General features: G+C 44.7%; 1 protein-coding gene across 6 annotated transcripts; it reads left to right on the plus strand.

The window, feature by feature from the left end:
• Positions 1-10,282: 10,282 nt before the first annotated feature.
• Positions 10,283-117,632, plus strand: LOC147446517 (uncharacterized). Of its 6 annotated transcripts, none has more exons than XM_086525734.1 (10): positions 10,283-10,623; positions 10,705-10,843; positions 29,963-30,016; positions 30,365-30,476; positions 30,552-30,613; positions 80,436-80,585; positions 115,092-115,274; positions 115,510-115,692; positions 115,778-116,863; positions 117,123-117,632. In XM_086525734.1, the coding sequence occupies exons 2-10, from the start codon at positions 10,811-10,813 to the stop codon at positions 117,504-117,506; spliced, it is 2,247 nt and encodes a 748-aa protein (XP_086381860.1). In that variant the 5' UTR covers positions 10,283-10,623; positions 10,705-10,810; the 3' UTR covers positions 117,507-117,632. The 6 variants fall into 6 exon arrangements, with proteins under 6 accessions (XP_086381860.1, XP_086381861.1, XP_086381862.1 ...); XM_086525735.1 differs by having other exon boundaries at positions 10,283-10,597; XM_086525736.1 differs by having other exon boundaries at positions 10,283-10,560.
• The last annotated feature ends 26,547 nt before the right edge of the window (positions 117,633-144,179 follow it).

Raw genomic sequence — 144,179 nt, forward strand, 5'->3', positions numbered from 1 at the left:
TGAGTCTTTGGGACTGGCACTAGCGCCCCCTATTTCAAGTATATGTCACGACAAAGTCCCTAGGTGCTAGTCAAATCTGTTTTCTAGACCATTTTTAGCACGATGTATCAGGAGCAATTTCAGTGGCCAGAAATTGTCGCATACTTAAAATGACTTGTTAAGGTACAAGTGCTGCTAAACAACATCACATATGGTTGTTTATACATATAGCAAGGCTATGAGTTATTACTGAAAAGGGTTCATTGTTTGCACTTAGAAGTGACTACTGTTTCACCTTCTATTATGGTTCAAACGTTTCAGCAAGGCTTGCAAATGATTGCAATAAAAAGTATTTAGTTTCATTTTGCAACCATTTACACTCCTCTTCAATGTGTGCTACGAGCATCACATTCGCCCTAAGTATTGGCAAGGATGATTATGGATATACAGGTTCGGATATGTTTTTTGCTAAAGGCATGCACACTAGGTGTTATGGGCCCTAGTGTTTAGCAAAGGCTGATTTGGAATGGCATGCGTATTCATTAAGTTGTTTTTTATGAGCATTTTGCACTCTATATGAAGTATCTCTTCGAGATTACTTTTGGGTCTACTAATCACCAATAGAGTTCATTGCTCGGTTTGGGTGGTGGTGGATTTTTCAAGTTAACCAAGATGGTTATTCAGGACGTTGTTTTCTCAGCAACATTGTCTGCTATTGTGATCCCCGTTTACCAGTCATCTGGGACGACTGTCTGTAAACCGTGGAAAACACACCTCCGTACTGTCAATTATCGAAGGGGATAGGCATATTACAAGTGTAATCTTATGCTAAAAGATATGCAAATTGTGTACATTAGCACCAACCAATCCAATTAATAAGCATTTATTGCTCCACTGGGAGTTTTCTTACCATCAGTTAAAGCATGTTTGTGACTAGGTTTAGTCTCTTCATGTATAAGTCAGGTTCTCAACCTTGAACACTAGTTATGGTGGATTTGTTTACTGATGACATTTAAGAGCAAGTCAAGGACTTACACTTGGCTGATTAGTTATGTCAGCAAGTTACTTTCATGGAAAGTGAAAAGAGGTACTCTTTCGGGTACATCTTTGTTGTGATAACTCGTTTAGCATGCTCATGTGCGTTCTAAATGGAGTCTACACACTATGATTGGATAGGAACCGGTACACAAGATAGTTGCAAATGGACGACAATGTGGAAAATCAAGATGTTGCTCTTGGTTTCATTGAACCTCCTATTGAACAGTGTTCCAGTCAAGCAAACAGCTGGATCCATGAAGGATGTCACTATGGAAAACATGGGTGTATCATCACTCTTGTTTTCGAGGACGAAAACAGTTCTCCAAGGGGGGAGTAATGTCAGGCCAAGGGTAGGACCAGGCAGCAGGCCAAGGGCCAGGGGACTGAGTGGCTCAGTGTGGCTAGGAGCCGAGGGCCAAGCATAAGTTAAGAGGTCCTACTTGCAAGGGCCAAGGGCTATAAGTAGGGAGGTTGGGAGGAGAACATTATGCTAGTCCACCCTTTGGCCTTTCAACAGCGCAAGATTCCTACAACGACAAAAAAAGAGAGGTGAGTGACACACCATTGCATTCCTAAGCTTCCCTACACACGGGTTGCATATTTGCAGCCTTAGTGGCTCACATGCAGCACATATCAAGTCCCCTATGATACAACACTCCTCTCCTCTCTTCTCTCTTGCCTGTCGGTGTAGCACTCCGCTCTTGGAGGTGCATTTGCATGTGTTTTTGTACTCTATCTCGCTCTCCATCTTTCTCTTGTCAAACTTGCTTTGGATTTCTTGCATCTATATTTTTTTTAATAGATATGCATATCTCTTGTAGCTTGCAACATGGTATTTCATATATTTCACAGGCCCTGTGTGATCTTCGCCTGTTGCACCTGCAACTTGAAGGAATAATTTAGTCCTTTCACTACCCAAAGTACCTCACTCTGTTCTTGATAGTTGAGCATAGCATCACTTAAACTCTCTCAATAGGTCAATTAAAGAAAGCCTTCTTTCGGCTTTGCAACACATTCTAAAAAAGTTCGTTTTTAAAACCTCACAGAGTCTTCCATGAAGTATTCTTCCTTTAAGACGGATTCTAATGGCTCCCAATTTCTTCCATGCTTTCCCTTATATGGTTTCTAATCTAAGGGACGAAAAAAATCTTGAAACTTCCAATCATCTCTGCCTTTGATAGGGTAAAGGGACCATTAAAAACCCGGCCCCTGAAGGAAGGACGCACATACCCCCAATATTGTGTTGCTCGGTGCTCCAAAGGAGAGACATTGAGGAGTCACTGTCTCACTGGATAGCGCAATTGAGATTCTCTTTGGGATGTCTGATCTTGGGTTCAATCACCTATGGCGTCATGACTCATTACACGCGCTGTAATGGATTCCTTTTCACCCCAACTTTTGTCACACACAGAAAACATTTTTCCTGCTCTGCTTGGCTTGCGTAGCACCTGTTGCACTGGGGATTTCGTTGCTCGTAGGCATAGCTAGAAACTTTGATTTGCACCTTTCCACGTCCAAATTGGTTGAGCGTGCTCGTCATAGTTGCTCTCCCCGCTTAGGTGGCCTTAAGTTGGCCCCTTTACCTTACTTGTTGTAGCTCCATCTCTTTCACTAACCACACAGATACTTTGTGTCATCTTTCCCTTCAAATTGATCCATTTTGTTCACAAAATGTTACCATATACATGTGGTAGTGATGTGTGTGAACACACTAGGACCGCCGGGGCATTTTTTCCCTCTTTAGGAGGTTTTTTTCCCCGAGAATTGTATTTACGCCCATCACTCTAGGGCTATCTATCTTTCCATTGCACATTAAGTAATATACTCTCTATTGTGTGCCTTAAGCTTCCTTCATCTTCTCCAAGCTGTGTGCGTTTCTCTGCAACCCTAATTCCAACAATTGGTATCAGAGCAGGTTGCGTCCTGTCGGGCTTAGTCGCTAGCTGCTCTAGCACACGCCTACTCACTTTCCCCGATTTTAGTGAGCTTTGGCAAGCGTTCGCAGGTCGACAAAAATTTTGGATAAGCTCTTAGAGCTCAGTCTGCTCAGATTTTTGATTCGGGTTCATTTCGGCCTCCATTTCCACTACAGGCAGTACTGCACATGCTATTTTGTCATTTTGTGCAAAATTTTTGTCAGTGCCGTTTTCTGCATAACATGTGCCTCATATTCTTCTACGGTTTGTGCTATATAGCATGTGTTGTTCCCGCTCCATTTCTCTTATTTTCGAGCAGTTTTCACATCAGGTGCAGCATTTACCATGGCTGACAACAACACAGATGTGTTCAAGATGTTTACTGCTGAGGATAGGTTGGATGGGGACAACTACCCTATGTGGGCTTATATGATGCAACATGTTCTTGTGTCAAAGGGCGTCTAGAACATTGTGTAGGGCATTGATGTACGTCCTGGTTCTGAGGATGTAGGTGATGTTGAGGATGTTGCAGGTCTTGCTGCAAGGATTGCTGCTATTAGAGTTGTTTTGCCTATGGTAGAACAAGCTCGTTGGGATGTAAAGGATGCGTAGGCTCATGCATTGATTGTGTTGTCTGTGAAGTGCATCATTGTTCCTCACATTCGTTCAACAAAATCTGCAAAACAGGCTTGGGATATTCTAGCAGGTCTTTATGCAAGCCACAATAAGGCTAAAATTGCTTTGTTGCGTAAAGATCTAGAGTCAAAGATTATGCATGAGGAAGATGATATGGACACTTTTCTTGTTGGTGTCAAGGATATCAATGAGCAACTTATTTCTGTAGGTGAAGTCATTTCAGACAGTTCCCTTGTGCAAACTGTTCTTGATGCCTTACCAGATTCTTACCAGACTTTTGCTAGTACTTGGAGACTCATGACCCAAGGAAATCCAGAAGTTGTCAAGTTTGATGCATTATGCACATTGCTGTTGCAAGAGTCACTTTACAAAAAAAACAGGACTAGACAACGTGTAGTTGAACAGGCTTTTATTGCCTCTCAAAGAAAGGGTGGTAACAGCAATGCAGCCACTTCTTATGGTTCTCCTGCGAGTGGCAAAACTTCTATTCCTAATGCTTCTGCTAGCAGCACTTTGTCTGGCAATTTTGGTGATAAGGGCAAAAAGAAGATGCGTTGCCATTATTGTAAAGCTAATGATCACTTGATCAAGTCGTGTCCTAAGTTGAAGGCCAAAGAGGCTAAGAAGAAAGAGGGTGGTTCCACTGCAAATGCTGGTTCCACTACAAATGCAACCATTGTTGAGTCTTCTGTAAAAGGAGACTGTAATGTTGTTGTTGATGCAGAATGGGCTTTTAGCGCAGAGTGCACTTACAATCCTGCTGTCCATGATGCATGCTTGTTAGTTGCTGCAGATTCACATGTGTGGTATTTCGACAGTGGTGCTACAAAGCACATTACCTCACATCGTGAATTGTTCACCTCTCTCGAGTTTGTCCCTCATGGAAATTAAGTCACTTGTGCCAACAATGCCTCTTATCCGGTTCAGGGAGTTGGAAAGATTGTGCTTACTGCTGCAAATGGCAGGTCCTTCACACTTGTTGATGCACTTTATGTACCTGGGATCAAGAAGAATCTCTTGTCTGTATTCGCACTTGCTAGACTTGGACTTGTAGTCAAATTTGTGGATGACAGATGTACAGTTCATGATCTCAGTTTTGGTGATGAAATTGTTGCATCTGGCCTTTTGTGCCGTGGGCTGTATAAGCTCACTTTGTATGACAAGTGTGGAAAAAAAAAATCAAATGTTGTTGCAGATTCAAGGACTATTTCAGATGCAAAACTTTGGCGTGCACGTTTTGGTCATCTGAATTTTGCCAGTTTGTTGTGTTTGCAGAAATCTGATATGGTTGCTTCTTTGCCGCCTCTTGAAGCACCTATCAAACATGTTTGTGAAGGCTGTATTTTGGGTAAGATGCAGCATTCTAAGTTTCCAAAGGATGGTTCAGTTCGGGCCACATACAGGTTGCAGCTTGTGCATAGTGATGTTTGTGTGCCCATGCAAACTCCGTCCTTGGGCAATTACCTGTACTTCGAGACTTTCATTGATGATTACTCCAGGCATGCATGGGTATTTCCGCTTAAAGCGAAGTCCGAAGTTTTTATGTGCTTTAAACAATTTCTCGCTATGGCTGAAAATGTTTTGAAATGTACTATGGGCACCCTCCGTTCCGATCGAGGGGGGGAGTATATGTCTCATGAATTTAATGCATTTCTGGATAGTCGTGGGATAAAACACCAATGTACAATGCCTTATACACCTCAACAAAATGGTGTTGCTGAGAGGAGAAACAGGTCCCTAACGGAAACGGCACGATGTATGGTCAAAAGTCAAGCTTTGCCGCATTCTTTTTGGCTTGAGGCCATCATATGTGCCACTTACGTACTAAGCAGGTGTCCTACGAAAGCTTTGCAGTCTATTACTCCATATGAAGCATGGCATGATAGAAAGCCTTCTATTGAGCACATGCGTGTTTTTGGCTGTTTGGCATATGCTTTGGTGCCACAAACACAACGCAAAAAATTGGATGATAAGGCTGTCAAATGTATTTTTGTTGGTTATAGTGCTGAAAGCAAAGGTTATAGGGTATATCATCCGCAAACAAAGCGTATTCTGGTTTCACGGGATGTAGTGTTTGTGGAAGATTCTGTTCAGCCCTTGTTGTCATGTACTAGAGACAATAATGTAAGCTCACAGGACATTTATGACACTTTGTTGCCTCTTTTCAGTGGTGGAAATACGATTGTAATTTCCAATGAGGCAAATGTACAGCCTATGGGGGTTTCTGAAAATGTTACAGATCAGCCTATTACTGATGCAGATGTACATGATGTACTTGATGAGGAAAGGGCTTAAAATGAGCAGGCTAGAGGTATGGCAAAATGGTTGGTGCACACTTTGCGTGACAGTAAATTCCATGAACCTTTGTCTAGTCGTACTCGTTCAGGCTCTCGCCATGCATCTTATGCATCAAATTGTTATGCTTTGGCTGTGTCTGGCTTACATGATGTTGAGGAGCCTCTGTCTTTTGATGAAGCACAAAATTCAAAAAATTGGATGGCTGCCATGCAATCAGAATATGATGCACTTATAGAAAATGACACATGGACTTTATGTGATTTGCCTCCTAGAAAAAAGGCCATTGGTACAAAGTGGGTTTACAAGTTGAAACGCAAGCCGGATGGTGAGATGGATCGCCATAAGGCTCGACTTGTTGCAAAGGGTTATGCATAGCAAAAAGGCATAGATTATGAAGAGACTTTTTCTCCCACTTGTCGTATGACTACTGTGCATTTTCTATGTGCATTGGCAGCTCATTTTGGTTGGGATGTACATCAATCAGACATTGTTACTGCTTTCTTGAATGGTGACATATTTGAGGAAGTTTATGTAACGCAGTCTCGTGGTTTTGTCATAAAAGGACAAGAGGACAAAGTGTGCAGATGTAAGAAGGCTTTGTATGGGTTGAAGCAATCTCCTCGTGCTTGGTATGAGAAAGCTGACACTCATTTGGTTAAACGAGGCTTTCGTAACAGTCCAACAGAAAGCACATTGTATGTAAAGCGTGAGGGTGATGTACTTCTCATTGTGGTTCTTTATGTTGATGATTTGCTGATCACTGGACCAAATGAGAGACATATTGCTGAATTCAAGGCTGATTTGAATGCTACTTTCAAGATGAAAGATTTGGGGTTGTTGCATCATTACTTGGGTATACAATTTAAGCAATGCGATGGTGGTATTGCCTTGTGTCAGAAAAGTTACATAGAGACATTGCTATCTAAGTTTGGACTTAAGGATTGCAAACCTATTGCCACTCCCATGGAAACACGTTTGAAGTTGAGTCTATATGATGCTGGCGATCCTACTGATGTCACTCTTTACCAAACTATTGTTGGCTGCCTCATTTATGTATGCAACACGAGGCCAGATATTCAGCATGCAGTCTCACAGGTCAGCAGATTTATGCATAGCCCAGGGTCTAAACATTAGCAGGTTGTCAAGAGGATTTTCCGCTACCTTAGTGGCACTTTACATCTTGGCTTGTTTTATCCCAAGGGGGGATCATTGCCGCCAGACTTACATGCTTTTTCGGACTCAGATTGGGCTGGATGTTTTGACACGCGAGTGTCCACAAGTGGTTTTTGTTTCATGCTTGGCAGTTCATGTATATCATGGTTGAGCAAGAAGCAACCTACTGTGGCCACTTCGAGTTGTGAGGCTAAGTACACGGTAGTCTTCAAAGCTACGGTTGAGTGTGTATGGCTCAGACGCCTTATGGCTGATTTGGGTGTTGGATAGGACACTACCAACACTATCTACACTGACAGTCAGAGCGCATTGGCAGTTGCAAGGAACCCAGTTTTTCATGCTCGCACAAAGAACATTGAGGTGCATTACCACTATGTCAGGGAGAGGCTCTCAGTAGGAGAGATCAACTTGGCTTATGTGCCAACACAGGAACAACCTTGCAGATCTTTTCACAAAGGCATTGTCTCGTGAGAAGCTTGAAGCTTTCCATAAAGCTTTGGGCTTACTCCCCTTTGTGGACTGATCACGTCCTCAGGGCATGGCACTTCCCTTTACTCATGTGCCAGCTCTCGTTCATCGCATCACTCCAGGGGGGATTTGTTACCATATACATGTGGTAGTGATGTGTGTGAACACACTAGGACCGCCGGGGCATTTTTTCCCTCTTTAGGAGGTTTTCTCCCCCGAGCATTGTATATACGCCCAACACTCTAGGGCTATCTATCTTTCCATTGCACACTAAGTAATATACTCTCTATTGTGTGCCTTAAGCTTCCTTCATCTTCTCCAAGCTGTGTGCGTTTCTTTGCAACCCTAATTCCAACACAATAAACTGAAGGGCTTTGGTTGTTGACATTTCCCTTTGTTCTGCTGCTTGTTGTTGTTGCATAAATGTAGAAAATGCTTGAAACATTTGCGTTGTACCTTGATAAAAGCGCATCCCTTGTTGTTCATCCAGATCCATAGCTTATAAGATTTATATTGAGACCTTTGAAAAAGCTTTTGTACCCTCACTCTAGCTTGCTTCACATTTGCTTCACCAAAAGTATGTCAAAAAGTTTGCAGTGCGGCTAGGAAGGATGAGAGCTCACAACTTAATCCTTCACAAAAACCACTTATTCAAATGATTTTAAAAAAAGAACAAAAACTTTAGTTCAGCCATGGAAGCTCCACTCATTCACAAAGGCCAAGAACAACTCAAAAATCTTGTGTCTGTGACAATTTCATGTAATCTCAACCACAGATACAATGCATGTTTGCCTTGTAGAAAACCCTATCTTCCTCCTTCAATTCTTCGTCAAGACGATTTCATGGAATCTTGAGCCCTTTTATAGACAAACCCAAACACTTTCTTGAAGAGAGAAAACCTTAATTGGAATCCTCACACACTTGAATACGAGGTAGGAGCAATGTGAGACTACACTAGCACACATAGGAGAACCCTTTGTATCCCTTCTCAAAGAGACTTCAAGTGTGGATATTCTTCTTCAAACAAGCTCCCCCCTTGCTTAGAGTCACGGCACCGTAGTCATGTGGCATTTTAATCCTTTTAAAAAAACCTTAAAATAAGTATTTTTTTACCATTTCATAAAATTTTTTGGCCATATCTAGCTCTAATCTGACCCATTTCGACTGCACAAAGCACAAATTTGTTGGGAAAAAACCTTAAAATTATGGAAATGTTTCCTTGAGCTCAATTCACATGTTGAACCTCATTTTTCCACTTGTCTTGACCTCTAATCACATAATCGATGGCTACGTACGCCAGCTACAATTTTTGGATATGTTCGTCCGCATTAAACTTTCTAAGCAAAACAAGTGTGCCACCAGAATACACTTAACATATGTACATTTCAAAACCAAAGTAAGAATGTTCTAACGAGCAACAATGCCATGTCTAGGGCCTCAAATCCCTTGTAAGATATGTACACAACTGCAACTGTGGCAATTGCTTTGACACACATGACAATGTGAACATTGTAGCATCCACTCCCATATATCAAAAGGCATAAAAAACGAGGCGGAATATTTAATTTCACATTGTAAACGTGTCACAACACGACAATGTATCTCGCAGAGGAGGGGGGTCACTAAAAAAAAAGAAAATGTCAATCATGCTGGTTCAACAATAGGAATTAATTTATATCTATATTTTCTCACGTTTTCATGTACAAAAGGGAGTTAAAAAAACGATCTTGAAAAAAAAAACTATAGATTTAATAGAAAAAGGGTCCCTTTTATTGGTGAAAATTTCATAGCTAAGGTGTTTTATTAATAGTCCTTGAATGCACGTGATATATAGGTTTTACATATAGTGGACCCCCTGAAGTTGCTATGTTCTTATAGAAGCCTAAGTTTCAAAAAAACAAAGCCAAGCACAAAGCTTTTAGATCAAGCTTTTGTGACTACTGGAAGGAGGAGTGGTATTGTTGCCACTTCAAATGATCTTTCTTTGGCTAGAAGCCTGTGAAGGCTATACCTTCCATAAACACTAGTAAGTCTCAAACGCTCAATGACAAAGGCAAGAATCCATTGGGTGCAAGTATAGCCCAGCTGAGTCAAAATGAGGTTCAATTTGGGCTTCATTCAATGCAATTGAGACCCAAGGACATCCTTTTGTACTTATTTGCATTCAATTGGATCATTTTAATGCCAAGTGTGTGCAATGGAGAGATGTGTCACACACAAGGAATAGTGTGACAATCCATGTCAATGGCTAAACTATCTCATGAAATTTTAGACTAATGAGGCTGCCATGCTTAAAGCATTGCATGCATTGAAACTATAGATACTATGTCGAGAGCCCGTGGCGCTATCAAGCGAAAGTCTTCCTTCTCATTTGGGTGATGCATTGTAACATGGGACACCGATTCCTAGTCTCCATAGTCCTCGCATTCCCCTCGTCCCAACAATCGTCCTTTTGTTGCAAATGCCTCTTGTGGAAACAAGATTGCCCTCTGACTCTGAGCCCCGTCTGAGCTGTTGGGAAGGCACGCAAGGGCAGTGAAAAAAGTTGATGGAGTGTATGGAAAAAGTGAAAAAGGTCGGGAGCTTTGAGCCGTGGATCTGTTTTGTGAGAAGAACGGCCGAGATGAAGATGCGTTTCTGGTTGGGAAGCGTTTGAGTATGTGGGCCTTAAAAATTCGGCCACTTTACATGTAACTGATTTTTGGAGCCACAAAATTTTCTGAAAAAGCGTTGGCCCCTCACGCGCACAAGTCGTATTTGGACTCCTGTACTTCCATCCTCCAAGCCTTTGCCAAATCCCAAAGACACACGCACCCCGCCCGCGCACACACAGAGACAGAGAGAGAGAGAGTGAGTGAGAGAGAGAGAGAGAGTAGCTATGGCTTCTGCTCGTTTCCTTTGTAAGCTCAAGAAGCATTCAACATAGCTACTTTTCATATAAAGAATCCACTTTTGATGTACTCAGAGAAACGAACCTCATCAGCAAGCTGCTTCTGAGCTTTCCCATTCCCATTTGCCATGCTTTTAAAAGGCCTGCTGCTCTGAAGCCAAGGTCATCATGTAGACATCACACCGCAGATCATAAAACAGTAAAAAATGCAGAGTTCCTCTTTTTGTATGGAAAAATGAAGTCGAAGACGTTGAATTGATTGAGCTTTTCAATCGTCAAATTGGATCAAAATGTTTATGATTTCAGATGAAATCGAATGATCCTTGAGCACTTCGTACCGATGTAGTCTTTGTTCTTTGGTGAAGAGGAGTAGCGAAACAGTCGAATGAAATTGTCTGGACACTAATGAAATATGAGGGCTGCTCCTACAGTCATTTCTTTGAAGGTACTCTACTAACTAAACAAATACACTATCAATCTCTAGCATCTCTAATGAGTAATGGAGCTGATATTTTTGAGAAATCAATTTCAATTATGGATAATATGGGTTAGCCCGGTAATTGCACTGCTGGTCTCAGAAGCTACTACATCACTGTTCTGCCTAGCTACCTTGCTTTTTGACTGCAGCTAATTGTTTGGTAGCTTTGAGGGCTCAATGGAAACACCTACGTTCTTTTGCATACAATGCTTGTTCTTCTCTGGTTAATTGACCGCTTAGAACTCCTAGAGCAATCTTTTCTTCAAGTATGAGTTGAGGCTTATCAGATTTTCCTTTACCCTTATCCTTAGATTTATCGCTCTTTGGTTGAGACTGAGATGGAGAATTAGATTGAGAAGAAGAACTGAGAGAAGTTCTTTTTATGGTTACCATTCCCATTAGAATTCTCGTCTTTAGACGAGTCATCAGAGGAGTAGGTACCATTACCTAAGGTTGTCTTGAGCTTACCCTTGTTGTGCTTTATCTCTTGGAGTTGAGCCAAGCATATAACGTCTTGCAATGTCTTTGGATCATCGGCTTCCACATCAAACTTGATCGAGTTGTCCAATCCAAGAAAAGCCTCTAACCTTTCCTCATCCGATGTCCGCAATTGTTCACCTAGCTGCGACACACGGTTAGCATATGACATCATAGGTTTACCTTGTTGAGATAAAGCCCGAAAATCCTCTTTCAATCGCTTCAGGTTCTGTGGAGGTAAGAAGCAAGTCTTTAGATCCTCCTCAAACTCCTCCCAACTAAGCTCGAGAGGGGGAACGAGGAGAGACTTGGAATGGGCAACCATGTGGGCTTCTTGCTTCTTCTCCATCCACTCATCCTTCCAAGTGATGGCATCACCTGTGAGATGTGTGGAAGCCAAGAGAACCTTGTTATTATAAGACTTTTTCACACCGCAAAATAGAATGTAAATTGATGCAACCAAGAGTAAATGACAATAGCATCCATCTTACCGTCATACCTTATCCCCTATCTAGCCCCTCCAATAGAACCATTTTGTGCTACAGATGTGGTGAATATGGGCATTACCAAGTAAGTGTCCTCTTACCTGAGGATCTCCTCCTTGCCGGAATTGCCCTGAGGCTAAGGATCACTACAGTAAGGATTGTCCTAAACAACGACCATCCACCTCTTCGAGCCCGAATCAGAACCAGTCCCTCAGAGCAAGTTGTAACAAGTGGAGGAGCGAGCTGGTGTCCTCACTCAGAGCCCTTGGCCTTAGTCTTCTGGAAGGTCCCATTTAACCATCCCCAGTTTCACAACCTAGTCCATCTCTAGCAATGGACAAGCCATTCACTAGTGCCAAAGGCAAACCTACCTCAATGCTATCTAATATTGATGGGGCCTTCACTTGCAACAGATCAAGGTACTAGAGAAGGCCCCGATCAATAGAGAAAACACTATAGTAGAGACTATCTTTAAGAATACCTTTCAGCAAGTGCTACTCTACGACATGCTGCGGCTAGATGCAAATCTTTGAAGTGACACCCTTACAGTCATTCAGTCTCTATACCCAAGAGAAAACGGTCTAGTGGTGGGCACCTCCTAGTACATGATCTCATATCCCGCTGCTCCCCTCACTGATTAGAGAAGTCCTTGTCTCACTGTGTCTATTCTAGGGCGCCAATTCTCGAGTGTAATTGTCGACGGTGGATTTGACATTAACCTGATTGCTGAATTCAGCTTGGGTCTACAGCCTACTATGTCCGCTCCATTCACAATGACTTTGGCAAACCAGAGGATTGTCTACCCCTTTGGACATAGTAGACAAGGTGTCTCTGCAAGTACAGGATTTCACATTCAGCTTGGATTTTGTCGTGGTTTGTCTTCCTCAAGTTGAAGGTGGCTTCCCCTTGCTCATTAATCGACCATGGTTGTGGCACACTAAAGCACTACATGATTGAGGCAATGATGCCATGTGGATACACACTCCTGGCTCCCCAATGACACCCATTCGACTTGAAGGAGGCATGGATCCTGTAGTGTCATAGTTCTTTGTCGGTGGAGTCCAACCCCAAACTAGCACAGCCTACCCCACCTAATGGGCCAGAGGAGGACTTATTTGAGTGGTTAGAATCTACAAAGTCTATGCCTTGTTATGTGGTTTCTATTCCATCCTTGCCCAAGGATACCCCTTCTACCATTGTCCCTACAATAACATTGTAGCCGGGCAGAGTGTGCTGCCTAGCCCAGAAAGTTGAAAGAAACAAGTGTTGCGGTTATGAATGCTCCTATTGTGAGCCAATCAAAGACCACAGACGAGGTAAGAAATCTCCTTTACAAGAATTTAGCAAGTTGTCAACCTCCTCAGTGTTGGACTTCCCGACCAAGGCAAAGTTCTCTTTTGTGTCTGAGGAGCCCCCCGCTCCCCTTTGACAAGCTTCCACAAGGATGTTACAAGAACAATATGCTGATTTCGACGCCAGCGCATGATGTGTCCAAGCTCCAAGAGGCAGCAAACTCTTCATACTCTGACGTATCCTTGCCAGCAATTCATCCTGTCTCCAAGCTCCAAGAGGCAGCAAACTCTTCGTCCTCTGATGCATCCTTGCCAGCAACTCATCCTGAGACTGTAAGGGAAGTTAACCTTGGGGACCTTGATAACCCTCAACCCATTCTTTTAGCAGCTTGGCTGTGGGATCACTCGGTACTGCTCGACCAGGTGATTTCTTTTATGCACTCTTTCAAAGATGTTTTCGCTTGGTATTACAAAGATTTGGAAGGAAACCCACCAGAACGAGGCGTTCGCACTATCCCTCTGGTCAAGGGGGCTAAGCCACTCACAAGCCGAGCTTACAAACTGACCCGAAGTATGCAAAAGCTGTCAAAATAGAGCTAAAGAAAATGCAGGAAGCAGGCCTCATTGTGGCCGTGAAGCATTTAGAGTGGTTGTCTCCCATGGTAATAGCTCCCAAAAAGCAATCCAATAAAAGCCGTGTCTACATCGACTACCATGCGTTTAATAAGGTAACAATACCAAATGGCTCTTCAACACCTTTCACAGAGCGTGTGCTTGAAGATGGGGTTGGGCACATCCTCTACAGTTTCATGGGCGGGTTCAATGGATACAATCAATTGGGCATTCATCCTGCTGATCAGATCAAAGCTGCTTTTTGACTCCATGGGCTATTTTCATTTACACCAGAATGTCTTTTGGGCTGAAAAATGCTCCACCTTCTTTCAATCACACGATATATCTCATCTTTTATAATGAAAATCTTTGCATATTCATGGATGATTTTTCAACCTTCTCCGGTGCTCAATGTTCCTCTTAAGTGGATAATTTGGAGGAGCACCTCGCTCAGCTCTCTACCATCTTCCTTCGCTGCAGGGAGGCCATGTGGTGCCTGCTAAAGGTTTAGTTCCACTACCATGATAAGATAGTAGCCATTTTGTGGTTGCCTCCCCCCATCAATCCCAAAGGTGTTCAGAGCTTTGTAGGCCACATAGGATATCATCGGAGACTTACCTGTATGTATGCTGAGGTTGCTCAACCACTGACTTGCATGACCAGTGCTACTCTACCCTTCTAATGGTCAAAGCCTTAGGCCCACGCATTTGATTACCTCAAAAAATGGCTAGCTGAAGCACCTATTCTAGTTGCACCTGATCGGTCTGTCACTTTTTATGTGCATACGCATGCGAGTCAAACTTCTGTGGGGGCTATGCTGACTAAGCCTAGCAAGGAGTTTAACTTTGATTGGCCCATTCACTATGCAAGTTGACTGCTCACTAAAACTGACAAAAGAAAAGGTTTGGCTATTGTTTATGCTCTACAAAAATTCCGCCACTCTTTATTAGAGGTTCGCTTCACAATTTTTACTGATCATCATGCTCTGCACTATTTTCTCAATAAGCCACAAGTTGCTGGTCGGGTGTGGCGGTGGCTACTTCTATTTTAGGAGTTTGATTTTGAGTGGTCTTCCGTCCAGGCAAGCATCACGTCATGACTGACCATCTCTCTCGCACTCAAACAGGTGAAGAAGCTACGGGGATTGCGGATGACTTCCTAGATAGTAGTCTCTTTAAGATGGATAGAACTCCGGAGTGGTATGGTGATATATTGTATTTGCTATCCATTGGCCTGCACACAGAGAATGCATCTCCTTTGTAGAAGAGAAGATTGTTGTTATAGACCATTCACGATTATTGGAGGTCAGCTCTATGAGTCTAGACAGATGGTGTTCTGAGGTGATATGTCTCTCCATATGAAGTCCAACATATTCTAGAGGATGCCCATAGTGGTCCTACTGGTGGCCATTACCTTGGTCAAATCTCCGCCTAGAAAGTTCTACAATGTGGATTATGGTGGCCTTATGTGTTTAGGGAAGGTTTGTGATGTATGTCAGTGTCGTGCACCTCAACCCAATGGGTAGTCCAACCACCTTTTACAGGTTTCAATGGCATGGTTACCTTTTGAATAATGGGGTTTAGATTTTGTGAGTCCAATTTCTCCCCCAGCTCCAGGTAATCAAAAGTATTTACTTGTTGTTACATGGATTAGGGGAGTGTCAGCTCTCTACAAGTGTGTGCTCGGTCAGGTGTTGTTGACAGGGGAAAGAGAGGGGAACGCTTTATGCTCACACGATCGGTTTGACAGGGCTGCCCTCTTGCCCCCTTCCTGTTTCTCTTCTATGCTAAGGCGATGAGCAAGTTTTTGATCTCAAAGGAGGTTGGTTTGCATGATGGTCTGCAGAGCTGCCTATTAGAGGAGAGGAGCTTTTGGACGTTGAGTTTGCTAATGACTCAAGCATGGTTTTGGAGGTCTAGGAGGCCAACTTGCACATGTGTAAGCAGGCTTTTGAGGTGTTCTGTTGTGCGTTGGGAGCACTTATCAACTGGCGGAAGACAATGGCTTTCTGGGTTGGTAGTGCTCCCATGCCCAATTGGTCGCTTGGAGGGCTTTAGGTGGATTCCTTCAGGGACATTGATACGCTACTTTTGCTGTTAGGTTAGTTTGGATCTGTCCTTAAAGCAGCAGAGTGCTCCCCTTCTCCTCTCCATTAAGAGAAAACTGCTCTATTAGAGCTTGGCACGGATTTCTCTTGCAGGCAGGGTTGTGGTGGCCAGCTACGTGTTGTTGGGTACTATGTGGACATCACATCTTGCTGGATTTCTCCAGCTCATGCATCAACTAGGTGGAGAGGCTGATCAGGAGCTTGTGGTCAGGGCAAGACACACAGTCGGCTCGGGCCAAGGTCTCCTGGCAGGTCATCACTTTACCTTGCTCTTGGGGGGGTTGGGGATCATCGACCTAGCATGGTAGAGTAGAACCCTCCTTGGGAAGCTTGTGATATGAGGACTTCTTCAAGGGGGGGAGCCTTGCAAGGAGCTATTGCTACACCGGATTTGGGCCCGGTTCCTGCAGATGGGAGGCCCATGGAGCCCTTCCATGAGCTGGATTTTCACAGAGATGCGTAGAGTTGGCCTGAGCAGGAAATGGGAGGATCACTTTGCTGCGAGCCTGCTTTGATCCTAGGAGCAGCTGTGGGGTGGCCTTGAGCAGCCCTAGCCCACATGCATTGAGGAGCGTTTGAACCAACCACTCGTTTGGAACCCTATGGTCAACACCAAGCGAGGCCACATGGTTGGTAGTAGACCTCATGTCTCTTGGGGTTCCATGGCAAAGGGTCCAACTCGCTCTTGTGGGGACTGGTTGCAGTTTACAGTACTTTCTGAGGAGATACAGGGCATTCAGTTGTGAGATATGAGGGGGTTGCACAACATGTGTCAGGAATTGTTGAGGCTATACTTGTAGAGTGGCACACCCCTTTGGAGCCCGTAGCTCCCTACTGGATGGGGGCTTTCACGTGACTGGAGGTTCTCATTGCAATTAGGTCTTGCTCAGACACATGTTCCTGCTTGTTCTTTGAGGTTTATTGGGAGGGTTGTCTCCACAGAGTCACTATAGAGGCACTAGAGGTGGCTGAGTGCTACTTTCAACGGATTAGAGTTGTGGGTATTAATGGGAGGACTTATGTCATGGACTCCGATCCTTCAGATCTTGAGTCAGGACATTGGTGGCACTGGGCTTGGGAAAGCTGCCCTCTGGTGTGAGTGCAATGGGACCCTCGGGGGAGTGGTTTTGGAGGGATCTCATTACTCTAGCCGATCACCCGGGGATCCCTTTTGTCCAATACACAACTTGGCTAGGTCGTCACATACTGACAACGTAGAAAGAGGCTCGTCTTGCTAGAGCAATTCACTGGCAAGAAGACTTCTCACGTCCGAGTTCTTGGGAGGATTTTGGGAGCGCTTGTGGGACAGTAGACAGCCGCGGCGAGTTACCATGTTCCAATGGCTAGTTGCACATTGAGCTACTCCAATTAGGAGTTGGTTGGTGCACAATGGTCTCTTAGTAGTCAGCGTCAGTGTGTGTGGGACTTCCCCATGGCACTATAGGTTTGGCTTCAAATTCTTCGGCTGATGCCTACACTCTTTGCAGCCAGCCAGTACACTTGGGATGTTGCAGCTTGGTCCACACTCACGGGTCCAACACTTCGTTTTGAGATGGCTTTAGTCAGCAAGATGATTGTGTTACAGGAGGGCTGACCTACACTCTAGCCAGCCACAGAGTTAGTCCCTCAGGAGTAGAGTAGAGATAGAGAGTGGTGTTGGAAGCTCATCTACCTGACACTATAGTTCATCTGGCGAGCTGGCTGTTGCTGCATCTTCGAGGCTTGACCCGTCCCATCGGCAAAGACTGTCGATGACATTTGGTGGAGCTGACCCACACACTTAGGGGCCAGATTAAGAGACTCCAGGGAAGAGACTCTAGGGAAACTCCGGCTGCATCCGGGAGCACCTGAGGCTTTCTTGTGACTTTGGCGCCCATGGCCCGTCTTCACCATGGTTCCTATGAAGGCGGATCTTATTCTTAAACAACCAAAAAGAAGACTGTGAAGGCGGATCACTTGGCAAAGCTGCTCTTCTCACACATCATTTGGTCACATGAGATGCCAGATCTATTGTTTTAGATAGAGACCCCTGATTTACTAGTTTGTATTGGAGAGCAGTGAGTGAGAATGTGGGTATCAATGTCAAATTCTCTTCATCGCTTCATATAGATGGGCAGCTATAAATCACCAACTCTGTGGTACTAGACTTGTGGAAGTGCTATATTTTTGACAATAAATCTCAGTGAGAGAAGTATTCTCCATAGATGGAGTTTGCTTATAATAACACTACTCACACTAAAACCGGCCCGTATGGCGGTAGACTTTAGCTTTCACCCAATTCTTTACTTGGAACTTTACGACACAAAGAAACCTGTGACAAGAATTCAACACTTCAAACAAACCTCGGCTTGGCAGCTACCACAATAGAAGTCTCCACGGACAAAATCCCAAGTAAACAGTGACTTTCCACGCACTTCAGAGCACTTTACAAAACTAGGCGAGAAATTACAACACACTGAAATCTCTGTTTTTGGCCTCCAATTTGCACCAAAACACATGTTCGGTGATTCTCTAGTTTCCTCGAAGCTCTTAGGACCTGTAGGCATCCAAACTGGCCAAAACCCTAAACCTGCAAAAAATTACAGCAAGCTGTAATTCTCTGTTTTGCGCTCTGATTCGCACACCGATCACTCCTGTGGGTAGCCCTTAAGCTCCCGCACCTGTAGGGTCACTTGCCTTTTGAATTAGACAAGATTCCTTGGGGGAAATCTCTCTAAATTGTCCTATACAAGCACCCAAGGCTTTCCCGAGGCTCCCCTAGCATTACCTTGCAGTTTAGGTGTGAAACTCTAAACCTGAAAAAAAAACACAGCAGGCTCTAATTCCTTATTTGGCATCATTTTGAGCAGAGTAAACACGTTTACGCGTGTCTCAGAAGCTCCCTTACGCAATGGGACAGTTCCCTTGTGAATTGGACAAGTTTGCACGCGAGAAAACTCTCTGTTTTTGCATTCCTTCGTGATGGAACTGTACGTACCTGAAGGGGATTAGCAATTAGCTAATCCAATTTCTGTATAGAAGGCTCTTGCCTTGGCAAACGCGCATAAAACCCCCAGAACTTTACATGGTCATTTGAGAAGCCCAACTAGAGGGGCATTACCATATGTGCAAAGGGGAGAGAGATGCACATGAGAAAAAATCATTGCGTTGCATGAGACAAGGGAAGGCAAGCTTTCCATTAAAGTTGTGATCACCTGCACCCACTACTCACACACACATTGTGTTTACTTATCCTCAAAAATCAACCCAAGCCTCAATTTTGGGGCGCCCCCTCTTGGGATGAGTCTTTTGAGTGTGAGTTGACTTGCAGGTTGCTCTCCTACTGCCATGTGTCCAGTTTGCTCCTTTCGGTTTAATTCCTAGTATCCACCAACTTATCAAGTCCTACTTGGGGCCTAAATGACTTTACTCGAGCCTAGCCACTTCTTTTACTCGTCGGATTCCAGTGCTGATTGGCCCAACCATCTAGTGGCTGCCTGGCCTTGACTCTTGCGGGTGAAACTCTCGGCGAACAGTCGTTTCACACTGGCCATCCAAGGACGGGGCATTTTGTGATTTCAACAAGAGGGTTCCAAAAAACCAAATAAAAATCGAGGGAAAGAAACCAGCAAATATATATAGTGGTTGTCACAGTCTCGTAACACACACATCTATAGGGAAGTCACCATTTGAGATTGCCTAGGGTGGCAAAAAGGTTCCACCTATTTTGTGCACCAAGGACAAGATTTTTCAGGCACAACATAAGAAAGCAACATACAAGCATCGACATGACTTGCAATTGAAGGAAAATGATTGGATGCTTCTTCACTTTGAAAAGGCATGCCTTAGAACACTGAAGGCTAAGGAGAGGCGTTTCCCAAAGCTTAGTATGCGATGGTATGGGCCCTTCTAGGTTTCAAAATGATCAATGATGTGTCCGTCAGACTAAAGCTTCTAGATATGTGGAAGATTCACAATGCTTGCCATGCGAGTCTGTCGGGACTTTTCAAGGGTAAGGTGCTAGTGGACAAGGACCTAGAGGAGCAACTAGAGGCAAAGTAAACTGAGGAGATTCTTCTACCAAAATAGGTGCTGGGGCATGGGGAAAGTAAAGTGAAGGGTAAGCTGGTCCGCAGGTGTTTGGTCAAGCTTAGTAATTATCCAACTCTTGATTAAAAGTGGATGGAGGAGAAGGACTTAGTAGATATTCCTTAGATTTTAGAGCTTTACCTTGAGGCTTTTGGTTAAACTCTTTCTGCTCGTCGAATTAGTGGGTTGAATTTGGTGTGGTGTGTACTGCACAAGAGAGGAGCCGCTTCACTCCTTTGTCATAGATTACCTACATTGGAAATAGGGTAAGCTAATTTCTTTTTGATATTTTGGAGGTACTGATAGGTTGATAGTGAGAGGCAGAAGTGCAAAACAAACCGGGTGGCCTCTACACCAAGACTATGCATGATGGCCTCATCATGGGAGGTACACAATAGGGGCACCACCTAGCAAGATATGCGGCTAGGACGCATACATATACACAATCAAACATGCCATGGAAAACAATTTCAAGATCCATGCCCAAGTGTGGGATGGGGTGGTCGGAAAACAAGATGAGAGGAATGGCGAGTGAGTGAGAATGGGCTTGCTACTCGTGCATTTAGTAAGGAAGATAATGAGGTGAGGGAAACATGCAAGTATGTCACGTGCACATCTAACCCTGTGTGCATGTGGACAAGCTACTTCAGGTCTAAGGTTCATGTCAGCCTAAGAAGTGTTCTGGCACCTTTGTGAGCCTATGCGCATGCCATGCATGTCCAGGCACTTAGAGTAGTTGCATATCCTCTGGTTGTGCACAGCATGATCATCAACATTACAGTCAGTATCCATCATGAGCATTTTACAGTGCACAAAATCCATTTTCCCTATTTTAGCCATTTTTCACCTATTATTAATAAGTGACTTTGTTGGAAACTGGGTAGGGAAAATTTGTTAAGCTCTTAAAAGAAACCTAGCGCTAGCACTTTCTGGCAGAAGAGGCAACAGAGACCAAGCATCTGGCAGTGCACTTCTTAGCAAGACCGGCAGGATTACCTAGCGTTTTTTAGCCATCAAGACATTTGGCGTTTGTGGAGTTCCCAAATCAGCCAGCATTTTCAAACTACAGCAACTAGCGTTTGTAGATCAGCATAGCGTTTTTGGTACAGACCAACTAGCGCTTCCAATTTGCAGCACTACCTAGCATTTTGCAGTTCCTGACGACGGTTCAGCCCAAGCTGTCACAAAATGGTGACGTGGCAAACCCTAACACACATAGACACATTGCCAATATGGGGCAGCAGAATCAGTGAGTAGGGTAGCCCCGTGAAATGCGGAAATTCCATACGCATGCTGACGTGGTAGCTCGCAAAACGGAAATTGCGGACCTGAAAGCTGCGGCAGTTTGCTTTTTGGCATGCTTTTTAGGCTATGCAATTTGATGGAGAGAAAACCTTTTGCTTTATTTTATTGAGAGAGAGAGAGAGAGAGAGAGAGAGAGAGAGAAAATTATTGCTTTTATTTTCCTATTGGCTCAAGAGAGAGCTTGTGGAAACTAGGAAGCCTTTGGGCTCTTGATTTTCAGCTTTTGGGGCTCTGCTTTTGGCATCCCTTGTACCTTTAAATATGTGAGCAGGCCTCTCACAACTCAGAGCATCTGGATGCAGAGTCTGAGTGTGAGCGCCTGCCCGCACTCTTGTATTTTGAACTCAGATTAATACAAAAAGAAATACCGAAAGGGGCGCTAGTCTTTGGGGCAACTCCGTCGGGCCAGTGTCGAATAAATTGTGAACTGTGAATTGTTTTGAAGTGGTTGTTTGGTGTTGTCGCGGTAGACTCTTGACTTGGAGTGTCCAAATCTTCAGTGTTTTTAGTTTTTAGCACTTAGACTTCGTAGGTACAGCCCCTAACCTTGTAGATCTCACCTTCCTGCAGTTGATCCTCGTCGTGCAGTCAGATCAGCCAGCGTTTTCAGTTTCAGCATCTGCGTTTTCAGCGCATCGTCGTCGCGTCATCGCCATCACCGTCCTCACCAGAATTCAGCAGTTAGCAGATTTTCAGAATTTAGCCCCTAGCGTTTTCAGTTTCAGCCGTCTCGTCGCCGTCATCATTGTCGTCGACATCGTCAGCAAGTTCATTGCATCTAGACCATTGTACTAGATTTGTGCAATCAATAGCATAGACCTCTCTAGCCATAGAGAGTGGGGCCTTTGGAGGAGGGTTTGACAACATTCTGGTGTCGTATTCTTCTCTCTCTCTCTCTCTCTCTCTCTCTCTCTCTCTCTCTCTCTCTCTCTCTCTCAGCACCTTCATTCACAGTGTCATTCACTTTGTTTATGATCATTTGCTTCACTAAAGCAACGGAAGGCTCTCCCTTCCGTAAGTAAAAGTAACCCTTGACCACGGTTCAGAGCACTCATCTTGAGCAAAGTTAAACATTCACGTCCGCTTCACCTTCCATTGATATCAGAGCTTTGGTAGTGTTCTGTATCACTCAAGGAAAGAACCACAAGAAATTTTTTGCTTGTTGAGGTCGCATGTAACCCAAGTCCACTTGGGCGTGTCGATTCCTAGTCGTGTTTTTGAAGAGTGATAGGTAACCCAAGAAAGAAGGGCTTGTCCGGCCTCCTCTCGTTCCTCTTTTCACTCATTGAGAGCGGACCGTGCACTTAGCGGCCGGCCAATCGACGTGAGGTGGAAAAAAGCAACCTTGGTGTGAGCACAAAGCCGCCAAGGGGTGCACCCGCAGGGAAGAGTCGAGCTAAGGTAAGAGAAAAGCCTTCTCTAACACAGATTGCAAGCTAAAGAAGAACCTCAAGAACCTCAAGGACTCAAGAACCAAGAACCACAAGAGCCCAAGTTCTTCGTGGAATTAAGTACCCAAGATCTCAGTGTATGGTCATCACCCAAAGCGGAATGGTTACTTTGCATGAAGGTAATGAGCATGGAGGTGGCGAAGAAGAATTTTCCCCACAAGGTGGTTTTTCCGACCCTCCCCATCTACGCCAAGGGTTACATCAAATCCTAAGGAGGCTTTGGTCAAGACGATGATGGACATGATGTTACAACAAGAAGCGCAACGCACCACCTTGGAGCGCGAGCACGAAGAAAGAGAGGCAACCTTGGTTCGCGAGCGTGAGCAAGCGCGCTTGGCGGCCGAGGAAAGAAGGCAACCTTGGATCGCGAGCGTGAGCAAACGCACTTGGCGGCCAAGGAAAGGAAGGCAGAATTGGATCCCAAGTGCAAAGAAAGACGGTTAGCCTTGGAGCGTGAGCGCGAGCAAGCGCGCTTGGTTGAAGACAGAAGGGTAGCCTTGGAGCGTGAGCGTGAGCAAGCGCGCTTGGCAGCAGAAGACAGACGAGCGGCCTTGGAGTTAGAGCGTGAGGCGCAGAGAGACCAACGCATGTAAGAGTTGGTCCTACAGGTACTCACCTCGAAGCTCGAGCCGGTCAAAGATGTTGGTAGTTCATCAAGTAGCTCAAGCAGAGATTTGGACTCCAACAACCCCGTCATTGATAAGTTGATGTTCAGTAAGTATGACGGTAAGATGGATACTACTATTATTCATTCTTGGTTGCATCAATTTAATGCTTATTTTGCAACAACTAAGAAGACAGGAAATAGCAAGGTTTTGACGGTAGCCATGTACCTTACCGGTGATGCCATTAATTGGTACCACGCTTGGCAAGAGGCACAGTTGACCGCGCACCTAGAGGAAGCCGAACAAGACGCGCCCCTTTCTTTCAATTGGACCGACTTTCAAGACAAGCTCAAGGCGCGGTTTATGCCACCCTAGTACCTACCACGGTTTAAGGACGATTGACGCAGTCTCAAGCAAAATGGTATGCCAGTTATGTCTTTCTCTAATCGTGTTTTGTACCTCCGCACCCAATTACGTAAATCGGATGATGAGCGCAAAGAGGCATTCCTTTATGGATTAGACGAGTATATCAAGTATGATGTCGAGGTACTTGATCCAATAGATCTCAACAAGGCGGTAGCGATTGATTCTTACACAACCAAAAAGAAGACTGTGAAGGCGGATCACTTGGCAAAGCTGCTCTTCTCACACATCATTTGGTCACATGAGATGCCATATCTATTGTTTTAGATAGAGACCCCTGATTTACTAGTTTGTATTGGAGAGCAGTGAGTGAGAATGTGGGTATCAATGTCAAATTCTCTTCATCGCTTCATATAGATGGGCAGCTATAAATCACCAACTTTGTGGTACTAGAATTGTGGAAGTGCTATATTTCTGACAAAAAATCTCAGTGAGAGAAGTATTCTCCATAGATGGAGTTTGCTTATAATAACACTGCTCACACTAAAATTGGCCCGTATGGCGGTAGACTTTAGCTTTCACCCAATTCTTTACTTGGAACTTTACGACACAAAGAAACCTGTGACAGGAATTCAACACTTCAAACAAACCTCGGCTTGGCAGCTACCACAATAGAAGTCTCCACGGACAAAATCCCAAGTAAACAGTGACTTTCCACGCACTTCAGAGCACTTTACAAAACTAGGCGAGAAATTACAACACACTGAAATCTCTGTTTTTGGCCTCCAATTTGCACCAAAACACATGTTCGGTGATTCTCTAGCTTCCTCGAAGCTCTTAGGACCTGTAGGCATCCAAACTGGCCAAAACCCTAAACCTGCAAAAAATTACAGCAAGCTGTAATTCTCTGTTTTGCGCTCCGATTCGCACACCGATCACTCCTGTGGGTAGCCCTTAAGCTCCCGCACATGTAGGGTCACTTGCCTTTTGAATTAGACAAGATTCCTTGGGGGAAATCTCTCTAAATTGTCCTATACAAGCACCCAAGGCTTTCCCGAGGCTCCCCTAGCATTACCTTGCAGTTTAGGTGTGAAACTCTAAACCTGAAAAAAAAACACAGCAGGCTCTAATTCCTTATTTGGCATCATTTTGAGCGGAGTAAACACGTTTACGCGTGTCTCAGAAGCTCCCTTACACAATGGGACAGTTCCCTTGTGAATTGGACAAGTTTTCACGCGAGAAAACTCTCTGTTTTTGCATTCCTTCGTGATGTAACTGTACGTACCTGAAGGGGATTAGCAATTGGCTAATTCAGTTTCTGTATAAAAGGCTCTTGCCTTGGCAAACGTGCATAAAACTCCCAGAACTTTACATGGTCATTTGAGAAGCCCAACTAGAGGGGCATTACCATATGTGCAAAGGGGAGAGAGATGCGCATGAGAGAAAATCATTGCGTTGCATGAGACAAGGGAAGGCAAGCTTTCCATTAAAGTTGTGATCACCTGCACCCACTACTCACACACACATTGTGTTTACTTATCCTCAAAAATCAACCCAAGCCTCAATTTTGGGGCACCCCCTCTTGGGATAGTCTTTTGAGTGTGAGTTGACTTGCAGGTTGCTCTCCTACTGCCATGTGTCCAGTTTGCTCCTTTCGGTTTAATTCCTAGTATCCACCAACTTATCAAGTCCTACTTGGGGCCTAAATGACTTTACTCGAGCCTAGCCACTTCTTTTACTCGTCGGATTCCAGTGCTGATTGGCCCAACCATCTAGTGGCTGCCTGGCCTTGACTCTTGCGGGTGAAACTCTCGGCGAACAGTCGTTTCACACTGGCCATCCAAGGACGGGGCATTTTGTGATTTCAGCAAGAGGGTTCCAAAAATTAAATAAAAATCGAGGGAAAGAAACCAACAAATATATATAGTGGTTGTCACAGTCTCGTAACACACACATCTATAGGGAAGTCACCATTTGAGATTGCCTAGGGTGGCAAAAAGGTTCCATGTATTTTGTGCACCAAGGACAAGATTTTTCAGACACAACATAAGAAAGCAACATACAAGCATCGACATGACTTGCAATTGAAGGAAAATGATTGGATGCTTCTTCACTTTGAAAAGGCATGCCTTAGAACACTGAAGGCTAAGGAGAGGCGGTTCCCAAAGCTTAGTATGCGATGGTATGGGCCCTTCTAGGTTTCAAAATGATCAATGATGTGTCCGTCAGACTAAAGCTTCTAGATATGTGGAAGATTCACAATGCTTGCCATGCAAGTCTGTCGGGACTTTTCAAGGGTAAGGTGCTAGTGGACAAGGACCTAGAGGAGCAACTAGAGGCAAAGTAAATTGAGGAGATTCTTCTACCAAAATAGGTGCTGGGGCATGGGGAAAGTAAAGTGAAGGGTAAGCTGGTCCGCAGGTGTTTGGTCGAGCTTAGTAATTATCCAACTCTTGATTAAAAGAGGATGGAGGAGAAGGACTTAGTAGATATTCCTTAGATTTTAGAGCTTTACCTTGAGGCTTTTGGTTAAACTCTTTCTGCTCGTCGAATCAGTGGATTGAATTTGGTGCGGTGTGTACTGCACAAGAGAGGAGCCGCTTGGAAATAGGGTAAGCTAATTTCTTTTTGATATTTTGGAGGTACTGATAGGTTGATAGTGAGAGGCGGAAGTGCAAAACAAACCGGGTGGCCTCTACACCAAGACTATGCATGATGGCCTCATCATGGGAGGTACACAATAGGGGCACCACCTAGCAAGATAAGTGGCTAGGATGCATACATATACACATGCGCTTTCTGGTTGGCAACACTATCTCTTAGGTGTTGATTTTGTTGTCCAAACAGACCATTAGACCTTGCGATACTTCTTGACACAGTCAAAGTTATCCGAAAAGCATATGCGATGGGCAAACATTCTTTCTATGTTCCACTTCCAGATTATGCATGTGGAAGGCAAGAAGAATGTTGTGGTTGATGCGTTATCAAGGAAGCCACAAATTTCAGCTACATCAATTCCTTAGCTACATGACATGAAGGGACAGTATGCTACTGATGAAGATTTTGCAAGGATCTTTAAACAGTTGCAAGACGGGCAACATCATGAGCACTACCTCCTCAGAGATGGTTTTATGATGATGCATGGCAGACTTTGTGTCACAAGGCCATTGCGACATAAGGTCATGGAAGAGAGTCATGTCCCACCATATGCAGGGCATCGTGGTATTGATGCGACAGTTAAAGAGGTAGAGACATTCTTCTATTGGCCTACCTTGAGGAGAGATGTGGATGCCTTTGTGCGAGCATGCGTAATTTGCCAAAAGGTCAAGTTTGACAGGCAAAAGGCACTAGGGTTGTTACAACCACTACCGATTCCAGATAAGCCATGGAAAAGCATTGCTATGGACTTTATCTTTGATCTTCCAAGAACGCCAATAGGGAATGATGGCATATGGACCATTATCTGCAGGTTCAGCAAGCAGACCCATTTTATCCCTGTCAGGAAGAAGATAAAATCTGATAAGATGGCACGCTTATTCATGTACAATGTGTTTAAGTACCATGGTATGCCACAATCGATTGTCAGTGATCGTGATCCTTGCATGGGAAGTTTATTTTGGAGAGGATTGTTTGAGAACATGGGCACTATGCTCAAGTTCTCGTCTTCATTTCATCCACAAACTAATGGACAGTTAAAAGAGGCTAATTCGACTGTCTTAGATTTGCTGAAATGCTATGTGTCAGATAATAAGGCCAAGTGGGAACAGTATTTGCCTATGCTTGAGTATGCGTACAACAATACGGTGCATTCGTCGATTGGCAAGGCACCTTTTGAGATTGTTGAAGGCGACAAAAAAGTTTCTCCCATCTTGCATACAAAGGACAAGATCTTTGAAGCATATTGATATGTTGAGAACATGGATGAAATGTATAAGAAAATTAAAGTTACCTTGGAGAAGACTCAGGCAAAGCAGAAGAAGGCTGCTGATCGTCACCGTCGTGAATTGCTATTATCACCTAGTGATTGGGTTCTGTTAAGGTTCGAAAATGCAAGGTTAAAGAAGATGAAGGGCAAGGAACGGTTGTTTCCTAAGCTCAGCATGCGTTACTATGGGCCTTTTCAAGTGCTTGACAAGATCAACGATGTGGCTTACAGGCTGAAATTGCCTAATGCGTGGAAGATTCATAATGCGTTTCACGTGAGTCTTCTAAGACCCTTCATGGGTGATGTGCCAGAAGATATGCAAGATGAGGATCAGCCAAAAGTTGAATAACTTGATGAGATCCTGGTACCTGAGCAAGTTTTGGCACATAAGGACAAAAAAGTTAAAGGACAGGTTGCAAGACGCTACTTGGTGAAGTTCAAGAACTATCCGCCTATGGATGCAAAGTGGATGGAACAACATGAACTGTCAGAGTCACCAAATGTATTGCAGCTTTACCTTGAAGCCTTTGGGTTACAACCTGCGTATGCCCGAACCCAACGTGCTCAAACGAGGGGTAATGATAGGGCTAGCACATCAAATGTACATATGAATTCAGTGTAATAGATGAAAATGACAAAAGTATGAAGGTCTCATTAAGTCATTTGTGTCTATGTGTTACGACCTTTCTTCCGGATACATGCGATGATAAAAGAGTGCTAACAACACAAGATCATCAGTGGCGTGTATTTATGGTATGCAATCGAGGACGTTTGCGATTACAAGAGGGGGGTATGTCACGAGGATGTGGCAACTGTTAACCATGTCACGAGGACGTGGCAACTACTAACCTTAGTTGTTGGTTTCTTTCCAATGATTTTTGTTTTATTTTTGAGACCCTCTTCTTAAAGTTGCAAATGGTCGGACATTGTATGACCAATGTGAACGGTAGTTTCAGCCACAGACGGGAAGTTGGTCGGCATTCGAATTCGTATAGTAAGAGGATGTCTAGGCTCAGTTCAGGATCATGTAGGTCCCCCCGTCGCACTTAGCAAGTTGGTGGATACTAGGAAATTAACTTCATAGAGGCACAGTGACAAGGTGGGGTCATCCAAAAAAAATCACCTGAAAACTGGGCTACATTGCATTTTTGGATGTGGTCCCAGTGGTGAAAGACGATCAGATGACCAGTGAGAGTCCAATGGAAGCATCTCCTAAAATTTAGGCAACTGCTATCTTGGGCCATGAAATCTGTTTGCATCATTAGCTCTGGAATGACAAGAGAGACATTTCATTACTCTGCCGCTAAGTCAACTGAGCAACCGGTTGAGATATTTTTAGGCCAAAAGATCCTAAGCAGGGAATTAATGCATGAGTGCCACATGGCACATTTTTGGGCATTTTTCCAACTTAAGAGAGAGAGAAGCATTAAAACAAAAGGTGGGCTGCATTTTTCAGCCGTATGGTGGATTGTTGCAGGTACCAAAGCTACTGTGTGCTTGCCTACCCTCTATGTACAATGAAGTGCAAGAACTGAAGCCTTGCACAACATTCACTGCTTTCTCTCTCCCCTCCGTGCAGTTATGTGATGCCCCACAAGAGGGCTTTTCATTTGACCTATGTACAGTTGTGTGGGTTTATGTGCGCTTGCCGAGGCAAGAGCCTCTTGCACAGGTACTGGATTAGCTAGTTGCTAATCGAGTTCGGAGAGGTTTCACGTGAGAAATCTCGTCCGATTCAAAGGGCAAGTAGCCCTACAGGTGCGAGAGCTCAAGGACTTGCTACGGATGCGACCGGCTCGCGATACGGAGCCCAAAACAGGGGAATACAGCCTGCTGTGTATTTTTGCAGGTTTAGGGTTTCGGCCCTAAATGGTCCCTAATACCCCCGGGAGGTCCGGGGACGCGAGGGGACCGCTGTAGAGGTGATTTGGCGCATTTTCAAGGCAGAAAACAGAGAATTCAGCGTGCTGCAGATTCTCTCCAGGTTTTGCAAAGTGTCCGTATGCGTCGGGAAAGTCATCTATTGCCTACCGCCCCACGGGCCGGTTTCACGGGTGGTGAGGAGTGGCTCTGGTGGTGAAAGGGGTGGGGTCTGTGGTGCAAGCTGTGCCACAAAATGCGGGAGGAACCGGACATGAAACCTGGTCTGCAGCTCACAAGAAGGCTAGGGTGAGGAGGGGAAGCAGCATGCAGAGAGCTCATCTGCCAGCTCTACAAAGATTTTTTCTTTGCTAAGCGAGCTAGTACTGTCTGCTTAGAATTCAAGATAATTTGCATTTGAATTTAACTGGTGATGCTTTCATTAAGAAGGGTAAACTTGTAATTTTTGTGGGTCCGTGAACGTCCGTCCATTACTAGTTTGTATCTTGTTGTTTAACTAAAGAATTTACTGGCAGGATGTTATTTCTGTAACACCAAATGGTGGAAAGGACCCTACTCTGACAAGGATGGTAAGTAGTAATATCTCATCATCAAGTGATGAAATCAATAAAAGGGTATATTGCTTTGTTTCTGTAATAGCATTGGGTACATAGACACAGTTCAGTAAATGGATAAGCATGTTCATGCTTTGCGCATGTGCACACATGCTTGCACTCACGCATGCATGAGCACGCACACATTCTTCTAGTAAGAACTGAGTTTAACCATGAATATTTTTGAAAACCAATAATCTGTGTCCTTTTTTTCTTCCCACACTTCATTGCTTTTGTAAGCTTTACTGGGAAGTGGAAAAACAGTTGATCAAAGGGCCCTGTGCCTACGGTACTTTCATAACATTTTGAAACACAATTGCACAGGTAAGAAAACCTTACACCATAACAAAGCAGAGGGAGAAATGGACAGAGCAAGAACATCAGAAGTTTCTGGAGGCATTAAAGCTTTATGGCCGATCTTGGGGCCATATCAAAGGTATCCATATAAATTAGATGAGGGTTTTCTGGTTTGGATATTTAACAGCTTTTCTGGTTTTCAAACTTATTTCAGAGCACATTGGTACCAAGACAACGGTCCAGATTCGAAGCCATGCACAAAAGTTTTTTGTCAAGGTAAAATGCTAATTTCCTTCAAGGTTCTAGTTTGCTGTGATCCTTGTAAAACTTTCTGCTAATTTATTGCTAGTGAGACTTCTCCCTAAGGACTTAGCCAATGGAATAGTATAAAGAATCTCAACTTACTAATAGTAAATGCTCTTCAAATGAATGTTACCAGTGATGATAGTACAAGCAGAACTGGTAGATATACGTAATATTTGGTATGATTTCTTATGCATGGATTTCTTAAGTAATGATTTGACAATTTACTACATTTTTTTATTGCTTTGAAGCATTAGAATTTATGTGTGTGCATGATAAGCAGGTGACGTAGGTATACTTTTGAAAAATGTCTGGTGGCAAAATGTCTTGTAAATATGGTAAGATTCATTAAGTTTAGCCATAGAGCCTATCCAAAGAAAGATAAGTTGTAGACACATGAGAGTGCCTTGTGAACTGATACGAGAAATTACATCTCTTTGTGAGTCCATATTCAAAAAATTCAATACAAACGTAGGGAGATTAAGGCTTGACTTCTCAACGCGATGAGAGTCAAATTGGTATGCTTCCTTTGGGCTCATGTTGATGGTGGAAGAGGACCTAATGATGCATGGCAAAGATGATATCTTAAGAACAATGCCTTACAAAGAGGAAATAGCACTTATCCTTCAACAATCTCATGAGGAGAGTGGTCATCAAGGTAAAGATCAAGTTATCTTTTGTATCTTGAGGGCACGTTTTACATGGTTGTCTCTTGAGAGGGATGTGCGTTTTTATCTAAAATCTATTTTCCATGTCAAAAGCAAGGTGATCATTGTCTCAGATTAGAGCCTTAAAAATACATTATTGCTTATGATTGATGGCATTGGTCCTTTACCAAAATCAAGCAATGGAAAGGAGTACATCATATTGACTATTGACTATCTCACAAGGTGGGTGGAAGCTAAAGCTATCAAGGGAATCAACGCAAAGAAGGTGGCTTCTTTCCTCTATCTTCTTCCCTCCCATTTTGAAATTTTGCCATTGTCTATTATTTTTTCAGCATGGGAGAGTCTCTATTTTTCTCTCATATAGAGTGTCCTCTTTCTGATTCTTCACTCGAAGTTTGTGGTGGTAAAACATTGCGATGGTTATGTAGGCGATTGAGCTTGATACCTCAACAAGGTTCATTGCCAAACTTCATTTAGAGAAAAAAAAAATGATCTATATTTGGTCTTACTACTATTAAAGACAAGCTACTAATGAACTTGCAGATGTCATGGAGAGAAATTTATATTGATTGGTAGATGTGATTGGAGTGTGGATGTGATTGGAGTAATTGGAGGTGGCTCAGATAGAGGACATGGGTCAGGAGGTGTGGCAATTCTATTCAAGGACGAGTTGCACCCTCTCGTTGTATTTTTCTGAGAGAGAAGCGTGCTAGATATATGTGGGTTAGGGTGAGAACAGAGACGGGGAGGCCGCTTTACATTGCAATGTGCTATTCCCCCGGAGTACATCTCTCTACGCATCGCCCAAGTGGCGATCACCATACATGATTTTAGATGAGGACATATGGGAGTTCTCTAGGGATGGGGATGTCATACTCCTAAGGGATTTCAATGCCAGGACAGCCACTCTCAAACAGCCTTCTATGATACCTTGAAAGATATGTTAAGAGAGCCGGATGTTAGAGATCTAGGATCGTCGGCTAGGTGCTCACAGGATGTGGTGCATAATGAGTATGCGAAATATTTGACAGGTATGGGGACTGCACATGGATTGGCCATCCTAAACAGCTGCAGATGTTTCCAGCAGCGAATGGGTTCACTTGTTTTCCTCGCGGACATGAAGCTAGCACAGTGGACTATGTTATGGCTCAACCCAGTTTTATACCATCTATTCAAGATTTTACAATCGGCCCAAGGCCTGCTGGGGTAGCAGTAGATCACGCCCTCCTCACATTTACAGTTTCATTCCAGTTTAGTACAGGTCCATTGGACCAGACACCTATGCATACTCGATACACTTTTACATCGGGGGCTGAATCTGTCTACATGGATACTATTTACAAACGCTTGGCCACAAAGGAACCAGGACGCCATTTACAAGAGCTTGCTCAAATATTGATAGAGACTCTACTTGATGCAACAGTAGAGGCATACCCACACACCCAACCCAGGCATAGACAATGTTCTAGGAGTATGCTTCAGAACAACTAGTATGATGAGGAGTGTAGAGAGACGAGAGCCACACTCCAAAGAGAGATGCTCCTGGGAGCCAGTACTCATAGACAATGACAAATAGCCTTCCGGTGCCTTGTGCAATGGAAGAAGAGGACTTATCCCCCTCCACACCGGCTATCACATCCACTGAGATTTGGGGCGCATATGTACACAGTTCCAGGGCAGCAGGCCCTACGTGACCCTCTGGAGCCTTGCCCACATATGTGCACTTTCTTTACCGCTCGGATGGTAAAGAAATCCATTGACAGGATGAGGACCAGGAGATCTTATGATCATGATGGATTGATGGCGGAGCACTTCATTCATGTTAGAAATATGCTTGCAGGGCTTCTTGCAGCAATGTTCAACCGAGCCATGTATGAGGATTTTCCGGGTACTTGGAGCATGTTTACTATTGTGCCTATCGTCAAGGCAAGAGACCCCATGATTCCGGAGAATACCCGTACTGTCATGATTGGGCACACACTAGCTAGGTTGTATGCATCCATTCTTGAGCAGTAGTTGAGTAGATGAGCAGAGAGAGCAGGCATTCGAGCATCAGATCAGGCAGGTTTCAGGAGGGGTTTTTCTACTCTTGATCATGTATTGACACTCAGCGCTGTTATTGAGAAAAGTAGATCACATGGTAGGAGGATTTACCGTCCCTTTGAGGATTTTCGCAAAGCATTTGATACGGTTACCAGAACTCAACTGATGCAAAGATTATAGAAGATGGGACTACACAAAGAGCTGATCTGGGAAATTACGGCTTTATACAAGACAGTCATGGGGCACTTTTGTACTCATGCGGGGTTATCTGAGCATATTCACTCCACTGTTGGAGTAAAACAGGGATGCCCACTCTCCCCTACATTGTTTGGTTTGTATGTAGATGAGGTTTCAAATTACATTGAGAGGGGAGGCGACAGAGGAGCACAACTAGCGAGAGATGTATTTCATTACTACTATATGCAGATAATATTGTGTTGATCGGAGATTCATCCAAGAGGATGCAACTGCATTTAGATGCATTGCACACATTTGCTAGTGATAGCGGCTTGTCAGTGAACCTTGGCAAGACCAAAGTTATGGTGTTCAACACCACAACACAGTGGGTCAGGCGATCTGCACCGACCTTCACATATGGTTAGCACACGGTTGAGTATACAGATGCATACACTTACCTGGGACTGGTCTTCAGTGAGCCAGTGTTCTCCTTGAGGAGAGCAACAGAGGCTAGACTGACAAGAGCAAATGTAGCTTTGGGGAGAATGTGTTCACAAATTTAGTTTCAGAAACCTCAAACAAAGCTCTGGCTATTTGACACATTGGTTACTTCAGCTATGCTTTATGGGGTGCAAATATGGGGACCATTAGTAGACCATCATAGCCGAGAGCTAGCTGTACTAGAGCACCATCCGTATCACTTGCTAGGAGTCATTGCCTAGGCAAGAGTCCGTCCAGCGTGAACTCCAGACCAACTATGACCCACTCTAACCAACTGAACTAACTGTCTGTCTTGCCAGTGACATTGTAGCCCTGCTACAGATTGCCTGCCACAAGACCACTCACCGTCCCAGTGAGATAGAACACTAAAACTAGAGAGAAAAGTGAAACAAGCAGGAAAACCGCAGAACACTCTGACTGAAGAAGGTGATGTTTGGAGAAGATTTTGAGTTTCTAGGAGGAAGTACCAATGAAGCAATGTAGATATTTGCAAGATATGTTGAAGAAGTAATGACCCCTTCTCAATGAGGTAAGCTGTCCAGAAAGTAGAAACTGAAAACTGCCCAAGAGGAACAAATCCCACAACGCTAGTGTAAATGCAGCCAAACCTGAAATACATTCGGTTTTAGGGACCTCCGCCGCGATTAAACTTGTGAAAATTTTTGTGTTTTCTGCAAGGCAATGCTCAAAATCTAACTTGAATGCGGAGGTGGGTGAGGGCTAGGGAAGAGGGGAGGGGTAGGTAGGGGCGAGATGGAGAGGGTAGGGGCGAGGGGGTAGATAGGGGCGAGATGGGAGGGAGGGGGTGGGTAGGGGCGAGGTGGGAGGGAGAGGGTGGGTAGGGGTGAGGGGGGAGGGTAGGGGCGAGGTGGGATGTCACAAGACGGGCACCACGTGCCAATAGAAAAGAACAGACTGAACAGACTTTTAACTGAAAGAGAGAGACGACAGGTGACACGGAGTGGCGGAATTCCACCCCAGAGAGTATTGGCCCCAAACGTTGGTGCCCCTTTCGGCATTTCTTTATATTGCATCAACACAGTACAAGCCGCTACTCCAGTTTCTGCACCTTTGCCATGAAGCATGCCAAAGAATGAGCCCTAACCTCATATTTAAAGGCCCTTGGCCTAAAAAGCAATTATAGTGAAAAGCCTTCAAAACTCAAAAGCTTCTGGTCCAAAAGCAAAGCCAAAAAATTGCCAGCGTAAATCATGGAAATCCGTACAGCCTGCCACGTCATCAGCAAGCGCAAAACGTTGAAATCTCCCTGTTGTCCTTAGGGTTAGGGTTAGGGTTTCTGCAGTTTTAGGGTTTCTAGCAGCAGCATTAGGGTTTGCAAGTTTTAGGGTTAGGGCTTTTAGAATTAGGGTTTCAGCAGTTAGGGTTTCTGGCAGAAATTAGTGTTAGGGTTTCTGCTCTCGGGCAGCCATGTCATCACTTTGTGACAGTTTAGGCCTCTCGGCCACATCTGTGAGTTGGCTCCATTCTTTAGGCTTTGACACGTCAGCAGTTTGTTACATGGGAGGGAGGGGTGGGTAGGGGCGAGGGCAAGGGAGAGGTGGAGAGGGGCGAGGGGGTGTGGAAAGGGACGAGAGGGAGGGGTTGGGCGGAGGTGGGAGGGAGGGGGTTAGATAGTGGCGAGAGGGGTGGGTAGGGGCGAGGGCAAGGGAGAGGTGGATAGGGGCAAGGGGGTGTGGAGAGGGCAAGAGCAAAGGAGAGGTGGAGAGGGGCTGGGTAGGAAATAGCAGACGAGCAAGAGACACAATGAGAACGCAGATACCATGACCTGAGTTGTCATAATGGCAGCACCGACAGCGACAACAAACTTCCTCCTGCTGCGGTCCTTGGCGAGCTTACCAAGCTTAAAGGCTTTTACGAAAGGGCCAACTAAGCAATCAACCTCTGTGACTTCTACACTAGGTGTTGGCTCAGGTGGCTCATTGGGCTCAGTGACGGTAGGAACACAGGAAAAGGGTGTGACCTCAGGCAAAGGTTGAATAGATAGTCCATAACAAGGCATAGACTTGGTAGCTTCCAACCACTCTAACAGATCTTTTTTTGACCCGTCAGGTGGAGTAGGGTGTTCTTGTTCAGGGTTGGTTTCCATTGACAAGCTTTGTTGCAGTACAGGATCCATGCCTCCTTCTAGGAGAATGGGTTGCATTGGGGAGCCAGGAGTATGTATCTACATTGCGTCGTTTCCCCAATCATGAAGCGCTTTAGTGTGGCGCAGCCATGGTCTATCGATGAGCAAAGGAAATCTGCCCTCAACCTGGGAAAGACGAACCACAACAAAATCCAAGTTAAAGGTGAAGTCTTGTACCTGAGCAAAGGCACCTTGTCCACTATCCCCACTGGGTAGACTGTCCTCTGGTCAGCCAGTGTAACTGTGAAGGGAGCTGGGCGGGTAGGTTGTACTCGGGCATTAGGTTGATGCCAGATCCACCATCCACTATCACTCCTGAGAGTTGCCGTCCCAAGATGGACACGGTGAGACGAGGGCTTCTATAATCAGTGAGGGGAGGAGCGGGATGGGATATTATGTAGAACTCTGATGGTTACACTAAGAGATGTCCGCCACTGGGACCTGCTACAGGGTAAAGTGATTGAATAACTGCAAGGGTGTCACTTCTAAAACTCGCATCTAGCCGCAACATGTCATAGAGGGACACTTGTTGGAAGGTGTTCTTTAAGATTGTCTCTGCTATAAGATTATCTTTTTCTACCAGTGGTTTCTCTAGTACCTTGATCTGCTGTAGATCAACAACTGCTTCCAAGAAAGCATCATCGATATTGGAGAGCGAAGATTTGGATCCTTGCTTGGCACTGTGGGATGGCTTGTCAACAACTGAAGGCGGGGTATCCAATGGTATGAGAATGTGTGGGGGAGTTGAACTTGCTGGAATGCTAAGACTGAGAGCGGCCCTCTGGGCCCGCATAAGGATGCCTGTTGACTCCTTTACCAATTGCAGCTCGTCTTGAGGGGTAACCACATGGGCAAAAGGGGGCGGCTAAGGGATGGTGCTAATTGCTATCAGATTGAGCTTGGGAAAGGGAAACTCATTTTGGCCTTGACTTGGGCTCGAAGCCGAGGATGCACGAAGTTTGGGACAATCCTTACTGTAGTGATCCTTTGCTTCAAGGCAATGACGGCAGAGGGAACCCTTTTGGCAGGGGACATTTGCTTTGGCAATGTCCATATTCCCCATCTATAGCACAAAATGGGCCGATTCAATGGGCGAGTCGAAGGGCAAGGTGGTTCTTGCTCCTAGTGCATGGAGTTGGAGGTGGAGGCGTAGAAGCTTTGAGGGGATGAGGGAGCATGGGCATGATAAAATCTCTAAGAGGAAAAAGTATTCTACATACCTTGCATAGGAGGGGCTGTCAGTAAAGGTGGCATGTGGTTTGGATGGCCATAGGGGAAACCATGTTGGATGCCGATGCTATCCCTTGTTGAAGAGTAGGACCAAGACTTTTCTATATTTGTCGCAATCCCTTGAGGTAGTAGCAATCCTTGTCCTCGTGTCCAGACTTTTCACAAAAATTGCAATAAACGCGAAGGGGGCAGTCCTATGGAGGGTGTCCGGGAGAGCGGCATGAGCTACACCATACCATAGACTTAGTCTCCTGCTGAGACCTAAGCTCTTCTAGGTCTCTCTTGATCTGTTCCAAAGCCTCATGGTGTGGAGGCTTCTCTTGTCTAAGCGAAAAGGACCTCTCCTCTTGAAGAGCTCGCTATAACTTTAGGGCTTCTAGCTCCCTGCGTAAAGAGGTCAGCGGGACTTTCTTAAAAGACTAAGGTGGTCTCTACCTGAGGCGAGTCGGTGAACAACTTCCTAGCTCCTTCTATCCGAGTAGCCGCTGCGACAAATTCCTCCAGAGTGACGTCAGGTCGGAGACTCTCTCGGAGCTTTTGCTGAGAGGTTTTGGGAAGAGCCTTCTCCACCCACTTCTTAAACATAAATTCACCTTGTTGCTGAGGAAGCTTAGCGACCAGAGATTTGGTTCTTGTCATGAGTTCTGCAAAAGTCTCATTTGGCTGGAGCATAGATTGGCCAATTCATCCAGAACCTTCTCTTGGAAGTCCCCTGACCTGAAAGCTTCAGAGAACTTCGTCGTAACATGGTTCTTTGCAAACTGACTGTACCATTTGTCGGCTAAGCCATCCAAGGTGGATGGAAAGAGTACTAAGTAGGCATCTTCTCGGTTGAGGCCACGACCTCTGCAGACATAAACAAACCTCCAGGCATGGTCGTCAATATCCTCTGTGGAGAGACCCTTGAAAGTCGGAAACTTAATATTCACCTTAGCTAGAACGCTTGTGAGCTCCTCCATGGTTGTTTGTGCAGGATCTTGTTGCACTGGAGCTTATTGATGGGGGTGACTCGGGAGGTGTAGAACTGGTTGAGGGATGGAGGTAGCTGCAAGGGAAGGTACGGGTAATGGGGCTGGTGGACTTCTACTTGGCACGAAGGGTTGACGCTTTCAGTGGTAGTACTTCAGAGGACTCAGTAGTGGGCTTTGTCGCTCTTTTGACTGCCTTGTATGTGTCATGCAGTAACCAAAAGGCCACCCAAGCTTCGAGCACGGAGACTTTTACTTACTGTACACTGGTCCAGACTCCACTAGACTTGGACGAGAGGACTAGACCTAGTCTACTCCTGGCTAGACCTGGACGAGAGAGGACTAGACCCAGCCTAGAGACTACTAGACTAGGACGAGAGACTATACAAGCAAGTCTAGATGAGCAGGTTGAAAACTAAGCAGGTCGAGGGAAAACTAGACTGGACCAAGCTGAGGCAGGCCCAGACCTGTGCAAACAGACCGAGTGATACAGGGATTTGAAACCAGGTAGCTCCTCGACTTGACTTTCGACGGAGTGAGACTTCAGTTGAGGTCCCACCGGGCGTGCCAAAAATGAGAGCACCTGTAGGAGAGATAATGTGTCGTACTCTCTATAGTGGGGTGCTCCTCAGTGCAGTGTGCATGAGATCTCACTCCACTGTAGCAGGCTACAGTGTCACTTTCACAAGACACTCAGTTAGTACAGTTGGTTCAGTCTGGTTCACACTGGACGGACTCTCTGGGCTGGGCAGTGACACGTGGCAGGATACGGACGGTGGTCTAGTGGACATTGTGGCCAGGTCACCACCACCAGTCACTTTGGAGATTGGCTTAGGTGGCTGACATTTATGGGCCATTGGTGGATCATCTTCTGGATATATGGTCCAGCGTCGTCGTCTGGAGCATAGAGTCTAGACACAGAGCACTTCTTCACTCTCCCTGCACATCTGAGCCTCGACACCCCCATTGTACCTGAGAGTCCTGGGCTGGAGCTGAGTGTGTTGCCACGCCAGAGTCTGTATCAGTGCTTTGAGATAGTCGAGTCATTTGTGTGGTCTACTGTTGCTGTTGCTGTTGCTATTGCTGTTGTGTCTGTGAGCGTTGTTTTCTATTGTTTCCTGTTTCCAGTCTGTTTTGAGTGAGATTGTCACGCGCATTGCACTGAGGAGCACCCATTGTAGAGAGCACGACACACTATCTGCGCCACAGGTGCTCTCATTTTGGCGATGACGGTGGGACCTCAACTGAAGTCTCACTCTCTGTGAAGTGCAAATCTTGAAGCTAGTTGGGTTTATCTAGCTTCGCCTACTTTGCCCGGCACTGTGTAGCCTGGTGGTCTGTTCCTCTCTCGGCCCTGGTCCTTTTGGGCTGGTCCTCTCTAGCCCTAGTCCAATTGGTCTGGTCCCTGGTCTAGTCCATCTGGTCTGGTCCTATCTCGCCCTGGTCCAATTGGTCTGGTCTCTCTAGCATGGTCCAATCTGTCCTCGTCCCTGGTCTAGTCTCTCCTCGTCCTTGGTCCAGCCTGAGTCTAGACCTGTCTTCAACCTGAGTCTGGACCTGTCTTCAACCTGAGTCTAGATCTGTCTTCAACCAGTACAGGTTTTCTTGCCCAGGGTTCGGTTGGATTGGTGGTCACTACATGACACATACAAGGCGGTCAGTCGAGCGTCAAAGCGCACTCCTGAGTCCTCTGAAGTACTACAACAGAAGACGACCCTTGGAACCTGTTAGAAGTCCAACCTCATCACCCATACCTCCACATACGGCATCACCCATTCCTCCCTCCGGTTCCACATCTTCCAGATCACCTTCTCCAGTGAAGCTCTCTCCTATTCTGCTACAGCAGGCTACCGAGCAACAGGCTCAGCAAGGGGCCATGGAGCCATTGGCTAGCGTTTTGGCTAAGGTAAACATCAAGTTCCCTACATTCAAAGGTCTCTCTTCAGAAGATGTTGACGACCATGCAAGGAAGTTTGTATCTCTTTGTAGGGGTCGTGGTCTTAACAGGGAAGATGCTTATTTGGTACTCTTTCCATCCACCTTGGATGGCTTAGCAGACAAATGGTACAGCCAGTTTGTAGAGAACCATTTTGCAACCTGGGCAGTCTTAAGGCAACAATTCTGTGCAGCTTTCAGGCCGGTGACTACCAAGAGAAGGTGTTGGATGAGTTAGCCAACATGGTGCTCCAGCCAGAGGAGACTTTTGTAGAACTTATGACGAAAACCAAGTCTCTGGTTGCCAAGCTTCCCCAACAACCAGGTGAATTTATGGTTAAGAAGTGGGTAGAGAAGGCGCTTCCCAAAAGTTCTCAGCAAAAACTACGAGAGAGTCTCCGACCCGACGCCACTTTGGAGGAGTTCAGCGCAGCTGCTACGAGGATAGAGGGGGCTAGGAAGCTGTTCACCAACCCCCCTCACATAGAGACCCCCTCTGTGTTTTTGGAAAGTCCTTCTGATCCTTTAACTTCTTTACGCAGGGAACTGGAAGCCCTAAAGTTACAGCGAGCTCTTCAAGAGGAGAGGTCCTTCTCTCTTAGACAAGAGAAGCCTCCACATCATGAGGCATTGGAACAAATTAAACGCGAGCTAGAAGAGCTCAAGTGTCAGCAAGAGACTAAGGCTACGGTTTGGTGTAGCTCATGCCGCTCTCCAGGGCACCCTCCACAAGAACGCCCCCTTCGGGTTTACTGCCACTTCTGTGAAAAATCTGGACATGAGGACAAGGATTGTTACTACCTCAAAGGATTGCGACAAATACAACAAAGTCTTGGTCCTTCTCTTCAGCAAGGGCCAACACCTGCATCCAACATGGTTTCTCCCTGTGGCCATCCACACCATATGCCACCTTTGCTGACAGCCCCTCCTATGCAAGATATGGAGAGCACTTTTCCCTCTCAGAGCTTTTATCATACCCATGCTCCCTCACCACCTCACAGCTTCTATGCCTCCACCTCCAACTCCATGGAGCAAGGACCACCTCGTCCTTCGACTCCTCCAGTGAATCGGCCCATTTTGTGCTACAGATGCGGGGAATATGGTCATTACCAAAGCAAATGCCCTTTGCCCGAAGGGTCTCCTCCCTGCCGTCATTGCCCTGATATGAAGGATCACTACAATAAGGATTGCCCTAAAATTCGTGCATCTACGGCTTCTAACCCAAGTCAAAGCCAGACTGAGTTTGCCTTTCCCAAGCTCAATTTGATAGCAGTTAGCACTGTTTCTCAGCTGCCCCCTTCTACCCACGTGGTTACCCCTCAAAATAAGCCGTCGCAGTTGGCAGAGGAGCCATCGGGCGTTCTCACCCGGGCCCAGAGAGCCGCTCTCGGTCTTAGCATTCCATCAAGTTCAACTCCCCCACACATTCTCACACCAGTGAATACCCTGCCTGCAGCTGTTAACAAGCAATCCCCCAGTGCCATGAAAGAATCCAAATCTTTGCTCTCCAATATTGATGAAGCTTTCTTGGAAGCAGTTTCCGATCTGCAGAAGATCAAGATACCAAAGGAACAACAGGTAGAAAAAGAGAAGCTTACAACAGAGACAGTCTTGATGAACACTTTCCAACAAGTGTCCCTTTATGACATGTTGCGGCTAGATGCAAATTTTAGAAGTGACACCCTTGCTGTTATTCAGTCACTTTATCCTGAAGCAGGTCCTAGTGGCGGGCACCTCCCAGTGCGACCATCAGAGTCCTATATGATATCTAATCCCGCTGCTCCACTCACTGATTATAGAAGCCCTCGCCTTACAGTGTCCGTTTTAGGTCGGCAATTCTCAGGAGTGATAGTGGATGGTGGATCTGGCATCAACCTGATGCCCGAGTTCACTATGTTAGCTCTAGGTCTACAGCCTACTCGCCCTGCTCCCTTCACAATTACGTTGGCGGACCAGCGGACAGTCTACCCAGTGGGCATAGTGGACAATGTGCCTCTGCAGGTACAAGACTTTACTTTTAACTTGGATTTTGTTGTGGTTCGTCTTCCCTAGGTTGAGGGCGGATTTCCTTTGCTCATTGGAAGACCATGGCTGCGACACACTAAAGCACTTCATGATTGGGGGAACGGCGCAATGTGGATACATACTTCTGGCTCCTCGATGCAACCCATTCTCTTAGAAGGTGGTATGGATCCCGTGGTGCAGCAAGTTTCTTTGTCAATGGAAACCAAACCTGAACAAGAACAACCTACTACACCTGAAGGGTCAGATGATGATCTTCTCGAGTGGTTGGAGGCTACCAAATCTATGCCTTGTTATGGAGTCTCTATTCACTCTTGGCTTGAAGATACACCCTCTTCAAATGTTTCCACAGTCACTAAACCTAATGCGCCAACTAAAAGTGTTGAAGGTCACAGAAGATACTCATGATGCTCTCTCGGTGAAAGCCCTCTTGATGAAAGCCGTTGAATTTGAAAAGCCCATGAAAAAGTATATAAGCGAGAAGCAATCTCCACTACAGGAGGTCACCACCCCTCAAACATCAACCCCAACCTCTGTGGTGTCTGCTTCCCTGACCAGAACAAAGCTCTCCTCTGCGTCGTCTAGCAAACTTCCTGCAGAGAGCCCGTCCTGCAGGATGAATTCCAAGATCATGATAGCTGTCTTGCATATGATGCTCATTATAGCTATAGCTGAGTGCTCTTTATTTGCCCCTATCTACCCTTCCCCTCTCCCCCTAGCCCTCGACCTACCCTCCCCTCGCACTCGTCCCCCTTCCCCTCCCCAACTCGCCCAACACTTCCAAACTAGTCCCTCCCCCTCCCCAATTCGTCCCCCTTTTCCCCTCCCCAACTCGCCCCCCCTCCCAATTCGTCCACCTACTCCCTCTTCCTATTCGGCCTTTTCACCAATTCAGCCCCCTCCCAATTAGTCCCTTCCCAATTCGGCCCTCTGCCCAATTAGTCCCTTACCAATTCAGTCCCCTCCCAATTAGTCCCTTCCCAATTCAGCCCCTCCCAATCCCAATTGGCCCTCTGCCCAATTAGTCCCTTCCCAATTCAGCCCCCTCCCAATTAGTCCCTTCCCAATTCAGCCCCTCCCAATTCAGCCCTCTCCCAAATTCGCCCCTCCCAATCTCAATTGGCCCTCTGCCCAATTAGTCCCTTACCAATTCAGCCCCCTCCCAATTAGTCCCTTTCCAATTCAGCCCCTCCCAATTCAGCCCTCCCAAATTCGCCCCTCCCAATCCCAATTGGCCCTCTGCCCAATTAGTCCCTTCCCAATTCAACCCCCTCCCAATTAGTCCCTTCCCAATTCAGCCCCTCTCAATTCAACCCTCTCCCAAATTCACCCTCCCAATCCCAATTGGCCCTCTGCCCAATTAGTCCCTTCCCAATTCAGCCCCCTCCCAATTAGCCCCTTTCCAATTCAGCCCCCTCCCAATTCAGCCCTGTTCCAAATGCGCCCCTCCCAATCCCAATTGGCCCTCTGCCCAATTAGTCCCTTCCCAATTCAGCCCCCTCTCAATTAGTCCCTTCCCAATTCGGCCCTCTGCCCAATTCAGCCCCCTCCCAATTAGTCCCTTCTCAATTCAGCCCCTCCCAATTAGCCCCTTTCCAATTCAACCCCCTCCCAAATGCGCCCCTCCCAATCCCAATTGGCCCTCTGCCCAATTAGTCCCTTCCCAATTCAACCCCCTCCCAAATTAGTCCCTTCCCAATTCGGCCCTCTGCCCAATTAGTCCCTTCCCAATTCAGCTCCCTCCCAATTAGTCCCTTCCCAATTCGTCCCCTCCCAATTTGTCCCCTCCCAATTCAGCCCCCTCCCAATTCATCCCCCTCTTCCCTCCCAAATCAGCCCTGAACTGTCATCATCTTTGCATAAGAATCCGCCATCCTCTGTTCGAGCAGAGAAACCTCCTCCTCTAAGTGTTGAATTCTCTTGCCAGCAGCAATCATTTCTTGCATGGTTGGGCCTAGCACCTACTTCAAAAAAAAGATGTACTATGCGGTACCTAGTGATTTTATTTCCTAGTTTTTCAGTATTTCCTCTCACCGAGACGATGAGCGGTCTTGTGGCGGGCAACCTGTAGTAGGCTACAATGTCACTTTCACAAGACACTCAGTTAGTACAGTTGGTTCAGTCTGGTTCACACTGGACGGACTCTCTGGGCTGGGCAGTGACACGTGGCAGGATACGGACGGTGGTCTAGTGGACATCGTGGCCAGGTCACCACCACCAGTCACTTTGGAGATTTGCTTAGGTGGCTGACATTTATGGGCCGTTGGTGGATCATCTTCTGGATATATGGTCCAGCGTCGTCGTCTGGAGCATAGAGTCTAGACACAGAGCACTTCTTCACTCTCCCTGCACATCTGAGCCTCGACACCCCCATTGTACCTGAGAGTCTTGGGCTGGAGCTGAGTGTGCTGCCACGCCAGAGTCTGTATCAGTGCTTTGAGATAGTCGAGTCATTTGTGTGGTCTACTGTTGCTGTTGCTGTTGTGTCTGTGAGTGTTGTTGTCTATTGTTTCTTGTTTCCAGTCTGTTTTGAGTGAGATTGTCACGCACATTGCACTGAGGAGCACCCATTGTAGAGAGCACGACACACTATCTGTGCCACATCCACAAAATAAAAACACAGAAGACAATGAATAACAAAACAACAATAGCAAGACTTAGGAGTGAAACGTGAACAGTATGAACATCGACTAACTCAAAAAAAACAATACAGACTCTATCATGCGAGCACACTCAGCTCCAGCCCAGAAGTCATGGATACAATGGGGGTATCGAGACTCAGCTGTGCAGGGAAGACGTTGTCGAGAAATTTACGGTCTTGCCAGGAAAGCACCGGGCTTATGGCTGTGAGAGTTTGTGAGAGAACTCAACAAAAACTATATGAAGGAGTTAAATCATAGATGCCATGAAGACTAGGGTTTGGAAAGAAGTGCAATCAAAGAAGACTCACTCTTTCTCTCTTGCATTCACACACACAAAGAAAGAACGCAAAAGAGAATGTCAAAACAATACGAAGATGAAAACATCAAGGCTATGGTCATATCGTATCATGGGTAATATGAAAGGGTTAATGGATGAGTTAATGGCATTCAATCTTGGCTGACCAAATAGGCTACGAATTGTTCTTTGGAATTGTAGTTTTGTGCTTACCATAATATATATATTTTGTCTAGTGATTGGGATTAATTGTGTGTACAAATCCTCTTGGTTCATAGCAAGATAACTACGCTTACATCAAAAGAAAAATTATAGTCTATGAGAGGTAGTATGATGGGATCCGGTGATAGAAGCATTTCATTGAGCCTTTCAGGGCCAAAGAGAAACACTATACGTTGTTGAAAGTGTATTTTACGGCTAATCCATACGTTAATTCTAATAGATTGTACAGAGTGAAAGCGATAGAAATGATCATCATGTGGGTTATTCATCTAGGATAGTATGTGAGAAATGTAGATATGAGAGAAGTGAAGAGATGAGAATTTTCCCTCCCAAGCCCTATTCTTACCCGTAGACAATAAGGATACTGCGGGGAGAGATGTACCTGTAGCAAAGAGAACCTAAAATTTGTAGAGAGGATGAATTACTAAGAGTGAGAGAGATAGATTTGGTTAAGGAGATAATATTAGATATATATATATATATATATATATATATATATATATGTTGAATTAGAGATGAAAAAGAAAACAACAAGAAATCAAGAAAACATCAATGTAGAACACATCTTACTTGAAAAACCCTTTGGCACCATTATTGATGGAGAGAAAAGAAGAGTGGATAATTCCACTTTGATTGATACACCAAGTGCAAGACCTTCTTTGATTAGAGTTGATCTTCCAAGGTTAGCTTGTTGCAAGAATGGCTAGTCTCCCTCTAGGAGAAAGTGTAGGCTTGGGCTTATGCTAATGGCTAAGTATAATTAGGCATTACTACTCACTCCCTCAAGAATTCCTCTCATCAATGGCTTGAATGCTTGCGTTCCTTCCAAGGAAGAAGAGGTCCCCTTTTATAGGTGAAGGAAACCCCCAAGGGTTTACACAAGAAGAGAGGAGCCAGTGTGAACAGGAATTGGAAAAGTTGGAAATGAGCTGCCCCTGCATGATGTGGGCAGACTGGGGTCCAGTATTTTGATCATATCTCCTCAACCGTGGCTCCAAATAAAAAAGTAAAAATATGGGCAAAAACTTCAGCTCATTAGCTACGATTTTCATTTTAAAATCGTTTTCCAATTCGGATTGGAACCTTGTGTAAAAAATTCATCAAAATAGGGTCCATTTATGGCAGCAAAAGTCTTCATGTGGTCTCCTTAGCCTAGACTTTCATTTAATTCCAAAGGACACCTCATGCCATATGAAAGCATGGCATTGCTTCTTGACAAAGTTTTGTACTCATGCTTGCAATAATGCACTAAAATAAGTGTATCTTTGAAATCATGCCACTTAGTGTCCCACTAGGATTTGATTCTCTCCTAGTAGCTATTTAAAAAGAAATATAAAAAAAATATAAAAAATACATAGAATATATATATATTGGAGTTTACCCTAGATATAGGATTTAGCTAAGGTGTGAGATGATAATGAAATAGTAGAAATAAAGAATCAATGCTTTTTACCCCAAGTTAAAGAGGCGGAGCTATTGATGCTTTTCCCATAGTATTTTCTGATGTTAAAGTAAGGATATGTTACCCTTGAGAAAAATAATAGGATGAGATAGAAGGCTTATTATTATACTTAAATATGTATATGTACACTATAGGAAATATAATTATGTATCTAAAAAAATACAAGATAGATCTTGTAGCATGCGTTCCCACTATGTACGTGTCACAGCACGACATCCACCCCCTCTAAACCTGCACATCCTCCGGTATGTGCCACATTGTCTCTTTGTAAGATTAAACCTCTTGTACATCTTCCTTGTCTTCTTCCTCACTGGATGATTCCAGAGCTTCATGTTCACTTTGATCTTCACCTGTGTTTTTCTCTTCTTCCTCATCCATATCTTCTAGATCATTGTCTCCTCTTCTCTTAAACATTTTAATCCTTTTTCCTGCAATGGGAATCTTTACTTCTGTACCATCTAGTTCAGACAAGCTGTAAGTAGCATTTTCATGCACATGCTTTACAACATACGGTCCAAACCATCTTTTTGAGAACTTATGCATGACTGTGTGCTGGTTATCAAGGCTACTATCATACACTAAAACCCAGTCACCTTTGTCAATTGCTTTGCTCCTGAGTCGATGTCGCTTATCAAAATAGTCCTTGTTTTTCAACCTTGCATTTTTGAGTCGTTCTTTTGCAGCTTCAATGTCTCCAGGTCTTCTCTCTAGTTGCCTTATACGCAGTGCAAGGAGATCTTCTCTACTAAGCCCCTCTTGCCAAGGTAGTACATTCCATGTGGGAATTGTATCCTCAATCGGCATCACTGGCTTTTGACCATGCATTAGCTCAACTCTTCCTTCGCAAGCCTTGGCCAAAGCTTTGATGATAGGAGGATGCCCTCTTTCACTCTTTCCATTGCCTTCAGGGTTGTAAGCTGTAGTAAGAGAAAGCTTGATCCCTAATCTAGAAAAGAACTCCCTTGCTTCTTCGGCATCCAGTTCACCTCGATCTGCAGTGATTTTTTCCACACAACCATAACGGCAAATCACCTCATCAAGAAGGAATTTGCACACAGCTTCTGTGGTCTTAGCTCTTAATGCTCTTCCTTCAACCTGGTTAGTTAGGTCCTCTCGTGCAAGAACCAAGTATCTCATCTGTCAGAGTCCTAAAGGCATCGTGACTAGATCCACAACCCATTTATAGTGCATGGTTAGTGGATATGTAGGGTGCAATCCATCACGATGTCGAACATTTGAATACATTTGACAAGTTACACATGACTCTACAAACTGAGATACATCTTTATACATACCCTTCCACCAGTATTTTTCTTTCAACTTGGAGAAGGTTGCCCACACATCCCTCTGTCCAGCCCATAGACTCTCATGAAACTCTTGCATGAGCTTTACTTGAGTCTCTTTTTTACATATAACCCGTTGTGGTGTAGCACCCTTTTGTTTAGGATGCTTCCACAAGTAACCATCCCTCAAAAAGTACCCATATGCTTTCCTGCATATCCTCTTGAATTCTTGTTCAGACCAATCATCCTGTTTTGTTAGAGTACTCAAGTACCTTCCAATAGAAAGCCAATCACCTTCATAAAGATCTTTCAAGAACAATTCAAGTGAATTAGTCATGCAGACATTGTTACCTTTGACATGAGAGATAGAATAGAATTTTGTGCCTACATCATCTCCCTCATCAATCATTTGCGACTCATCTTCATACCTTGCTCTTGATAGCATATCTGCCACTGTATTGTCTTTACCTGCAATGTGCTTAAACTCGGGATTTAAGGACTTAATGTAGGCAATCCACCGCAACATAGCAATGTCTGGTGTTGAGCAGCTTGTAATCATCCCAAGAAGTGGTAGACAATCTGTTTCTACAACCACACATGCACCAATTAGGTACTCTTTCCCACTTTTCAAGGCTGTAACCATACCCCATAACTCTCTCTTTATCTGTGGATAGTTTCTTTGGCGAGCACTTAGTACCTTTGCTCCAAATCTTACCACATATCTGTGTCCTTCTTTGTCATCTTGCCCTATTGCCCATCCAATCTCTGTAGGACTGGTATCTACTGTCACAATCACTGGCCTTTGACACTCATAGTCTACGTTTCTCAAAGTCGTTGCTGACTGGAGTAACTCCTTTAGCTTTTTCATGGATTTTACATGTGCTTCTGTCCATTTAAACTTTTGATTCTTTCTAAGCAGCTGATAAAGAGGATCAGCTACATGTGCATAATGTGGAATCCAAATAACATAAAAGACACATGTTCCCAGAAACCTTCTAACCTCAGTGATGCTAGTGTATGTTTCTTTCATTCTTTGGATGGCATCTACCTTTGATGGACAAGGTTTCCTACCATATGGCCTGCACATGTGCCCCACAATGAGCACTTCTTTGACACCAAACATAGACTTTTTCCCTGACAATGTAAGATTCACTTCTTCCAACCTAGACAAAATTTTATCACAATCATTTATGTGATTTACCACAAACCTGCGACATCCCTTGAGATCCAAAGCTTCATCTTTGTCACTTTCTTCACATCCTTTGATAGGCAAATCATCAATGAAAGGCATTGTGATTTGAGGAATAAAGTCACGTAAGACCTTATTCATCCCATTCATCATATGTGCAACCGAGTTGGTTGCTCCCTGTGGCAAGGTACACATCCTTACCAAACCCAAAGGTGTCCTCATGGTTGTCAAGTCTCTGCTTTCGATTGCAAGCTGAAATTGATCATACCCTGAGTAGAGATCCCCCATTGAGTAGATTGCCCTCCCTGCAAACGCCTCTGCAAATTCATCCACAATTGGACCTGTACCTACATTTCTAATTGTCACCTTGTTCACTGGTTGCATATCTTGGATGAAGCGTAGAGAACCATTCTTCTTTGGAACTGTGAACCACCTGTTTGAGTATGGAGCACAAGAAGGCTCCAAGATTCCCATTTTGATTTTCTCATTCAGTAGCTCTACTAACTTTGGCAAATGAGCCTTTGGAACCGGAGTAGGCCGCAGATTCCAAGGCACATGAGGTATTGTGAAAATTACCGTAGGAGCTACAATATAAGGATCAACACATCCTATCTCATGTGGCTCAAATGCAAAAGCCTTACCATGCTTTGAAAGAATTTCTTTGAAGCACTTTGTCTCCTCTTGTGTTAGAAACTCCTCGCAACCAATCTGCAACTCTTGAAAGGACTCCTTTGTGAAGGTATGCCCGATCTTTTTAAGATTCCGCAAACTTGGTTGTAAAGAAGCCTGTTCAATCTTTTCCCTATTGTTGGGTGGTAAGGGTGAAGCTACTGGTTTCACCTTCTTTGCTACACTCTTGTATTTAGTTTCAACATGGACTTCTGGGCCAACTGTTTGGCTTTCTTTAAAGGCTTCTATTACTTGATACATTTCCATAGAGCAAACTTCCACAACTTCATTTTCAAGATGCAAACTAGACCTCATTATAGCATCAAGCTCACCCATAGTATCTACAAAAGAAACTTGTTCACACAAACCCAAAACATTTTCAATAGGCTTTAGCAACCCACTCTTTTTCATGCCTATTTGTACATTATGCACATATTGCCTCTCATATCTCTTCAAATCTTCAAGTTTTGTAAAACATACTGATCCATTTCTTGTTACCAAGGAGCTCATCGAGAAAGTTTCACCTATTTTTGGATCAAGCGAGACCCTTTTTCTTTCTGTACCACTGCAATCCCGCTTTACAATGGTACTTAGCCAAAACCCATCATTTCTCTATGATCATGAAACTCTTTGCTTACCTTTGGTAGAGGATGTTCTCTGAGGTTGTCACGATTTCTTTCATGGTTTACACAGACTGTGAGAAATTGGACAGCTCGTTTACCATCTTTGCTACGTATTCTAGCATATGTTGAACCATCGTCCATTACCTTTGTTTCCATTCGAACTCCCACAATGTAGGGTTGTCCAAGGATAAGATGATATGAAGATGTATCCTGTACAAAGAAGTTTTGGTCAATCTTTACATCACCTATTGTTACCTTCACACCTGGACATGCTGCATACAATTCACCGGATGAATTGTTTGCCACTTTTACCATCTAGCCATGATCTGTGTCCATCGGCCATTTGCACTTGTTGTAGAGACTCTTTGACATTATGTTTATTTCTGAACCATGGTCAATCAAGGCAACAAATGGCTCTTCAAGATCACCTACCTTGACCAAAGTTTCTGTAGTAGCCCTTGCCCAATGACTTCGTGAATAGTAACTCCTAGGAATATCTTCAACTTCTTCATCATCATTTGAGAAATACACTTGCTTCACTCTCCCACTAGATTGGTAGCATCCTACCACAGCTCCATCATTCTCCTTATTTTGCAGTTGCATCCCTTGTGTCTTTGAGGTTTCCCCTTCAACCTGTGGACGAGAAACTTCAGCAAGGGTTTGCCTCTTTCTCTTGATGATGTCAATGATCTCCTCATGGAATTCACGCTTTGCAATGCCAAGAACTTCTCCCAGAGTAAACTCAATCTTGCTATTCAAGATCCTTTCCTCCAAGACTTTCTTTAAATCTGTAGCAACCTCAATATCAGGTTGTAGTTTATAAGTTGGGCCTTTTGTCTCACCTTTCGTTGGCTCTTTCTTCTTTCCTGTTGTAGACTCCTCCATGAGTACTTCAAGTGGAGATGCTCCTTGTGTTGAGGGTGTTTGAGAAGGCATTGAGTCGCTTCTTCCCCCACTTCTAGAAGCTCTTTTTGATGGTCCTTCATCAGCATTTTCACGTCTGCGCTTCTCTTCTACAATTGCCTCATTTTGTTGGCATTTTATAATGTAGGCATGCACTGACAATGAGTCCACTGGATCATTCCATCCTGTTTCTAGACGTATGCAATCACCTGCTTCATGTAGAATCTCTTTTGTAAGCTTTCCCTTTTTAGCTAATTGCATGACATTTGGTCAAATTTGACCATGATGGTCACTCACCTCTTCATCACAAAAATGTTCAATTTTTACTCCATAAGTAGCTGCCTCAACTGAAGAGGTGGCATGCTTGGTTGCCATATCTTCAACTAAGGTTTGCATTCCCCCCTTCCCAAAGTTAGTTCTCAAGGGTAGACCTGTCTCTCTTAAGTGGATTTTACCATCCTTAAAAAAGACAACATCTTTTGACAAAGCATCACTAAAATCATCACAATCCCTTCTTACATGGTCTGTACTATCACACCAAATACATCTATTAACAAACCCTTCTTTGGGCTGTTGTCTTTGCCTAGAAAGTGACCCTGATGGTTGGCCTTTTTCTTCAAGCTTTGCAAACTTCACCTTCAAGTCACGCATTCCCTTCACAAGCTCATCTAGCATGGACTCATCAAACTTAGGAGCGATAAAAGTAGGTTTTACCATTTTGTCAGAAGTTGAGGTGGAAGGACTTGTAGTGTTTACTACCATCTTGTCCCTTCTTCTTTGTCGTTTGGCAAGCAATGAGACTGCACCTGCAACTTCATTCCAGTCGGTCTTTAGTCCTTGCTCAGCATCTTTATCTTCAAGAAGAAGCTCCAAATTTTCTTGAAACTCTTTACCTGCAGCTTGTAAGAAAAGATCTGTCTTCTCTGCATCTAGTGTGGCCCTTTCTGTCCTAGTGAGTTGTGCATAGCGCCGCTCAAATTCCCTAAGTAGCTCTGTTATTGATAGTCCTTGCTTTGGCTTGACTACCCATTCTAAGAATGTCCTTTTGGTCACTCTCTCCGAGTCCTCCATGAAATATTCCTCCTTTAAAGCTACTTTGAGTTCTTCCCAATTTCTGTCATGCCCATCTTTAATTGCCCTAACATGCTCCCTAATTTCTGGAGCAACAACTAGCTCAAAGCTTTGAATCATCTCACCTTCTGACACGCGATGCAGCTCCATCTCTTTCACATACTCGCGTAAGTACTTGGTTACATCTTTGCCATTGAACTGATCCATTCTGTTGACGACCGCTTGTATGGCTTTCGTTGCTGAAATCTCCCTTCTTTCAGTAGCATGTTGTTGTTGCATGAACATTGCAAATGCTTGAATCATTTGCATTGTTGCTGGGTCAAAATGCATACCCTGTTGCTCAACATGATCACCCATGGTTACCCACAAACTCTCACCCTAGCAGATTCGCGTCGGGTTCACCAAAAATAAGTCGAGAAATTTGCGGTCTTGCCAGGAAAGCACCGGGCTTATGGTTGTGAGAGTTTGTGAGAGAACTCAACAAAAACTATATGAAGGAGTTAAACCATAGATGCCATGAAGACTAGGGTTTGGAAAGAAGTGTAATCAAAGAAGACTCACTCTTTCTCTCTTGCATTCACACACACAAAGAAAGAACGCAAAAGAGAATGTCAAAACAATACGAAGATGAAAACATCAAGGCTATGGTCATATCGTATCATGGGTAATATGAAAGGGTTAATGGATGAGTTAATGGCATTCAATCTTGGCTGACCAAATAGTCTACGAATTGTTCTTTGGAATTGTAGTTTTGTGCTTACCATAATATATATATTTTGTCTAGTGATTGGGATTAATTGTGTGTACAAATCCTCTTGGTTCATAGCAAGATAACTACGCTTACATCAAAAGAAAAATTATAGTCTATGAGAGGTAGTATGATGGGATCCGGTGATAGAAGTATTTCATTGAGCCTTTCAGGGCCAAAGAGAAACACTATACGTTGTTGAAAGTGTATTTTACGGCTAATCCATACGTTAATTCTAATAGATTGTACAGAGTGAAAGCGATAGAAATGATCATCATGTGGGTTATTCATCTAGGATAGTATGTGAGAAATGTAGATATGAGAGAAGTGAAGAAATGAGAATTTTCCCTCCCAAGCCCTATTCTTGCCCGTAGACAATAAGGATACTGCGGGGAGAGATGTACCTGTAGCAAAGAGAACCTAAAATTTGTAGAGAGGATGAATTACTAAGAGTAAGAGAGATAGATTTGGTTAAGGAGATAATATTAGATATATATATATATATATATATATATATATATATATATATGTTGAATTAGAGATGAAAAAGAAAACAACAAGAAATCAAGAAAACATCAATGTAGAACACATCTTACTTGAAAAACCCTTTGGCACCATTATTGATGGAGAGAGAAGAAGAGTGGATAATTCCACTTTGATTGATACACCAAGTGCAAGACCTTTTTTGATTAGAGTTGATCTTCCAAGGTTAGCTTGTTGCAAGAATGGCTAGTCTCCCTCTAGGAGAAAGTGTAGGCTTGGGCTTATGTTAATGGCTAAGTACAATTAGGCATTACTACTCACTCCCTCAAGAATTCCTCTCATCAATGGCTTGAATGCTTGCGTTCCTTCCAAGGAAGAAGAGGTCCCCTTTTATAGGTGAAGGGGCCCCCAAGGGTTTACACAAGAAGAGAGGAGCCAGTGTGAACAGGAATTGGAAAAGTTGGAAATGAGCTGCCCCTGCATGATGTGGACAGACTGGGGTCCAATATTTTGATCATATCTCCTCAACCGTGGCTCCAAATAAAAAAGTAAAAATATGGGCAAAAACTTCAGCTCATTAGCTACGATTTTCATTTTAAAATCGTTTTCCAATTCGGATTGGAACCTTGTGTAAAAAATTCATCAAAATAGGGTCCATTTATGGCAGCAAAAGTCTTCATGTGGTCTCCTTAGCCTAGACTTTCATTTAATTCCAAAAGACACCTCATGCCATATGAAAGCATGGCATTGCTCCTTGACAAAGTTTTGTACTCATACTTGCAATAATGCATTAAAATAAGTGTATCTTTGAAATCATGCCACCTAGTGTCCCATTAGGATTTGATTCTCTCCTAGTAGCTATTTAAAAAGAAATATAAGAAAAGTATAAAAAATACATAGAATATATATATATTGGAGTTTACCCTAGATATAGGATCTAGCTAGGGTGTGAGATGATAATGAAATAGTAGAAATAAAGAATCAATGCTTTTTACCCCAAGTTAAAGAGGCGGAGCTATTGATGCTTTTCCCATAGTATTTTCTGATGGTAAAGTAAGGATATGTTACCCTTGAGAAAAATAATAGGATGAGATAGAAGGCTTATTATTATACTTAAATATGCATATGTACACTATAGGAAATATAATTATGTATCTAAAAAAATACAAGATAGATCTTGTAGCATGCGTTCCCACTATGTACGTGTCACAGCACGACAACGTGAAGACGTGCTGTTCATGAACTCAAAATAATAGACTCCAGACTACTGACCATATAAAATTATATGATGCTGATAGTATATCCAACCACTCATATGTAAGGAGCCACCAACGGCTAGCAGACATCCCAATCTAGCTAAGCCTATCTCCAAACTGAGGTGGTGATGATCTAGCCTCGGTGTCCACTAGACCACCATCCGTATCACTTGCCACGTGTCACTGCCTAGGCAAGAGTCCGTCCTGTGTGAACTCCTGAGCAACTGTGACCCACTATGACCAATTGAACTAACTGTCTATGCTGTCAGTGACATTGTAGCCCCGCTACAATGATACCAGTAACTTACGAGTATGATATCGATAACTTACTAGTATGATACCAGTACCTTAACGATATCATACCGTTATAGTTTTGATTACATACCGTTCACTTTTCGGTATAATATCAGTCTCTTACCTTCGTTTTTGCTTGGAAAAAATGAATACTTACTTCTTGCACTTCCGCGACCATAGTGTGCAAGTCCTTCACTGTATCATACTCCTGAAGGATTTCATCCCCATCTTTGCTAGGGTCCTCTGGAAACTTCTGCTCTTCATTGGTGGTAGGCTTCAGTTGCCTTGCTTTATAGAAAGAAGTTACATAAGAAAGGAGTTGTAGTCCCCAAAGAGTTGGTCTAACGGTAAGGCTTTGGCCTCTCAACCTACGGGTTGTGGGTTCAAATCCCCTGTTGGGTCACACTCTAGAGGGACACCTTGTGCTCACCTGGTGTTCACGTTGCTAGGGCTCTTGCCCTTGGACACTCGAGTGCATCCTCCTCCTGGGGTGGGTCACCCGAGGAGGAGGTTCCTAACTGGTTGCTACGACTTCTTTCCACCATTCCCAGCACGTGGTGCATAAATTAGGTGGCCATGGTGATGCCTACGCGTGACTCTTGCCCGATTGTACACGGCCCTTGCCCGACCATGTAACATGGCTAATATTTGGATGGGATAAGCACCTCCCCTTGTGGGCCCTCTGGTGTGTCGAAAAAAAAGAAGAAAGGAGTTGTATCTTATTATACAGAGAGTAAGGAGAGATGAAAATGGCCACTACATGTGCATCAAAGTTCGAACAAAGGATTATCATCCGCTTTCTAATGTCGTATGCTGCTTTGCACCTTCTTTCTTTCAATATGCTAGCCCAAATGGGCAATGTCCTCATCTGATAATGGATGATGATATTATAGAGTATTCGAGAATGGAAGATATCATGTTAGTTGAGGACTTTTTGCAAGGACTTCTTCCCATCAGGTTGCTTGTTTTAATACATCAGTGGAGGGTTTTCATAAGTATGACCTTGCTGAAATTGGCATTGAGCGAGATTCCAAGGATTCAACTAGATGAAAAAGTATGATAAATCTCTCTTGAAGATGGGAGCTACACATGGGTTAGCCCATGCAGGGACTTTTGTGTTTCCACAGCCAGCTACTTTAGAGCGAGCGCGGACGCAATACGTTCAAAGGAGCCCCAGCAGAACACCCCTTAACTTGTGATTGTGGGCAAGGTTTGTCTTCATTGATGAATTTGTAAACAAGGAACATTATCAAGTCTTCTACAAATCTCCTCAAAAGCATCTACTTCCATGGGAGGCGCCTTTGAAAATAGTTCATCTTTTTTCAAAACATGATGTCTGTGGTTGAAAAATTCTACACTAGTTTATATTTCTTCCCATTGATGGACTTGCCAAAGTCAAGACTACAACCACCAATTCTCAAAAAATGAAACGGAAATAAAAATAAAGGCAGAAGGAAACGAAGAGTTGTTCAAGGAAAGAGTTCACAATCTTCTTCATCATTTGTCACGTGACACATCCAACCCTATGTGTCCGTGGACAAGCTACAGCACGACAAGGGTTCAGTCAGTCCAGTCAGTCTAGATTTAGAAGTGTTCTGGCACATTTGTGAGTCTATTCACAGACCGTGCATGCCCAGTCACTTAGTGTAGATGCATATCCTCTGGTTGCACTCAGCATGATCATAAGCATTCCCATCAGAATCCATCAGAATCCTTCAGGGGAATTTTCTAGTGCATTTAGCCTATTTTACCTATTTTTGACATTTTTCACTTATTATTTTTAAGTGACTTTTGTTGGAAGTAGGTAGGGCAAATTGAGTAAGTTTGTATATAAGCAAACCTAGACTAGCATTATTTGGCAGAAGAGGCAGCGGGAGCACCTATCTCAACAGGCAACTTCTCAGCAGAACCCATCAGAAGGCCTAGCGTTTTGCAGATTGCAGGACCTAGCGTTTTTTCCATCAAGACTAGCCTGGCATTTTTGCTCAGCAAATCAGCCTCGACTATCGCAAGATAGCAAGAGCCTCAGCGTTTTTGCAATAGAACAGCAGATCAGCCTAGCATTTTGCATTTTGCAGAACCACCGGCGACAGCAGGACCGATTTTAGCCCTAGCGTTTTTGGTTTGCAGAACAACCTCACCGTTTTTGCAGATCTTCGCAACGAAATCAGCCCTAGGACCAGCGTTTTTAGTTTTCAGCCTTTAGACACCGCAGAACAACCCCCGAACCTCGCAGATCTCACCTTCCCACAGCAGATCCTCGCCGCACGGTCAGATTCATCGAAGTTTACAGATTCAGCCCGGAAAACGCAGATTTCAGCATCTGCGTTTTCAGCATGTCGTCGTCGGATCGTCGCCATTGACATCGTCATCGACATAGAGTCAAAATTCAACAGATAAAGATTTGCAGATTTCAGCCCTTAGAGTTTTCAGATTTCAGCCCGTCTCGTCGTCGTCCTCATCGTCGGCAAGTCCAAGCATTGTAGAGATTTGTGCAATCAATAGTAGACCACTCTCGCTGACGAGAGTGGGGTCTTTGGAGGAGGGTTTTACAACGTCTCTGGTGTCGTATTCTCTTCTCTCTCTATCTCTCAGTCTCATACACTTGCACGCACAGTGTCCATTCACTTTGTTTATGATCATTGCACTCTAGAACGGAAGGCTCTCCCTTCCATAAGAACAAAAGGAACCTTGAGCACAGTTCGGAGCACTCATCTTGAGCAAAGCGCAAACATTCATTCCGCTCCACCTAACATTGGTATTAGAGCTTTGGTAGTGTTCTGTATCACTCAAGGAAAGAACCACATAATTTGTTTTGCTTGTTGAGATCGCACGAACCCAAGTTCGCTTGGGCATGCCGATTCCTAATCGTGTTTTTTAAGAGTGACAGGAATCCCAGGAAAGAAGGGCTTGTCCAGCCTCCCCTTGTGCCTGTTTTCACTCATTGAGAGCAGACCGTGCACTTAGCGGCCGGCCAATTGACGTGAGGTGGGAAAAAGCAACCTTGGTGTGAGCGCAAGGCCACCAAGGGGTGGAAAAGAGCAGAACTCGGGTGAAGAGAAGATCCTTCTCAAACACAGATTGCAAGCGAAAGAAGACCCTCAAGACCTTTATGAAGTTCAAGTACCGCACGACCCACACATCAGAGTGGGCCGGCGAAGAGTCCCTTCCAGGATTCCGGATGTTGTTGGCGATCTCCCTCGACGCCATACAGTTCGGTACCAGTAACTCACTTTGAAAAGGAGGGGATTCGTGACACATCCAACCGTATGTGTCCGTGGACAAGCTACAGCACGACAAGGGTTCAGTCAGTCCAGTCAGTCTAGATTTAGAAGTGTTCTGGCACTTTTGTCAGTCTGTTCGCAGACCGTGCATGCCCAGTTACTTAGTGTAGATGCATATCCACTGGTTGCACTCAGCATGATCATAAGCATTCCCATCAGAATCTATCAAAATCCTTCGGGAGAATTTTCCAGTGCATTTAGCCTATTTTACCTATTTTTGACATTTTTCACTTATTATTTTTAAGTGACTTTTGTTGGAAGTAGGTAGGGCAAATTGAGTAAGTTTGTATATAAGCAAACCTAGACTAGCATTATATGGCGAAGAGGCAGCAGGAGCACCTTGCTCAACAGGCAACTTCTCAGCAGAACCCATCAGAAGGCCTAGCGTTTTGCAGATTGCAAGACCTAGCGTTTTCTCCATCAAGACTAGCCTGGCGTTTTTGCTCAGCAGATCAGCCTCGGCTACCGCAAGACAGCAAGAGCCTCAGCGTTTTTGCAATAGAACAGCAGATCAGCCTAGCGTTTTGCATTTTGCAGAACCACCGGCGACAACAGGACCGATTTTAGCCCTAGCGTTTTTGGTTTGCAGAACAACCTCAGCGTTTTTGCAGATCTTCACGACGAAATTGGCCCTAGGACCAGCGTTTTCAGTTTTCAGCCTGTAGACACCGCAGAACAACCCCCGAACCTCGCAGATCTCACCTTCCCACAGCAGATCCTCGCCACACGGTCAAATCCATCGAAGTTTACAGATTCAGCCAGGAAAACGCAGATTTCAGCATCTGCGTTTTCAGCGCGTCGTCGTCGGATCGTCGCCATCGACATCGTCATCGACATAGAGTCAGAATTCAACAGATTAAGATTTGCAGATTTCAGCCCGTCTCGTCGTTGTCCTCATCGTCGTCGACATCGTCGGCAAGTCCAAGCATTGTAGAGATTTGTGCAATCAATAGTAGACCACTCTCGCCGACGAGAGTGGGGCCTTTGGAGGAGGGTTTTACAATGTTGGTATAGCTGAAGATAGTCGGCCCATGGAAGTGCAAAAATCCCATGCATGGTAGTTTACAGGCAAATGACAGCGATGTTTAGCAGATATTTGATGCCGCTAGGAGACAGGTATACAAGGATGGAGTGCTCTCTAGTCGAAACTGCAAGTGTTTCTTGCTATCACAGGTGACAGGAGCAGATGCTTATATCATAAGGTTGGGAACGAGGCAAGGGATACTATGTGCAGGTGCTATCAGGTTTGTGATATGGGCTTTGGAGCAAGATGTCTGCACGACACTCTACTGCCATGATGTGAATGTCAGATACGGCGTGTTGTAGGTCAATGGTGGTTTCATCCTCTCCTAGTCGGAATGTCTCTTGATACTTCAAGGTCTAGGGAGGGAGCTATGCCAGGGAAAAAAGCTCGAGTTCAACCGGTTCTAGATGGGCAATCGTATTTGCATATACCAATGCGATGGAGCGCTCGAGGCGATCGTCATTTTTTTCGACGGCGGACTTGTCACTCAAGGTTGATGGAGATCAATGTGATTGAAATCTCTCACGACGTCATCTTGGCACCGTCGAAGTCCTTGCAGCGGAAATGCTATTTCAGGAGGCAATGGCACCAATGGCCGGACGTTAAAAAGCGCGGGAAGGCGGCCCAAGTCGAAGGGCTTGATAAAAAAAGAAATGTTGAAAGGTGGTGGATATGCAGGATAAAAAACGCTAGAGGGGCGGGTTGACAGGGGCCTCCACAGAAGTGAAGGGAGGTGGCATGCAAAGTGGGGGGCAGTTGAGGTGCCACAGGAAGTGAAGAGCCGCGCTAAGGCAAAAGCCTCCCAAAAAGTAAAGATGTTGTCATGTTAGGTGCAGCAGAATGAATGTTGTATTTTCTCAAGATTAGTGATCTTTATTGCTCAAGGTTCCCTTTAGTTCTTAGGGAAAGAGAGAGCTTTCCGTCTTATGGAGAGTGCTATGATCACGAACAAAGTGAGTGGATTGTGCGTGCAAGTGAATGAGACTGAGAGAAGGAGAGAAGAGATACGACACCCGAGAGGTTGTAAAACCCTCCTCCAAAGGCCCCACTCTCGTCGGCGAGAATGGTCTATTCTTTGATTGCACAAAGGTGTACAATGCGTATGCAATGGACTATGCAACTTGGTCTATGCCGATGACGACGACGACGCTGGCTGAAATCTGAGATCTTCTAATCGCTGAATTTCGGGACTGTTTCGGTGGCTGAAAATGAGGTTTCTTAGGGCTGAAAACTGATGGTCTTTACGGGCTGAATCTGCTACACTTTAGGTGAATAATGCCGGTCTTAATTTGCTGCTAAAATCCAAAAACGCCAGGGGCTGAAATTGGTCCTTCTGTCGCCGAGGTTTTGCAAATGCAAAAACGCTAGGCTGATTTGCTATGCACAAATCGCCAAGGTTGATCTGATGCAAAAACGCTAGGTCTTCTGTGGAGAAAACGCCAGAGTAGTCGCGGGGGTTGGTCTTGCTGAGAAGTTGCCTGTTGAGCTTGCAAGGTGATCCTGCTGCCTCTTCTGCCAGAAAGTGCTAACTTGGGTTTGCTTATATATTAACTTAGCAAAATTGCCCTACCTACTTTTGTTGGAAAGTCACTTAAAAATAATAAGTGAAAATACCAATAAATAGGAAAATAGGCTAAATGCACTGGAAAATTCCCCTAACTGATGCTAATGGATTCTGATGGGAATTCCGATGATCATGCTGTGTGCAACCGGAGGATATGTATCTATGCTAAGTGACTGGGCATGCACGGTCTACGAATAGACTCACAAAAGTGCCAAATCACTGCTAATCTAAACTGATCGGACTGATTGAACCCTACTGTGGTGTAGCTTATCCACGGACACATAGGGTTGGGATGTGTCACGTGACATCCCCTCCTTTTCAAAGTGAGTTATTGGTACCGAACTGTATGGCGTCGAGGGAGATCGCCAACAGCATCCGGAATCCTGGAAGGGACTCTTCGCCGGCCCACTCTGATGTGTGGGTCGTGCGGTACCTGAACTTCATAAAGGTCTGCAACGCTTGCTTCTTTGGGCAGCGCCGAAAGCGACAAAGTCTTCTGAATCTCCTTTCTTGCTTCAACTTCATCTAGAGTCCTGCTTCTTTCGTCTTCAAGAATCTCCATGGCTGAAAATTCCTGAAACCATCTCCAACACAAAACCATGAACATACCCATTCCATGTATAGTGAAGGAAAAAAATCTTGTCTTCTCTAAAGATTGTGTATGCAATGTAGATGAACATAGAAACGGAGTTACAACCCGTTCATCAAACACATGCAAACAATGCGGTCGAATCTTTTCTGTTTGATCGAAATCAATCAACTGTGGCAAATCACAATGGAAATGCCCATGCTTGTTGCTCATACTATCATATGCTCTTTCGAAAACTGTGTCATGCCACAGAAGAAACGTGCAATGTGACTTCCTGACACACAAACTTTTCAACTTTTCATGAACAATCCGCATACATTCGTGCTCATCCATGAGAGAAACGTGCTCAACATACAATATGTCATGCCTAGGAAAAGGGATCACATAACGATGCTGACTAAAATACAGGAAACTGTCACGAATGAAACACTCGAACAATGCGTGCGTATCAATCATGCGAACACATAATACTTCCTGTGAGGGTTCTTTGGACCAAGGCTCGAGAGCCAAGATCGGTTCTTCCTTAATGATCGAATCGTTCTTTGGGGGTTCTATAGACCTCGACTCGAAAGCCAAGATCGGATCTTCGTGATTGATCGAATCTGCGAGGTTAGTTTCGCTAGGAAAAGCGTCCACTAACACATCATCCTTGTGAACAATCACATCATCTTCCTGCAAATCATCATGCTTGTCATTGTCATCCAAATCATCATGCAAATCATTATCCTTCAAATCATCATGCTTCACACAATCATGCAAATCCTGTGTATCATGCTGTGGAGAAGAAGAGACTGAGAGAGTCTCCTTATCTCGAATCCTTTCAACTTTGTCCTGCATAGTAGCAATGTGAGATGGAGAATGAGCAATGTCCTCTCCATGAATGACAATAGGAGAGTCACTTTTGGCATTGAGAGTTATAGTGTTTGTCAGAAAATCCATGAGAGCGTCATTATCACGAAACCATCGAATGCCCAAAATCATATCACATCCTGAGAGAGGAGAAACAACAAATCTTCTAGTGAAGGCAGTCTGTTTAATTGCAAATAACACATCAAGGCATTCCTCTGTGATGAGAGCGTCCATACCAGGACGAAAGCCAGAGACCTCGATAGGAGATCTCGGACTAACTTCGAGGCGGGCTCTCTCAACAAGAGAGGGGCTGATCACATCATGCATACTACCTGGATCAAACAATATGACAAAACGGTGCCCCGACGTACGACCATAACATTTAATGAGAGAATCATCAATGGGAGGGTCTTGAGAAACTGTGGGCACGATCGTGTTATCATTCATTGCATTGACAGATGTAGTGGGTGCTGTGGGTTCTTTAGATTCATTCGATTCAAGCTTAGGACATGTTCTTTTTATGTGATCCTTAATGTGACAATGAAAACAACGACCTTCTTTAGAATAAGTGCTTTATTCTTCCGACGTGATGTAACCTCCTACAATTCCTTGTGCTACCTTTTCATCTGGAGTAAGCTTAGGTTTAGCAGTTGTGTTAGCCTTACCCTTAGATTCATTGGAAGAATTCTTTGTTGAGATACTATTGGAAGATTGGTTAGAAGAGTTATCATTCTTACCATTCTTACCGTTCTGCGGGTTCTGAGAAGTGTGTGAGGTACTTGTGGAAGTCTTGTTCTCCTTGGGCTTTCCCTTGTTGTGCTTCATCTCCTGTGCGAGAGCAATCGCTACCGCCTTGTTGAGATCGATTGGATCGAATACCTCGCCATCGTACTTGATATACTCGTCCAATCCAAAGAGAAAAGCCTCTTTGCGTTCATCATCCGACATGCGAAGTTGGGTACCTAGTTGCAAAACACGATTAGAAAAAGACATAACCGGCATACCATTTTGCTTGAGAGCGCGCCAATCGTCCTTCAATCGTGCGAGGTACTGAGGTGGCATAAACCACGCCTTGAGCTTGTCTTGGAAATCAGCCCAACTAAAAGAGAGGGGCGTGAAATCGTCGGCTGCCTCTAGGTGCGCGGCTAGCTGTGCCTCTTGCCATGCGTGGTACCAATTGATGGCATCACCGGCAAGGTACATAGTTGCCGTCAAAACTTTGCTATTTCATGTCTTCTTAGTTGTCGCAAAATAAGCATTAAATTGATGCAACCAAGAATGAATAACTGTAGCATCCATCTTACCGTCATACTTACTGAAAGTCAACTTTTCTGTAACTGGATGGTTGGAATCCGCATCGTGGCTTGTGCCACTTGACGAACTTCCACGATCTTTGGGTGGTTCGGTCTTCGAGGCTAGGATGTGGGAAATAAACTCTTGATGACGAATCTCCCTTTGAGCCTCTCGTTCATCGCGCTCGCGTTCGAAAGTAAGTCGATTTTCTTCTTGTTTTGCGGCAAGAGCAATGCGCTCACGTTCTTGAGCAAGGCGATTTTCATCGCGCTCGCGGTCCTTGGCTTATTGTCCTTCTGCTTTGCTTGCGAGTTGTGCCAATGCAACTCGATTCGTTTCTTGTTGTTGTGCCATCATGTCCAACATCGACTTGACCATCGTCCCCAGAGGAGTGAGTGCAACTCGTGGCGTAGATGGCGAAGGGGGAGGGTCGAAAAAGTCTCTTGGTGGGGAAAAATCTTCGCCGCCTCTCTCGTGCTCATCACCTGTATGCGAAGTATCCATTCCGCTTCGGGTGACGACCATGCACTATAATATTGGGTTCTGAAGTTCGCGAGGAACTTGGGTTCTTGAGGGTCTCGAGGTTCTTGAGGTCCTTGATTCGTGAGAATCTAGGGTTCTTGAGGTTCTTGAGGTTCTTGAGGGTCTTGGGTTCTTGGGGTTCTTGAGGTTTTCTTTCGCTTGCAAATCGCGTTGGAGAAGGATCTTCTCTTTACCCGAGTTCTACTCCTTTCTGCAGGCGCACCCCTTGGCGGCCTTGCGCTCACACCAAGGTTGCTTTTTCCCACCTCACGTCGATTGGCCGGCCGCTAAGTGCACGGTCCGCTCTCAATGAGTGAAAAGAGACACAAGGGGAGGCTGGACAAGCCCTTCTTTCTTGGGATTCCTGTCACTCTTCAATAAAACACGATTAGGAATCGCCACGCCCAAGTAAACTTGGGTTCGTGCGATCGCAACAAGCAAAAAAAAATTCTTGTGGTTCTTTCCTTGAGTAATGCAGAACACTTCCAAAGCTCTGATACCAATGTTAGGTGCAGCGGAATGAATGTTGTATTTTCTCAAGATTAGTGATCTTTATTGCTCAAGGTTCCCTTTAGTTCTTAGGGAAAGAGAGAGCTTTCCGTCTTATGGAGAGTGCTATGATCACGAACAAAGTGAGTGGATTGTGCATGCAAGTGAATGAGACTAAGAGAAGGAGAGTGAAGAGATACAACACCCGAGAGGTTGTAAAACCCTCCTCCGAAGGCCCCACTCTCGTCGGCGAGAGTGGTCTATTGTTTGATTGCACAAAGGTGTACAATGCGTATGCAATGGACTATGCAACTTGGTCTATGCCGATGACGACGGTGATGACGACGACGATGGCTGAAATCTGAGATCTTCTAATCGCTGAATTTCGGGACTGTTTCGGTGGCTGAAAATGACTGTTTTGGATGCGTTTTCTTGGCTGAAAAATGAGGTTTCTTAGGGCTGAAAACTGATGGTCTTTACGGGCTAAATCTGCTACACTTTAGGTGAATAATGCCGGTCTTAATTTGCTGCTGAAATCCAAAAACGCCAGGGGCTGAAATTGGTCCTTCTGTCGCCGGGGTTCTGCAAATGCAAAAACGCTAGGCTGATCTGCTGTGTCGTGATGACGCCGGGGCTGATCTGCTGTGCACAAATCGCGAAGGCTGATCTGATGCAAAACTGCTAGGTCTTCTGTGGAGAAAACGCCAGAGTAGTCGCGGGGGTTGGTCTTGCTGAGAAGTTGCCTGTTGAGCAAGGTGCTCCTGCTGCCTCTTCTGCCAGAAAGTGCTAACTTGGGTTTGCTTATATATTAACTTAGCAAAATTGCTCTACCTACTTTTGTTGGAAAGTCACTTAAAAATATTAAGTGAAAATACCAATAAATAGGAAAATAGGCTAAATGCACTGGAAAATTCCCCTAACTGATGCTAATGGATTTTGATGGGAATTCCGATGATCATGCTGTGTGCAACTGGAGGATATGCATCTATGCTAAGTGACTAGGCATGCACGGTCTACGAATAGACTCACAAAAGTGCCAAATCACTGCTAATTTAAACTGATCGAACTGACTGAACCCTATTGTGGTGTAGCTTGTCCACAGACACATAGGGTTGGGATGTGTCACGTGACATGTCAAGGATACTGCGCTCCTTGATAAAATCTGTCTGAGTCCCATGTATAAAGCTCTCTAGAAGTGGTTGGATCCTCAAACTCAGAGCCTTGGCAAGAATTTTGTAGGCTGAGTTGAGGATGGTGATGGGGCGCCACTGTCGAATCTCATCCAAGGATCCACCCTCCTTGCTAATGAGGTAGATTAGACCCTCACTCAAGCTGTCAGGCATCTCTCCTGTGTACAAGATGTACTGGAAAGCACTACAAAGATCTGGGCCAAGCAAGTTATAGTACTCCAAGAAAAAACTGGGAGTCAAGCCATCCTCACTTGGACAGCTACCACGGGGAGTGCACTAAGAGCCGTGTGCAACTCCTCAAGCCGAAGTGGCAGCTCAAGCCTCTGACGCATCTCCTTAGTCACAAGGCAAGGCATCTGTGCCCACACCTGCTCCCTGCATGCATCCTGACGCTCTGACTGAGGCTCTGCTGACAGTAACTCACGGTAAAAGTCTGTAGCAACTGCACACATGTTCTTTGGCTCAGAAGCAACTGACCCGTCGGGCCTTCTCAACTGACTGACCTTGGCATGCGCATGCCGAGGTCCCACTGCCTCGAAGAAAGCACCAGTCACTCTGTCACCCACCTGTGTCCACTGAGATGCTTGTCGATGGAAAGCAAACTCATGGCGCCGCTCCTCTGTGATAACAAGCTGCTGTAACTGCTCCTCCAACCAAGGACTGTCTGAATGCTGCTCCTCCAATCTCTGCAAGGAAGCAACGCCCCGTCTGAGACGCTGCTCCTCTCTCGCTGCAGCCAGGCAAGCCAAAGACTCCGGGAGAAAGAAACGACTAATCTGAGCTAGTCCTGAGGCCACTCTGTCAACAGGAGAATCCTGCATGTCCAAGCTCTCCGTCCAAAGAGCCTCTACTCGCTCTCTGAGTGCAGAGTCCAACAAGACCCTCTCAAGGATGCGTAGCATCGTGCTCCCCCTCCTCTGTCTGTCTGCCACTGTGAGGATCACTGGTGCATGGTCCGAGAAGGAAGTCCCTGCTAGGATGCCAACTGTCCCACCCAAGTCACTGAAATGGTCACTAGTGTAGAAGATCTATCCGCGATAGATTCACTCCTTCCACTCTACGGTCCGAACGAGAGAAGGCCAGACTGTTTGGTGGCCTCACAAAACCAGAGTACTGCCACACATCCGAGACCCTCAGAGTCATACAAAATCTCTCCCAAGCTGCCAAGTCAACTTCGTGCACAGTAGCATGGCTACCACCAATCTTGTCAGAAGGATCCTCCAACATGTTGAAGTCACCCCCTATGCACCATTGTTCTGCCTGCGGCAGAGACTCAACAATCTATGACCAAAACTCTGCTCCTGCACTCGCCACATTGGGCGCATATATGTTCAGGAAGCCCACAAGGAAACCCTGAACCTGCATAGTGATCCACTGAGCCCTACCTGGCATATAATTCCTCTGCCCACAATGGCCTACTGCAAAATATCCGCAATAGTCATACATACCCCACCCTGGATGCCTCCAGGTCCAAAAGCAGCTAACCAAAAAGTATCATATCGTCCATGCAAGAGTTGACCACAACGTCTAATGCGGCTCTCACACAGATGATGCTCCTGTAGCATAAGGATATCAATCTCTCCTTTCACAAGGCAACTCTGAAGCTCCTAACGCAGTTAGCCCCTCTGACGCTGAAACTGGGGCCCACCAAGTCCCTGCACGTTCCATGAGACGATCCTCATGGGGAGCGAGAGAGAACAGATGCTGCCGCAGCAACTAAACGTGCTATCTTCGAGGCTGGCTTGGATGGGGAGTAATCCGCATCAGAGCGTCCTCTAGATAGGCGTGACTGCAACGAGTGCCTTGCCCAAGCCCAAGTAGATCGAGCCGTACGTAAAGCAACCTCCTCTGTCCAAGAGTCCTCATGAATGTGTACATAGCATGGCAAGCATTGCGTATCAGCAAAGAAGTGAACCACAATGTGTCTACATCCTGCTGTATCTGGAGGGGTCACCACAAACTTGGCCAATGGCCACAAAGTCTGAAGCATGTCTGTGACTCCCAAGTCTCCCATGTGGTGAGAGAACTCTAGGACCTGTGTATGCAACCACTCCAACACTGAGCTGAGAGTCCACTCAGTTTGGTCCCTGCCGCAAAGGGGAAAAGAGAAGCCAACCACTGAGTCCAGGGCCTCTATCCCCCTAGCTGCAAGAAACAGAATATGAACCCTAAAGCAGGCTGCCTCATGGTTAGCTGAGGGGTCGCCGAGAAAACGAGTGAAGTCGTAGTCAAAGAAGACCCATCGGCGCCGAATGTCGAAGCTTGTCAGACCACGAGGGACTTATGCAAAGGGAGACGTCTGTACCTGTAGAGGGGGTCGCAAGAAAGGCTTTCCCTCTCTCGCCAAGCGACTCGTGGCAAAGGCGCAGCCAAGAGATCTCCTAGCAGCCGGAGATGGCCCTGTCGACTGTGGAACTGGAGCGGGAGGGGGGGGTGTAGGAGCAGGGGAAAGAGGGGAGGAAGAGGGGCGTTGAGGAGCGGCAGAGGTAGAGGACCGAGGGGGAGAGGCGGCAGGAGCAGGAGGCTGGGGGGCGGGGGGGGGGATGATGAGGAGGAGGGGAACTCTGGGGGAGGAGGGGCTCTCGAGGGTGAAGCTGAGGTGGGAGCTGGAGCAGGGACCTCATCCTGCTCAAGAGGATCGAAACGGTTCCCCGTGAGAACCCACTGCTGTTGGGCAGGCGTCTGAGGACCACTCTGAGTGCCAAGCTGTCGCTGGGGACCCTGTCGTCGTCGACCACGAACCTGCTACAATCCCTCCTCCGCTGGAGCCCCAGGCTCGGAAGGTGGCTCTGCATGTGTGCTCTGTGTCTCTTTCTGTGGCTGCTGGCAAGCCCTTGCAGGCTGGGGCTGAGTGTGGTGTAGGTTGAGGCCTCCTCAGTGGACAGGCCTTCGCAAGATGGCCCATCTGTCGACAAATGAAGCACTGGTTCGAGAGGCCCGAATACTCCACGCTCTGTCGAAACCAACCCCCACTGACCCGAGGCAGAAGAATGACCTTCGGGAGAGTGTGAGTGTCCCTGACCAAAACGCGAATTGAGGGAATGCCGGCCGCCTTGGCAGCTACTGAGGCTGCCGTGCGAGGTGTGTCCAGGACAGTCCCAATCGTTGAGCCTATCCTGGACAAAAGTGGTAGGTACTCCCTCCATAAACCAGGAAAGCAGACGGAGATGGAGATGGAGATGTCTGCCTCCTCTACCAGAACATCCGAACCAGGGTCAAAACCATGTCTCCACTGTCGAAAGCGAGCTCGAGCTGCTCGGATGATCAATGGACTCGTGGCGATGACCTTGGACGCCATCTCGGGGGTCACGAACTCGATCTGGTAGTAGCCTCGTCCGAGGATCTGAACGTCCAAAATCTTGCCCACCTCTACGAGAAGACGGGCCTGGAGAAGATCACGCAGCTCTCCTCTGTTGGGTCTGGTATCGAGGATCTTGCAGATGACAGAAGTCGCCTGCAGGCGCTCTACCTCTGCGGCTAGGCTCGCTTGCTCTGTCTGTGATAGAGTAAGTCGAATGGTGGGCTCAGCGGGGTCGGGCGAAGGGGCTTCAGTGGAGTCCTTCTGTGGCAGAGCTTGAGCCTCCATCTGTGTCTACTGCTGTGGCGGAGAAAGAGTGGGTAAGGAAAATCTTCTGCAAAGGGACCCCGGCAGGCACTGTCAAAGAACTAGCACTGCCATAGCCAATCGACAGGAGAAATCCTGGCGTGTGAATAAGAAGGAAAAAAAACGGACTGAGCCGCAGGCGGGGCGGGGGGGGGGGGGGGGTGTTAGTGAATGCAGAGAGGCGGGGGAGGGCGGGATAGGCAGCGCAGTGAGCGGGGGAGAAGGCAGCGGGTGGGGGCAGGGGGCAACGGATTGAGGGGCAGCGGGGGGGCTGAGGGCAGGGGGCAACGGATTGAGGGGCAGCGGGGGGGCTGAGGGCAGGCAGGCAGGGGCAGGGACAGCGCAAGGGGGGGCAGCGGGCGGGCAAGGAGGCAGCCAACGGGAGGGGACAGCGCGGAGGGGATAGGGCGAGGGAGCGGCGCAAGGTGGGGCTGGAGCGCGGGGGGGAGGGAGGGGGGGGGGGCAACAACCTTGTCTTACTACATCTCTGAAATGAAATTCTTCATTGCACATCATTATGAAGAATCCTTTGTCCCTCGTGTAAAGAATGTTACCATATACATGTGGTAGTGATATGTGTGAACACACTTAGGACCGCTTCTGCTCAGATTTCTGATTCGGGCTCATTTCGGCCTCCGTTTCCACTACAGGCAGTACTGCACAGGATATTTCGTCATTTTGTGTAGAATTTCTGTCAGTGCCGTTTTCTGCATAACAGGTCCCTTACTGTCTTCTACGGTTTGTGCTATATAGCACGTGTTGTTCCCGCTTCGTTTATCCTCTTTTCGGGCAGTTTTCACATCAGGTGCAGCATTTACCATGGCTGACAACAACATAGATGTGTTCAAGATGTTTGCTGCTGAGGACAGATCGGATGGGGACAATTATCCTATGTGGGCTTACATGATGCAACATGTTCTTGTGTCAAAGGGTGTCTGGAATATTGTGCAGGGCATTGATGTACGTCCTGGTTCTGAGGATGTAGGCGATGTTGAGGATGTTGCAGGTCGTGCTGCAAGGATTGTTGCTATTAGAGTTGTTTTGCCTACGGCAGAACAAGCTCGTTGGGATGTAAGGGATGCGCAGGCTCATGCGTTGATTGCGTTGTTTGTGAAGCGCACCGTTACTCCTCACATTCGTTCAGTGAAATCTGCAAAACAGGCTTGGGATATTCTGGCTGGTCTTTATGCAAGCCGCAATGAGGCTAAAATTGCATTGCTACGCAAAGAGCTGGAATCGAAGATTATGCATGAGGAAGATGAAATGGACACTTTCCTTGCTGGTGTCAAGGATGTTAATGAGCAACTAATATCTGCAAGAGAAGTCATTTCTGACAGTTCACTTGTGCAGACTGTTTTTGATGCTTTGTCAGATTCTTACCAAACTTTTGTTAGTACTTGGAGACTTATGACCCAAGGAAATCCTAAAGTTGTCAAGTTTGATGCATTATGCACATTGTTGTTGCAAGAGTCACTTTCCAAAAAAAACAGGACTAGGCAGCGTGCAGTTGAACAGGCTTTTATTGCAGCTCAAAGAAAAGGTGGGACCAGCAATGTAACCACTTCTTATGGTTCTGCTGCGAGTGGAAAAACTTATGTTCCTAAAGCTTCTGCTAGTAGCACTTCGTCGGGCAATTCTGGTGATAAGGGCAAAAAGAAGATGCATTGTCATTATTGTAAAGCTAATGATCACTTGATCAAGCAGTGTCCGAAATTGAAGGCAAAAGAGGCTAAGAAGAAAGAGGCTGGATCCACTACAAGGTCAAATACAAGTGCAATGATTGTAGAGTCTTCTGTCAAAGAAGATTGTGATGCTGATGTTGATGCAGAATAGGCATTTAGTGCAGAATTCACTTATGATCCTATTGTTCATGATGCATGTATGTCAGTTGCTGCAGATTCACATGTGTGGTATTTTGATAGTGGTGCTACAAAGCACATTACCTCACATAGTGATTTGTTTACCTCTATTGAGTTTGTCCTCATGGGAATACGGTGACTTGTGCCAACAATGCCTCTTATCCGGTTCAGAGAGTTGGAAAGATTGTGCTTATTGCTGCAAATGGAAGTTCTCACACACTTGTTGATGCACTTTATGTACCTGGGATCAAGAAGAATCTTTTGTCTGTATCTGCACTTGCTAGACTTGGACTTGTAGTCAAGTTTGTGGATGATAAATGTACAGTCCATGATCTCAATTTTGGTGATGAAATTGTTGCATCTGGCCTTTTGTGCAGTGGGGTGTATAAGCTCACTTTATATGACAAGTGTGGATAAAATTTTGCAAATGCAGTTGCAGATTCAAGGGCTGTTTCAGATGCAAAATTGTGGCATGAACGTTTTGGGCATCTGAATTTTGCTAGTTTGTTGCGTTTGTAGAAATCTGATATGGTTGCTTCTTTGCCGCCTCTTGAAGCACCTGTCAAACATGTTTGTGAAGGCTGTATTTTGGGTAAAATGCAGCGTGCTAAGTTTCCAAAGGATGGGTCAGTTCGTGCTACATACAGATTGCAACTTGTGCATAGTGATGTTTGTAGGTCTATGCAAACTCCGTCCTTGGGAAATTACTTGTGCTTCGTGACTTTCATTGATGACTACTCCAGGCATGCATGGGTATATCTGTTGAAAGCTAAGTCCGAAGTATTCATGTGCTTCAAGCAATTTATTGCTATGGCTGAAAATGTCTCGAAATGTACCATGGGTACCCTCCGTTCTGATCGAGGGGAGGAATATATGTCTCATGAATTTAATGTATTTGTGGCTAGTCGTGGGATAAAACACCAATGTACAGTGCCGTATACGCCTCAGCAAAATGGTGTTCCTGAGAGAAAAAACAGGTCTCTCACAGAAATGGCAAGATGTATGGTCAAGAGTCAAGCTTTACCACATTCGTTTTGGCTCGAGGCTGTCATGTGTGCCACTTACGTACTCAACAGGTGTCCTACGAAAGCGTTGCAGTCTATGACTCCATATAAAGCATGGCATGATAGAAAGCCATCTATTGAGCACATGCGTGTTTTTGGTTGTTAGGCTTATAGTTTAGTGCCACAAACGCAGTGCAGAAATTCAAATGTATTTTTGTTGGTTATAGTGCTGAAAGCAAAGGTTACAGGTTGTATCATCCGCAAACAAAGCGTATTTTGGTCTCACGTGATGTTGTGTTTGTGAGAGATTCTGTTCAGTCTTTGCTGTCATGTACTAGAGACAGTAACGTAAGCTCACAGGACATTTATGACAATTTGTTGCCTCTTCTCAATGGTGGAAGTACGAATCTAAATTCCAATGGAGGAAAATGTACAGCCTATGGGGGTTTCTGAAAATGTTACAGATCAGCCTATTACTGATGCAGATGTACATGATATACTTGATGAGGAAAGGGCTTAAAATGAGCCGGCTAGAGGTATGCCAAAATGGTTTGTGCACACTTTGCATGACAGTAAATTGGATGCACCTTTGTCTAGTCGTACTCGTTCAGGTTCTCACCATGCCTCTTATGCATCAGATTGTTATGCTTTGGCTGCGTCTAGCTTACATGATATTCAGGAACCTCTGTCTTTTGATGAAGCATAGAATTCAGAAAATTGGATGGCTGTCATGCAATCAGAATATGACACACTTATAGAAAATGACACATGGACTTTATGTGATTTGCCTCCTAGCAAAAAGGCCATTGGTACGAAGTGGGTTTACAAGTTAAAACGCAAGCCGGATGGTGAGGTTGATCGCCATAAGGCTCGACTTATTGCAAAAGGCTATACGCAGCAAAAAGACATAGATTATAAAGAAACTTTTGCTCCCACTTGTCGTATGACTACTGTTCGTTTTCTATGTGCATGTCACGTGACACATCCAACCCTATGTGTCCGTGGACAAGCTACATCATGATCACGGTTCAGTCAGTCCAGTCAAGTCTAGATTAGAAGTGATCTGGCACTTTGGTGAGTCTATTCGTAGACCGTGCATGTCCAGACACTTAGCATAGATGCATATCCTCTGGTTGCACACAGCATGATCATCAGAATTCCCATCAGAATCCATTAGAATCAGTTAGGGAAATTTTCTAGTGCATTTAGCCTATTTTCCCTATTTTTGGTATTTTTCACTTATTATTTTTAAGTGACTTTCCAACAAAAGTAGGTAGGGCAATTTTGCTAAGAAAATATATAAGCAAACCCAAGTTAGCACTTTCTGGTAGAAGAGGCAGCAGGAGCACCGCTCAACAGGCATCTTCTCAGCAGGACCCCAAAGGCTTCTAGCGTTTTTGCTCCACAGCATCTTGGCTAGCATTTTTGGACAAGACACCGCAGATTAGCCAACGTTTTGCATTTGCAGAGCCACGACGACAAGACCACAGCAGATCAGCCTAGCGTTTTTGCAGCTGTAGAATCCCGGCGACAGAAACTCCATTTTCAGCCCTAGCGTTTTTGCATCTGCCAGCAACCTCAGCGTTTTGCAGATCTATCGCGACAAAATCAGCCCTAGGATCAGCTTTTTCAGTTTTCAGCAGTCAGACATCACAGATCAAGTCCCGAACCTCGCAGATCTCACCTTCCCGCAGCAGTTCCTCGCCGCACGGTCAGTTTCCGTAAGGTTTACAGTTTCAGCCCGGAAAACGCAGATTTCAGCATCTGCGTTTTCAGCGCGTCGTCGTCGCATCGTCATTATCGACATCGTCATCGACATAGAGTCAGAATTCAGCAGATACAAGATTTGCAGATTTCAGCCCATAGCGTTTTTGGACAGCAGTAGAAAGATTGCAGATTTCAGCCCTTAGGTCGACTTCGTCATCACCGTCGTCATCGTCGACATAGCCTAGACTTGCATCAGTCTCATGCATACCATTTGTACCAAGTTGTGCAATCATAAGTAGACCACTCTCGCCGACGAGAGTGGGGCCTTCGGAGGAGGGTTTTACAACGTCTCTGGTGTCGTATCTCTCTTCTCTCTCTATCTGTCAGTCTCATTCACTTGCACGCACAGTGTCCATTCACTTTGTTTGTGATCATAGCATTCTCTCATTAAGAACGGAAGGCTCTACCTTCCATAAGAACAAAAGGAACCTTGAGCACAGTTCGGAGCACTCATCTTGAGCAAAGCGCAAACAATCATTCCGCTGCACCTAACATTGGTATCAGAGCTTTGGCAGTGTTCTGTATAACTCGAGGAAAGAACCACAAGAATCACAAGAATCTTTTTTGCTTGTTGCGGTCGCACGAACCAAAGCTCGCTGGGGCGTGTCGATTCCTAATCGTGTTTTTGAAGAGTGACAGGAATCCCAAAAAAGAAGGGCCTTTCCAGCCTCCCCTTGTGCCTCTTTTCACTCATTGAGAGCGCACCGTGCACTTAGCGGCCGGCCAATCGACGTGAGGTGGGAAAAAGCAACCTTGGTGTGAGCGCAAGGCCGCCAAGGGGTGCGCCCACGGAAAGGACTAGAACTCGGGTGAAGAGAAGATCCTTCTCAAACGCGGTTTGCAAGCGAAAGAAAACCTCAAGAACCTCAAGAACCAAGACCCGCAAGAACCCAAGTTCCTCGTGAACTTAAGACCCAAGACCCCCAAGAACCCAAGTTCCTCGTGAACTTAAGAACCCAAGACCACAAGAACCCACGACTTCAGAATGGTCATCACTCGAAGCGGAATGGATACTTCGCTTGGAGGTGATGAGCATGAGAGAGGCGAAGAAGAATTTTCCCCACCAGGAGGTTTTTCCAACCCTCCCCCTTTTCCATCTACGACAAGGATTGCACTAACTCCTATGGAGGCTTTCGACAAGAGGATGATGGACAGGAAGTTAGAAAGCGAAGAAAGAATAGCAACCATAGAGCGCAGATACCAAGAAAGAATGGCAGCCATAGCGCGTGAGAGCGAGCAAGCACGCTTGGAAGCCAGAGCAAGAGAAGCAAAATTTGATCGCGAGAACAAAGCAAGAATGCAAGCGTTCTTGCGACTCTTTTCTCAAGTTCAGGCACAGATGCAAGAGAATCAGGAAAAGGAGACTCTCTCAGTCTCTTCTTCTCCCAAGCATGATACACAGGATTTGCATGATTGTGTGAAGCATGATGATGATTTGATTGATAATGATTTGGATGACAAAGATAAGCATGATGATTTGAATGATATTGCTAAGCACGATGATTTGGATGCCAATGACAAGCATCGTGATTTGCATGATCAAGATGTGATTTCTCACAAGCATGATGATTTGCATGATCAAGATGTGATTTCTCACAAGCATGATGAGTTGCATGAAGATGATGTGATTGTTCACAAGGATATGTGTTAGTGGATGCTTTTTCTAGCGTAGCTAACCTCGTTGTAGATTCGATCAATCAGGAAGAACCGATCTTGGCTTTCGAGTCGAGGTCCAAGGAACCCCCACAGGACGATTCAATCATTCCGGAAGAACCGATCTTGGCTCTCAAGCCTTGGTCCAAAGAACCCTCACAGGAAGTATTATGTGTTCGCATGATTGATACGCACGCATTGTTCGAATGTTTCATTCGTGATCGTTTCCTGTATTTTGTCAGCGTCCTTATGTGATCCCTTTTCCTAGGCATGACATATTGTATGTTGAGCACGTTTCACTCATGGATGAGCACGGATGTATGCCGATTTTTCATGAAAAGCTGAAAGGTACGTATGTAAGGAAGTCACATTCCATGTCTCTCCCTTGGCATGACACAGTTGTAGACAGAGCACATGAAAGTATGAGCACCAAGCATGGGCATTTCCGTTGTGAATTACCACAGTTGATTGCTCTAGATCATAAGAGAAAGATTCGATCTCATTCTTTGCGTGTATGTGGTGAACGGTTTAGCACTCCGTCTATTTGTTCATCCACATTGCATGCACAGTCTTTGAGGAAGACAAGATTTTTTCCCTTCACTTTACATGGAATGGGTATGTTCATGGTTTTGTGTTGGAAATGGTTTCAGGAATTTTCAGCCATGGAGATTCTTGAAGAAGAAGGAAGCATGACTCTCGACGAAGTTGAAGCAAGGAAGGAGCCACAAAAGACTTTGTGTCGCTTTCAGCGCGGCCCAAAGAAGCAAGTGTTGCATACCTTTATAAAGTTCAAGTATCGCACGACCACACATTAGAGTGGGCCGACGAAGAGTCCCTTCCAGGATTCCGGATGCTATTGGCCATCTCCCTTGACGCCATACAGTTCGGTACCAGTACCTCACTTTGAAAAGGAGGGGATGTCACGTGACACATCCAACCCTATGTGTCCGTGGACAAGCTACAGCATGATCAGGGTTCAGTCAGTCCAGTCAAGTCTAGATTAGAAGTGATCCGGCACTTTTGTGAGTCTATTCGTAGACCGTGCATGTCCAGACACTTAGCATAGATGCATATCCTCTGGTTGCACACAGCATGATCATCAGAATTCCTATCAGAATCCATTAGAATCAGTTAGGGAAATTTTCCAGTGCATTTAGCCTATTTTCCCTAGTTTTGGTATTTTTCACTCATTAATTTTTAAGTGACTTTCCAACAAAAGTAGATAGGGCAATTTTGCTAAGAAAATATATAAGCAAACCCAAGTTAGCACTTTCTGGCAGAAGAGGCAGCAGGAGCACCGCTCAACAGGCACCTTCTCAGCAGGACCCCAAAGGCTTCTAGCGTTTTTGCTCCACAGCATCTTGGCTAGCGTTTTTGGACAAGACACCACAGATCAGCCAGCGTTTTGCATTTGCAGAGCCACGGCGACAAGACCACAGGAGATCAGCCTAGCATTTTTTCATCTGCAGAATCCCGGCGACAGAAACTCTATTTTCAGCCCTAGCGTTTTTGCATCTGCAGAATCCCGACGACAGAAACTCCAATTTCAGCCCTAGTGTTTTTGCATCTGCCAGCAACCTCAGCGTTTTGCAGATCTATCGCGACAGAGTCAGCCCTAGGATCAGCGTTTTCAGTTTGCAGCAGTCAGACATCGCAGATCAAGTCCCGAACCTCGCAGATTTCACCTTCCTGCAGCAGTTCCTCGCCGCACGGTCAGTTTCCACAAGGTTTACAGTTTCAGCCCGGAAAACGCAGATTTCGGCATCTGCATTTTCAGCGCGTCGTCGTCGCATCGTCATCATCGACATCGTCATCGACATAGAGTCAGAATTCAGCATATACAAGATTTGCAGATTTTAGCCCATATCGTTTTTGGACAGCAGTAGAAAGATTGCAGATTTCAGCCCTTAGGTCGACTTCGTTATCACTGTCGTCATTGTCGACATAGCCTAGACTTGCATCAGTCTCATGCATACCATTTGTACCAGGTTGTGCAATCATAAGTAGACCACTCTCGCCGACGAGAGTGGGACCTTCGGAGGAGGGTTTTACAACGTCTCTGGTGTCGTATCTCTCTTCTCTCTCTATTTGTCAGTCTCATTCACTTGCACGCACAGTGTCCATTCACTTTGTTTGTGATTATAGCATTCTCTCATTAAGAACGAAAGGCTCTACCTTCCATAAGAACAAAAGGAACCTTGAGCACAGTTCGGAGCACTCATCTTGAGCAAAGCGCAAACAATCATTCCGCTGCACCTAACAGTGCATGGGTAGCTCATTTTGGTTGGGATGTACATCAGTCAGACATTGTTACTGCTTTCTTGAATGGTGACTTATTTGAGGAAGTTTATGTAACGCAGCCTCGCGGTTTTGTCAAGAAAGGACAAGAGGACAAAGTGTGTAGATGTAAGAAGGCTTTGAACGGGTTGAAGCAATCTCTTCGTGCTTGGTATGAGAAAGTTGACACTCATTTGGTCAAACGAGGCTTTCGTAACAGTCCAACAGAAAGCACATTGTATGTCAAGCGTGAGGGCGATGTACTTCTCATTGTTGTTCTTTATGTGGATGATTTGTTGATCATTGGTCCCAATGAGGCACATCTTACTGAATTTAAGGCTGATTTGAATGCTACTTTCAAGATGAAAGATTTGGGGTTGTTGCATCATTACTTGGGCATACAGTTTAAGCAGTGTGATGGTGGTATTGCCTTGTGTCAGAAAAGTTACATAGAGACATTGCTATGTAAGTTTGGACTTGAGGATTGCAAATCTATTGCCACTCCCATGGAAACAGGTTTGAAGTTGAGTCTACATGATGCTAGTGATCCTGCTGATGTTCACTCTTTACCAAACTGTTGTTGACTGTCTCATTTATGTATGCAACACGAGGCCGGATATTCAGTTTGCAGTCTCATAGGTCAACAGATTTATGCATAGCCCAGGGTCTAAGCATTGGCAGGCTGTCAAGAGGATTTTCTACTACTTGAGTGGCACTTTACATCTTGGCTTGTTTTATCCCAAGGGGGGATCATTGCCACCAGACTTACATGCTTTTTCGAACTCAGATTGGGCTAGTTGTTTTGACATGCGAGTGTCCACAAGTGATTTTTGTTTCATGCTTGGCAGTTCATGTATATCATGGTTGAGCAAGAAGCAACCTACTGTGGCCACTTCTAGTTGTGAGGCTGAGTACAGGATAGTCTTCACAGCTATGGTTGGGTGTGTTTGGCTCAGACGCCTTATGGCTGATTTGGGTGTTGTACAGGAGAATGCCAACACTATCTACACTGACAGTCAGAGCGCATTGGCAGTTGCGAGGAACCCAGTTTTTCATGCTCGCACAAAGCTCATTGAGGTGCATTACCACTATGTCAGGGAGAGGCTCTGAGCAGGAGAGATCAGCTTCGCTTATGTGTCAACACAGGACAACCTTGCAGTTGTTTTCACAAAGGCATTGTCTCGTGAGAAGTTCGAAGCTTTCCACAAAGCTTTGGGCTTACTCCCCTTTGTGGACTGATCATGTCCTCAGGCATGGCACTTCCCTTTACTCATGTGCCAGCTCTCGTTCACTGCATCACTCCAGGGGGGATGTGTTACCATATACAGGTGGTAGTGATGTGTGTGAGCACAGTTAGGACCGTCGGGGCATTTTTTCCCTCTCTAGGAGGTTTTTTCCCCGTGCATTGTATATACGCCCATCACTCTAGGGCTATCTATCTTTCCATTTCACACTAAGTAATACACTCTGTGTTGTGTGCCTTGAGCTTCCTTCGTCTTCTCCAAGCTGTGTGCGTTTCTCTGCAACCCTAATTCCAACAAAGAATGACACTAGGAAAATTTACCGAGTTTGGAAAATGTCCCAATCTACTCTTAAGCCTCTTGATAGTTGCGTAATGTTTTTTTGTTACATAGTATTGTGCAAGAGTAGATCATGTGAACAAAGGTTCTGTACATAGCTTCGTATGGTGAGAAGCTCTGGCTATTGTGTTATCAAACTGACCTTGAGCACATTATCCCAACAAATAACATTGAAATTTGTGAAGTTTCATATATCCAGTCTGCAACTTTGTTTTCTAAGTTGAATCAACTCAAACCTAGAGGGAAAGAGATTTTTCAATGTATATCTGGAGAAAAAGAATTAATAAAGGAGAGATCTTTCATGATTTCTCAATATCTGGTTTAACTTGTTTATGCATTTTTGTGGGAACTCATACGCTTATTCAGGACAAGCTCTAGTTTTTACAAATAGTTTTTAATACATCAAATTTATTTCAGGTGGAAAGAGGAGTGCCAAACAATGGTGTGAATGGAGAAATACAGCACATTGAAATACCACCACCTCGTCCAAAGAGAAAACCGAGTCATCCTTATCCACGAAAAGCTGGGAGTGGCCCTATTCTGCTAGACAAGAAGGGAGACAGTATTGTAAGAAAATAGAGACGTTGTTGTTTTTTATTTGAAACTGTTGTATGAATTGTAAGTTCAATTTGTGTTCTTAATTCTTTAGAGAGGCCAGAAAGATGAATGTATTGGAAATCCAGAGTTGAATCATGCAAATATATATTTTGAACTACTGATTCAAGGTATTAACATGATAGGCATGAATAAGCATGGAAAAAAAGAACCTGGTCCTAATTTATGGACTGTAATTGATGAGTCCGAGAGGGGTTCGAGGGAGCAGAACCAGAGAAAGTCAGAAATATGCACGACTTTGGTAATGAGATTGGCATCATGTAAAACGTTTAAGCCTAGGAACTCTGTTTGGTTGAAATCCTAGCATTTTGTGCGTTTTTTGGAGTTGCTTCTCTGCTTCTCACCGGATTTTGCACCCAAACATTGTATTAGATCCACCAAGATTGTATCAGTTTGGTCTCATAGGTCATTTGGCCTTTTGAAGACATTACATATAACATTTCATTTCATTTCTCTAATCATATCATTGCTGTCGACCTTGGAATCTGGTGGTTTTTAATGGGAGATTATTTTCTTGCCAAAATTAAATAGAATGGCATGACTAATGCTCACAGTCTATTTAATACATGGAACTGGGGGACCAGCCTCTCAGGTAAAATGAGGTCCAAAGGAAATTCAGTCTACAGAATATGGAACTTTCCTTGCACTTTCTGTTGTTTCACAAGATGATAAGAGACTTTTCAAAAGTTTTAGAGGAGATCCATTCCACATGCGATGGCTGGTACCATGCAAGATTTTCCTTGTAAAGAAAGGGCAACTTGCTATTTGGGGCACAAAACAAGAGCAGTCCAATGCAGAACCCTCAATCCATTTGGTAATGCAGAAAGCTATGTTAAGAGGTTGTGTGACATAAAGACGAGGGATGTCAATGCACTCCTCGACTGGAGGGAGTCATTTCGGCTGCTATTGAAGGCTGAAATTACCCACTCTGTTGTCAAAGATGCAGCCAACAAATCCTCCTTTTCAGGGGCTTAAAGTGTGATGTTTCCAAGGTTGAAATGCAGCAACAGAACCTTCTTTAAATATGCCAAAAATCAGCAGCACGTCTTGACCCATCCTGTGTTTGCACAAACATGCTGGAATCTGTTGGGTTAGGTACCTTGTGAGTGGGCATAAGATGACTGTTTGCAGAGGAGAAAATTGTACAGGGTGTTCTCCTTCTACTTGTTCCTCTCTTAGTATTTTAACATGCGAAACCTGAAAAATGATGATGCAATTGAGGACTGAAGCCGTGCTCGCTGCTGCTGCCCGCGACCCCCCCCACCCCCCTTTCGCCATCGCTGCCTACCCCCCTGCCCTCGCGTAGCAGGAGTATTCCCATTCATTGACGCTCCTTCGCTTCTTCTTCATAGCCATAGACACAGATGGAGGCTCAAGCTCCACCGTAGAGGGACTCCAAAGAAGCCCCCTCGCCCAACCCCGCTGAGCCCACCATTCGACTTGCTCTCTCACCAACAGAGTAAGCGAGCCTAGCCGCAGAGGTGGAACGCCTGCAGGCGACTTCCATCATCTACAGGATTCTCAGCATCAGACCTAGCAAAGGAGAGCTGCGTGATCTTCTCCAGGCCCGCCTTCTCGCAGTGATGGGTAAGTGTAAGGTGCAGGGGAAAGAGTGTTTGAACTTTGCTCAAGATGAGTGCTCCGAACTGTGCTCAAGGTTCCTTTTGTTCTTATGGAAGGGAGAGCCTTCCGTTCTTAATAAGAGAGTGCAATGATCATTAACAAAGTGAATGGACACTGTGCCTGCAAGTGTATGAGACTAAGAGATAGAGAGAGAAGAGAATACGACACCAAAATGTTGTCAAAACCCTCCTCCGAAGGCCCCACTCTATATGTTGAGAGCGGTCTACTTATGATTGCACAAATCTCTACAATGCTTTGACTTGCCGACGATGTCGACGACGATGAGGACGACGACGAGACGGGCTGAAATTTGAGAATGCTAAGGGCTGAAATCTGCAAATCTTTATCTGTTGAATTCTAACTCTATGTCGGTGACGATGTCGATGGGCGATGCGACGACGACGCGCTGAAAATACAGATGCTGAAATCTGCATTTTCCGGGCTGAAACTGCGAGCTTCGCTGGATCTGACCGTGCGGCGAGGATCTGCTGCGGGAAGGTGAGACCTGCGAGGTTCGGGACTTCTTCTGCGATGTCTGACTGCTGAAAACTGAAAACGCTAGTTCTAGGGCTGAATCTGTCGCGAAGATCTACAAAAACGCTGCGGATGATCTGCAAACCAAAAACGCTAGGGCTGAAAACTGACCTTGCGGGGAAATCTGTTGTGTTGCTATGGGAATCTGCTAGTGTAAAAACGCTGGCTGATATGGTGTAAAAACGCTAGGGCTTCTGTTGAGAGAAAAAACGCCAGAGCTGGTCTTGCTGAGAAGTTGCCTGTTGAGCAAGGTGCTCCTACTGCCTCTTCTGCCAAAAAGTGCTAGCGCTAGGTTTTTATTTATACAAACTTAGCAAAATTTCCCTACCTACTTTCCAACAAAAGTCACTTAAAAATAATAAGTGAAATGACAAAAATAGGGAAAATAGGTCTATGCACTGTAAAATTGCTACTAATGGGATCTGGCTGGAATCTGATGGTCATGCTGTGTGCAACCAGAGGATATGCATCTAATCTAAGTGTTTGGACATGCACGGTGTGCGAACAGACTCACAAAAGTGCCAGATCACTTCCTATTCTAGACTAACTTGACTGAACTGAACCTTGGTCATGCTGTAGCTTGTCCACGGACACATAGGGTTGGATTTGTCACGTGACATCCCCTCCTTTCAAAGTGAGGTACTGGTACCGAACTTTATGGCGTCAAGGGAGATCGCCAATAGCATCCAAAATCCTGGAAGGGACTCTTCGCCGGCCCACTCTGATGTGTGGGTCGTGCGGTACTTGAACTTCATAAAGGTTTGCAACGCTTGCTTCTTTGGGCCGCGCCGAAAGCGACACAAAGTCTCCTGAGGCTCCTTCAATGCTTCAACTTCGTCTAGAGTCATGCTTCTTTCTTCTTCAAGAATCTCCACGGCTGAAAATTCACTTCCAACACAAAACCATGAACATACCCATTCCATGTAAAGTGAAGGGAAAAAATCTTGTCTTCCTCAAAGACTGTGCATGCAATGCAGATGAACAAATAGACGGAGTGCCAAACCGTTCACCACATACACGCAAACAATGAGATCGAATCTTGTCTTTCTGATCTAAATCAATCAACTGTGGCAAAACACAATGGAAATGCCCATGCTTCGTGCTTGTACTTTCATGCGCTCTTTCTACAATTGTGTCGTGCCAAGGAAGAGACATGGAATGTAACTTCCTTGAATGCATACTTTTCAGCTTTTCATGAAAAATCCGCATACATCCGTGCTCATTCATGAGTGAAACGTGCTCAACGTACAATATGTCATGCATAAGAAAAGGGATCACATAAAGACGCTGACGAAAATACAGGAAACGATCACGAATGAAACACTCGAACAATGCGTGCTGACTAATCATGCGAACACATAGTACTTCCTGTGGGGGTTCGTTGGACCTAGGCTCGAGAGCCAAGATCGGTTCGTCGGGATCTATCGAATCTTCTTGTGGGGGTTCTGTGGACCTCGATTCGAAAGCCAAGATCGATTCTTCGTGATCGTTTGAATCTGCAACGAGGTTAGCTTCGCTAGAAAAAGCATAAACTAAACCATCATCCTTGTGAACAATCACGTCATCTTCATGCAAATCATCATGCTTGTGAGAAATCACATCTTAATCATGCAAATCATCATGCTTGTCATTGTCATCCAAATAATCATGCTCATCATTATCATGCTTATCATCATGCAAATCCTGTGTATCATGCTTTGGAGAAGAAGAGACTAAGAGAGTCTCCTTTTCCTGATTCTGTGTAAACTGTGCTTGCACAATAGAAAAAGTCGCCACAACTCTTTCATGTGTTGGTCGCCCTTCTTTTGTCTTGCTTTGTTCTCGCGATCAAATTCTGCTACCTTTCTTCGTAGTCACGATCTATGGCTGCCATTCTTTCTGCGAACTCCTTGTCCATCATCCTCTTGTCGAAAGCCTCCATAGGCGTTAGGGCAATCCTTGTCGTAGATGGGGAAGGAGGGTTGGAAAAACCTCCTGGTGGGGAAAATTCTTTGTCGCCTCTCTCATGCTCATCACCTCCAAGCGAAGTGTCCATTCCGCTTCAAGTGATGACCATCCACTAAAGTCTTGGGTTCTTGTGGGTTCTTGTGGTCTTGGGTTCTTAAGTTCACGAGGAACTTGAGCTCTTGGGGTTCTTGAATTCTTGAGGTTCTTGCGGGTCTTGAAGTTCTTGAGGTTCTTGGGTTCTTCTTTCGCTTGCAATCTGTGTTGAAGAAGGATCTTCTCTTCACCGCGAGTTCTACTCTTCAAAAACACGATTAGGAATCGACACGCCCAAGCGAACTTGGGTTCGTGCAACCGCAACAAGCAAAAAAATTCTTGTGATTCTTTCCTTGAGTGATACAGAACGCTGCCAAAGCTCTGATAACAACGTAAGGTGTTGTAACTAAGTCAGACTTTGTAAATATTTAATTTATTTACGAGAAAAGAATTATCTAATTAGTTGTGTGCACACCAGAATAGAACTAGCAGTTCTAAGGCCTCAGGTGAGCCTAAATGCGGGCCAGAACACTTCAGAGAGACCTTAGCAGAAATTACCCTGAAGCCCTAGTGATTGGGAAATCGGGTCTTCAGAAAGGGGTAAGTAGCCTCAGATTTTAGGCTCAGAAATATACGCGCGTCAGTACAAGCACATGAATGAGATGGGGTCCTTAGAACAGTGACCCTAAGGCTAATAAAGCTAATAAAGCCTTAGGGTAAGTTTCGTTAAATTAAATTTAACGGTCCGTGCCCGAGCGGGCGGCCGGACAAGTGTGAACAGGTAAAGGCGGTACAGTGCCAGTGCGGCATTGCGCCGGCAGACCTTTGGTGTTCTCATAAAAGAATCATTGGTAGCATTTGTTAGTTAGTTGCACATTTTTAATTAATGAGCTAGAAGTTTTTAAAGTCAAAAGTTGAATGGTTTTTAAGTTTTTAAAGTAAGTGTGCCAAGTGGCACACTTACCAATGCAAACTAACTCTCTCTCACTCTCACTCTCACCCTCTCTTTCTTCCTAGCGTCCCCTCTCCTTGATGGCTATTTAGGAGCCCCCCCTCCCCCATTTTCAGGGCTGGCAGAGCATCTACCCCCCCTAATGTGAGCGTGCTCTACGCGGTGGAGCCCTCCATTGAAGCTTGAGAGCAGCCCCTTGCGACATATGTGGTAGCCTTGTGCTCCCATTGTCAAGAACAAGGGATCTCACAGTCATAGACACCTTCTGGTGAAGTTTCATCGTGAGAAGCTGCCGTAGACGCTCTCTTAGCAGAGTGCGGCGACTGTAATTCTCTGTTTTCAGCCCCTAATCACCTCGATTAGGGCTGTTTTCAGCAGATCAACCATAGAAATTCTCTTCTCTCTCCTTATCCTAAGTCTACATCAAGTTTGGTGCGATTCCATCGCGAAGAAAACCTCTGTTTCGGCGTAGGGGTGTGCACAGGTAAGAATTTCTGGTTATGTACAGAAAATTACAGCAAGCATGTGCGTGTGCATTTTGCTTGTTTCTCTTTTGTGTTCGATGCATGAATGAATGAGCATGAAGGCAACACATAACGGAAGATGGACTCTCCTCTGTGAGAGCTTCCGAGGAGCTGTTTTGGAAGATAGACTCTCTTTTCGAGAGCTTCCAACCAGTCTCGCAGAAGAGGGGAAATCCCCTAAGCAGAAAGAAAGTGGAAACACTTTCTCAGTCAGTAATCAGAACAGAACAGAAGAAAGAATAGAGGACGGACGTATACCCCGTTCCTGTGCTTGTAAAGATTCTCCCTTAGTAATAAAGATATTCTCTTTATGGGGGGGTACCAGCCCATCTTCTGGTCCCCAATGAAGTGTCAAGCTTTCTCTCTCTCTCTAATTCTCTTGAGTATTTTTGAAGTGCAATTAAACGCCAGTTTACGCTTCCGTATTTTTGTGACAGTGGTATCAAAGCAAGGTCCTCTCTCTCTTCCTGAAGGGATTGACGACTCTTGGCAGACTGCAGAAATGGAAGGACGCGAGATAGAGCTCTCTCTCCTTCAACAGCAGGTGGAAGAGTTGCAGAAAGCTCTCTCCCATCCAGAAGTCCAAAAGATTCTCCATACATTTGAAAAAGGGAAGGAGAAAATGCTGATGGGGTCGGGAGAAATCCCGCAGAAGCCAAAGGCGCCACAACCAAGGAAAGATCCTTTGATTGGAACCTCTCGCATGCACGAGAGGCAGAAGAAACCTCCAGAACGTCATGTGCGGTTTAATCCAAAAGTTCAAGAGCAGGATCTCCCTGATTCCCCTCAGTTCTCTTTCATGAAGGATCTGGATGACATAGTTGCTCCGGAAGGCATGTTTCTCGACGATCCGTCGCAGCAAGAAGTGCATTCAAGGGAAAGGACTCCTGTCCACAAGGAGTCTAAGCATAAAAAGAAGGAGCACCATAAGAAGAAGCACCACAGGCAGAAAACATTCAAGTCGGGAGATAAAGATGTGAAATTTGACACCTACAATGGACGGCGTGATAATGACAAAGCTTTGGCTTTCATCCGCCAATTTGAAGTTGCATTTGCAGAAGGGAATTTTAAAGAAAGATCCAAGCTTCGCCATGTCAGTTTGTACCTGAAAGGCACCGCCAGCAATTGGTGGTTAACCCTTATCCTGGAAGATCGCAAACCCCAAGATTGGACTGCTTTCAAGAAGGAGTTCTACGCACTGTTCCTTCCTCCAGACTATGAGGAAGAGGTAAAGAAAGAATGGGATCGACTTTCACAGTCAGAGAACGAAACTGTTCCACGCTATGTGGATAGGTTTTGGGACGTTCTTTTGAAAGTCACTCCATTCAAGAAGATTGACGATTCGGAGAAGATGCGCAAGTTTGAAGCAGGTTTGCATGAAGCCTTGCAAAAGGCTATGAAGCTTTACCCTCGAGGTAACTTGCAGATACTTATGGAATCAGCCCGCATAGCTGATGGAATACATGACAAGGGTACTCCCAGGAAGATGGAGCAAAGCACTTACCATGCCAAGCAGAAGGCTCTCCATGAGCAGCCTACCTCTTCTACTTCTTCTCAAAAGAAGAAAAGAACCGCCTCCGAAGCAGAAGCAAAGCCAAATCAGCCCAAGAAAGGGAGATATCTCTCTCCTGCTGAGTTGCGAACTTATATTAGTGAAGGAAGATGCTTCAAGTGTGGACAAGTTGGTCATATGAAGGGTGACTGTCCTACCAAACCTCCACAACCACCCTCTTCCAATGCAGTCCCAGATGTACAGGGAAATACAACCAAGGATGGAAAAGAAAGAGCTCTTCTCAAAGCATGGGGTAGTATCAACAACCAACGGGCTCTTATTTTGTTTGACCCTGGTAGTACAGACAACTTCATCTCTACCAAGCTAGCTGACGATCTGAACTTGCAGCCCAATCGTTTTGGAGTCTCTATTCAAGCGCAATCTGCTTTCAAAGGGCAGAACTCAAACTCTACTCCAATCATAGGGAAGTTGAATCTAAAGGTCGACGACTACAAGGATCAAGAGTCTTTCTTACTAGCTTCACTTGAAGGATGCGATGTTATCTTGGGAATGCCTTGGCACTACAAGATGCATCCCATTCCTGATTATGTTAAGAAAACCTTATCCTTTGCTCATAAAGGAAAGGAGTATCTTGTACTTGCAGATGCAGGTGATTGGCGTATTCCTATCGCCAATCACATTGCCATCAAGAAAGAAATGAAAAAGTGTGTTTCAGCGTACTTGATTTTTGCAAGAGAGAGAGAGAGATGTGTCTATTTCACAACTTTCTTCCTCTTTAGAGCAAAAAAGACTTAAGTTATTAGAAAGTTATAAAGATTGTTTTGCAGATGAACTTCCAAATAAACTCCCACCTCCTCGACCTGAGGATCATACAATTGATTTGATCCCAGGAAGTTCTCCTCCAAATCAGCCCCCTTATCGAGTTAGTCTAATGCAGCAAGAGGAAATTCTCAAGCAGGTTAATGAACTTTTGGAGAAGGGCTTAATAAGGCCTAGTACTTCTCCATATTGTTCACCTGTCTTGTTAGTACAGAAAAAGGATGGCACATTCTGCATGTGCATAGACTACAGATCTCTAAACAAGATCACAATCAAGAATCGATTTCCAATCCCTCGGATTGACGACATTCTTGACAAGTTACAAGGAGCAAGTGTTTTTAGTCGTATAGACTTGAAGAGCGGTTATCATCAAATCCGCATAGCTCCTCAGGATGTGCATAAGACTTCATTTAGAACAACCTTCGAGTTGTATGAATTCTTAGTGATGCCTTTTGGACTCACTAATGCACCAGCCACATTCAACAGAATGATGGATAGAATCTTCCACTCATATAGAAGCTTCACAGGCGTTTTCTTTGATGACGTCTTAATCTTCTCAGAGACGGAAGACGAACACTATAAGCATCTCGCCTTAGTGTTTGAAGAACTACGCAAACACAAATTATTTGTGAATGCTAAGAAGAGTGAGTTCTTTCTAAAAGAAATCCACTATTTGGGCCATATAGTATCTCACAACCAGGTGAGAATGGACCCTGATAAGACTCAAGCAGTTGTAGAATGGCCTACGCCAACTACAGTATATGATGTACGAAGTTTCCTTGGCCTCTGTTCTTATTATCGGCGATTCATTCGAGCTTTTGCCGCGATAGCAGGTCCCCTCCATGACTTGACAAAGAAGCGGATTCCATTCCATTGGGGATCTGGACAAAAACAAGCTTTCGAAAAGCTTAAGTATCTACTCAGTCACGGACCTGTTCTCACCGTCCCTGATCTTCGCAAACCTTTCGAGGTATACTGCGATGCATCTGGAGATTGTGTAGGAGCAGTTTTGAACCAAGAGGGTCACGCGATAGCCTATGAAAGTCGGCGCCTTAAAGATGCAGAGTTGCATGTCTCCATATACGAGAAAGAGCTATTGGCAGTAATTCATGCTCTTTCCATTTGGAAACACTATCTATTAGGAGCTGATTTTATTATCAAGACAGATCATCAAAGTCTTCGCTACTTCCTCACACAAAGAAAGTTATCAGAAAAGCAGATGAGATGGGCCAACTTTCTTTCAATGTTCCATTTTCAGATTTTACATACTTCTGGAACAAAGAATGCAGTTGCAGATGCTCTCTCCAGGCGTCCAAAGATCAATGCACTAACAACAATTTATCATGAGGAACTAGAATCTCTCACCGAGATGTATCCTCAAGATCCAGACTTCGCCACAATTTGGGCAGATCTTCAAGCTGGTCACTCAAGGCCACCTTATTCCATTAGGGATAATACGCTCTATCGTCAACAAGCAATATGCATAGCTCAGCCCTTACGACAGAAGGTGATGGATGAAGCACATAATTCTCCTTATGCCGGGCATCGGGGAATTGCTTCCACCACTAGTGCCCTCGAAAGGTATTTCTTTTGGCCAACACTCCGTGCGGACATTGAAAAACATGTACGTGAGTGTTTAGTCTGCCAAAAAGTAAAATATGATAGACATAACGTTTATGGCAAGCTTCAGCCGCTCCCTGTGCCTAACACGCCATGGGAAAGTATTGCCATGGATTTTATTACGGATCTTCCTAGATCCAAGAATGGAAATGATGCAATCTGGACTATAGTAGACAGATTCAGTAAGCAAGCCCATTTTCTTCCAGTAAAGAAGACGATCAAAGCTGATCACATGGCTAGAATATTTCTAGCTCAGATTTTTAAACACCATGGATTGCCAAAGACTATTGTGAGCGACAGAGATCTCCGCATGACTAGTCTATTTTGGCAGGCATTGTTCGAAAACTTGGGAACTAAGCTTGATTTTTCATCATCTTATCATCCTCAAACAGATGGTCAAAGCGAAATCGCTAATGCCACTGTTTTAGATCTCCTCAAGTGCTATGTTTCGGAACGACAATCCGAATGGGAACAGTACTTACCAATAGTTGAGTTTGCGTATAATAATACCATACATTCCTCAACTGGTAAAGCTCCCTTCGAAATTATTTATGGGAAGCCACTCTTACTTCCTATTATGGTGACCAAAGAAAACATTTTCGTCGCAGATGAATTTGTGCGCAATATTGATATTGCCCATCAACAAGTAAAGCAAGCGATTCTTCGTACTCAAGAGCAACAGAAGAGAAAAGCAGACAAGCACAGAAGGAATCTCAATCTTGAGAAAGGACAATATGTCCTGCTTCGGTTTGAGAAAGCTAGATTGAAAAAGCGGGTCGGCAAAGGGAAAGTTGTCAAACTTTCCCATAGATTTTACGGCCCTTTCAAAATTACAGATAAAGTCAATGATGTGACTTTCAGATTGGATTTGCCTTCTAACTGGCGCATCCATAATGCTTTTCATGTCAGTCTCCTCCGACCATATGTTGGACCTCCTCCAGTGGCGCCCGTACAAGAAGATCCTCCAGAAGTCGAAGAGACTGAGGAAATCCTTCAACCTGAACAAATAATCCACCACTCGGAGAGACAACTCAAGTCGGGGAGTCTACATCGAAAGTACTTAGTCAAGTTCAAGAATTACACTCCTTTAGATGCGAAGTGGATGACTGAGTCCGATCTTAAGGACTACCCCGACATCTTGCACAGTTATGTTGACGCTCTACAGTTGAGGTCAACTATTTAGAACCAAGAGGGATGTAACTAAGTCAGACTTTGTAAACATTTAATTTATTTACGAGAAAAGAATTATCTAATTAGTTGTGTGCACACCAGAATAGAACTAGCAGTTCTAAGGCCTCAGGTGAGCCTAAATGCGGGCCAGAACACTTCAGAGAGACCTTAGCAGAAATTACCTTGAAGCCCTAGTGATTGGGAAATCGGGTCTTCAGAAAGGGGTAAGTAGCCTCAGATTTTAGGCTTAGAAATATACGCGCGTCAGTACAAGCACATGAATGAGATGGGGTCCTTACAACAGTGACCCTAAGGCTAATAAAGCTAATAAAGCCTTAGGGTAAGTTTCGTTAAATTAAATTTAACGGTCCGTGCCCGGGCGGGCGGCCGGACAAGTGTGAACAGGTAAAGGCGGTACAGTGCCAGTGCGGCATTGCGCCGGCAGACCTTTGGTGTTCTCATAAAAGAATCATTGGTAGCATTTGTTAGTTAGTTGCACATTTTTAATTAATGAGCTAGAAGTTTTTAAAGTCAAAAGTTGAATGGTTTTTAAGTTTTTAAAGTAAGTGTGCCAAGTGGCACACTTACCAATGCAAACTAACTCTCTCTCACTCTCACTCTCACCCTCTCTTTCTTCCTAGCGCCCCCTCTCCTTGATGGCTATTTAGGAGCCCCCCCTCCCCCATTTTCAGGGCTAGCAGAGCATCTACCCCCCCTAATGTGAGCGTGCTCTACGCGGTGGAGCCCTCCATTGAAGCTTGAGAGCAGTCCCTTGCGACATATGTGGTAGCCTTGTGCTCCCATTGTCAAGAACAAGGGATCTCATAGTCATAGACACCTTCTGGTGAAGTTTCATCGCGAGAAGCTGCCGTAGACGCTCTCTTAGCAGAGTGCGGCGGCTGTAATTCTCTGCTTTCAGCCCCTAATCACCTCGATTAGGGCTGTTTTCAGCAGATCAACCATAGAAATTCTCTTCTCTCTCCTTATCCTAAGCCTACATCAAGTTTGGTGCGATTCCATCGCGAAGAAGACCTCTGTTTCGGCGTAGGGGTGTGCACAGGTAAGAATTTCTGGTTATGTGCAGAAAATTACAGCAGGCATGTGCGTGTGCATTTTGCTTGTTTCTCTTTTGTGTTCGATGCATGAATGAATGAGCATGAAGGCAACACATAACGGAAGATGGACTCTTCTCTGTGAGAGCTTCCGAGGAGCTGTTTTGGAAGATAGACTCTCTTTTCGAGAGCTTCCAACCAGTCTCGCAGAAGAGGGGAAATCCCCTAAGCAGAAAGAAAGTGGAAACACTTTCTCAGTCAGTAGTCAGAACAGAACAGAAGAAAGAATAGAGGACGGGCGTATGCCCCGTTCCTGTGCTTGTAAAGATTCTCCCTTAGTAATAAAGATATTCTCTTTATGGGGGGGGGACCAGCCCATCTTCTGGTCCCCAATGAAGTGTCAAGCTTTCTCTCTCTCTCTCTAATTCTCTTGAGTATTTTTGAAGTGCAATTAAACGCCAGTTTACGCTTCCGTATTTTTGTGACAGGTGCAGCGGAATGAGTGTTTGAACTTTGCCCAAGATGAGTGCTCCGAACTGTGCTCAAGGTTCCTTTTGTTCTTATGGAAGGGAGAGCCTTCCGTTCTTAATGAGAGAGTGAAATGATCATAAACAAAGTAAATGGACACTGTGCGTGCAAGTGTATGAGACTGAGAGATAGAGAGAGAAGAGATTACGACACCAGAATGTTGTCAAAACCCTCCTCCGAAGGCCCCACTCTCTATGGCGAGAGCGGTCTACTTATGATTGCACAAATCTCTACAACACTTGGACTTGCCGACAATGTCGATGACGATGAGGATGACGACGAGACGGGCTGAATTTTGAGAATGCTAACGGCTGAAATCTGCAAATATTTATCTGCTGAATTCTGACTCTATGTCGGTGACGATGTTGATGGCGACGATGCGACGACGACGCACTGAAAATGCAGATGTTAAAATCTGCGTTTTTTGGGCTAAAACTGCGAAGTTCGCTGGATCTGACCGTGCGGCGAGGATCTGCTGCGGGAAGGTGAGATCTGCGAGGTTCGGGACTTCTTCTGCGATGTCTGACTGCTGAAAACTGAAAACGCTGGTTCTAGGGCTGAATCTGCCGCGAAGATCTGCAAAAACGATGAGGTTGATTTGCAAACCAAAAACGCTAGGACTGAAAACTGACCTTGCGGAGAAATCTGCTAACGCTAGAAAATCTGTTGTGTTGCTGTGGGAATCTGCTAGTGCCAAAACGCTGGCTGATCTGGTGCAAAAACGCTAGGCCTTCTGTTGAGAGAAAAGACGCCAGAGTTGTCGCGGGGGTTGGTCTTGCTGAGAAGTTGCCTGTTGAGCAAGGTGCTCCTGCTCCCTCTTCTGGCAGAAAGTGCTAGCGCTAAGTTTTTATTTATACAAACTTAGCAAAATTGCCCTACCTACTTTCCAACAAAAGTCACTTAAAAATAATAAGTGAAAAATGTCAAAAATAGGGAAAATAGATCTATGCACTGTAAAAATGCTACTGATGGGATCTAACTAGAATCTGATGGTCATGTTGTGTGCAACCACAGGATATGCATCTAATCTAAGTGTCTGGACATGCACGGTCTACGAACAGACTCACAAAAGTGTCAGATCACTTCGTATTCTAGACTGACTTGACTAAACTGAACCCTGGTCATGTTGTAGCTTGTCCATTGACACATAGGGTTGGATGTGTCACGTGACAGTAAGATCTTGGACGTCCAGTTCCTCGGACGGGCTACTATCAGATCGAGTTTGAGACCTCCGAGATGGCGTCCAAGGTCATCGCCATGAGCCCCTTGACCATCCGAGCAGTTCGAGCCCACTTTCGACAGTGGAGACATGGTTTTGATCCAGCTTCAGATATTCTGGTAGAGGAGGCAGACCTTCCCATCTCCATCTGCTTTCCTGGTTTGAGGAGGGAGTACCTACCACTTTTGTCCAAGATAGGCTCAACGATTGGGACTGTCCTCGAGACACCTCGCATGGCAGCCTCAGTAGCTGCCAAGGCGGCCGGCATTCCCTCGGTACGTGTTCTGGTTAAAGACACCTACACTCTCCCGAAGGTCATCTTACTTCCTCGGGTGAGTGGGGGTTGGTTTCGACAGAGCGCGCAGTATTCGGGCCATCTCACGAAGGCCTATCCACAGAGGAGACCCCGACCTACACCACAGGCCCAACCCCAACCCTCAAAGGCTGGCCAGCAGCAGCAGGCAAAGCCACAGAGTACACAGGCAGAGCCAGCCTTTGAGCTTGGGGCTCAAGCAGAGGAGGGCTTGCAGTAGGTTCGTGGTCGACGTCGTCAGGGGCCACTGCGCCAGCCTGGCACTCAGAGTGGTCCTCAAGCTTCTGCCCAGCAGCAATGGGTTCCCACGGGGAATCGATTCGACCCTCTTCAGCAGGACGAGGTCCGTGCTCCAACCTCCACCTCAGTCTCACCCTCGACAGCCCCCCCTCCTCTCCTCGAGTTTTCCCTTGCTTCCGCTCCCCCCTCCCTCCCCCTTCTCCCTTTGCCTCTCCACCTCGCCCTCCTTCCTCTGTTGATCCCCCTCGCTCCCCCTCACCCCCCTCTCCACCTACTCCCTCACCTCCTCCCGCTCGAGTCCCACAACCGTCCCAGGGGGCAGGGCCTTCTTCAGCTGCTAGGAGATCTCTTGGCAGCGCCTTTGCCACGAGTCGTTTAGCGACAGAGGGACAACCTTTCTTGCGACCTCCCCTTCAGGTGCAAACGTCTCCTTTTGCAACAGTTTCCCGAGGTCTGACGAGCTTCGACATTCGTCGTCGTTGGGATTTCTTTTGCCTACAACTTTACGCGGTTTCTCGGCGACCCCTCACCAGACCTTGAGGCAGCCTGCTTCCGAGTTCTTGTATTGTCCCTTGCAGCTAGAGGGATAGTGGCCTTGGACTCCGCGGTTGGATTCTCTTTTCCCCTCTGCGGCAAGGACCAGGCTGAGTGGACTTTAGACTCAGTGTAAGAGTGGCTGCAAACACAGGCCCTAGAGTTCTCCCATCACATGAGAGACCTAGGAGTTACTGATATGCTTCAGACTCTTTGGCCATTCGCCAAGTTTGTTGTGACACCTCGAGACGCAGCAAGATGTAGACACATGGTGGTTCACTTTTTTGCTGACTCGCAGAGCCCGCCATGCTATGTACACATATATGAGGACTCCTGGACAAAGGAGGTTGCTTTACGCACGGCTCAGTCTACTTGGGCTTTGGGCTGGACACTCTTTGTAGTCACACCTATCTTGAGGACGCTCAGATACTCCCCATCCAAGCCTGCCTCGAAGATAGCACGGTTAGTTGCTGCGGCAGCATCAGTTCTTTGTCGCTCCCCATAAGGATCGTCTCATGGAACGTACAGGGACTAGGTGGGCCCCAGTTTCAGCGTCAGAGGGGCCGACAGTCGACTGCGTCAAGAGCAATCGACTGCATCAAGAGCTTCAGCGATGCCTCGTGGGAAGAGAGATTGACCTTCTTATGCTACAGGAGCATCATCTGTGTGAGAGCCGCATTAGACGTTGTGGTCAGCTTTTGCGTAGACAGTATGAGACTTTTTGGTCAGCTGCATTTGGACTTGGAGGCATCCAGGGCGGGGTATGTATGAATATTGCGGATTCTTTGCAGCAGGCCACTGTGGGCAGAGGGATTATTGTGCCAGGCAGGGCTCAGTGGATCACTATGCAGGTTCAGGGTTGTCTCGTGGGCTTCTTGAACATCTATGCGCCCAATGTAGCGAGTGCACGTGCAGAGTTTTGGTCTCAGATTGTTGAGTCTCTGCCGCAGGCCAAGCAATGGTGCATAGGGGGTGACTTCAACATGTTGGAGGAACCCTCTGACAAGATTGGTGGTAGCCACGCTACTGTGCATGGAGTTGAGCTGGCACCTGGCAGCTTGGAGAGGTTTTGTATGACTGCGGGTTACAGATGTGTAGCAGCATTCCAGCTTTGTGCGGCCCCCAGACAGCCTGGCCTTCTCTCATTCGGACCGCAGAGTGGGAGGCGTGAATCTATCTCGGATAGATCACTTCTACACTAGTGACCACTTCTGTGACTTGGGTGGGACAGTTGGCATTCTGGCAGGGACTTTCTTTTCGGACCATGCTCCAGTGATCCTTACATTGACTGATAGACAGAGGAGGGAGAGCACGATGCTTCGCATCCCAGAGAGGGTCTTGCTTGATTGAGCGCTTAGAGAGCGATTGGATGCTCTTTGGACAGAGAGCTTAGACATGCAAGATTCTCCTGCTGACAGAGTGGCCTAAAGACTTGCTTAGCGTAGTCGACTTTTTCTCCAGGAGTCTTCGACTTGCTTGGTTGCAACGAGAGAGGAGGAGTAGCGTCTCCGACGGGGCATTGCTTCCTTGCAGAGGATGCAGAAGCATCATCCAGACAGTCCTTGGTTGAAGGAGCAGTTATAGCAGGCTCGCCAGGAGCTCGTCAGCACAGAGGAGAGGCGCCATGAGTTTGCTTTCCATCGACAGGCATCTCAGTGGACCTAGGTGGGTGACAGAGTAATAGGCGCTTTCTTTGAGGCGGTGAGACCTTGGCATTCGCATGCCAAGGTCAGTCAGTTGAGGAGGCCCGACAGGTCAGTTGCTTCAGAGCCAGAGGACATGCAGTTGCCACTGATTTCTACCGTTATCTACTGTCTGCAGAGCCTCAGTCAGAGCGTCAGAATGCATGCAGAGAGCAGGTGTAGGTACAGATGCCTTGTCTTGTGACTGAGGAGATGTGCAAGAGGCTTGAGCTGCCTCTTCAGCTAGAGGAGCTACACACGGCTCTTAGCACACTCCCCCGTAGTAGCTGTCCAGGTGAGGATGGCTTGACTCCCAGTTTTATTTTTGGAGTACTGGGACTTTCTTGGCTCAGATCTCTGTAGTGCTTTTCAGTACATACTGCACACAGAAGAGATTCCTGACAGCATGAGTGAGGGTCTGATTTACCTCATTCCCAAGGAGGGTGGCTCCTTGGATGAGATTCAAGAGTGACGCCCCATCACCATCCTTAACTCAGCCTACAAAATTCTTGCCAAGGCTCTGAGTTTGAGGATTCAGCCACTTCTAGAGAGCATTATACATGGGACTCAGACAGGTTTTGTCAAGGAGCGTAGTATCCTTGACAACATCTTTACTTTTTGGGAGGCTTCTGCCCTTGCACAGCTCCGCGGTGAGGATCTGGTGATTCTTCTTCACGATTTTGAGAAGGCCTACGACAGAGTTGACTGGGACTTTCTGGAGGGAACTCTATGCAGGATGGGCTTCTGGGATGCTTGGATCAAAGGGGTGTCAGTTTTGTACAGACGGACACACAATCGGGTACTTTTGTCAGGAGGTAGAGGTCATTGTTTCATGCTCACACATTCGGTCAGACAAGGCTGCCCTCTTGCCCCCTTCCACTTTCTGTTCTATGCTGAAGCGATGAGCAGGTTTTTGGTTTCATAGCAGGCTGGTTTACGTGGCTTAGCACTTTCTATTCGTGGAGATGAGCTATTGGACATTGAGTTTGCAGACGACTCAGCCTTGTACTTGGATGGCTAGGAGGCCAACCTACACAGGTTTGAGCAGGCTCTTGAGACTTCTGTTGTGCATCTGGCGCACTGATCAACTGGAGAAAGACAGTGGCTTTCTCGGTTGGTAGTGCTCCTATGCCCAATTGGATGCCAGGTGAGGGTTTCAGGTGGATTCCCCCAGGGACTGCAGGACGGTACTTGGGCTGTCAAGTTGGTTTTGACTTGTCTCCCGAGAAGCAGATTGCTCCCCTCCTCCTGTCTATCGGGAGGAAGTTGTTACATTGGAGCTCCGCATGACTTTCTCTGGCAGGCAGAGTTGTAGTGGCCAACCAGGTATTGTTGGCTACTATGTGGTACATCACTTCTTGTTGGATCTTCTCGAGTTCTTGTATCAGCCAAGTAGAGAGGCTGATCAGGAACTTCCTTTGGTCAGGGCGTGACATTGAGATGGCCCGGGCCAGAGTGGCATGGCAGGTCATCACTCTTCCTTGTTCTGAGGGAGGGTTGGGGATCATAGACCCAACACAGCAGAGCAGAGCCCTCCTTGGGAAGTTCATCGTCAGAGGAATTCTTCCAAGTGAGGAGACCTAGAAGGAGTTCTTGCTTCAGCGGCTTAGTGCTAGGGTGCCTCAGGCTGGAGGCCCCTGGCGACCCTCGATTAGATGGATTTTCACAGAGATGCACAGAGTTGGCTTGAGCAGGAGACTAGAGGACCACTTCGCTGTGAGTTTGCTCCGATCTTGGGAGCAACTGCGGCGAGGCCTGGAGTAGCGTCAGCCTACTTGCATGGAGGAGCGCCTGAGACGGCCCCTTGTTTGGAACCCCATGGTTAGCACTCAGAGAGGCCACTTGGTTGGTAGTCGACCTCATATTTCCTGGGGTCCCATGGCAGAGGGTCCAGCATGCTCTTTAGGTGATCGGTTACAGTTTTCAAGCTTGTCAGAGGAGCTTCAGGGCTTTCAGCTACAGGGCATGAGAGGGGTGCAAAGCATGTGTCAGGACATCTCAGAGGCAGTACCAGTTGAGTGGCTCACACCTCTCGAGTCAACAGCGCCCAGATGGATGGGAGCCTTCACGCGACTGGAGGTTCTCATCTCAATTCGGGCTTGCTCAGAGACTATACCCTCCCTGTTTTTTGAGCTACAGGGTGGGGGACGCTTACACCGAGTTGCAGTAGAGGGCCCACAGGTGGCAGAGTGTTGTTTTCAGAGGATCCAAGTGGTGGGCATCCGTGGGAGGACTTGTGTCATAGATCCCGACCCAGCAGGTCTTGAGACTCTGGCCACTGGAGACTGTGGGCTTGGGAGAGTTGTCCACTAGGCATTTGTGGGAGGACTTGTGTCATAGATCCTGACCCAGTAGGTCCTGAGACTCTGGCCACTGGAGACTGTGGGCTTGGGAGAGCTGTCCATTGGCACAAGTACAGTGGGATCCTGGAGAGTGGCTTTGGAGGGACCCTTTCTCCTGTGCAAACCACCCAGGTGTCCCTTTCTTTCAGTACACTGTTTGACTGGGACGTCACATACTGGCAGTGCAGAGAGAGGCTTGTCTTGCTGCAGCACCTCATTGGCAGGAGGAGGGTCTCACAGGTGAGTTCTTGGCAGCTTTTTGGGAGAGGTTGTGGGACTCCAGACAGCCGAGACGAGTCACTTTGTCCAGTGGCTGGTTGCACACAGAGCTACAGCAGCTGGGAGCTAGCTTGTACATAGTGGTCTCTCGGCGCATGTGCAGCTTGTGACCATCTTGTGGAGAGTCAGCGTCACTGTCTTTGGGACTGTCCTTTGGCACGGCAGGTGTGGCTTCGTGTTCTTCGACTGATGCCAGCTCTTTCCACAGCTCGGCAGTACACTTGGGGGGCAGTTGCTTGGTCCACTCTCACGGGCCCGACACTTCAGTTTGAGCTATCTTCCACCAGCAGGATGATAGTGATACAGGGGGGTCGACCTACACTCCAGCTTGCCACAGAGCTTACTTCACAGGAGTGGTGCAGTGAGAGAGAGGAGTGTTGGGAGCTCATTAGTGGCCTGACACTCTGGTTCATCAGGCGGGCCCGCTGCTTCCGCATCTTCGAGGCTCGCCGTGTACCACCAGCAGAGACTGTTCGGGATCTTTGGCTAGAGCTGATCCATACTCTCAGAGGATAGCTCAAGAGACTCCAAGGCAGCTCCGACCGCATGAGGGAGCGCAAAGAGGCTTTCCTTCGACTTTGGCGTCTTGGGCCTTTTTTCACCATGGTCCAGGGTGTACTCAGATGGCACTACCGGCCACCTGTGTGGCTTTTTCCTCCTCCCATCTCTTGATTTAGCCTCATTGTACATGTGCTGTTTTTTCATTGGTAGCCCTCTCTTGTAGAGGTGGTTGTGGCCCCATGAGCAGTTTCATTAACTAATAGAAGGATCTTTTTCTCAGAAAAAAAAAAAACATGCGAAACTTGTTGTTCCCAGCCAATGCGTTAACCCCTTTGAAGAACGGTTAGTCCATGTTACTTTCCCAGTTAAAGCATATGTGTGTCTTATGTCCGTACATCTCTATTTTGGCCGACTGAGTAGTCCAACTTCATCTAGTTCAAGTTTTCTAAACATCTTATTGTGTCTCTCAAAGATGACCAACCAGTGATTGCATGTGCGGGCGTGGAAACCTCTTTCTAGAAATACACTGCCAATGCTTAGGTATTCCATGATACTGTAGTGGTGCATATGGAGACCCTTATATGTAAAGAAAGAAAAAAAGAAAGATTTTAATATCGTCTTGAAAAGCCGAACTTGGCCCATGAGACAAATCAATGTACATATATGATACATCCTTTGTCATCCAAAAAAAAGGAAAAAAAGGGCCTATGAGACCAAAAGATTACATTGTCATATGATCCAAATGTCGAATATAAAAAATATAAAAGACTAAAGTTACAAATGCTAAAATATGAACAAAGAAGTGAGCCCATAGAGCCAGCTGGTGGCCTATCTGCCAAAGCGTGATCTTTCCAGAGGGCTGCCCTTGTATGTACCATCCCATAAGTTCTCTCATGGGCTGTTGCATCACACAGGGGGCCAGGACATGCCCCCTGTGTGACATCGAGCCTGAGACAGAGTTGCACTACACATGCCACTGCCCCGTCTACTACGAGATATGAGGCCGCTTCCATTGCTTGTTCAGAGAGGGCTTTGGACCATTCTCCAGAGTCATGCAGTACGAGGATCAGAGATGCTTGGGTTTGTTTTTGCTCGAGCTACGCAGACACAGAGAGAGCCTGATGAGAGGAGAGGCTAGCCAGTCCCAGAGACAGACAGATCACAGATTTCTTTAGAGCTGTCACTGGACACCCGGAGGAGTTACTACCACAGCAGAGCTTGTCGTCTCACACCAAAGGCACACTGATCAACCGAGCGACTGAGCTTGGAAGATCCAGACGCCCACGACTGCGGAGGACTACACAGCATCGATGGAGGCTGCAACAGAGGATTCGGATCACTTTGGCTCGACATGCACGACGCCCGGTCAGACTACTGACCATGGAGGAGATTGATGAGACCTGCCAGCGACCGATGCTGGATCTCTTGTGATCTAGCTATCCCAGCTAGCTGCTGTTCACACCTAGTAGTTTAGGATTCCATAGTATTTTATTGTGACATTTGTCATTTCGTTTTTGTCATTGTTGTCATCTTGTTACTTTGACTCTGACTTTGTATCAGATCCACCACATTGTAACTTTATGGTCTCATAGGTCACTTTGGCCTTTTGAAGACGTTAATATAACATTTCATTTCATTTCATTTCTATAATCACCTGAATGCTGTAAGGATAGATATGTAGGTGACGTGGTTTGTGATAGGTACGAGCGCCAATGCCTACTAATCTCTATTGCTCTATCTAGGAGAGTCCCATGAGATGAAAACTGATGTAGTTCTGGGATCATGCTGGGAGCTGCTGCTGTGGAGGGTGCCTTTGAATAGGTCCTTTGCAAGGGTGTGTAGAACTTTGTAATAAACCATGACTGTGTGTGTGAAGCTCCAACAAGAATAGACCAAGGCATCTTTGGTTAGCATAATCCATCACCATTGATAGAGGCCCAAATCCCTCTTTGAAGAGACAATGAAATCGCTCCTGCATCTTATAATATAGTGGGCACGGACATATGTTATGCTTCTTTGTCTCTGGCTTTAAGTTGCATAGCTAGCATATCCGTTGCTTTTGGAGTACCAAAGTGTATCTACGTGCCTCTATTTGCAGTTGAAGGGAGGAGGTATGAAGCTATCCTATCTCACATTGGAGTCATGCAAGAGGTGTATATCCATGTATCTCGGCCATTAAATAAATCCATCCTCAATAAGGTGAAGGAAATTCTTTTGGTAAAAGGCCATCTTCTCCCCCAACTCCATAGGAGGAGTTGTCACACGCACATGGCTCTATGTACCACATGGACATGCTACATTGATGTCCAAAGCCTATCTTGTGTCTAGCATTGTCATAGGCCTAGGGGATTATGTGCCAACAATTTTCTAAGGCTATTTGTAGGACTCGCGTGCCCGGAGACGTGTTGATAGGGCTCCACCTAATCCCTAGAGCTTGAGTTGTTCCCTGAGCGAAAGAGGAAGGATCAAAGCTCCACTTCATAGGGTGTCACCGGCGTGTGACTACTATCTATCCTTTTTGTTGATTTCTTTCTTATTATTTATTTACTTTAACTTTTTGGAAACACCCCTCGGGAAATCTAACTGCCCTGCATTGCATAGCTAGTGTGGAACTGTCCAGAGGGAGTCCAGGCCTGAGGGCAAGAGAGCACTAAGGTTGGACAAGGACTATGGTTAGCCAAAGTGGGGTCATTGACTAGCCAAAGTGGAATCCTTTGCTACAGAGGCTACATTTCAGTTCTAGATGTGGCCGCAGTGTACAAAGAGGGTCGGATGACCTAGCAAGATACAATGGCAGCATCTCCTAAAATTTAGGGAACTGCTATTTTGGGACCTGAAAATGTGTTGGCGTCATTACCTCCGGAATGACAAAGGGAACATTTTCTTACTCTGCTGTGAAGTCAACTGGGCAACCGGTTGGGAGATTTTTAGGCGGCAACCCCGAAACGGGAAAATGCTTGTAAATGTGCCAAGTGGCACCTTCTGGTGCACTTTCCTCGTGCAACAAGAAGTGGCGCTGAATTTAGGAGGAGGGGAGCTCATTTTCAGATTTTGTCACAGGTTAAGAGCTATGGAGTGCTTGCTTTCCCTCTTATGCACAGTGCGGTGCCAGGACTGATGCCCTGCACGCTACGCACTGCCCTCTCTCTCCCCTTTGGCAGTATGTTATGCCCCACTAGTGGGCTCTTCATTTGACCAATGTACAGTTGTGTGGGTTCATGCGCGATTGCCGAGGCAAGAGCCTCTTGCACAGGTACTAGATTAGCTAGCGGCTAATCCCCCGCAGGTACAGGTGATTCGGAGAGGTTTCACGCTTGAAATCTCGTTCGATTCAAAGGGCAAGTAGCCCTACAGGTGCGGGAGCTCGAGGACTTGCTACGGATGCGACCGGCACGCGAAACGGAGCCCGAAACAGTAAATTACAGCCTGCTGTGTATTTTTGCAGGTTTAGTTTGGCCCTAAACGGACCCTAATACCCTCAGGAGGTTTGGGGACGCAAGGGGACCGCTGTACAGGCGATCTGGCGCATTTTCAGGGCTGAAAACAGAGAATTCAGCGTGCTGCAGATTCTCGCCAGGTTTTGCAAAGTGCCCGTATGCGTCGGGAAAGTCATTTAATGCGTGGGAATACTGACCGTGAAGGGTTCTAGTACAGTTATGCTGCCGAAATCAGGCCAAAACAGTCAAAATTCAGCCAAGGTTGTGCGGGGCAGCTTGGAAAGAACCACAACGTTTATTCCCTCTTTTAAACAATAAAGAAATACCGAAAGGGGCGCCTAAGTTAGGGGCCAATCTGGTGTCGGTCTTCTCATACAGGTGCATTCTAGCATCTGTATCCCATTCCCCTCTCTTGTGTCATTATAGCACAGGTAGAATAGACGACTAATAATGGGTGAAAGCTAAATCAAGGTTTGAAGTAAAGTCTACCGCCCTTTTTGGATTGAACAGGCCGGTTTCATGGTTCCATCGACGGGATTAAATCACTTTTTCCCATAGAAGTGAGCCTTGGTCAGATTGGGCTTGAAGACACAGGGGATCATAGACCAGGGGATCATAGACCAGACACAGGGAATTGCAATTATGGCTGACAGACCAGATGATGTGACTGAAGAGGTTTCCTCTTCACAGGGTCAACAGACACATGAAGTGGGTGAGTCCTCAAGACCACCACAAACGGATGATGATATATTCAGGACCCAGTTGGCTACTGTTGTGGCTATGTTCACACAAGTAATGCAGAACCCGAGGTTTTTAGCCTTTCTGCAACCTCCTGTTCCGTCTCAGCAAGTTGGGTCACTGGATCATATTCAAAAGCCTGTTAAGGCTCGAGCACAGGTGATTCATACTGCACAGTCAATGGAAACACCTGTACACTTGACGGAGAACATGCAGTCTCCACAACCTGTGCCTAAGGTGCAAGAACAGGTGGCTGAGATGCCAGTCTTTCAAGCTGTACCAGTTCAGCCAGCCACTTTTCAGCAGCCTATAGCTGGTTCTAATGGGCAGGGAAGCAACCTACAGGCTATGCAACAAGTCTTCCCACCACCTTCAGTACACCCTGGCTATTTTGGAGGTGGATCGGTATTCCAGAGCATGGCTGGTCATGCACCTGGAAATCAGTTTTACACGCCAGGAACAGTGTTCGGGGGTGCTCAAAAGATGATGCCTAACCCCATGTACAGTGTCATGGGTATGCAACCAGGGTTTCAAAGCACTCAGGGCTGGAATTACAAATCAGCAGCCAAATATGGCATTTCCAGGTCAAGTTAATAGACACCAAGGAACACAGATGAACCCTAATAGTGTTCCCATGTTTCAGTCACTTCCATATGACAATTTAACGCCGCTGGAGAGGCCAACTCCGTACAAAGAAGATGGCAAAGGTGTGTCTTTCACGACCTTTACAGGGTTTGATGACAGGAAGAAGGCTCTCTCATTCTTCAAGCAGTTTGATAAGGCCTATGCAGGGGGAAACTTTACAGAGGCTTCAAAGGTCCGCAAGGCAGCCACTTTCTTGACAGGGAATGCGGGACAATGGTGGACAACTTTATTGCTTCAAGGGCAAGCTCCGTCCACATGGATTTACTTCAAGCAGATTTTTGCAGCAGCATGGTTATCTGATGACTTTGAAGCAGATGTCATGACAGAATGGCACCACTTGCAGAAATCTGGATGATTACAATCGGAAGTTTTGGAAAGCTCTACTTCCAGTAACTTCCTATAGGTTTGTGCCATTGACAGAACAGATTGAAAAATACTGTTGTGGCCTACCTAAAGGATTGAGAAAGTACTGTACGAAGACAAAAGTCACTACTTTGACACAGCTCATTGAGGTAGCAAACACTGGCAATGGTTTGCTCAAGGGAGAAGATTGTGAATTTAACACTGGCGTCAAGGCAGGATCAGGCAAGAAAAATTCAGCCAAGAAGCACGTTCCCAATGAGGCTCCTAAAGGGACTCAGGAGTCAGCTAATGCAGGGAAAGATAAAGCTACGGCTGAATCAGAAAAGGGACCAGCAAAGAAATGGAAAAGACGTTTTCCTCGCAAGTCAGAAGAGCAAAAGAAGGTCCTGAGGACAGAGAACAAATGCTTTATATGTGAGCAGCTTGGCCACATTGCTTATAATTGTCCTACAAAGAAAAGGCCAGCTGATTCTGATGACAAGGAAGACGAGAAAGGAAAGAAGCCCATGGCTGGTCTAGTGCCAGATACGGTGGGCGACAAGCCAAATTCAGATGCAAGTGAGCTTTGCAGAGCATGGGGAAAGGTTAGGGATCAAACAGTGCTTATCTTCTTTGATCCAGGTGCCAAAACCAACTTCATTTCCCAAGAATTGGCTTCAAAGTTGGGAATCAGACCTGAGGAGATGGGGTATACAGCAGAGGCAGGTTTGGCATGTCCTGGCCATACAGAGGCTGTGACACCCATCATTGGAAAGTTGCGCCTACATATCCAGTCCTATGTAGATGCTGAAGAATTTTACATCATGCCACTGGACGGATGTGATGTGTTGTTAGGTTTTCCTTGGTTGTTTCATGTACAGGGAATCATGGATGCCTACAACAAAAAGATCACTGTACAGAGCAGGGGAAAGACTCACATTTTGGATGTAAAGCTTAAAGGGGAGTCTATTCCCACTGTATCAGCTTCTGCTATTACTTCTGTAATGAAAAAGCATCTTTCTGCGTACTTGGTTTTTGCACGTGAAGTGTCAGATTGTGATGAATCAAATTTATCTGAGCTAGATAAAGAAAGGTCAATGTTTTTACAACAGTATAGTGACTGTTTTTTCGATTCATTACCGTCTCAATTACCGCCAGAGAGACCGAGGACCATGCGATAGATTTGGTGCCAGGCAGCAGCCCACCAAATAAGCCTCCGTACAGGGTTAGTGCGGCTCAGCAGAAAGAGATAATGGGCCAAGTACAGGAGCTGTTAGAAAAGGGGCTGATTCAGCCCAGTTCATCTCCATTCTGTTCTCCAGTGTTGTTGGTGCAGAAAAAGGATGGCTCATGGCGTATGTGCATCGACTACCGTGCACTAAACAAGAATACCATCAAGAATAGGTTCCCTATACCTAGAATTGATGATATTATGGACAAATTAGGAGGAGCAGCTATGTTTAGCAGGATAGATCTAAAGAGTGGGTACCATCAGATCCGCATTAGATCAGAGGATGTGCACAAACTGCTTTTAGAACGACGTTTGGCCTTTACGAATTTTTAGTGATGCCCTTTGGTCTCACAAATGCTCCTGTTACGTTCAATAGGATGATGGACAGAATTTTCCATCCACACCAACAGTTTGTTGGTACATTCTTTGATGACATGATAGTCTACTCAAAGAATGAAGAGGAGCATAGGCATCACTTGGCCATTGTGTTCAAAGAGCTACGCAGTCATAGGTTGCTCATCAATGCAAAGAAAAGTGAGTTTTTTCTGGAAGAGATTCACTTTCTGGGACACATTGTCTCAAAGGATGGTGTCAGAATGGATCCTGCAAAAGTTGAAGCGATCAAGTCATGGCGAGATTTGAAGACGGTGCATGATGTCCGAAGCTTCTTGGGACTATGCTCCTATCACAGAAGGTTTATCCAAAATTTCGCTGAGATTGCTTCACCTTTACATGCTCTTCAAAAGAAGGCAGTCACCTTTAGATGGACACAGAAAGAGATTTCAGTTTTTAATCTCTTAAAGGAAAAGATGACTTCAGATCCAGTCATTGTGTTGCCAGATCTTAGGAAGTCATTTGTGGTCCAGTGTGATGCCTGCGGTAGTAGCATTGGTGCAGTACTAATGCAAGATGGCAGGGTAGTAGCCTATGAGAGCAGAATTTTGCAAGGGCCAGAGATGACCATGCAGGTCTATGAGAAAGAGTTATTGGCTGTGATTCATGCACTCTTAAGTTGGAAACACTACCTGCTAGGTGCAGATTTTTTTGTCCAAACGGACCATCAGACCTTGCGATACTTCTTGACATAGACAAAGTTATCTGAGAAGCATATGCGATGGGCAAATATCTTGTCCATGTTCCATTTTCAGATTGTGCATGTGGAAGGCAAGAAGAACGTTGTGGTTGATGCCTTGTCAAGGAAACCACACATTTCAGCTGTGTCAATTCCTTATCATCATGAACTTGATGATATGAGGGAACAGTATGAAAATGATGAAGATTTTGCAAGGGTCTTCGAGCAGCTAATGCATGGACAACGTCATGAACACTATCTTCTCAAAGATGGGTTCATGATGATGCATGGCAGATTGTGTGTCACAAAGCCATTGCGACTCAAAGTTATGGAAGAGAGTCATGTCCCACCGTATGCAGGGCATCGTGGTATCGATGCTACAGTTAAAGAGGTTGAAACATTCTTCTACTGGCCTACATTGAGAAGAGATGTGGATGCCTTTGTGCGAGAATGCCTAATATGCCAAAAGGTCAAGTTTGACAGGCAAAAGGCACCAGGGTTATTGCAACCACTACCTATTCCAGATAAACCATGGGAAAGTATTGCTATGGATTTTATCTTTGATCTTCCGAGAACGCAGACAGGAAACGATGGTATTTGGACCATTATTTGCAGATTTAGCAAACAGGCTCATTTTATTCCTGTCAGGAAGAAGATAAAACCAGATCAGATGGCACGCTTGTTTATGAGAAATATTTTCAAGTATCATGGCATGCCACAGTCGATTGTTAGCGACCGTGATCCACATATGACAAGTTTGTTCTGGAGAGGCTTGTTTAAGAATATGGGCACAACGCTCAAATTCTCTTCGTCATTTCATCCTCAAACAGATGGGCAATCAGAAGAAGCAAATTCTATTGTCCTAGATCTGCTGAAGTGTTATGTGTCAGAGCATAAAGGAAAGTGGGAGCAGTATTTGCCATTGGTGGAGTATGCATACAATAATACTGTGCATTCATCAACTGGCAAGGCACCTTTTGAGATAGTTGAAGGTGGCAAGAAAGTTCCTTCCATACTGCATACAAAGGACAAGATATTTGAAGCAGATAAGTATGTACAGGACATGGATGAAATGTACAAGAAGGTCAAAGTGGCCTTAGAAAAGACTCAGGCAAAGCAAAAGAAAGCAGCTGATCGTCACCGTCGTGAAGTGGTTATTCACTTGGTGATTGGGTGCTTTTACGCTTTGAAAAGGCAAGGTTAAAGAAGATGAAGGGCAAGGAAAGACTGTTTCCAAAGCTCAGTATGCGTTACTATGGGCCTTTTCAAGTGTGCGACATAATCAGTGATGTTGCATATAGGCTGAAATTGCCTGACAGTCGGAAGATTCACAATGCGTTTCATGTGAGTCTTCTCAAACCCTATGTGGGTGATGTGCCAGAAGATCTGCCAGCTAAAGATCAGCCGGAAGTCGAGGAACTTGACTAGATCTTGGTCCCGGAACAGATTTTGGCACACAAAGAAAGGAAAGTGAAAGTCAAGATTGCTAGGCGTTACTTGGTAAAGTTCAGAAACTATCCACCAATGGATGCTAAGTGGATGGAGAAGGTGAACTTGCAGAGTCACCAACTGTGTTATCACTTTACCTTGAAGCCTTTGATTTGCAACCTACCTTGACCCCTTGAGTTTCAAAGCTACATGGATTGTCAGTGTGACAATGGCTTCTGAAACAAATGATGTACATGGTATTTAATGTGAGCTCAAATGAAATACCTGTTACATGAATGTTAGAGCTGTACAGATTGTCAGTTTGGCAATTGCTCTTATGGAATGTCCAAAAGTTTGGTTAGTGCTATAGAAGTGAGTATTTCTTGTCAGTTTGTCAAGGATACAGTAATTGCTTCTATTGAAGAGTACATGTGTAACTGCATTCTTAAACTATCGGTTTGGGTATGCTCGAAAGTGTTACGGGATCCAACGTGTACTATAAGACAGTGGCAAAATGTGTAGCTGCCATTTTGTCATTGGAAAGTTAGTGACTCAAAGCAATGGCAGAGTGCGAAGCTACCATTATGTCATTGGGACAGGGTTCACACGCAGGCAATACATGTGTCGACGAGGTGTTGAATACACAAGGATTGACAATGAGCATGTATGTGTCGTACCTGTGTCGACAGGTGTTGAATACATCAGTGTTGACTAGGAGCATGTACGACATAGATGCAAACGAGGACGTTTGAGATTTCAAGAGGGGGGTATGTCACCAGCGTGTGACTACTATCTATCCTTTTTGTTGATTTCTTTCTTATTATTTATTTACTTTCACTTTTTGGAAACACGCCTCGGGAAATCTAACTGCCCTGCATTGCATAGCTAGTGTGGAACTGTCCAGAGGCAGTCAAGGCCTGAGGGCAAGAGAGCACTAAGGTTGGACAAGGACTATGGTTAGCCAAAGTGGGGTCATTGACTAGCCAAAGTGGAATCCTTTGCTACAGAGGCTACATTTCAGTTCTGGATGTGGCCGCAGTGTACAAAGAGGGTCGGATGACCTAGCAAGATACAATGGCAGCATCTCCTAAAATTTAGGGAATTGCTATTTTGGGACCTGAAAATGTGTTGGCGTCATTACCTCCGGAATGACAAAGGGAACATTTTCTTACTCTACCGTGAAGTCAACTGGGCAACCGGTTGGGAGATTTTTAGGCGGCAACCCCGAAACGGGAAAATGCTTGTAAATGTGCCAAGTGGCACCTTCTGGTGCACTTTCCTCATGCAACAAGAAGTGGCGCTGAATTTAGGAGGAGGGGAGCTCATTTTCAGATTTTGTCACAGGTTAAGAGCTATGGAGTGCTTGCTTTCCCTCTTATGCACAGTGCGGTGCCAGGAGTGATGCCCTGCACGCTACGCACTGCCCTCTCTCTCCCCTTTGGCAGTATGTTATGCTCCACTAGTGGGCTCTTCATTTGACCAATGTACAGTTGTGTGGGTTCATGCGCGATTGCCGAGGCAAGAGCCTCTTGCACAGGTACTGGATTAGCTAGCGGCTAATCCCCCGCAGGTACAGGTGATTCGGAGAGGTTTCACGCTTGAAATCTCGTCCGATTCAAAGGGCAAGTAGCCCTACAGGTGCGGGAGCTCGAGAACTTGCTACGGATGCGACCGGCACGCGAAACGGAGCCCGAAACAGTAAATTACTGCCTGCTGTGTATTTTTGCAGGTTTAGGGTTTTGGCCCTAAACGGACCCTAATACCCCCAGGTGGTTCGGGGACGCAAGGGGACCGTTGTACAAGCGATCTGGCGCATTTTCAGGGCTGAAAACAGAGAATTCAGCGTGCTGCAGATTCTCGCCAGGTTTTGCAAAGTGCCCGTATGCGTCGGGAAAGTCATTTAATGCGTGGGAATACCGACCGTGAAGGGTTCTAGTACAGTTATGCTGCCGAAATCAGGCCAGAACAGTCAAAATTCAGCCAAGGTTGTGCGAGGCAGCTTGGAAAGAACCATAGCGTTTATTCCCTCTTTTAAACAATAAAGAAATACCGAAAGGGGCGCCTTAGTTAGGGGCCAATCTGGTGTCGGTCTTCTCATACAGGTGCATTCTAGCATCTGTATCCCATTCCCCTCTCTTGTGTCATTATAGCACAGGTAGAATAGACGACTAATAATGGGTGAAAGCTAAATCAAGGTTTGAAGTAAAGTCTACCGCCCTTTTTGGATTGTACAGGCCGGTTTCATAGGGCCTAGGGGATTGTGTGCCAGTAAAAACAAGCCTTGGTGTCCTCTAGACCGCCACTCCTGGTGTCTACCACGTGCCACTTACCAGGCAAGATTCCACCTATTGTGAACCCAAGACCAACTGTAACTGCCTGCCCAGTGCAAGTGACACCGTAGCCTTGCTACAAGTTGCCTGCCACAAGGCCACTCACCGTCCTGGAGAGTGGTAGTACCTACTCCGAACTCAGAAGGTTACCCTTAAACTAATTCCATTGAAGATAGAAGCAAATTGAACTCAACACTGTCACAATAGACTATTGCCACACAACCGATGTGTAGCATGACAATTTCCACCAATTCGTACATTCCATGCACCCACAAGTAGATACATATGTGGCTAGATAGGGCGAGGGCTGGGTAGGTAGTGGCGAGGCTGTAGGTGGGTGGATGGGGGCGAGAAGGCGTGGGTAGGGGCTAGAGATAGACATGGGCGAGGAGTGGGTGGGTAGGGCTAGAGCTAGATAGGGGCAAGGTGGAGGTGCGTAGGGGTGAGTAGGGGTCAGTACGGGCTAGAGCTATATAGAGGACATCTCCAGACATCAAGATGGGCGCCTATAGTTATGTTCGGCTAGTGTGAACATGGCTCTTTGGTTATGAAGTCCTATAAATAGGACTTGAGTCTCATTTGAGAGACATCTTGTGTGATCACCACACTTGGACTCTTGACCATGCTAGTGTGGGTTCGGTGGTATGGGACACCGGCCCTTGTGGCAAAGGCCAGCCCGCTTGGCTGCAGGCTCCCAGGCTCTGGGGTGAGCCCGTATTGGCTCTATGGCTGAGAGGTGATCTTGATATCCGCTCACTACGTTGGAGAGGGGGAATGGGGAACACACCCGACACACACGCAATGGCCCCTATATAGCTCAGGGTATTCACAGCACCCCTGTCCTCTCGAAAAACACTTTCAAAAAAGACGATTCACACTAGCAAGGCCTTGCGTGCACTTCTCCCAACGCACACATGCTTTGCACAATTCTCCAACAGCGATCACACCAATATTGCTCGCTTCCAGCTCTTCCACATCTCGACATCTCTCTCTCTTTCTCTCTCACACACACAAGGGGCCTGGGGGCGCACACGCTCTCACACATATCGGCACCACACACCCTGGAGACGAGCAAAGAAGAAAGGACGACGCCAAAATCGACAATGACAGCTTCTCCTTCAAAGAAACACACCACATACAAAATCCATATGGCCTGCTCTTGCTCGCACCATGGCCATCACCTGCTTCAAATAGAGGGGCATACACATCCCTCGAAGCTCGACTCCATCGGCACACACTTCGACGGAAAATCCACCACTGTCTTCGCTCGCGTAGTAACTCCTCCTCGTGGAAGCCCTCGTTGGCTCCCTTTTCTGCAGAGCACTCGCCGTTCCAACCCGCTTCACGGACGATGCTTCACCATGGCGTGCCGGCTTTGACCGCCGAGCGCATGAAAATCTTCCTTTTCCTTCTCTCCCCAGTCAAAAGAAAAAACCCTCCTCGTCTCTTTTTCAAAACCGCTGCCTCTCCCTTTTTTCACTTCACCTTCTCCTTTAACAAGGGAAAAAAAACTTCTTCTTTGAGCCATAGTGCCGGGCGCTATTGCCTCCTCACTCCAAGCCTTTTTTTACCCCTTTTGCTTTTGAAGCCTTCATTTGACTTGTGAAAAAAACTCAAGCCCACCCTTTTACCTTTTTGAATTATAACCAAGGGGCTCTTAGGTTCCGTTTCTTATGCACTCGGTGCTTACAACACACACCAGGCTTGCCATATGAACTTTTCGACCACATCACATGGAAGCTTCACTTGCCGGTCCCAAAATCCTCGTGCTTCCCTACAACTCCGTACCATGGCCTCGAAAAACATGTCCAAGGACGGGGAAAACCACCCGATCCCTTTTCGCCATCACCGCCTTCCAGCTTGAACTGGGCCCATCTCGATGCCCATAACTCCGATCAGCGAGCCGTAGATTTCTGCTGACTCCCCATCTTGCATGCGATTTTCTAGAATCCCAACGAGCTCAAAAAAGTCCATGTCAATGCGCCTACCACGTGGCCCGGTGAGCACATACCTGACCCTTGGTAAATATTCCACAGGCCATAACTTGCTTGTTTGAGGCCCGATTGACAATCCAAAAAGACTGGCATGCTTCACAGCTTGAGCTTTACAAGCGTACCCATTGATCCCAGTTTTGGCCACCTGTCTGTACCTACCCTGCCCGTCGGGGATCTGCAAAGCAATCTATCTTCGAACAATCATAACTTTCACACCGGGACTCCGTTTGAGGAGCCGTCTAGACCAACTTGCAAAGCATCTCGAAGACCATATTCTAGAGCACAAAATCAGCATTTCGGGCACCTTTACCTGCTATCCCACCTTGACCATTCTGGGGCCTTTTTGACCCAAAAAAACACATTAGACATTCATTTCCACCACGACATGCTCGCCCAGGGCCTTCATTCCTGCTTTAGCCCTTTGTCCCGCACCTGCTAGCACCCATAGCTGGGCATAGAGCGCGTTCTCGCACAGACCGACTATATAACATTTCACATCATCTCTCTCTCTCTCTCTCTCTCTCTCTCTCTCTCTCTCTCTCTCTCTCATTGGCAAGAGAGCGCTTAATAGTACTCCAGAGAAATTCTACTTATCAGCCTATATTAGAAATCCCTTATCTATGAGATTCTCAAGGAGAAAGCACACCTTTTCTCTTCGATCTTGTGAAATGCAACAATTTGACATGTAAAAATTATGGATTTTAATGATCCCTTCTATTCAACGATGCTCTCATGTGTATGATTATCTTTCACAATCTGATCTTTGCAAAGATGAGGAATTGGTTATACTAGATGGGAGTATGCATGGCCTCTCAGCTCCAAGGGATGAATCAAATTTTGAGCAGTAACAAGTTGCTTAGGTACCCATACCTTTTTATATCTGATACTTGTATTTTTTGGACCTTTGGAGGATGGATGACCGGTGGTGGATCAAGCTTGGCTACTAGTCTTTCCTTCATAGATTTGGGTGAATATCGTGATTGACTTCGACCTCACTTAGACAAACTTTGTAGTGTGTCTTTTGGCATCCAAATGAAGTTTGGTTCAATTCTTGGTGTATCCTTTGATATCCAAATTTTTCGTTTAGGGGAGATTGGGTCGTGAATTGGACTAGTTGTTCGTATATGATTTATGGTTTGTTTTGGTGAGATTATTTCAAGTTTTTGATGTTCATAAATTATATGGGGTATATGGTTATTCAACCCGGACCGTACACGTGGATATGAATAAAGTGGCTTTCTTTTCGTGGTACCGTTTGTTGCATGAGTCCCATCACCTATTTCTACCACCACTATGTTTTTTCTCTGTTTTCGTTCAAATTTTGCATTTTCGTAACTATGTTTGAAAATAATGAGATATTTTTCTTCACCCAAAAGAAAAAAACTTTCCGTTTGGTGCAAATCATCAACCTCGTGGATTGAGGTTTCCAATAATTAGGTGGCATGATTTGGTAACGCATTCAAATTTTGGAGGACAGAAATACTCACATATTGATGCTTTATCTTGGAGAGTACGACTATTATTTAGTCAGTGAAGGCAGCAAAGCAGAGGAGTGCACTGATAAACTCTTGGTTCACACATCTGATCTTTGGCAAGATAAGGGGCATATCCCAAGTGGGGATACGCACCACCTCAATTGCTTCCATTTCGACTACTCGATGATTTTCTGCACCAAGATGTGTTTCTTGGCTCAATGTACACTTCATAGCTTACATAAGCTTTATGTGCTCAAGTTTTTCCAGTTTTGAGTCACAACTTTGTAATTTCATGATTCCATCTGTGTACAGTGTGTAATAGTTAGTTGATGTGGGGATAGGTAGAGCAAGAGGCTGGAAACAAGAGGATGCATGGGACAAGGATTTCACCCACACCTTCCGAAGGATCTCCAGGTGGATATTATCCTTTGGATGAAAATGATCGAGGAGTTCTAGAGGATTTCATACCATCATCAACAAAGTCCACCAACCCTGTTCCAACTGGTTATTCTTTACCAGCCAATGTAGGAATTTGCAAGTTTTTAATTTTTTAATTGGTTTGTCTCCTGGATAGATTCTGTTTGAGAATTGCCTACACCCTGTCTAAAACGAAACCAGTAATGACATACTTAACTTAGTTGGATGCATGAAAAGAGTCCATTCTGTTGAGCAACATATGCAGCAATAATATGATACCATTCTGGCTTTTATATTTTCCTACACTCACTGTTTGCCTGGGTTTTGTGTTTTATTATGAAGACCCCTGTATTTTCTGGCCCCCTCCACAGTAACGGACTCTCACTGGAAGGGAATGCTCTTCCTGAAAGTGCTCTTAGTTCACCAGAAGTTGGAAATTCGAAGAATTTAGAGGCTCTCTCTGCAGTTAGTGACAAGGTGGCTCTACAAAACGATCAAAAAAGTAAAGATCTAATTCTGCCACAGGTAGATGCACCTAAGGGACAAGGTTGACATCCTGTGAAATCAATTATCTGTTTGCTCTCATGTAGTAAGCAGCTGTTCTTTGCAGGTCAGTATGTACGATGGAAGCGGAAAAAAGTCCCAAGAATCTTCAGATTTACAAACTCAGGTTGACACAGTCTTGCTTGGCTATGACTCTAGAGGACATGCAGAGTCTCAGCGTGCCTGTAATCATGCCGCCAGAAAACAAAAGAATGATCCCCTCAGCCTGTCTTCTCAAAACAATATGGGAACCTCTATCGATGTAAAAGCCACAGCATGCGACGAGCACTCTGGTCCACAGAACAGCAATCCAGCATCTGGATTGGTTGACAGTTATTTCAATTATTTTGGATGTCTCTCGACCTTGGGGGGGCTCCAAACTGGAGTGCCTGGCCCTACACATGAGCATTTACCGTATCCTACTTCTCCTTGGCAGCTAATGCAAGCACCTTGCGTGAACCACCCGGCAGCATTTGCAGCGGCAATGGCAGCTGCCACGTGGGCTATGAGAGGTAGTGGGCCCAATTTGACTCAATCAGTGTCTCCTGAACATTTCAAGGCGGCCGTATTTGCAGCTGCATCTGCCTCTTGGTGGGCATTGAATGGGCTTGTGCAGCACACCCACAACCCACTGACAGGTGGAGCATTTAGGCCATCAAACATGCACACTTTTGCTGATAACACAAATATACCCAAGCAACGAATACTTGAAGAGCCATTTTCTGGAGCAGAAGAAAAATCTGCACTGCCCTCATTATCTCCAGAAAAATTGTTTTCTGAGAAGATGTCTTGCAACATCCCAGCCCAGCATCCCAGCCCCTCAGCAGATGACCTTGATATTCGAGAGCACACAACAGGAGAGGGCTCTTCAAGTGGCTCTAACACACCAGCGCTTTTGTCTAACTCCAGTGAGCAGGACATTCCTAGCCTATCAGAAAATGACATTGACGAAAACATTGGTCTGTGTGTCAATGATGGGCGCAAGAGAGCATTTGAAGCACTCAGTGGAGAAGGATGTATCAAGCTAAAAGCTAAGAACTGTGAGAGAGGACGGCCACAACCGAAAGATTTTAGACATGGGGATCATGATTATGGAAAGCGGTTGAAGAGCTGTCATCATGAGGCGGAAGTTCGGAAGGAGGTTTCTTCACAGGTTCTCTTTGATCTACATACCTATTTTTGCTTGTAGCAGTTGTTCCTTGCAAGCGTGTACTCCTCTCTCTAATGATCACAAAGAAGACTCTGATGTGTGTGTATGTAACGATAGGCTCATTGTCACAAATCTCAAATGCTAGCCACTTCACCTTGAAAGTGCAAAGCGCATTGCATGGCTCTGGTACCATGTAGAAACAAACCATGCAGGGAATTCTGGCTGCAATTAATTCTAGACTAAAAACCTTTTACTTTCGCAGGGTCGCAAGGCTTTTGAGGCTCTCTTTACTTGTAGAACACTGCCTCAAACATTTAGTGCAGAGGCAGAGAGATCGAATGTCACCTTCCTTAGAGGAAAGACAGTGCATCAGACAGTTCCAGATTTTCTGGAAGGCTCAAGTGCCTTTCAAGCAGAGGTAATAACACACAATGAAGCCAATTCCAGTGAATGTAATAATGAACCCAAAGCCACTTGCCTTCAAGCCTCTATTACATGTAGTGACGTGGATACTTTCAGAACAAGCTCCTCTCTAGACAGCGGACAAAGGGCCACTATGTCTGGATTCATTCCTTATCAGAAATCTGCTGCAAAGTCAAGATCTTGTTTACATTTAGCTGGAACTGGCTTGAATGTCTCTAAATAATGGGCTAAATATCAAAATTCCTATGTAAATTACACCAATGAAGGCAATGGACCTGCAAAAGTTATAAGCCTCGTGGTAAGTTGGGCTAGAGTTATTAAAAATTTCAAACATCAGTGTTTGATAGAATAGCCTGCATCTTTTCTGTCTCGAGGTTATTATGAATCTCTCTCCTCCCCTCCTCTCTAAGTCACACGGGCACAATGGTCGGGGCAGTATGATACAGTCATGTAAATTTGGGGCAGATCCGTAAATTTGAGTGTGAAATTAAATTTGGATGGCATCACCCCTCGACCCATCATCCTTGGGAGCCCAATGCCCTGACCACTCCACCTGTGCACCACATTTAGAAATATATGGGAATCGGGTTGACGTCATAAATCCACGGCGGACCCATGTAATTCAGGAAATTTGGGTGTATGGGCAGCATTTTGTAACTGTGTGCCAAACCAATGATTCGATTTCACCGGCAATGGACAAAATGATGCTCGCACGTGGTCCCCTCCCACCATGCCTGCCTCACTTAGAGAGGAGGCTTTGTCAAAATTACGCCATGAAGACACAGCAATGTCAAATACAATCTAAAAGGTGTAACACATTGAGGCTGGCAAGTGGGCTAGTTCGTGCATTTCTTCGGAATATGTCACGTATGTCACTAATTGAATTGTGCTACCTTAACCTAAAGAGAGAAGCCAGCTAACCTGAGATGTCAGGCCTAGGGTAAGACCGGACAAGCTAAGGACCAGGACAGAGTCATCCGGTCAAGGGGGTCCTATTATTAGCGAGGCAGGGTCTATATAGGGCATGGTCGGGTGGAGAGTTGCAGCATCTAGTCCTCTCAATCTCACATTGGTGTCACAGCTTAGGAAAAAGGAGAGCTATGGAGGAGGGAAAAAGCACGGAGCACCTTTACATGAGATTGAGCAAAAGTTATGGATGACAAAGCTTCAATATGATGCACCATTGGAAACTAAATGGAAAGCTTTCAAAAAAGTTATTTGTTCTTGTGTCAAAGAATGCTTTGCCATAAAGCATCTCCAGGATATCAACAAAGATATATCACGCAAAAAGTGGTTTGTTAAAGAATGTCAAGATGCTCGAAACTCCTTGATTAAAGCTTGATGCAACTATGGGTAAAAACAACTATCAAAATTATTTTCATGCATACAACGCATTGATTCAAATGAAGAGAAGAAGATGGGAAGTAAAGCAACAACTTTTTCAAGTCCAAAAAAAAGCATATGCACGTAAAAGATTTTGGAGAAACTTGAGAGGTAAGCGGGTTGAGAATTTTGATAACTTGAGTCTTGTGGATATGTACACACATACACAATTATATGAGCAAGCAAATGTTGAAAAAATGTCATTTTATGGTTCATCCCCATGTATGCTCTCTTTTTTACTATTGAGGATGTTGCGATGGGCTTGAAAAGTTGGTTACTCACAAAATGGGACATCTTTAAGGTATCAAGTCGGAGATGATCAAATGGACGAGAGATTTTACCCATGAGTGGATGTGTGATATGTTCAGCCTTGCACTTCAACATGGTATGTCTTAAGATTGGAGTACTACTTGGGTTAAGCCTTTGCATAATGGAGGGGATGTAAAAAATATAAACAATTATCGTACTATAATGATTCGGTCTCTTATGGCAAAGTTGTTTGGGTGCATAATGAAGATGAAATTGAGTAATTGGGATGAAGAGAATAACAAGCATGCAAAAAGACAAGAGGGTTTTTATCGATGCTATAGCACCATGGATCATCTTGTCACTCTTCGTGTTCTCATGGAGGAAAATCTGTTGAAAGGCAAGCGATTGTATTTTTATTTTGTGGACTTTAAGAAAGCTTTTGATATAATTTCACGTAACAATTTGTGGAGAAGGATGGAAGAACTCCGAGTACCAAGTGAGTTTATGCTTGCAGTTTCTCGAATCTATGAGAAGGTGATTTGTCAATTGCGCATGAGAAGAGAAATTTCAAAAAAACTTGTAAGCACTATTGAGGTTAAACAAGGATGTCCGTTGTCACCAACTCTCTTTGGTCTATGCATCGACCAATTGGAACAAATGGTACTTGACTTTATACAAGAAGAAAGGCATTGAAGAGGTCACTATTTGCAATGCGGTAATCATGCTTTTGTTGTATGTGGATGATGTAGTGTTTTTAGCACACAATTTAAAAGATGCACAAAAGCTTATGGTTGTCCTTGAGAACTTTTGCTTGTATAGTGGGATGATTGTGAATGAATCCCAAACAAAGGTTATGCTTGTGAAAACCAACCATAAAGAGAAGCCAGGCATTGTGTACAACAATGATACACTTGAAGTTGTTGAGAGCTTCAAGTACCTTGGTCTTGAGGTTCCGTCCAATCACAAGTGGCATGAATGTGCTATGCGTCATTTGGAAGCGGGAAAGAAAGCATATTATGCGTTTGAGAACATGTGTAATGTGGAAAGCATCAAGTGTTTGGTTCTCAAGAAGTACATGCATTGGTGACACAGGTTCTTCTGTATAGAGTTGAGGTGTGGGACGGAAGCTTCTCGAAGTCTACTCAAAAAGAGTTTGAGAATGTCCAAAAGCGTTTTCTTAAAAACTTCCTCCAAGTTAAGACACAAACGTCATATATGCTCCTACTTCTTACGTTGGGATCTCTTCCAATTGAGGTTATGGGCATATAACTTTTGATCCATAGGTCATATTTGACCTCTGAGGACGATAATAAAATTTATCTATCTATCTATCCCTCTGGACGAGCTTGGGCCGTGGACAAGCTCTTTTGCAAGGAAGGGGGAAAGACCGTGGGCATGGCTCCTCGATTACGCTGAGCCGAGGAGATCGAGGGCTGCGGGAAACAACCCTATGTCGGGTGGAGCTGCCAGTCGACCTACTCGTTTGATGCGCGTCGGGCTGAGGGCAATTTTTCGTTGTTGTGTCACGCTCGTCGGAGCACCATAGGGTAAAGGCTTGGCATCGGGCTGCTTCGCGCAAGATCTGTGCCATCGCCATTGAGCAGGTTCACATTGCTTATTTCTTTTATTTTTGGAATTAAATGGGCGTCCTAAGGGTGCCCTCAGATCACGTTAGTGGTTTTTTCCGCAGCGATCAAAGGCCATGCATGGTATACAGAGGGCATGAATTTGCAAGCAAGGGCTGCGTCAAAAGCATGCAAGGCATGCAAAGTGCGGAAATACTGAAAAGCATCATGTTTGTTGCAACAAAGAGCTTTGGCAAGGCCGTCTCGACATGACTTAAAATCGGCAAAGACAAGACCGAAGTCAGAAAAGATAGGTTTTTGGAAGATAAAATTGTGTCGGCAAGGTCGAGTCAACATGATTTTCGGCAAGGCCGTCAAAATCCCAGTCCATGGATTCGAAAATCCAACAAGAGCGGCCATGGGTCGTGAGAGTTCTTCGTCCTTCAAACAAGATACAAGTGCTTGTGTCCAACACGGCCTAGTATCATGAGATTTTTTGGGGGTTATCAATTCTGTTTGCTTTATGTTTCTATTAGCCTATACAAGCATTTGTTTGAGCTAGTTTGCAGGCCATTCATGCGAATAAGGTCATGTAGTGCGAGCGAACTATCCCAACAAGGGTGGTAACGGGTATTGTATTTCCGCTTGCTTTAGGGAACACTACGAGCTAGGCCAAGGGCCCTTGAGCTCAAATTGCGTGGGTGCGACTCTCAAGGAGGATGAAGATCCTTAAAGTTATTTTTGAAAATTATTTTCGTGTACATATAAGGTATTTGTGCATCCGAGAAGTTACCGCCCAAGGGGTGTGTATGAGCTTGTCGGGCATGGTTTGATTGTCATTACAACAAGGCTGTTATTAGACTTGGCAACCTCCATTAAGCTGCATGAATTGGCGAGCAAAGCTCAACGGCATACCACAAACCTCAAGTCCAAGAAGTGGGATAGGTTTTTATTATAACGATGTTCTTATTTGAAGCAAGGCTTCCATTTTATGTATCTCGTATAGTGGCTTTCCAAGTTGATAATAAGCTATAAGCATACGGACTTGAGAACACCTTGTGAGTATATATGGATGGTCTTTCAATTAATGCTAGTATGCATCAAGCCAAGGGGTTTTCATTGCCTGTTGGAATCCATGGCTATGAGCCAGAAGGACTCCAAGTGGACATTTATGCCATAGAGTCAAACAACCATACTACAGAGGACGCTACATTCCAGTATCAAGGGCGGCAATTGAAGCAAGGCTAAGCAAGTTCCAATTTACAATTTTGAACTAATCTAGCAGAAGTTTTTATCATGCCAACTTGACAAGCAAATGTTGCTTCGATCAAGCAGACTTTAATAATTTGATGAAATCTGATAGCTACCCTTCTTGGGCTATCTCTTTCAGTATTGAGTAATGTGCGGATTCTCAAAAAGATGTACGCTTCGGCAAGGCCGATTTTGTCAAAGCTCGACAAGGTCTATTTTCTTTTGATTTGACATTTGTGTGTCAAAAGGAAAACTTGTTCGCTATGAGCACTCAGGATTCGTATTGTATCATCTTTTCGATGGGCTTCTGTGAAGCACGGCTTCACTTCAAGACACACTACATGTAAGCTTCCAAAGTTTGGAATATGCTATTAGTATACGGACTTCGGGAAACTTGGCACAATGTCTATCTGATTTTTTCTTGGAGCTCAGTATGACCCAAGCCACGATGGTATGTTGGGTACATCCAATAGCTCCAAATTTTTTGCATATACGGCTACGAGCCAGCTTCAAGCAAAGACAACCACTCTCAAAAAGGCAACAAGGTTAGTACATTTCAAGTTATAATTGTTTTTTTCTGTAATTTAACCTTTGATTTGCAAAAGATTCCTCTACTGCACAAAGCAAAGTGCTTTGTCAGCCTTCATGCAAAGCAAGGCTTCTATCATGTACCATGGTACTATCCATTGACTTCACATCACGGATAATGGTACGCATATTTTGCACTAAGTGGGTATAATCTCATAGTTTGCGTTTGGCAACGACGCACTCTGATGTATCCATGCATGTGTAATCATGCAACGCACGTATGGCAGTAGCTCACAAGGTTGAGACTGTCATTGAAACCAAGGACTTATCAATCTATTTTTCTCATGTACATGCATGGCATGCGAATAAGATGGGAGAACGTCTACTCTATCATTGTTTACGCTTCCATAATAACATCAGCTACTCTATCCAAGAAGATTTGAGACTAGTAGATGGGTTTTTGATCGTTGTATACATATACAACGGTGAGAACTTTACATCATTGGCTCTATGCACAAGGTGCAGCCAATCCCAATGATGGTTTTTATGGATAGCAAGTAGACATGGACTAGCCATCAACTAACCGATTCATGGGAAGACATGAATAGATTAAGAGAGTCTCTGTGCAGGTAATCTCTTGTATAAACACCTTAGAAAATCTACTATGACTATTTTCTTTGGGGGTCTTTGACATTTTTTCTCCTCTATTCATGGAGGAAGAGGATTCTCTTTAACTTAGTTGTGAATAAGGTTTTGAGTGTAGAAGATTTGTTGCTTAGTTATAGCACTGATTAAGCCTCTATGAGTGGTATTTTTCAGGGTGTGATCTCGCTAATACACAGGGAAAACCACACAATTGGAGAATGAAATATATTCCCACTTGAAGGAACTTTGCAGAGAAAAGAAACTATAATAAACACCCATACAACTATTGTCAAGTTTACCCACAGTAAACAATGATTCTAAACTCCGTAAACTCTCGTTAAAAAAAACAATGAATATATTAAAAGTCATGTGGCTTATAACTAGTTATTCAATGCATATACATGTAAATGGTACCAGAACCTACGATCTTGTATATGAGCAATCTTCCATTGGGATACAAGTTCAAAAAACTCCCAATAATATCCTCAATAATATGTACAATAGGGGGGACAACAAGAGACTTTAAGCTGTGTCATAATAATCAATATCTAATTCTCCTAAATGATTTTCTCATATTAAACTGATCATTTAATGTGGGGAAGTGCCAAGGGAGAAAAAGCTAGAATATTGGTTAAGTTAGCAGACCGGCCACAGTAGGGATCCAAAGGAGGGAAAATAGGGATCCAAAGGGGGGGCCATCTGCAAAAGAGCCATGTGAAACAACGGGCTAAAAAGACCCTAAGGTTCAGCCCATTAAGACTTCCAAAATGCTAAGGTTCCAAAATTCAAAGGTTGTGTCCAAAGGTCAACCTTAGGGAAAATTGGATGCTTAATGTGTGCCCAAAAAGTCTTTCTACATCCCTACATGGGAGGGGGCGAGCCCCAAAGCTAGGGGATGAGAGAGAAAGCCACACACACACACACACAGGCTCCCTTTACACAAAGGGAATGAGGGACACATGTCAGCTCCCTAGGCCAGATGCCCACAAGGTATGCCCAATTCCTATTGGAAGACCCTTGAAGTGGACCAATGAGAATTAGGCTAGAGTAAATCTAGTTTAATTAATTTAAAAACATTTAATAAAAGAAACCAATAAGAATTAAGTGTCCTAGAAGACTATTGGGCAGTCTCCCAAGGGTCCAATGAGCATTCAGGAGCCCCATGGCTTGCCTGATTCCTATTGGCCAGGAGGCAAAGGGGTCCAATGAGAGTTTAGTTTAATTATTTAATTATCTAAAGCTCTCACAAAAGGGGAAAGGGGGACACATGTCAGAAGGCTATCACTTATGCTGCTTAATCCCTATTGGCTTGACCTGGGGAGGTCCAATGAGGCAAAAGCCAGACTAACTTAGCAGCTAGGGCTCGCCCAAGAGAGGGGGGGGGGCTGATTTTTGCTTGGCATTGACACACACACTCACACACTTGACCATGTGTGAAGGGAAAATACTCTATCTCCTCCCAAGCTTTAATGGAGAGCTCATCACCTACTCCAAGCTTGTGAGATAGAAGCATACATCAACACTCTCTTGGCATGTGGATGCAAATCCAACCAAGAGCCAAGCTTCAAAGCATGCTCATCTTCTCTACCAAGCTAATTACTAAGCTAAGCTATGCTAATATGAGTGATTATGTGAGGAGATGTACTTCTTTCTCGTAAGATACTTCTTTTTCCTCTCAATCTACTCTCATACCCTGCTAGCTCTCACCATCTTCGAAGGTGTGTGAGGTCTTGGGTCTGAGAACGGGGATAATTCAAGTTGTGTTTGATTAAGTGTTGTGCTTGGTGTATGAAGCTTCCATCTTCATTGCACTAGCTCGTCTTGAAGGAACACAAAGAATTGTATTGTACAATGTCTCTCTTGATGGGAGAAACCATAATACAAAGCCTTTTGGAGGGGGGACCGGCTCCATGCAAATCCGGTCCTCAACTGTTGTCAATAGCTTAATTGCTCTCTCTTTTGAAAGTATTGTCGATGCTATCTAACTAGGTGTTATGCTTTTTGTTGCTCTCTCCACCCAAGCACTCTTGTAATTCTCATTAGGAATCAACTCTAATGAAATGCTCACTATGTTCATGCTAATTTCCGCTACACATAAGATTTTAGGCCATTAAATGTTACAAGCTGTATGTGAAGCAAGGAGGACAAGATACTTTAAGATATATGTGAAGCAAGGATTTCCCACCTACAACAGAACAACATTGAATACTGCAAAGCATGGTCTAGGCTAGAAAAGCCAACATGTCCCCCTTCATTCATTGGATCGCCAAGGCACATCAGTTGAATGCAACCACCTTAGCAGTTCATGTCACCGAACAAATGGATGAGCCATCGAGCAAGATTTTGGAAGGCCCTTGCTTCACTGCATAGAATCTTGTTCACCATTGGATGAAAACAGATTAAATTGCTGTTAAACTTTACATAATATAGTTTAAAGTTTCCAAATTAGATAGATATTTGCTACAGATGTAAATTTTCATTCTCAAATAACATTGAGAATGCTTTAAAATCACTCTAAAGAGAAGAAAACGCTAAAGGAAAATTAAGCAAAGGAAAAACAGAAATATAGTAATGTGCACTCCATCATCTCTCTTTATATAAACACAAAAAGTCTTTTGACTTTCTATTTTTATTTCCATTTCCATGGGCCTTCATTTCTTAAACTCACCCTTCACTTATTCTCTTTTAATGTTTTGAAAGGCCTATTAATTTTCGGAGATTGGGGAGACCTAATAGTTCTATGCTATAATGGAAAATGTAAATGCAACCCCTCATCAATGTGAAGCATTCAACACAATTTTGACAATGCAGTGATCAATAAATGTTAGAATGGCGAGCTATTTTCTTTGCTTGTGACTGATTCTTGGGTGAAGCTGGCATTGAGGGCCACTACTTGGTTGTCGGCTCGTCTCGTTTACGAGAAAAGGATTACCTCTTTGCCTATGCTTATCATAAGGTCTATAGATGACGATGTCTAGCATAAGGCAACTAACAGCTCCATGGTGTCTTAGTTTCGATGATGGTACCTTGTGTCCTCTGTGGGCAAGTGTGGCAAGATTGGTAGCTCCATGAGAGAGAAGAGTGGGCGCCAAAGGAAAGTATTTTTTGCCCCGTTCTTGATCCAAGAATTGAACCAAACACTGAGACTATTGTATGGCATGCGAGACCCACTACTACTCGTGCATTTTGAAAGTGTGTTGTGAGTCACATGCGAAGACTCAAAGAGAAGAGTTCTCCTAGTTTATAGAACCCCTATTGTGATTCCGTTAATACTGAGTGAGGTGTTACGCTATTTTTTCTGTTGAAGCTCAATTTACTTTGTTTCGTGTATCTGCTCCCCCTATCAGAAAGCTTGTAGCCATCGAGACTCACTCTATTGTTTTTTCTTCAACTTCCTTTGGGTGCAACCTACATGCACCCTCCACGCCTCTCCCCCTGCTTGCACAAGGTGCGACTCGACCCTAAGTAAGCTTGGGAGTGCACACACGCACACCCCCCTCCCCCCGAAAAAAAAAACTGATTTAGAAAAACCTACATCGAATGACGTTGTACCCCTCGTGATTTGTGCATGTAGTTCTCCTTCACGGATCCCAAGGGGGGGGGGGATGTATAATCATGTTAATATACCACATGAGTCCAACAAGAGGGGTTTTTAATTATTTCAAGTTTTAAGCAATCTAATAGAGTCACATTAACAAGAGAGTTTCTTTTTAGGAAAAATTATCAAAATACCCCTCTAATTGTGGAAGTTTCCAAAATACCCTTGTATCCAATTTCGTCCGATTGTTCAAGATTTTTTAATCTTTATTCCTTTTGACAATTGAGATTCGTTTTTGAGTGCTTAGCATGTAATTTATCACAAATTACCTCGCAAAAAAAAAGACGATTACATCTAAAAATAATGAAGTGATTCATCTCCAAAGCCTACATAACCAACTCAAATTGTAGTTTTAGCATCTTGTATTGATAGACAATCAGCCTTCTTATGAAAAGCTACAAATTTTATTATAATTGGAGAAATTTAATCTCACAACCAGAGGAATTTTGGAAATTTATGACAAAATATTGGGGGTATTATGTGAATTTTTTAAATTTAAGGTGTATTTTGGAAATTTTTACAAATTAGAGAGGTATTTTGATGATTTTTCCCTTTTTTTATTAATTTTAAAAAATTGTTATTTCAAAAAAAAAGATAATATATTCATTTCAAAATTTTAAGTACCCTACGAACACAGGTCATATAGGAAGGTTCTTAATAGTGGACAAAGCAACCTTTGCTATTCCTTCTTCTTTGGAATTCTCTTTGACATTTTTGTGGTTATTAGTTTTAGCAATCAAGTGCTTGGAGACGTCTTGTTTTGTTACATTAACACTAGGGCAACGAACATGCAAACAAGCGTTGTTTAAGAAAGTGATTAAATTTTCATTTGGCTCTGGTGGCTCCTCTTTTGTTTTTCATTACATAGAATCTCCCCCAGATCCTTTATAAAGGATCTCCAATTAGCATGTCCATGCACATCACCATTTAAAACCAATGTTAATAAGTAGCATTTGAACTCATCACGTACATAGCATGAAACTCAAGCTAAACCACTAGGCTAAATGCGTGCGCTGGTCCTTGAGCTCCCTTTGAGCCATAAAAAAAAGGATACAAGCACACCCTCCCGCCCCCCCCCCCCCAAAACCCCACCCAGCCCAAACTAATTAATTAATGGCTTGCAAAAAAGTCGTTTTGGCTGCCTATTGGCAAAGGTTTGACAACCAAAACAACTCCAAATAATATAGTTGTTGAGACTCGATTGAGGAGTATTCAATCCTTTTAAAGCATATTTTTATTCATATTTCAATGCATGAATGAAAACACACTTTCCTTGTTTTTTGTGTCGAGTTTTCCTCATTCTTTTGAACTTTCAATTATTTTGGAAGCAAAATGTACATTTTGAACCTTGAAATGACTATTTTATATTTATTTTTTATGTCTTACCCTTGTTTTTCAGAGCTCTGCCATTCTTTCTCAGATCTACTTTATCATTCTTACTTGACACTTCATATTGTTAGCTCTATGCGATACCTCTCTAGGCTAGCACCTTACACCTGACACAATCACTTAGGTCGTTGTACATTCACACAATTAGTAAAGTCATTTGCATCCACATCGGGGCTATATAAGCCACCACATTGTGGTTCATTAGTTTCATTCCCATTGAACATTGTTCCTTGCCTTGTGTCAAGTTGTCTCTCTCTCTCTCTCTCTCTCTCTCTCTCTCTCTCTCTCTCTCTAACGGTATCAGAGATAAATTCCTTGTTAGGATCCTTATTCTAAAATTATATAACTTATTTTCATTTTCAAATTTCTTGTGCTTTGAAATCCCTATTGGAGTGGGAGTTATCTTATCTACTTAGTTGGCCAAAGTTGGAGGATTCTTTATCTAGTATGGACTATGATAGACTCAAGAAATGATTTCATCCCAAAAATCAAATCTGAAGTCTTTTTAAGCCTTGACTTTTGAGAAGCATGGCGTTTGTTTTTTCAAGCTTGCTAACCGTTGCCATATCCATCAACTCTTGAGCCTCAAGCTCTCAAGGAGACATTCTCACAAGTATTTCCCTCAACATCGCTAACATTGGGTTCACCAAATATGGCATTACCATCGAGAAGTTTTTCGGCACATGTTTCTCTTTATGGAAAATAAAGATTCAACTAATAATGCGGGAAGGACTATGGAAGACCATCACAATCGATGAGCCCGAGCATGTTTGAGGTTATGTTAATCAACGTTCTCAATGGATCGAGAAGAATGAGTTTTCCTTGGCACTCATTGGTATGTGTTTAGCCGACAACCTTCTTCATTGTTTTGATCTCAGCAAGACGTCAAAAGTATGACAAACTCTCAAAAAAACATTTGGAGGTAATATCAACAACTCCAATTTGTTTCATAAGACGCAATTCTATAACAGATGATATTAGTTAGAAACTCTCAAAATAATCTTTAGGTTTAGAGTCTATTATTTCAACAGCTAGCATCACCAAAGACACCATTTACAATTGGTTTCTACAAAGGATGATGAGGAAGAATATCCTAAAGCAGAGAAGGCACTACAAGTACAAGTGCTAGAATCCTCACATGTAAGTGAAGATTCTTGAGCTTTCTAAAAGTACAATAATTCAAAAAAAGTAATTAAAACTTTTACTTTTTTTTATTTCATTGCACGAATAACCTCAAAGATTTTTTCTACGGGTTTTAATTTGACTTGTATATCATGTAGTCAAGTTTAGACATTGTCCATGCATCAACTCTCCTAGCACTTGCATTTCAGTTTGAACTATGATCACACATCTACAACTCTCTCCCCTAAAGGACTTGTATTTTGGTAGACTATTACTAGCCTCTGAGTGGGCCTAGAGCACATGTGGCCCAACCTGTGAACATCCTGAACTCGTGCCTCTGAGCCATGTTGGCTTTTGATCATCCGTTGAGCCTGGAAAGTTATTCTAGAGTTAAGTTGGTGCATCATCACCTCTAAGTCTAAGGAGTTTATACTAGTATTCCTACCATCTCCCCACAATACAATCATCTTTTTTGAGCTATGTGTCACCTTATAAGTTAGGCTTGTGCTATGAGATGAAGGGTTATATTAGCTCTATGGGATCTAACCTCTCTAAGATAGCACCCTACAACTCACACAATCACTTAGGTCACTATATACTGACACATTTCCATCCACATTGGGGCTATATAAGCCACCATCTTGTTTTCCTTGCCTTATGTCAAGTTCTCTCTGGGTATTGTTCAAGGTTTTGTCAGTCAAAAAACCACCATATCCAATATATCTCTCATCTAAAACATGCAATATTATTGTATGAAACTCAAATCAAAGAGCTTGAAAAAGAAAATAACATCGCTCGCACGTTTAAATGAGCATATGCATGCTCTTAAAGAAACATTGTATTGAGAGAGAAAGTAAAACAAATGAAAGACATTCATATAAAGGAAAAAAGGATTGAAAATAGATATACATCATTTAACTATGATTTCAGGCTTGACATGTCTAATGCTGGAAAAAAATGAGATTTAGTCTTCTCAAACTATCAAAAAACCATAACCTAAAAAAATACTCTCTCCGAGATTTGTTGAAAGAGATGAAAGTTTTGGTTCATCCATCGAAAATCCAAAAGGTACGGAATACAGCTAAAATGACCAGAGGGGATATATAACCATCTCAAGTATTTAGTTTCAAGTTTTAAAATATCACAAAATTAAAGCATTTTGGTTGCCTAGGCCTCACGATGTAGGAAAAGTAAGGATTTGTTGATAGAAGAAATGCCCAAAAAAAAAGTGGAGAATATTATCATATTCAAGGAAAAATTCCATACAAGAAACAAAAGAAAAAATATTCCTTATAGTACAATTATTTCAATAATATATGAATGGATGTCAAAAAAGTTGGAACTGCCATGGTACAACATTATGGAATAGATGAAATTGAGGGTGAAGGAAAACTTAAATTTCGAATGAAGCTTGATGAGGCTCACATTCAAGAATGCCAAATTTTTGTATGAAGTACTCAAGGTTTGTAGACAGCATTATTATGAACTACTCAAGGTTTGTGGACAGCCTTATTATTTTAAGAGACGTGAGCAAGTATTACTTGCACTTTCTAGCATTGGCCAACTAGATGCATCCATTCCTGGATCCTAATCATGCAGAGTTGGCTTGAGGAGACTAAAGCTAAGGTGAATTCTGCTACCAAGAAAATTATCAAGTTTGAGGACTACTTAGACCGCCTACAAAGCTTGTTGGAAGAGGTGGAGAGCACAAATGGGCTAGCAAATATGAAATGTGAGGCCCGCTATATTTTTCCTCTTTGATTAGCTTCCCATTTTTCCTATTGTATATATAGACCATTGATGCTAGATCAATCGTCTTATATATAGGCCCCTGGTCCTGTGGCTCTTAGCTATATATAGACTCCTATATTGCAAGTGTGTCTGGCACTTTGCCATGGCCGTGCCCTCTTAGTCCTACCCTTGGCATGACATTACTCCCCCCTTGGAGAAGCTTTTTCTTTCTCAAAAACAAAAGTGGTAAGATCTTCTCAAGAACACTAATGTTTTCCACAGTGACACCTCCAAGAGGTCTAACGGTGTTAGTTCTCGGTAGTCTCCGGCCGCCCAACACTTAGGCACGGCACATTGGGCTTTACCACCCCAACACTTTACACGTGTAATAATACTGCAATGGGGCCAAGTGAACTTTGGTGTCAGATCTATGATCAATTATAAACTTGTTTCCAAGAGGATGTGCTCAACTAGTTACAAGATCTACTCGAATAACAGAATCTTGGAACTGCAAGTAGGCATGGTTTTTAGACCAGTCATGCACCATTTTTGCTTCTCTCATGAAAGGATGTCCTAAGATCATCTCAGATGCCATAGTGTGCTTGGAGAAATCCATAACAATGAAGGTAATTCGTATTTTATGTCCAAAGACCTTGATCTTGAGATGTTCTAGCATCCCAATAGGTTTAACAATAGACCCATTGGCCATCTTTACTACTATGGTTGTGGTCGCAAGGTGAGGTATTTCCATAGTTTCCCATAAATTTTTAGTCACAATTCTAACCCCAGTGCCACCATCAAGGATTCCCTTCACAGTTAATCCCTTAGTAGTGATTGGTATGGTCGCATTGGATTCATCGCCCTCAAAGTATTGTTCCAACTTGTTAACATGTATTTCTACAACAAGGTTCTCATCTAGGTTGGGTTGTGGATCTAAGTGTTCCTCCTCTATTGGCATCTCCCTAACTCCATCCATCTGTGCAAATTGTGGTAGCCCGACCTTCAATTCTCCATTGAGGAAAGCTCGAAGAGCTAAGAATAGCTCAGGATCTCCATATAGTTTGGACATGATGGTGGTTCTAACTTCTGAAGCCATGAAATCCATCAATTTGGCAATATTTAACGGCATCTTTTGGGCTGCAGTCCCTTGACGTGGGGAAGATGGGATCTCCATTTCTTTGATAGGGTCAGGTAGTCCCTCTGTAAATATTCTTTTCAACAAGAAGTGAGTCCGCCCACTTTCCCATGACTTTCACTTTCTTCTTGGATGACACTAGGTATGGCTAAGGGTCTATGGACTTTCTGAGGTTGTTGTTGCGTAGGGAACACTGTGTCAATAATATGGATATGCCTAGGTGCTGGCTCTAGATCCCTTTGGGTATCTTCTACCAAACTCCTTAATTGCTTGACCCACTCGATCTCCTCTGTAGGGTTTGGATAAGTTCTTATCTTCTTCTTGGATCCTAGCCATTGTGGCTCATGAAGGTCTTCCTTGTTGGTTTCTATCTTAGTGGTCGTTTTAGTCTCGTAAAGGAGGTGTTTGAGTTGTTATGGAAAAATAAGTTATATGCCAAGGAATCCAAGTGTGATGTTCTCAAGGAGAAAATTCATTATTTGGGGCATGTAATTTCAACTACATGGCTGAGCGCATTCTCGACTATCATGATCTACTTACGCGTCATCATGTGTGTCGCTAAGCATCAGTCAAGTGGAAAGATAGACCTAAGGAAGGTGCCACTTGGGAAAACATTAAGAAGAAATTACCCACTTTTGTTCTCGAGGACAAAAATGCTTCTCCAAGGGGGAAGTAATGTCAGGCCAAGGACCTAGATGCCAGGGGCCAATCTCAACCAAGCTCAGGGGTTTGCCTATATATGGGCAAGCGGCTAGGAGGAAAGATAGGTTATAGACTCCCTGGTCTCACACCAGATTCTTAGGGTCTCTGCAGGAGGTCTAGCTAAGAGCCCTATGAAGGCATGCAATTCCATATTCAATTAAGGCTTAAATCAAAGGAGGAGGAGGAAGGACTATGGAGTGCTTACCTCCTTGGTGATGCTTTGCAATTGCCTGAGGATGTCCTTCTCTCAAGGTGCTCAGAATTGGTGTGGGACTTGCAAGAGGGTCCCCCCACTGCAAGTGCAACCAACACCTTTATCTACTCCTGCTGGGACCGAGGGTGGATAGCATCTACTCATCATATTGTTGAGGGCATCACTTCAAAATAGCGAGATAAAGCCTTTCAACGTACTTGGAAGGGAGGTTTTCCAACAAAATGGGGTGAATCGCGTAAGGAGGCTAAGCAATAAATGTGTAGGTAGAGAGAATGAGAGAGTAGTGTGGAAGGGGAGTTGATGGGTCCCATGTGTGTTAGGAGCAAGGAAGGAATTATGAGATGGTAAGAGGACTCTTTTATGGGACGAAAGAGGGTCCGGGAGCCCGAGGAAGGACATCCTTTCCCCTAGGTAGAGTATCTGTTGTGAAGTGATGTCTAAGTGATTTTTGTACATAAAAGCAAAATCACCTCCTATTTAAGAAAGAGAAAGGAAACTTTGAACTTCAAAAAACTAAAGCTAATTATTTAAGCAGGCACCATTGATCTTGTTGCAAAAGTAAAATCTAGTATTTTTGTGAACTCGAATACCTGATTTACAAAATAATGGAGTTTACTTTCTTCTGTTCCGATACATTTGCATGTTAGAACTCAACAAAAACGTCTACATTCCACAAGTGGTTAAGGAACATGGCTCTCATCCTCATGGTTGTGGGCTCGATCCTCCAAGGTGGGATGGAGATTAAGGGGGTCTAAGTAAACTGAGATACTCGAGTTTACAATTTTTCCCAAGTTTACTTTGCCCAAGTTTTCTCGAGATCTACGGTGCTCAATGATTGCATTGTCGATCCCATCTCCTCCCATGCCCGTATGAGATATAGGTGAGGCTTTGTAGGATGGCATATTATCTAGGTATGCGACACTATTTCTCTTTCAATTTTCTTTCTCCTCTCTCTCTCTCTCTCTCTCTCTCTCTCTCTCTCTCTCTCTCTCTCTCTCTCTCTCTCTCTCTCTCTGAACTCAATTGCTTGTTCACCCAATTGTGCCTCCCCTACTTGCTACTTGCTCATCGATATGCTTGCTTGCACCCGTTCACCCAAGTACAACCCAGCTATTGCGAGGTACAAATTTCACCTGTCAACAACGATCCCCTTTATAAAAAAACATGAACCTTCTTAGGATGCAAGAACAACTCAGGCAGAAGAATGGTCACCTTGGGGTAGCTGGGGAAGGTGGTTTTGAGGAGTGTTCCTTGTTGAGGGAATCAACAATGAAGAATTGAAGACAATGCCAGACATGACGAAGAGATTCACAATGGGGTGGCAATGGTTGAAGAAGGAAAGATGCCAGTCATGCAACTGATTGAACTTGCATGGTTTCCAATTGGGCACCCACATTAGGCCATGTCTTTGGGTCCTACAAGTTATGGTGCTATTGATTGAGCATGTGCACCCTACCCAGATTACCACAATGGTCACGCAAGCTACGAGGTACAAGTTAAGAATCTTAGGAGAACTTTGTCTCTGATATCCTAAGGTCTTCCATGGTCTCAAGTCTGCAATTGTATGCTTGGTTACTCAAGATGATGTCTTATTCATGTTATGAAGTGCTCAACAAAATTTGCATGGGACGTCTAACACCATCTAGACGGAGTGGAACACAATTGTCAATGCCCTTGGCCAGATGATGGAGGCTTAGAGCTCTGTCAAACAATCTCATGTAACTAGGCTAGAGCAGGACCTGGAGAGAGAGATTATCAAATCAAAGAGTCAAAGAAGGGAGATAAATAATCCAACTCAATCAATATTTGATTGAAGGAGAATGTCATAAGGAATGAGACACACAAATCATTAAAGAGGGCAACAAATAAGCAAAGCAACTAAAAGTGAAAAATTCAAGTCCAAATGCTGAAAAATGGAGGCTCACAAAGGATATGGCTGCACAAAAAGTCTTATTGGATCAAAAGATAACAGCCCTAAGCAGTTTTAAAGAGGTCAATTATTGAAAAGTATATTTATCAATAATTAGTGGACATATCAAACTCTGATGAAAACTTAACTCTCAACCTAGAAGATCTTAAAAATCAGGTTGCAACTCTAAAAGATAATCTGGAGGACAAAAGCTGAAAATATTGATTTGGCAAACCAAGCACTCATAGAGGATTTCATAACAAACATAGAAGGTGATGAGGATGAAGCAAAAGATGATAAAGAACAAGATCAGGATGCAGAGAATGGGGGTTGCTAACAAGAATTATGATGATGATGAGGATGACAACAATCCATCTAATTCTCTTGATTCTACTCAAGGGGGAGATTAAACTAGTTTTGACACCTTGAGCAGTTTTCAAGGCCCTTCAAACCACTTATTTGACAAACCAGCTAGCCAAAACAAAGGGGGACATGAAGAAAAAACCCCAGTTCAACAACCTGACACTCAATAGTAGCAGAGCATGTTTACATGTAAAGAAAAAGGAAAGGCTCTGCTGACAGAGCCAGACCCAGACCATAGCGCTAGATTTTCTAAAGAAAGTCCAAGTCTTAAGCAAGAACCTTTGCTGGGAAAAGGCATTTCAGATCTGGACCTTTCTTTAGGATGATGCAGGTACTAGTTTTTGCCTATAGGGGCTATAAGAATGATCAAGTAAAACCACTAGCTATTATGAACAAAAAACCTACAACGTGCCAATACATCCCAATGCTATTCAAGTTTTGAATAAAATTCAAGAGTTATTTTCGATGTGAGATGAAAGCAGCTTACTACCATGAGCATTCAAAGCTTGCGATATTTAGTTTTGCAAGTGCTACTGGGTCACAAACTAGTATACGAATGTATGCAAGACATTAGAATTGAGATCAAGGAATTATTACCAACGATGCAGATAGCCAACTGACTAACCACAGGGTCACAACTCTATCGAAAAACAAGGCCTCAAACAGTCAAGGCCCAAGCATCATATGACCCTCTAAGAACAAGGAAATGCTCTAAAAAGCCTTTTTCATTTGGTGAGGATTCTGAGAAAGATGATGCAACAAGAAAATCACATCATCCTCAACTACATCGAGGCATTACCAAACTCATTAGTGTTGTTGTACATGATCCCTATGAAGGATGAGGAGATACCAAGATTTTATCCAGCCCTCAACCCAACTTACAAATAAATGTGTTGATTAAATGAGATACCTACCAAGATTCTATCAAGGATGAGGAGCTACCAAGATTCTAGCCATCCTTCTACTTAACTCATAAGATGTACACATGATCCCTACGAAGGATGAGGAGCTACCAAGATTCTATCCAACCCTCTACCCAACTTACAATAAACATGTTGATCAGATGAGATACATACAAATTGTGGATCGAATACGGGACTGGTATGAATAGAGCAAGGCACTTTGTGTGGTCTAGAAGTCTACACTCAATGACACATAACAAAAGACCACTATCTCAGAACTCAAAGATGATCAAATAAGTTTTAAAGGTATGATGACTCAGTGGCGGAGCCAAATCAGCTTGCTCATCAAGAATACAAATGAATTACTACAGATGTTTGTGGAAGCCTCCAAGATTCTTGAGAAGGAGTTAGCCAGCAAAGAGAGCTCTAAATGCCAATTTAGGGAGATAGCTGTAGCTCTTTTCCAAGCTCGTATCAAAGCAAGCCAACCAACCAGATCCAATAGGATAGATACAAACAGCCTCTATATATCATAAATTGGCATGGGCAAGACTCACTAAAGGCAAGAACACCCTCCATGACCCTGATACAAAAATCTAGAATGCTCTCACACCATATGAAGTGGAGATGTTGATAGAGAAAAGGAAGAAACCGGAGCACAAAGCCATTTACATACTTATTCAGAAAGAGAATACTGCTTCTAGTGCTCCTCCAGGTCGATTCCATTGCCAAGAGTTCTACAGAGGCCATCCCAAGACGTACCAAGGAAACAGTGAAGAAGGCTCCATATAAACCAAAACCCAAGTGCAAATGTTGATATCAAATTGGAGTATAGAATTTTCTAAACATGCCAAAATTCAAATGGGGGGTGGATGTAGATAGCAAGAATCGACTCGATGAAAGCACCAGTATACAATAGAATGTTTAACAGCTGTTGTAATGCATATTGCTCCGCAATGGAGCAGTAAGCACTACGGGAATGGATACCCTCACACTGCCTTACATTATATGAACAACAAGGTATATGAAGACAGAATAGAAAACAATACATAGGAACAGAACACCATCGTCTTCATTGATATGTAACAGAACACAGAATTAGATGAGAATGATATATTGATTGCATGAAAGATATCCACAAAGACTAGTATGCCCCCCCCAAATACACCCGCTGCTCAGCGCAGATTGGGAAGGGTGCAAAACGTCGTCATGTCCCATGATATCCCATGAAGAACTGTCCCAAAGCCGCATGACTCCTAGTCCGCAATGTCCGGACATCCGCAGGACCACAATGTGTGGCTTACGCCGTAACACCTAGCACGCACGGTGGATTGCGCAAACCCACAGCTTTAGCCTCTTCATATCGAAGGCTCCGGTTGCCGCTCCTCTTCCCGCTCTGGTGACGAGGAAATATCGATGTAGCCAAATCCCCGAAAATCTTGCCGATGGGCCATGTAAACCTCCGCCAGCAGCACCTGTGGATCTATCTCAGGCTGCTCTGGCCAAGGATCCCTTGGAATGAATTGCGTTGGCAAGGAAACTGACTAAGGGGCCTGGGGTGAAGGGGCAAGAGGGGTATGAATAGGATAATACCGAGTCAAATATCTGTTTAGAGCAGGCCAAAAAGGTGGACATGGCGAGAGACTGAGTGAAAAAGAATGAGCCAGTGTCTCCGCCCAAAAACAGACTCTACGCCGCTCCCTACGCAGACGACAAATCACTCGCTGCAAACGAGAGACATGGACCTGGGCCTCAGCACATTCTTTTGTAGCTTTCGCCCAATCAGAAATATCAAAACCTTCTTGGACAATGCTCTTACCTCTGTCATTAGTCGGCTGCTCGGCCTGTCTCACCACAAATGTTGAGCTAGTGGTTGTGTTAGCGCCTCATCAGATAGCCTTGACCTCCAACTTTGCATTTGACCCTCCAAAAAAACATGCAGGTCCTCCTGCATTTCCACTGCTAAGGCATCAAGATCATTCATATTAATCATCAACAGCACCAGGATGTGATGCTAAATAATTGGCCAAGCTATTCTGTGTGTGCAATCGAAGAAGTTCATCTTGAACAGAAGCGACAAACGTAGAATAATCCCCCCTCAAAGCCTGCATTCCATCAGCCTGCTGTCGGGCTGTACTATCCAATGCTGAGTTTTGGCTTGTCAGCTCCGCATTGCGAGCCTGCAAGGCAGCCACCTGCATTTTGATCTCGGTAATGCGTGCCTCAGTTGCTGGAGCTGGTCAAATCGACCACAGGGAATCCGCAATGCGCTACAAAAATGCTTCGCACGCCTGGAGCTGATCCGAGGGATTTGCGGTATGAGTCTCCCAAGGTAGAGCTGCTGGAATAGTTCCCACCGCAGTGGCAGCTGCTATATTAACACCGGGGTTTTTTGGTTGCGAGGAAGTGTCCGCACCCGCAGAGCCAGTTCCAACCGGAGTGGAAGTTGCAGCCCCGCTCCTGCATTCTTCGCCGCCAGTGTGCGACTGCGAAATCCTCCGGCAGTCTGCCACTAATCAAAGATGATGTCAGAGCAGGAGGTGGTATGGAAAACAGGACTTCTTCCCGTCCTCGCTTTCGGCTCGATGTTCTTGCAGTGGCCATCTCCTGTGAACCAGAGGCTACCATTGCAACAGAAGTACCAGCCACATCCAATACTCGAGCAGGTGTTTGAGACACACCCTCAACAGGCACTGCAACAAATTGATCATCCTTGAAGTGGCACAAAGGGCAACGGGCAAGAGGAAAAACTTCCTGCAAGGGAAACACCAGAGTAAGAAGTTGCCCTACCTTGGCATTCGTTGGAGTATTGCGCCCCATCTGTCCCACCACTCGTTGACATTCTGCTAGCAATTGTTCTTTGACGATCGCTACCCAAGCCGCTGGCCCAAAGTTGGCCGAATGCAATACATTACGCGCTTTAGTTGAAATTGTGTAGGTTTTGGCTTGCAACCAAATTGCCTCCAAGAACCAGCGATATGCATCTCTTGTCGTTGCATCAATAAGCCCTGATAACTTATATTTGCCCTTCACTTTTAAGCCGAACTCCAGCTCTGCCTCTACAGTAGGAAGATCATGTGAAGCTCGCACAACACCATCGCTTAGTAGGTAACAGCATCTTGAAATTCTTTCAGTTATCAACTGAATCTGTTGATTGTTGATCTGCACCATATCACCAAGATCTAACTGCTCGATCAAAGCCGTGGCTTGCGGATGAACAGGAATACCCTGCCAATCGAGGTTCGCGAAGACGCGCAGCCGCAAATCCTACAACCATGCGTCCACCCATCTGAGAGCCAGCTGCTGCACACGAGTAAACGTAATGCACTGTAGCAAGGAGGCCATCATGGTGGCAAAGGCACGCAGAAGGAAAGAAGAACGCAGAAGCGAAACCTTGCGAAAGCCCTACAAATAGCGTAAACAAAGTATAAGGTATCTACTGCATGCACGAAATCACTCACAAAGAGTTCTCAAAATAGGGCGTGCCACCGTGTCGCAACCATCATAGCCCTTTTTCCACTTTTTGAAATTGCATGTTAAATGATCCCCAATCATGATTAAGGCGGCTTCCGGCTCTTGTACCACAGCAAAGGGGCACTGAATCGAGGTAGGTGAAAAATAATGGCGCAGTCGAAACCCATTCACCGGCACAGAAATCACCTCTCCTCGCAAGTCAACCAAATAAAAGGAGGTAGTCCACATGACTTAAAAATCCAGAACGGCCCAGACTACCGTAATTTTAGCTTCCCAGGCATCTTCCCAAGGCAAAAATTAAATACAAGAACTAACTGGCCCCGGAAAAATTGCCGAGCTTTAGGGCGATCCAGCCATTTCTTCCGCCGGGATTGTAGATCTTGCAACACCACAAAACTGCGCAATGGCTCTTCATCTAATTCATGCAAAACATCCAAACAATAAACAATGGAATCTTCCGGAAGAAGCCTATCCGCAATGAGCACCCGCAAACTCAGAACCACATGCTCCACCGGGATGATTGCCTCCATTCCAAATGCCAATTTGAAAGGAGTTAGTCATGTGGCCACTTTAATGTTGTACGATAGGCCCATAATGTGGAAGAAAGTTTGACATCCCAATCCGTTCGATGCAGATTAACTAGCTTTGTCAAGATGTGAACCAATTGCTTATTAGTTGATTCAGTCTGCCCATTCGCCTGAGGGTAATATGGAGAAGATTTCCTCTGTAACACAAAATAAAATTGTAACATTCGCTCCATCACCTTATTCAAGAAATGGCTACCCCAATCACTACCCAACTCAATAGGATAGCCATATCTAGAAAAAATATCCTTATATAAGCACCCAGTAACAGAAACCGTTGTATTATCTTTCAAAGGCCATGCTTCCACCCATTTAGTTTCATAATTCGTGGCCGTCAAAATATACCTATTACCAGTGTTAGCTGCTACTGGTTTAAAAGGCCCAATAAAATCCAATCCCCATTTCTGAAAAGGCTCCAAGGGTAATACTGGCTGTAAAGGCATTCTGGACATTTTAGTAGGTTGCCCCAATCGATGACACACATCACAATGTTGTACAGAATCCCTCGCGTCTTGAAACAATGTTGGCCACCATAATCCAGAATGTAGCACTTTCCTTGCCGTGATCAAAGCTGCAAAGTGGTCCCTTGCAATGCTTGTATGAACCTCCTCCATAACAGATCCTTGTTCCTGTGGTAGGACACATCTTAGAAGCAGGACATCCTCAACTGTGTGATAATACAACTTCCCCATGATAATCTCAAAATTCCGGCGCCGTTGATGTCTGGACAAGAATGAAGGGATTTCTCCACTGTCAAGAAAATGGAACATCTCCTCATACCAGGTCTAGGGAATGCTGGGAATCATCCTAGTTGGTTGCGTAATTGTAAGTTCCTCCGAAACTACTCCTGTCAAAAAGAGAGACGCGTCCGAAAATTCATCAGCAACCCCCGTCGACGGCTCGCCAGAATCTAGCCGGGACAGGTAATCAGCAACCACATGCTAGACTCCGGGATGATGTATTACCTCAAAATCAAACTCTTGTAACAAAAGCACCCATCGAGCTAATCTTCCTGTCAAATTCTATTGGCACACCAAGTAAAAAAGAGTCGAATGATCCACATGAAAGAAAAACAGCCGGCCCAACAGATAATGACAAAACTTTTTCACCAAGTAAATCATCCATAAACATTCTCTTTCTCTTATTGAATAATTTTGTTCTACAGATGATAATCTTCTGCTGGCATAATAGACATGCCAAAACCACCCTTGAGTTTGTTCCTGCATCAGCACACTTCCAATAGCTTTGTCAGAAGCATCCACAAAAACATGAAAATCCTGACCCCAATTAGGAGGGATCATGATCGGAGCTTTGAACATCTAAATTTTTAATCTCCTAAAGGCCAAATCACATTCATGTGTCCATTCAAAAACTTTGGCATGCACTGCTTGATTAATAGGGATTGCCAAATGCGCGACAAACATCAAATGCCTCCCATGCCAACGAGCTTGGCCCAGAAATACTGCACACTGCTTCGAATTCAGCGGCGGAGGAGCTTCCATACTTGCTGCTATTTTATCCGGATCCACTAAAATGCCATCCTCATAAATTACATGACCCAATAATCTCCCACTTCACACTGCGAATGCACATTTTAGAGGATACAAACTAAATTTCACCTCTCTAAATTTCATAAAACATAACCACAACTGCTTCAAATGCTCTAATTACGCTCCAAAGACACTGAGATCATCGAAAAAGAGTCACATAAAATCTGTCAAATAGGGACCAAAAATTTGAAACATATCCCTTTGAAAAGTTGAGGATGCATTCCGTAATCCAAACCACATTAGTGTGCATACAAAAACGCCCCATGCTGTAATAAAAGTTGATTTAGCCTGATCATCTACAGCTATCCAAATTTAATTATATCCACTGAACCCATCCAGAAAAGAATACATCTCGTGCCCTGCCACATTATCCAAAATAGAATTGAGAAATGGAAGCGGAAAAGGATGTGGATTAGTAGCTGCATTCAGCTTCCTATAATCCACACAGATGCGAATCTACTTGTTTTTCTTTGGTACCACCACAATAGGAGAAATCCGTTCGGGATTGTCAATAAGGGTAATAAAATCCACCTACAACAGGCGATCAATTTCCACCTTGACTTGCTTCGCCACATTCGGATTCATCCTATATGAGTGTTGCTTCACTGGCACTGCATCTGGTTTTAAATGAATTTTATGCTGATAAAATTTTGGATCCAATCCTTTCATGTCTGCATACTCCCCTGCACAAACATCCTTGAATTCTGTTAACAAATTAATCAAGTTCCTCAAAAACTTGCCTTAAGCTGTTTATTAATATGAATGGGCTGAGACTCCGCTTGAGCTCCTAGAAAGACCGTCTCCAGTTCATCTTTCTTTACCCTTGTTACTTTACTCATCTCTGCTTCAAACTTACGTTCTTGCCTAATAATTTCCTCCAATGGTTCGGGAATAGGCAAGACTCTTTCTTGCCCCCCTGACTCTATTATTCATGGGTCCCCTAAAGATTTTCCCTCCGAAATCATAGAAAGAGAAACTAAATCCGGGTTAGCCTTCAGGAATTGCTTCTCTTCATCCTCTTCTAATCCTTCCACCATATTCACTATCTCTGCTATCACGGGCCATGGTGCCTGAACTGGTTGTCTGCATGTTCCCCACATCACCTGAACTTTCCTGCGACCCTTTTTAACTGTCAGCATGTTTGCCTCCCAATTATGCTTTACCCTGGCTTGACGTAACCATGGTCTCCCCAAAATAATATGATAATCTTAACTATGATCCTCAATATTTAAGACTACTAAGGAAACGGCAAAAGACAACCCAGCCACATCCAGTACAATGCCTCGGAGTAATCCTACTGGCTATATTCTTCTCTGATATGCAATGTGAACTACAAAGGGTGCAGGTTCCCAATCACTAAGGCCAAAGAGCTCACAAGACGCTTGAGTAATAATATTCACTCCCGCACCTCCATCTAATAGGACTTTGTCGATATATGTGCCATGATATCTTACTAAAAGCTTCGGAATGCGTGTATCCATAATTCTAGTTGCCGACAACGGGACTGAATCATCCCGCTCACCCTCAGCTACCGCAATATCAACTTCCATCCCATTCGTTGCTTTGAACTTCTGACTTAGCAAAGCGTTATGAAAATTCAGAACCAATTTCAATAACGATCCCAATCGTACTTGTAATGGTGATTTTAGAACCTCTTTCCAAACTGAATCCCAATTATACTCTCCATGGTATTTGCCTTGTTTTGGACTTTCCTCTGTTTCTTTTCCGGAGAGGAGGCTGATGGTCCTGATGATTGCAATGATGGTAGTGAATGTGGCATCCAAGTTACAGTCTTTTTATGTACATCTTTTTGAGTTGCCCAATCTGGGAGCTTAACATCGGCTGTCGATACCCAGAACGGGTAATCAGCGAAACCACTGGGTCTGATTCGTCCAGCCCCTCAATCTGAACCATAGCCACACTCGGCTGCTTCTCAGCAGCACGTTCTTGTTTCTTCCGATCATCCTCCATAGCCTCTGAACATTCGGACCGCCAATGCCCATCTCCCAAATAGAAAAGGCAGGTCTTGGGTCGATTAGGATCTCGACCACCTCTTCCGCAACCGCGTCCCCCTCCTTGACCCCGTCCACTGGCTTATCCTTGAAAAGACGCCTCTAATGCATGAGCATGTGCCATCGCCACCGCAGGCTCTTGTCCATGCCCTAACTGTTGTGACTACCATGTAGAAGAATCTCGACTCCTACGGCCACGACCATTGTAATAACATTCCACTGTATTATGGGTGTTGGCTATGTAAATATACACCATTTCTGATTCATTGCACACTCTTGAGGGGCATGTCCCGGATAATTTGCCCCACCAACAATTCTCAACTACCTGTGCAATATTACTTGTAGTGGAAACGGAGATTGAAAGGAGTTCAAATGAAATTTTTAATCTCAACTAGCTCTATGAGTTATTGTAAAGTATTAGTTGACGTGTTGACGCTTGCCAAAGCTGACAAAAATCTAAGAAAGTGAGCCGGGGGGTTGTTGGTGACAGTTCAGGAGGATGTGACCTGCTCTCATACCAATTGTTGAAATTGTGGTTGCAAGGACGTGCACACAGCTTGGAGAAGATGAAGTAGCTCAAGGCACACAAC

Source organism: Adiantum capillus-veneris, chromosome 12 (assembly GCF_014529385.1).
Source record: "Adiantum capillus-veneris isolate H3 chromosome 12, ASM1452938v2, whole genome shotgun sequence".
NCBI lineage: Eukaryota > Viridiplantae > Streptophyta > Polypodiopsida > Polypodiales > Pteridaceae > Adiantum > Adiantum capillus-veneris.

Bases quoted from the DNA above. Each gene is read 5' to 3' on its own strand.
- LOC147446517 (XM_086525734.1), top strand. From the start codon at position 10,811: ATGAGGGCTGCTCCTACAGTCATTTCTTTGAAG. The intron at 30,477-30,551 runs GTATCCATATAA...AACTTATTTCAG, and splicing joins ATCTTGGGGCCATATCAAAG to AGCACATTGGTACCAAGACA. The intron at 115,275-115,509 runs GTAGGAATTTGC...TTTATTATGAAG, and splicing joins GTTATTCTTTACCAGCCAAT to ACCCCTGTATTTTCTGGCCC.